The following is a 117049-nucleotide window of genomic DNA, read 5'->3' as shown; positions in this document are numbered from 1 at the left end:
AGAGCACGAAAGTATAATTATATTATGCATGTTATATATTGATTTGTGTGTTGTAGTTTTAAAATGATAAATTATATCTCATTTCAAATGAAAGTTATGTATTATTTTGTAATATGTTGTAAGAACTACAGAACTATCCCTCGCGGCTTTGCTCAAAATAAGTTATCACAAATACAGTCTGAAGTTAACAGCAGCAATTGAAAAATGAAAAGTGGTGTTCACTTCACTATTTGGTTAAGGTTGTTTTTATAATTTTGCATTATGTATTCTTAACTTAAATGTTCACAAATCATTTATTCATGATTGTATAATTTAATTAATCATGTGTTTTGCAATTTTGTGAAAATTATGATTTTTGAATTTTTTGTCCAACAGCTGTATATGGATGAAATATTTGTTTTTACCGGGTATATAATATAGATTTTTTTTGGCTTGTTATGATTTTTGTTACTTTAATAAATGACATTTTTCTAACCCAGGTGTTTTTGCGTTATAATGTAACCATGTTTGATAGTTATATTAGTCTCTTAGTCTATAAAAATAGACCATATTCTTTTTTAATATTCAAAGAAACAGACCATTCAATATAAAACAAGTTTTTTATTATAGAATTGTGTCTTCTTTTACAATGATTTTGATAACATTATATTCATCATTCCGGTTGGCACATCTTTATGCACGGTTGAGGTTTTGTGTTTTGAAGAAGGTATTCGGAAGAATACCATTTGACATCTAAGTTATGGAGTTTATAAAGCTCTGCCGCATACAGGCCTTATACATGCTATCGCTGTACTATTATTCCCCAAAAGCCAGCAGTCTCCCTGAAAATAAGACAGGCTTTTGACGGACAGACCCATTCCCAAACCAGACTGACAGCAAATAACTTAACATTATCACAGACCAACATAACATTCGTCTCTGGAAGGCCAAGACCTTCATGGAAGAGACATTAATGCCAGTGGCAAGTGACTCTCCGGGGAAATATAACATGGGATACCTTACAGACAACAATTAGCTTCCAGCAGACAAACCTGTAAGAAAGTGAAACCGTTCCAGTGTCTGGCTTTTAGCTCGTTATCCTGGTCAAGAGCTATAACTTTTGGATAGCCTCGGGAATTGCCCAAACCACTTATGAAACAAGCTGAAAACGGGGCGATACAATTACAGTGAGAAGCTCATTAACCAATACTGAATATAACGATACTAATCCTGCTTAGAGGAACAGTGGTTCAAGGTCACACTGATATTCAACAAGAAAACACACCAAACAAAAGATGTTTGTCAAACATAATGACCCCCCTGAGCGCCATGTTGTCGGCAATATTTGGACAATCAAAAGAAATATGCATGGACCGATATGACAGCTGAATTGTCATTGACATTGGATGCCTTCGAGGCAGTTTTAAGATTATGATCATTCAAAGTGTGAGGATAGCAGGTACAATTTAATCATGTTCAGATGAAGACCGATATTTGCAGATAAACATGTATCGTCAGAGCAGCAGGGAATAAGTAAATATGACATCATTTTAATGACCTATATGTGTTATCACCTTGACCTTTGACCCTTTGACCTCAAAATCAATAAGGGTCATCTACTGGCCACCCCCTCCTAAATGTCAAGTTTGAGGGCCATGTGTGCAGGCATTTTCGAGTTATCAAACAGACTAGCTTTTAGTGTTACATCACTGGAACCTTGACCTTTGACCCCTATCAAGTTATCATGCGGAAAACTGTTTCGCATTCGAAGTCACTTTGACCTTGACCTTTGGCATTATTATCAATCGACAAGCTTTGACAACCTTTTTGCATTAAAGGTCATTGTGACCTTGACCTGATGACCCCTAAATCAATAGGGGTTATCTACTGGTCAGGCCAAACCTTCATGTCAAGTTTGATGACCATAGGTCCAGGAATTGTCTGGTTATTTCTCGGACAATCTTTGGTCTACCAGCGGATGGATGGACCGACCAACCAACTTGTGCAAAGCAATATACCCCTTCTTCTTCAAAGGGGGGCATAAATATAACAAAGACTTCAGGGAAATTTTGGTAGTATTCAGGGGGATTTGTTTTGGCAGGTCTAAGTTGGCGAAATTTTTTACGAAAAAAAAAATTTGCCATATTTTTGAAAGGCTCCCCAGGGGATTTTGTCCAGAATTGCAGGGGATTTGGGTCACATACCAGGGGATTTTCCCTTCCGCATCCCTTACCAAATTAATTTTCTAGGACAAATTGGACTCAATATGCATGCACTTGTGTCTGTACAAGTGGAACCAGGGATGATCATACAACAGATCGAACATCAAAATCCTGAAAATTAAGTTTTAGAAACAGGGTTTCATTTAAATCAATACCATGATACTCTTGGATTAAATGCAAAAGTAAGGAGAAACACAAACTTTACAAAATTAAGAGCAATCTGATAATAAGCAGCTCTTAAGCCTGACTTCATGACTAACCCTGGATGATATCATCGACATCCGTGAAAGAACAGACACAGCACTGTGCTGTGATGCCTGTTTTAATACAGATAATGGAAAATGCTGCTTGTGGCAACATTTGTAGATCAGAGCCCTCTCGTGTTGGCATCAGCTCATCGTGATGAAATGGTTGTCAGCTGTTTTGATGTTTAATTAAATATACATAGCGAGCCCTAGTCACGGCATTCACATTGCATTGCATTAATATTGATATTTGAAGTCAACAGTGAAAAAATGTATTCTTTTTTGTGAAGCTGCTGTAAACATGAATATAATATCCATTTTACAGAAATGATCTCTGTCCTGGTGTTAAATTAAATTTTCCCAGTGGATGCAAAGTTTAAAATGATTTCATTTCAACACTGCGTTTCATCGATTTTGACATTTATTGCAGAAACATGCAGAGAATGAATAGGTCTGTGCAAATTAAATGTTCAAAATGTACATGAAATCCATTTCACTGAATGATCACCATTTTCGCATTTAATTAAGGCTTTCCACTGGCTGCATCCAATAGTCAGTATTATTCTTCCCAGGTGATTACATTTGCATTTCATCAATAGTGACTGTATGCCATACCTCCATTGTTTTATTCATTAAATCAAAGAGCATGACTCAATACATACTAAAGCCAATGTATGGACCTTGTAACACAAGAGCATATACTGTCACTGTTAATGGGTGTACAGTCATAACCCGTTGCCTCAATATTGCTTGAATTGATTTCCTCGTTGGATCAAACTGGATGTTATTGACCAATTTTGTTACATTCTTTGTAAGCATTCCTGCTTGGCCCAAAATTCGCAATGCTCGAAGTATTTCGGCTGCTGTCTAGGATATAGAGCTAACAGGTGTCGAATGTACTAGATTTCATTATAATATCTTGATTAATGATTCAGTTATACCTGAGGTGATCAAGAGGTATAACCCCACAAACATTAGGTCTAAGAGAATAATGGTTGTAACATGAAATTATCTTAAAGCTGCACTCTCACACATTTTGACAACTTTTCTAAAAAAAAATCTTGGAATGAGCCAATTTTTGCGTAAAATCTGCAAACCAATGATTAAAGATTGCTGGCAAAAGATCAGATCACAGATTTGCATATTTTTATTCAAAAATTAATGTTTTATGGCTTAAAGGGACTATACACCAGATTGGCACCAAAAAGGTTGTTATATAATGTAGAAACAGTTAATCTGTGAGAGTGCAGCGTTAAGGTTATGTTTTTGTTATTTTGATACATGCTTGTGCAAATTTGACCTCAGCCAGTATTATTATTAAACGCTAAGTTAATTAAAGTAAAAAAATCCACTTGTTGACATTTGTGATGTTTCAACAGGAAATCCACTTGTTGGCATTTGTGACGATTTAACAGGAAATCCACTTGTTGGCATTTGTGACGATTCAACAGGAAATCCACTTGTTGGCATTTGTGACGATTCAACAGAAAATCCACTTGTTGGCATTTGTGACGATTCAACAGGAAATCCACTTGTTGGCATTTGTGACGATTCAACAGGAAATCCACTTGTTGGCATTTGTGACGATTCAACAGGAAATCCACTTGTTGGCATTTGTGACGATTCAACAGGAAATCCAATTGTTGGCATTTGTGACATTAAACAAATTTAAAATAATTGACATTATGACCAAGATATTTGAATGAAACAGGCCCCAGATGTACTGGCTTGCTGCACGTGTGCTTTAATATTGCCACCGGTGACATGTGAATATCTTTTTGATATAATGCCACTTTTCTTCCTCTTATAACAAAAAAGCTAAAATGGCTGCAATGCATTCCACTGATTTCCATAGCGAAATTATTTCTAAATTCAGTATCATATTTTATCTAATGAATGTATAAGATAATGCAAGATTGCAGAATTTTCTAGAACAAACCCAATAAATATTCTAAAATGTTGTTGTGTGTAATTTATTCTTAAATTGATATTTGAAATTCCAAAAGATTTCTTGTAACATTCATGACAAAGATGACGATGTCGATGACTTTACACTCGGTTGACCAGGCTTAATTTTAAGTAGTTTTAACACAGATTGCCTGTACTTTTCCAAAGTCTCTGGATTTTCTCCCACATTAAAAATGTCTTCCACAGCATCTTTGTAGGTTTTCACCTCTTCAAGGGAGGTAATATTGTCTGCCGTGAGATCCTCTGGCAGATTAGAGAATTGCTTCCCTTTGCCATCTGGTAAGGCCTGAGAAATAAAGAATTTTGGACATTTCATATTACAATTGAAATGGTCATGCAAGAGCCTTCTTATATATATATGAGACAATAGGGTTATTAGTGCTGTGTTTAGATCTAGGAGTTTGTATTTGACTCCAGTAGATTTTTGCAGATTTGGTTTTCACGAGGTGCAAATCTTTCCGGATTGTATTTATGATGGGTATAAAATAAAAATCTTGTTAATTTGTCGGAATAATAGCTAATGCAGCTAATGTTCTTTGTTATAAACCAAACAATAAACAGTTAGCGAATATTTTTCAGACCGCAGTAGTTCTTGAACAGTTGAATTTCGACCTACTCTTGAAAGTTACAAATTGTTCAGCGTTTAGTTATACTCAACCAGGTCATAAAAACTCTTATTTACAGGTAAGTATGATTTTTAATTAAATATGAAAAGCTGACCACCCTTTACAAAATCAGATTTAATTTGCACTTGGAATCATCAGTGCAGTGCACATGTGCAAACAAATACTGTATAAAGAACTGAATGTTTGATTAAAGGGAGGGAAATCTTACAACACACATTTTTTATCATTACAGCTGTTGCTCTCCCTGTTATAAATGATTATCAGTCGAACATATGTATGCTCATTTTTTTTTTCATCAATCTATATTGTGGGCCTTTAATGTTACAACCCTTCCTACACCCCACACCTACATCGGCTCTTTTGTTGTGTTTATTCAGCAGGTTGACAATGATTCCCTGGTTAACACTGTGGTCCCAGGTGTATGTCTCCTAATCTCCCTCTTCCTGGCTCTCACTTTCAGATTTCCAATAATGTATTGCTACACCTTCCTTCCCCCTCCCCTTAGCCCATCCCCTGTACATATTCAGCAAGTTGACAATGGTTCCCTGGCTAACACTGGTCCCAGTTGTATGTCTACTAATCTCTCCATGTTCAGATTTCCAATAAAGTATTGACACACTATCCTACCCCCTCCCCCTCTAACCTGAGACCTTTCTCTGTATGTATTAAGCAAGTTGACAATGTTTCCCTTGTTAACACTGCGATCGAAGCTGTACGTCTCCTAATCTCCCTCTTCCCTTCCCTCCCCACGTTCAGATTTCCAATAAAGTATTGATACGCTATCCTACCCCCTCCCCCTCTAACCTGAGACCTTTCTCTGTATGTATTAAGTTGACAATGTTTCCCTTGTTAACACTGCGATCCAAGCTGTACGTCTTCTAATCTCCCTCTTCCCTTCCCTCCCCACTTCCCTCCCCACCTTCAGATTTCCAATAAATCATTGACACACTATCCTACCCCCTCCCCCTCTAACCTGAGACCTTTCTCTGTATGTATTAAGCAAGTTGACAATGTTTCCCTTGTTAACACTGCGATCAAAGCTGTACGTCTCCTAATCTCCCTCTTCCCTTCCCTCCCCACCTTCAGATTTCCAATAAAGTATTGATACACTATCCTACCCCCTCCCCCTCTAACCTGAGACCTTTCTCTGTATGTATTAAGTTGACAATGTTTCCCTTGTTAACACTGCGATCCAAGCTGTACGTCTTCTAATCTCCCTCTTCCCTTCCCTCCCCACCTTCAGATTTCCAATAAAGTATTGACACACTATCCTACCCCCTTCCCCGCTAACCTGAGCCCTTTCCTTGTATGTATTCAGCAAGTTGACAATGTTTCCCTTGTTCACACTGCGATCCAAGCTTTATGTCTCCTAATCTCCCTCTTCCCTTCCCTCCCCACCTTCAGATTTCCAATAAAGTATTGCTACAACTTCCTACCCCCTCCTCTCACCTGAGCCCGTTCCCTGTATGTATTCAGCAGGTTGACAATGTTTCCCTTGTTCACACTGCGATCCCAGGTGTATGTCGCATAATCTCCTTCCTCTTTTTCTGACTCCCAGTCTTCCGTTTTCTGAATTATAAAGAAGATGAGTTATCTTCCGTGTTTTATACTTAATACTTGAAAGAATTTCTGGCTATTAAGCTGAGGGTTAAGCTGTTAAAAACATTCTGTCCACAAAGTTGATTATCTTGAAAAGTTCTTGCTGTACATGTCATGATGTGTGTATTATCGCTAGCAGCATGTATTTCATGTTAAATGCAAATATCTTGAAATGGTTTTTGAATTATGGCCAACGACATTAAACTCCTCCTTGAAATAGTTCTGTTTAGCCCTCATGGGGCTGAATGTTGTTTAAGTTGTTAAATGTGATTAGCGAGATTGTTGTTAACTTAACTTGAATATTTCATGATGTGCTTATATATAAAAAAACAAAACAATTTAAGCTGAAACTGTAGTCAAAAGTAGAAACAGAAATACTGCAGATCACAAGTGTATCCATTTGACTTCCAGAAGGGTCGAGGATTTGAAAGTTAACAATGATTACAATATCAATGTTGTAAACTTTAACAAAGTTCTAATAGGCTAAATGTTTCTTTTTTATTATTAAAAAATGGCAACATCAAAATGGCAGCCATGAGCCATTATAGCAGTGCCATATCAAACCTACCCATGATTCTAAATATAGGATGGTCAACACATATCTCAAATAGTCGTAGTTCTGTTGCTTCATTGGGCACCTGAAAATTGAAAGTAAATTAAAACAGAAATACAGACACTGATGGAATTGTTTGAATGTAATTTCTATTTTAACCATATTGAAGTTGATATTTCACAAACTGTTAAAAAGGTACTATTTTGCAAGTGGAAAAGCAACAAACCAAAATTATATTTTACTTTTTACATAGCCATGACGAAACATAATTTATACAATTTCATTTTATGTTTCACCAAATATTTATATGAATGCATGACAATGATGTTAATTTTCTTAATACCGTAGTTTGGTCAACTTCCACATAAGGAATATTTGACTCGGTACGTGGTATCTTTTTTAAGCTTTTCTTCTGTTAGGTCAGAGTTATAAGGTAATCAGTAAATAAAACAGAAGTCTTGAACTCATAAATTCACAGTAGTAGTTGCTATGTAAAAATACCATTTCCGAGTTGTGAAGTATTAATAATACTTTAACAATATTATATCTGTCATGTGTTCCCATTCCGGATAGAAAAATCCAACCCGAGGGCACCTGCGTTGCTAGGAAAGGAGGCTTGCCGAGTTAACAGCTACACAGCGTGCCTGAGTGTAGGATTTTTCTATCTGGAACGGACACACATGACAGATATTTTTTCTAGCATACCATAAATTACATAAAACAAGAGCTGTCACAGTATGTGACGAATGCCCCCGAATGTGACATTGACCTATGAACAAGGTCAGTACGTGAAAAGTTGATCTTGCCTTTACGTGTCAAATACATATGTCAAGTTATTTTTGAATTGCCTCTAAACATAAAAAAAACACCCAAACTTGACAACCTACACTGTTATGTCCTTATAAGCAGCATTCCATTGTGAATAAACACTAAGTGTGACCTTGACCTTAGAGGTAGGGACACGGGTCTTGCATGCGACACGTCGCTATGGTATGTGGAACACATGTGGCAAGTTATTTTAAAATCTGTCTGTACAAGGGAAAATTACAGCCCGGACACGACAACCTATACTCTATGTCCTTATGTGCAGCACTCCATTGTGAATAAACACTAAGTGTGACCATGACCTAAGAGGTAGGGACACGGGTCTTGCACGCGACACTTCGTCTTGGTATGTGGAACACATGTGGCAAGTTATTTTAAAATCTGTCTGTACAAGGGAAAGTTACAGCCCGGACACGACAACCTATACTCTATCCCTTATATGCAGCACTCTATTGTGAATAAGGCCTAAAAAAAAAAATACATTTGGTTCGGGTTACCCGACCCTACCTACGGAATTGGCGCCGACCCTACCGTTTTTATAGTCAGTTTGAAAAAAAAAAATGAAAAACTAAAAAAAAAAAAAAAAATTCATTTTTTTTTTTAATTGCTTTTTAATATCAATTTTAAACCTTAAATGCTTGTACAGAAGATAGCTTTAACACCATTCTCCAATTATGAAAATTATATTCTTATATTAAACCTAACAAAAAAAAAAAATAAAAAAAAATAAAAAGCCTACCTACCCTACCTATTTTTTTTAAGGATGTAACCCTAACCAAACATTTTTTTTTTTAGGCCTAAACACTAAGTGTGACCTTGACCTTAGAGGTAGGGACACGGGTCTTGCACGCGACACATCGTCTTGGTATGTGGAACACATGTAGCAAGTTATTTTAAAATCTGTCCATACAAGGGAAAGTTACAGCCCTGACACGAGTTATTGAGCCGGCCGGATGGACGGACGGTGCGATTTTAATATGCCCACCTTCAGGGGCATAAAAAGAGGAAAATTTATAAAAAAGCGCATTTTTGTACATTTCACCAAAAAGCGTTTGCTATGATGTTTACTGATGTCATGACGCGCAATAATTTGTATTCACTGAATATGTCAATAAGTTCCTTCAACATCATGTCTTTTAAGGGTTTTTTGTTTCATTTTTTAGGGTATATTTTAAAAAAATAATGTTAATGGAACTCATCTGTTGAAATCTCATAATGATGATAATATAAAGTGTAAAATAAAAGAAATTGAAAGTATTACATCACAGCACGTGACTGATTTGGCATGGGGGTGCCAGATGGAGTTTTTCAGCACAGCTGAATGAACCGGAAATGCCTATCCTGTATGCTAGAAAAATTGATCTTTTATACACCATCTTTTTCTTTAATTGAGTTGGGTCGCGCAATTTTCTGCCTTTGGACAAATTCTAACAAACGAAATAATCATTTGTAAAAAAAGCAAAAAATAATGATGTTTTAATATGTTCTTTCTATGAGATGTTCTTTGAAAGATATTGTATAATCAAATCATTTTTCTTGAGGATTTCTAGCAATTACTTCAAACTACATTGCTACTTTACCTATCAGCTGTTAGAGTGATCTCCCCTGTTTTTGGATCATATTTATCCCCAAGAAGTAGTTTCATCTTGTGAAATGCGTGGGAATCCAGCTCCAAATCGTTCAAGTTCAGCTATAAGGAAAAAACAGTCTATGGTAACTAAAATCTTTTTTCAGGGTTGCCAGCACTTTGGTGAAATAAAATTCCCTGACTTTTCCCTGACTTTTCACTGACCAATTCATGTTTTTCACTGACCAAAATCGTCAAACACATAAACGGCCTCCTGACCTCCCCTATAGCCGTCCAATCCTCCCATTATATTTTTGCATGTAAACTTGTATTTATTTTCCAAAATATAAAACATTTACATTGTACATCAAAGTAATGATTCAAACATAGTGTTCTACTATTCTTAACTATTTCTATTCAAACACAGTGTGACTGTTGGTCAGTGAAACATGTGAAACATTAGCATGAAAACAAGAACATAGGGCTCATTTTGGCATATCATGAAATAATCACTATAAAATTAAAGACTTTGAATGAGTATGGTAAGTAAGTGTGAAAAAAAGTTAGTGTGAAAAACATAGCATTGCATAATTTAACCAGTTTCCATCATGTTTGCAAGACAAATCCTCTTGTACAATTTCTTAGTGTCAAAGCAAAAAGCAAAGCAGGTTATATGCCAATATGGTAGTTTGGTATACATGTATACTGACTAGATTTTGTTAGTAATTAAAAGCCCTTCTAGTGATCATGCACAGAAATAGCTAGACCAATACAGAATACAATGAGAGGCATGACTGTAACATTACATTTGTTTCAGTTTCTTCTCTAGATGTTCAGCTGTCTTAATTTCACACTCCATCTCCTTTCTCTTTCCATGGGACTTTTCCCGCAGGGCATTAGATTTGACCAGTAACTGCAGATTGTTTTTGGTTTCAGCTTGTTTGGCCAGTTCATCAGCTTCAACAACCAATTTATCTGCCATCTTCCTCAGACTTGCCGTTTTCTTCTTTGCATCATCCAGTTGCCTTTGAGTTTCTTCCCTTTCTTTGTCTTTCTGCTTCTTTTCATCCTCTACCTTTGTTTCCTGTGCATGAGTCCTGTACCTATGGTAAGCATGCCTACAGCTCTGAAGTAACTCCTTGCTGACACACTCGGAGAGTGGCTTGTCCTGGGATTTGAGGCCATCATAAGCCTGTCTGTACGTAATAAGGGTATGCTTATTCATGTTCCCTTTCAATAGCTCCTTATTGTCAGAGAACCCCCTCTCAACAGATGACTGGCCATGGGACAGAATAAGCATGTCTTTCACCACTGTGAAAAGTTCTTGGTATTCAGCCTTCCCACCAATATCCTTGTAGAATAGTATTATAATCACTAAGTTAACATATAATGCTTCTTAATATCACAGTTTACTGTTATTTGAATTTAATGCTTAACTGTGAGAGTGATAAAGTCAAATATTAAATGCCTAAAGACTGCCATAGCCAAGAAAGACCTTCAATGCGTATATTTTTCGACCTTTGAAATAATTTTTCCCTGACTTTTCCCTGACTTTTCAGGATTTTCATTTTTCACTGACCAAATTTCAAAATTCCCTGACAATTCCCTGACCTTGAAAAAATACCCAATTTCCCTGACTTTTCAAGTCCGCTGGCAACCCTGTTTTTAATATAAAACATACATGCCATATCCCCCGGCGGGGGAAATATCCCCCAGAATTTCGATCCATCCCCCGGTCTCCCGGCGGGAGGTAAAAATCCCCCGGAATTCATTTTTTTTTTTTTTTGAAATTTTACATCAAGCAATAATGACAAAGTGAAACCACAGTATGTGAGTGAAACTGAATGTAAAGAAACAACTCCTCAAGGGTGAAATTACTGCTTAAAAAAGGTTTGATAAATGCCAAAAGGAAACCTTAACAACAAGTGATTAATTAATTTGAAGTAATAGAAAATAGAAGAAATTAATAATATTCATTCCATTCTCTTAGTGTCTGAACATCATCATAACTGATAGTTTTAAGCAGAATTTTTTAAAAGACTTTGGAGGAAGGTAAATTTAATTTTCAGTATTATAGTATGACATGACTGTGTATCATAAGAATATAATAAATCATGACATAAAATAATTCTGTATAATGAAAAAGTTAGAGGTTTTCATTGCAAAATATATGCGAATACATATTTTCGTACTTGCGTCTAAATTTTTTTTTTTTAATTTTGCCAACTTAAACCTGCTAAAAAAATCCCCCTGAATACTACCAAAATCCCCCTAAATTTCAGCCTTTCTGAACAAATTCCCCTGAATGGTCTCCAGAAAATATGGCATGTATGATCAAATGAAATCTAGACTTATTCAAAATGAAACGGTACTATACGGAAAAACAGCCAGTTACAGTTATGGCCAAATTCCTCTTCATCTACCTTTAAGTAATATTGATTATGAAAAATATAAAGCAACAATTTAATGTTCAATATTGACCTTTAAACACAACTGTAATTGTCTGTTTAATTAGTTAGTTGTACTGTAGTATTACCGGGTACACTTTTGTCAAAAGACCAATCGTCACCTTTATCATACATGCCATATTTCCGAGAGGCTTCCCAGGGGATTTTGGTCTGAATTTCAGGGGATTTAGATATTTGACTGAGGATTTATACGCAGCAAAATTTAGCACCATATTGACTTTTATAATATTTTACAAGACTAATTACAGAAATCTGAATGAGTATTAACTTACATTTATTTATTGCTCTAATACTCATACAAGATAAGAACAAATAATATACTAGTATTATAAAATCATTATCTTGTCGATTTATAGCATAAATATGCAATAAATCAGCATTGTATTAAGGGTATTTTTAAATTTACAGCTCTAGAATGTTTATAGACTTTACTTAGCACATTCACTTAAGTAAATTCTTAAAAGCACTGAGCAAGCTAATAAAATATTTTCACTATTATTTTATCATTCATGAAATAATTCCAGCAACAAACTCTAATTACCGTAAATGACTGGTTATAAGACAGACTAGTACAACATTTTTTGGACTTACTGAACATGGTTTTTGATGGTACAAAAAATCTACAGATTGCGTGTTCATTGAATTTTACACTCATAATGTTATGGATGCTTTCCAATGGATGCTTAATAATCCCTCACCTGCGGTCCAAGGGATGGGCCGTTATTCTTGGGGATTTATGCAATATCTGCTTCTGTATGCAATTATTTAGTTATTGCACATGGGCTACACAATATAGTCTGATCTGGAATGTCAATGGTGTACAAATATATTAATGTAAACATTTCACACTCAGATTTACCTTGAATGTGACAACCCTAGCCCTTGGGTCCCTGACAGAAGGTCCAGCAAAGCAGAAGTCACTCGAGATGACCTCGAGATGGAAATGTTCTTTCATGGAAGCCTCGCTTTTCAACTCTTCGGGCCAAGGCGTGCAAAACTCTGGGAACGAAAGCCTCAAAGGTAATAAATTGTCAATCAAAATAGCACTTATCAATTATGGCAAAATCATTTTAAATAGTCGCTGCTGTAATTTTCATTTTTTAAACGATGTAGATACAACACAATATACATAGAGTATATAATTATATGTATAGCCAATATCAGTATCTGCCTCTCATCCAACAGGAAGTTGGATCCCTCCTAGCTGCATTTCAAATTGGATATTTGGGCTGGCTTCAACTTTTTTAATCATCTTAAGTGTCTTTTAATAGTACAGCATACTATTTGTTTGCTTTATTAAATATAAATTATGTAATGTGTAAATAAATGTTCTCATTTTCAAAGAGAAAATATTTCAAAGATAATCAATACATGATCAATAAATTTTGGTTTGTAAACAGGACTAAGCATCACAGAAGTTTGAGAAATGGGGCTAGTACTGGCATTTACCCAGGTAGCCAGAACTGAACATCACAGAATTTGAGAAATAGGGCTAGTACTGGTATTTACCCAGGGAGCCAGGACAGAGCATCACAGAAGTTTGAGAAATGGGGCTAGTACTGGTATTTACCCAGGGAGCAAAGACCGAGCATCACAGAAGTTTGAGAAATGGGGCTAGTACTGGTATTTACCCAAGTAGCCAGAACCAAGCATCACAGAAGTTTGAGAAATGGGGCTAGTACTGGTATTTACCCAGGGAGCCAGAACCAAGCATCACAGAAGTTTGAGAAATGGGGCTAGTACTGGTATTTACCCAGGGAGCCAGAACCAAGCATCACAGAAGTTTGGAAAATGGCGCTAGAACTGGTAAATACCCAGGGAGCATCACAGAAGTTTTAGAAATGGGGCTAGTACTGGTATTTACCCAGGAAGACTGAACCGAGCATCACAGAAGTTTGAGAAATGGGGCTAGTACTGGTATTTACCCAGGGAGCCAGAACCGAGCATCACAGAAGTTTGAGAAATGGGGCTAGTACTGGCATTTACCCAGGGAGCCAGAACCCAGCATCACGGAAGTTTGAGAAATGGGGCTAGTACTGGTATTTACCCAGGGAGCAAAGACCGAGCATCACAGAAGTTTGAGAAATGGGGCTTGTACTGGTATTTACCCAAGTAGCCATGACCGGACATCATAGAAGTTTGAGAAATGGGGCTTGTACTGGTATTTACCCAGGGAGCCAAGACCGGACATTAAAGGAGTTTGAGAAATGGGGCTTGTACTGGTATTAAACCAGGGACCCAGGACCGGACATCAAAGAAGTTTGAGAAATGAATTGTACAGGTAATTACCCAGGGAGCCAGGACCGGACATCAAAGAAGTTTGAGAAATGGGGCTAGTACTGGTATTTACCCAGGGAGCAAAGACCGAGCATCACAGAAGTTTGAGAAATGGGGCTAGTACTGGTATTTACCCAGGGAGCAAAGACCCAAGCATCACAGAAGTTTGAGAAATGGGGCTAGTACTGGTATTTACCCAGGGAGCAAAGACCGAGCATCACAAAAGTTTGAGAAATGGGGCTAGTACTGGTTTTTACCCAGGAAGCCTGAACTGAGCATCACAGAAGTTTGAGAAATGGGGCTTGTACTGGTATTTACCCAGGGAGCCAGAACCCAGCATCACGGAAGTTTGAGAAATGGGGCTAGTACTGGTATTTACCCAGGGAGCAAAGACCGAGCATCACAGAAGTTTGAGAAATGGGGCTAGTACTGGTATTTACCCAGGGAGCAAAGACCGAGCATCACAGAAGTTTGAGAAATGGGGCTTGTACTGGTATTTACCCAAGTAGCCATGACCGGACATCATAGAAGTTTGAGAAATGGGGCTTGTACTGGTATTTACCCAGGGAGCCAAGACCGGACATTAAAGGAGTTTGAGAAATGGGGCTTGTACTGGTATTAAACCAGGGACCCAGGACCGGACATCAAAGAAGTTTGAGAAATGAATTGTACAGGTAATTACCCAGGGAGCCAGGACCGGACATCAAAGAAGTTTGAGAAATGGGGCTAGTACTGGTATTTACCCAGGGAGCAAAGACCGAGCATCACAGAAGTTTGAGAAATGGGGCTAGTACTGGTATTTACCCAGGGAGCAAAGACCCAAGCATCACAGAAGTTTGAGAAATGGGGCTAGTACTGGTATTTACCCAGGGAGCAAAGACCGAGCATCACAAAAGTTTGAGAAATGGGGCTAGTACTGGTTTTTACCCAGGAAGCCTGAACTGAGCATCACAGAAGTTTGAGAAATGGGGCTTGTACTGGTATTTACCCAGGGAGCCAGGACCGGACATCAAAGAAGTTTGAGAAATGGGGCTAGTACTGGTATATACCCAGGGAGCCAGGACCGGACATTAAAGAAGTTTGAGAAATGGGGCTTGTACTGGTATTAACCCAGGGAGCCAGGACCGGACATCAAAGAAGTTTGAGAAATGGGGCTTGTACTGGTATTTACCCAGGGAGCCAGGACAGGACATCAAAGAAGTTTGAGAAATGGGGCTAGTACTGGTATTTACCCAGGGAGCAAAGACCGAGCATCACAGAAGTTTGAGAAATGGGGCTAGTACTGGTATTTACCCAGGGAGCAAAGACCCAAGCATCACAGAAGTTTGAGAAATGGGGCTAGTACTGGTATTTACCCAGGGAGCAAAGACCGAGCATCACAGAAGTTTGAGAAATGGGGCTAGTACTGGTTTTTACCCAGGAAGCCTGAACTGAGCATCACAGAAGTTTGAGAAATGGGGCTTGTACTGGTATTTACCCAGGGAGCCAGGACCGGACATCAAAGAAGTTTGAGAAATGGGGCTAATACTAGTATTTACCATGGGAGAGAAAACCAAGAATAACTTGCATCAACTTATAACTGTCTACAATGTATTCAAATTATTAGTATAAAGCAACCAGACTTACTCCTCATTGCAGCACACTGCTGTTTGATGTGGTTTGGGGTGAGGTGTAAAAAGTTGGGTATCTTCACCAGTTCTGTGTTGGCGTACTTTCCTGGAGGTAGACCCCTCTCCTTCATTGTGCCCTCTGAACCCTGACATGTAGGAGTCCTCACTTAATTTTTACAACTATTGTGAAAGAAGTTATAACAACATCATACAAATCACATTTGTTAGCACGATGTAACACAAGCATGGCCATTCAGAGAGAAAACAGAGTACCCAGATGAAACCCACTTGTAGCCAAACACACATTCTCATTTAAAATTGTTCCTAATTTCTTCCCAGAAGCTGTGTAAAACATATTGGGAAAAGGGTCCAAATTTGGGGGAAATGACACTTTTTCCTGCAATGGGAAGCAGTCTTTTCAAGGCAGTAGATTGCACCAAAAAAATCAAAGGTTATTTTCCATTCCTACCCTGGCCATTCCCTGTCTGATTGGTAGAGGTACAACAGAGTAGTTGAATGTTTTCTGAGTCGGCCACACGCTTGTCCAATCAATATCCTGGGGCATATGTCCGGCACGTGGTGGTGATGTTAGTGCGTCAGCCCACTGTTAAATATAATGATCATCAACAGTTTAAATCTGGAACTCTTTTAAGATAGGATCTCATGGATTTTCCACTCAAGGGGGTTACAAACCATGCAATTACCTTTAATACATTCAAATCCAAATGACTTTTTGAATTTGAACATTGTCTAATTTTGTAACTTACAATCTTCTTCTTCTGTCTTAAGTTTTTATTAAGGGATGCCTTCACTTATAGGCTGCATTATGGTTGACCCCACCGCATCCCCTATGATTATGCAGTATAAAGACTTTGGAATTAAGAAGCCTAAGTGAGAAATTTACTCATATATCTTTGAATGACTTATAGAGCCAAAGATAATGCCATAAAACCACAAAAGTGGAAGTGGATGTGTAACAATAATAAATGACATCTAAATGTATGACAATCAAAAAAAATGAAAAAGAAGGGGTCAGACTAGACAAGGAGCTGTACAATTTTTTTTTTTTTTTTTAAATATCAATAGCTCTAACATTAACCGCTGTTTAAAATATCAATAGCTCTAACATTAACTGGTGTAAGTAAAATCATAATTTAGAACATAACTACCAGTATGAATCATTTAATAATAGCATTGATGACTCAAGTTCCTTCATAAGTTTCTATAGTTGCATAAGAAAATGAAAACTAAAAATATCCCCATATAAATAAAGAGCCTACAAAAATGAAATATATATATATAGGAACTTACCACAACCCATTTCCTATCAAATTTTGAGCCTGGTTTTTTCAGATTAAATTTCCTGAAGTCTGAAATGGAAAAAGCACAATGTGTAGAATATGATGATTCAAATAATGATACAGCAGATCATTACATGTCTACGGACTCTAACATATTTTAATAGTGTGGACATTGATCATTGAAATCTAATTTTCACTTTACCCCGCTATATAAGTATAACATCCACCGTGTTGAGTCAACGCTATATCTGGCAATGTAAAGTGAAAATTAACAGTAATTCATGTAGCTGTCAACTGTTGGGGGCTATTTCTTTGTTCCTGTCCAAACTATAATTCTAGTCAGTTTCATTAAACTCATACAAACTTGACCTGTAATCTAAAAACCAATTGGTTTCACTCAAAACGTAGTTAGATCCCTGAAAATTATGCTTTGCCACTGTGAAAGTTTTCAGCTGCTATTGTCACCTTATTCGCACTTTTCTAAATTTTGAATGCCCGAGTTAATCTTGTGTGAATGTGAATGAATAATACATTGAATAAAAATGAACACGCTTTTCCATCGTTTTACTATGCTCTGTGTTCTATCAATTAACTTATGGTTTAACAAACACTCAATATTTCAGTGACCTAATTATCAAGCTGTGGTGATGAGATTGTTTACCCTCGCAATCAGGTGAATGCCTTTCTGCGAGCACGCAATCAGGTGAATGACTTTCTGCGTGCACAGTACAATTTAGAATCTTCCATTTGTACCAACTGTACCTCTTAAAATACCTGCCTATCAAGATAAGCCGCATCCTTGCATATGCCGCTTGCATGTTTTTTGGAATAGTACGCAGCAGATGATGCGGTGATCACACGCACTATCGGATTAGCTGTAGAGCAATTTATCCCTACAAAACTGTGATGACACAATCCCTACTTCGATGGCAACAGGTTTTTGGAAAAACGCTTGGTTGGTAGTGTAAATAGTCTAAAATAATAGACGTGTTATACGGGATTCTTCCAATCCCTAACGTCTAAACGGGAATGTGCAAAAAACGGGGGTGTTTAAAAAATATTGAAATTGTTTTAAGTGAAGTGGAAATTGATCATAAAGAGTTATATTCATATTTTACCATGTAAGTGAAATGTTATTTTGCACTGAACAAGCATTTAATGCATTAAAACAAGTTGTTTACCTTTCCTATAAAACGAAAGTTGACTGACACAGAAAACAATTATGCGAAGTGGAACAACTCGATACAATCGTAATAACTCGGCCTCCTCCGACAAAGCTTCGAGATAGACCTCGTTATATAATCGTAACAACTCGGCCAATGGTCGAAATGTTCCGAGCGATTTAAAACTTTGCCCTAAAGCCTTGCAGGTGCCCTTCATGTATATATCGTTATGTTTTGACAGAATGAAATGAAGAAAAGCCGTCAAACTCATTATTATAAGTTGGATATTTAATTTTTGTGTACGGAACTAATATAAAATAACATTATCTGGTAATATTTCTTGTTTTTATGTTATTTTATAGACGCTATATGCTTTAACCCGGAATCCTGATCGGAACAACTACCCACTTTTGATACTAAACAATTTGTACGTGAAGGATTTGCCATATCAAAAATCTAAAAAAAAATCCGTCAACGTACAATTATTTGGACTAGTAGTGTAAAACACGTTTCTAAGATTTGAGATTGTATTATTAAATTAATTTAAAGACTTATCATGACAACCACAATCTAACAATCATATAGATAAATTGATCTTACCAGAATTATTATTTGTATACGCACCTTGATGTAAGTTAAGTATACTTGGATCGCTAATATGGTCAGATCGTTTTACCTGATCCACTCGCAAAAGTGGGTGGGGAAGACCTCTTAGAAGTTGAATCCCTGTCCTTTTTCTTATTACTGGACTGGTCTGATAATCTGCTTTGGTTTTTAGAATTTGCATTGGCTAACAGACTATTTCTGATTGAAATATATCGCAACTGGCCTCGATATGTGGCTGTCTTCGTTAAATTCATCATTGTTTGGCAAGAGCACAAGGGCGCAGCCATCTTGTTTTTGAAATCTCGTCCTCTACGTGACTTTCCGTAATTTGCATATTTGTAGTTCAGCTGTCATGGCGGACGATAAGACTTTTACAAGTGCCATTTTAAAGAGGCACGAACAATTAAAAAGATGGGAAGAATCCGATACAAACAAATGTCCAGGTTCAGAAGTAGGTAAAGACAGAAAAGTGAAATTCCAAGATGGGTGCATATTCCTTGCTGCTTGCTCCAGCGGGGATTGTAATGAGGTGAAACGTTTGTTGGATCGGGGTGCCGATATAAACACAGCCAATATCGATGGATTGACAGCCTTACATCAGGTAGATCGCCTTTTTTGGTCATGTCAGTAATTGTATTAACTTTTCCATGTCCAAGCTTCAATAATTTAAATGCTTGTAAACTATTATTATTTAAAACTTTGAGGTAAACAGCAATCTTATAAAACTAGGTCAAAGAAACCTCAACGATGTTTCCTGATTTTCTGTTTTCCTTCCTCACCTGTTGACAATTAGCTAGTGTAGATCTGATAAGTGATTTCTAATACTGCTACAATATATGCAATGTGAACAGTATTATTACTGTGTTTTTATTTCAGAAATAGTCTGGATAATTCACCCTGCAAATGTCCTCTGAATGAAAGATTTTTGATACAAGTATATAGACATATATAGAATTATATCAAAGGCTCAATGCTCAAGTAGTCTAGTTCTCCAAGAAAGAAGTTTTTGGTCGGGCTACCAGATAATTTATATTAAAAGTCCGGTGGACTACTAGAAAAAGTGAATACAATGTTTGAACATCTTGTCAATAATTTCAAAACAGTGTCATAACGACAATAGCACCAAACTTGATAGGTCCAATTGTAAGCTTACCATAAGCTTAAATGTTGATCCAAGGCAGTTGGAGCTTAGGCTCATTGATTGTTGTTCAAATCAACAGGAAGTCGCATCTTATTACACTATAAAAAGTTAATTTTAGAAAGTAGAAGTGCAGCTGCAGTATGAATACTGTGATGTGCATTTATTTTGACATTTGGTCATAAAAGATTAGAAACAGGTGCATTTTGTTTACTTTTTGTCAATTTATATAAAAGTGAAAGTTACAAAGTACAACTATCGAATGTAAACACACTGCACAGTATCTAAATATTATTGCATTTAAACAATGTAAAAAAGTGCTATTTATTTAGGATTTGGTGTGCCGTAGGAAATATTTGTGTGTTAACCATTGCACATAGTTATTGTTTAGTTCTAGCCAAATTCTAACGTTAAAGTGAAAAAAATAAAATAACAATGTCTTTCATTCATGATATTGCATAAAAGCTGGTGAATGTTTGATTTTGATGAAGATGAATTGGTTACAGAAAATAGTGCAGTTTGTTCAGAACTTTACTACAGATAAAATCGTCCTTAACCTCATCATTGTTAACTTGCAAAACCTTACTTCTCTGAAAGTTTGATAGACACATTTGTGATCTATAAATATATCTCACTAAAAAATCGAGAAATAAACTGTTATGACAAAATGGCGGTGACTCGCCGAATCTTCTACTTTTAAACATTGTACAAATGAGGAAAATGCTGTAAGTAAATGGGATATAAAGCAAATAAAAAAGTTTTGAGATTACAAAACAAATTTTCATTATGAACATTCAACACAAAAACTATCAAATATTGGTCATGAAGTCAAGTATTTGATTTTCTTAGCGCCACTGTCTGTTTTTCAATGACCGTCTGTTTCAAACGAAACAATGTTCTAAAAAGTGTGCTTTGTTTTTACACTGCAAGTATCAATTTTTTACTAATGTTTGTCAACATTTTTCATCATTTCTTCACTTTTTCTTTCGCAATTTAACAAACTTTTAATCATTTGACCAGTGTCTTCTCTGATTGGTTAACACATATGGACGTTTCGATAATTGGATGATAGACGACCCATATGTGATTAGGAGATGACCGATTATAAATCAATGGCTAAATTAATGAAATTTGTAACAACATCTGCATCAAAGATCGACATTTAGAGGTACAACTTCGATATCTCAGACAAGGAATAATATGTGTCATAATGAACATCAATAAGCACCCTGATTAGAAGCGTGAATTTACGTTTATCAGACCCGCGGTGATGACGGTCATGTGCCTTAGCACACATTGATCTGTGACAGATTAGGAAACGGCGACATTGACCAATGAAATACTTTTAGGGCTTAACTTTGTGATAAACAACGATCTGAATTGCCAGAAGGGTGCAAGGGGGTGGGAAAAATATGACAGGGCGTGTAAAAAGGGGCAACGGGGTGGGGTCAAAATAGGGCAGGGCGGGCCGCCCTTCCATTCCGCTTTAGCTAAAACACTATTTTAACAATGCTTTTAACTGTGGTAAAGTTATTAACAATTGGCCTTTTGATTGTTGCAGAATTTCTGCTTTACTCAAACTTCTATAATGTTCACTGGAGTCAGAATGGATCACTTAAAAGTATTTTCTTGGTTTTCACTGTGTTTTTTTTTGTAAACACCACACAGTTTTTGGAAGAAGGCTACAAGGTTTTTGTTTACACAACCTAAATTTTAGCAGGACTACCTTGATAAGATTCAGTTGTCCTTAGAAATATAGTTGAAGAATTAGAAGATATTTGTTGAATTTTAATGCAATTCAATTAAGTGTTAACAGAGAGCAATATTTTCAGTGGTGGCGTATTTAAAGTAACCAGTTCCCTGATAGAGAATATAATTTTTTGGTCCCATTTGAAATAAATTTTGATACAATGTTGTTAACATCATCATTGTTAACTTTGAAATCTTAACTACTCTCAGACTTAAAGTCACATACACTCCTAATGATCTGCCGTATTTCTTAAAGGATTTGAGACAACTGTTTCATCATTATTCATTTTGCTATATGAGCATATATCATAAAACATTACACATTTTATTAACAACGATGATGCTATTTAGTGTTAACAATTATGTTTGCTTTATTAAAGTACTGAGCAACTGGCCAAATATATATTTTAGCACTGGGAATGGAGTCAAAATTCTGATCCAAAAGCCGGAAAAAAACAAATGGTCATTGAAATGCTTTTTATTTTGTTAATTTCACTTCGCTCTAAATGTCTTGGTCGTCTGATGATTTTTTAAAAAATGACAGTCATGCGCTCCTAAGTGTGTGAAAAGATGGCTTGCCCCTTTGAAATGACTGCTGAGAGAGACAACTTCACATTCTTGTATGTATTTGTCAATATAAGGATGTTTACCATCTTGTTTACAAATACAACAGGTCAATAGATAGCAATCTTGTACAGTTAATTGTTTAAACCATTTTTGATTGCAGTAATTATAATAATTACACTAATAAATAGCTTGACTTTTTACCTATACAGTGAAATATAATAAAAATAATTATCACAAATGTTTTTTTGCAAATATTCGGAGAATGTCTAAGTATGTTGTTGATAATTTGTGGTCACTTCGTATAAATAGTTACAATGCTCTGCATGTGAAATATTTAAGCTTGACCTTGCTCATAAAATCAAATAAATATTGGGTTAGCAAGCAAGGTTCCTCTCTCAAGGTAAATTAAAAAAACAAACTCCCTAGTGTGCATATAAGTAACCCTTTGACTAGTGTTTGGCTGGAATGTTTTTAATGCACCATAGACAAATGCCAGTTTTGATCACTGCTGACAATATATTCAGGGGTTCTAAAATTAACTATCTTATTTCCCTTGATCTTTCAGCATTTATATACATGAACATATACAAACATTTTGCTGTTTGAAAAATTATTGATTATTTACAAATTATTTACCTTAAGTTTTAAGCCACTCATAACATAATTTGTACTTCTCTATTTCAGGCGTGTATAGATGACAACCTTGACATGGTGGAGTTCCTTGTGGAGCACAAGGCAGATGTGGATGTCTGTGACAATGAGGGATGGACCCCGCTACATGCTACAGCATCATGTGGCTTTACAGAGATTGCCAGGTATGGGAATTGGAGGCCAAGCTGAATTTGGGTGGTGATAGATCTTGTAAGGGTAAATGATAGACCTGCTTCACATTTTCATGATGTGAATTCTGTTACTATTTTTTTGTGAGGATTCGTAAGTGGTGCATGAGGTCCATTTCACTAACAAGAAAACCTTAAATGGCTAAATTAACTAAACCTTAATGACTGATGTTTAAAGATCGATCTCACTTCATGCTCCTACAGCTGCATCATGCAGGTCTGTTGAACTAAATGATCGACTTAACTACATGATGCCACCTCTTTTTACTTTACTGAGGCCTAAAAATATGTTTGTTTAGGGTAACATCCCTTAACATACTAGGAAAGGTAGGTAGGTATATTTTTTTTTAAAGTACAAGGGTCGGCGGCATTAAATAGCAGGGTTGGTTACCCGAAAAAAAACATATTTTTTTTTCAGGCTTGAGGTTACCAGCTACAGGAATCTTCCGTTATGAAGATCTTGGGAACTTTATTTAGACTTTAAAGCTTGACTAATTTTGAAGAAAAAAGTCAGGGTAACATCCAAGTTGTGATAGCCTTGATTATGGTGTGTTAGTTGTCCGAGTCAGCCCGGTTGGTGTGCAAAATGTTTAACCTTGCCCATAACTCAAAATCTATTCTAGATATTCAAATCAAACTTAGTATGCATGTTGTGTAGGTACAAGATGCACTTGTTTAGCAAGAAGAGTTTACAAAACATGCCTGACACAGAAGCGAAGTTTGGTCAGTTTTGAGTGGGTCTGTTGAAAAAGTTTTGCAAAATTACTAATTATATGAAGTTAAAAAACAAATATCTTTTTATGTAAAATGAGTTTTGAGGCATCCTGGTGAAGGTATTCTTTGTGGAGTTTTGTGTATGAATGTGTTAGATTTACCTGGAGTAACTTCTGAGGACTGGGGTTGAACTATAAGCGAGGGTTTTCCCTAGGAATTTTCATCAGGGAGTCCGGGACAAACCAGGGAGTCTCTAGTCATTTATTGAGACCCAATATATCAGTTAACTCAATTAAGGTTTATTTTGGGGGTCCCAGGGATGCACGGTAAGATTGAAACAGGGTCCAGAGTCCAGGCAAATTGCATCAGGGATTCTAGTTTTCATTGTCAGGCATATATGACTACCAGGGAAGTTTTTTCAATTAGATTTAAGGCCATAATTTAAACAGCTGTCAAGTTGTTAATGTGAGAAAGAAAGATACCTGAGTTTCTGAAAAACATATTTTATTTAAATGCCAGTGTTATTTCAGTACCTTTGTTCCAATTAACTTCCCCATCTATGTATGCAATGATAATTAACTAAGATTCAATTGAAGTCATTTTCTTTGTGAGGAACAATACTTTCATTTGGTTATTTTGACACGTTTTATCACGTCATCTCATATAAAATCCTGGTTTATAAAATTACGTTTCATTACAGTTTTCAGGAAACTTGCTTTTGCATAATTTTCTCATGAACTTATAAACCTTATGTTTTGTCGATATCATGCATTAGTCTGAGTTTAAATGTTAGAGAATCACTTAACAGTCAGGAAGTGAATGATAATGATATTAGTGGCTATAAGTTTTGTGTGAAAATATTGTGACCTTTGACCTTCGGTTGATCTAAAGTCAGGTTGTATATCGAAACAATGACGCGTCAAAGTATGTTTTTGATTGGTCATGCTTTCATGGGAAATTATTAATTGTCGTTTTAAGTGCATAACCAAGTTGGAATAAAAATGAAAATCATTATACTTAGTGCACATGTAATTCATACACTATCCATGTACAATGAATTGTTTATGAAAACATCCCATCAAAGGTTTTATTGTTCCGAGATCATTTTGCCATCCAGTGACTAAATATCCAGGGAAATGGACCTGTATCAATTTTGCTAATGGACTGGTACTAACTATGCCAACAGAAACCACATATTTATTTAGTTTTTGTAGGCACACTGCCTTTATTGTTGTGGTCTGTTCCACTGATTATGATTCATTAGATATGATGTACCTTTTCAATATTTAGCATTTTCCATAGGATTTTTTCAGCTGGTGTTCCTCTGATCCTTATGGTTGACACTTTGAGGGTCTTTGATAATAATATGGGGGTTCCTAAAGATAGTTTACAAGTAACAGAAGTTTTGGGGTCCTAGTGATGAAAAGTATATTTAAATTGGGAGTCCCTACCTTGAAAATTGCATCAGGGCCTCCGGTTAATCTCTTGCTATGTAATATTGTCAAAAAAGTGATGTAATCTGTAAAACAAGCTCATAAAATGTCCCATGTATTAAATAAATAAAGAAAAAACACTGTCAAAGTGTTTATAGCAGTTCTAATATATAAACACATTTTAACTTAAAAATAAGGGTGAAAGTGGTTTAGTGTTATAGGTGTATGCCTCTCACCCAAAGACATTGTGGGCTCAAGCCCAACCAGTGGTACTGTCATGGCCTCTCAGAATGGACAGCAAATCTGGTTTCTCCCCTGAGGAAAAAGACATGAGAGTGAGAGCTTTCAGCTGTCTTTATGATCTAGCTAAATAAATTGGTATGAATTCACTTATTCTATTTAATATAAAGCTGTTCAATTAAAATCACAAGTTAAATTGTAAAAATTGTAAGTGTTTTTTTTTTTCGACCAAAATTCACATTGAAACACAAAAAGTATACTTCTTTCACAAAAATTGGACTCAAAATCCACAATCCTAAAAAACAATACAAGGCAAAAAATGGCCGTGGACCCTACCATTTTTATAATCATTTGGTAAAAAACAAAAAACCTAAGTACAGAAGATTACTTTAACACCCTTCTCCAATGATGTCTATTACGTTTTTACATAAAAACGTTGTAAAACAAAGCCTTCCTACCGTACCTGTTTTTAAAAAGGATGAACCTGGTAACCCTAACCAAACCATTTTTTTCTTGCCCTAGTTATGTTCATTATACAAGAGAAAAGAGAAGTGCTTTATATGGTGTCATGTCCCAGTTGCACAGTATAGGTGTTACTCTATCAGAATAGAGAAATATGATAATGTCAAAGTGATCCTGTGGTATATGATCGACCCATGATGGGTCATAAAACACTCCACCGCTCACCTACTTACATTATATAAATACTTTATATAAATACATCCTGATGAGGAAACAATCATATTGCGAAAAGCTATAGGTGTTAATGTAGGCCTAAGATGTTATACCAATTCCTTCTTACACTTGTTTCAAAGTAATGTGTAAGATGTTCAGTGTTTAAGGGTATCCTAAAACTGCCCAGCAGAACCATTAATTGTTTGAATAGTAAAGAATTAAATTATATAAAAACAGATTGAAAAATATTCTGTCCCTTTTTCTTTCCTTCTTGAACAAAGGGTCACACAATGTGTTTTTCAAAAAGCACCAAAAATATGTAACCTAAAGTATTTTTTTCACGACTAAGGCATTTAAATGTATTTTCAAGTTGTTACCAAGGAATGGTGACTGTCGATTTCATGAAATGTTTTGAACTATAGATTGCTAAAGAACTATTGATTGTCTGGGAACTCATCAAATAAGCATCCAGTGCTTCAAGGGTTGCTTCAAGATTTGACATTAGAGGGGGCTCATATTGGTAGCTCAACGTGGATAATATATTTAGCCTGTCACAAAGAATAAGAACAATACATGGTTTAAGGAGTTATTTGGGCCTTCAGGCATTTAAGTCTGGAATATTGTATTTAAACTCATTCTTTTCATATTGTTTCTCAGATATCGACATGAAAAAGTAAACTAAAAGAAAACTAGATGGGGCGTGCGCCGTGGGCCCTTGTCTTGATCCGCATGTGATCCAACTGAATGGCATCATTTAGACAAGTTTACAACTGCGCCAATCTTATTATTCTCTTTGTCTGAAACAGGAATATAAATAATAGATGAACAATATAAAAATGATACCTTTTGAGAGTGTTTTATGGACATTTCAAGTTGAATTATTGCCGTTTATGACAGGTTGATACAAGGTCATCGCAGATTGGCCATAGTGACATGTTTATCTAAGGAAAAATTATCACCTTTCTATTTTATTGTCTTGCTTTCTTGGGTTTTCAACACCCGGTTTTTGTTGTAATGTATACCTGGTATGACTGAAGGAGTGATTGAGAAAGATTGTAAGGAGGGTTTCCATTTAGCTTTAATGGTTTTAAAATCAGATATGATCAATTTACCTTTTCTTAACCTGCATCATGTATCAAAGATAGTTATTTTTACACATAAATTGATACTCTATTTTAATTTAACTGGGGTTATATGCCTATTTTTTGTAATAAAATTTTTAAAGCGTACAAAAAATAATGGTTAGTAATATTTATACATTAGTAACTTGTCTGCTTCATAAATGACATCAATAGATAAGTTTATTCTAATGATAAAAGTTAACAGCTGAGTTACAGCATTATAGGGATAAAAGTATTTGAGTGACGAAGCCCAAATTCTGAAAAGTATCAGTCCTTGTACCTAGAAAAGGAAGAGGAAAATACAAAAAATTGAATTTTCAGTGTTTTTTATAATGGAATCAGCTGCATCGGGTAGACAGTGTGCAGCAGATGGTGTTAAGAAAGCTATCGGCTCACTGACTTAAGCCATTATACACCAATTATCACCAATATTGGTCACTTTGTTTATGGTCAGAATGTCTAGCTCTCTTACTTTGGCAAATATACACCAATTTTGATCCCCAGTGTTTATGGTCAGAATGTCTAGCTCTCTTACTTTGGCAAATATACACCAATTTTGATCCCCAGTGTTTATGGTCAGAATGTCTAGCTCTCTTACTTTGGCAAATATACACCAATTTTGATCCCCAGTGTTTATGGTCAGAATGTCTCAAACAAGTTTGAGATCTAGCTGGATTCGGTCCAAGTTATGTGGCTCTTTAATTGTTTGTTTTTTTCAATCCTCACCAAACTTGGTGTCCTAGAAGTGCGGCCAGCCTATCTTGCAATCATTAGCACTCTTATTATATTATGCCATTCCAAATATATTTCAGGTACCTGATACGGATGCATTGTAATGTAGCTGCCGTCAACAATGATGGTGACCTGCCCTACGATATATGTGAGGCAGATGAGATGGAAAAACTTCTCCTGCAGTCCATGGAGGAACAGGGTAAGACTGGTTGAGGTGCACAATCCTTTCCAAAGTAACACTTGACTTTTCACCTACTTTACTGTTATTAGTGCTTTTTTATTAATTAAAATAATCTGCATTTATCAAATTGGGAAAAAATTATTAAGATTCTGGGAAAAATGGACAGTTTTTCGCAAGGGGAAACAGCCTTTAGAAGGCAGTAAATTGTACCAAAAAAACCACCAGACAATGCGAATGTCCGTCGGACAGTCGGACATGTCCGGTATATATCCATGTTGACCGACGAAACTTTTGTTTTGGTCGGTCACAATGTCCGGTGAAAAATTAAAGTCAGCACCGTTTAATTTTCGGAAAATTTACTTTCAGTTTCTAAATAAATGTTCAGAGTTATTTTTAACTATTATATCATGATTATTCAGCGTGTTAATCCGTGTATCACTATATCGACATGTTTTCGTAAAAGCCGATAATCGCGTAAGGTTCCGATTTCAACTCGTACTCTACTGTTATACTTTTATTTTACGGAAATGTTCGGAAATTACAAAATTCCGTATGTATTTATTTTCGGCGAAGTGGTTCCCGGCAATCGTGTTAATATAAATATGATGATTAATATACCGAGCTGACTTTTTTCAGAGAACTCTACTTTCGTTTTTGCATAAATGTTGTGCCTGAGTTTGACTTGTAGTACAATTCGTTACATTTTATAACCGTACTGTATCTTTAATTTAGAGATGAATTAAAAGAGTAAGATCTAGCTGTTCCATGGGTAGACAAACCAGATGAGTTTTTTTTGGGAGGCAAGGGAAGAAAAAAATTATGACATAGGATCCGAAAATTGATTTTTTTTACATGATGTTTGGGTTTTTTCGTATCATAGTACTGTAGGACAAATCTAACCAAAAAGATCTAAACCTGTTAGAATGGGGAATTACAAAACTTATTTAAAAAAGAGGCTTAAAATCAAGGTTTAGGCTGATGTAACTGAATACTGTTTGTAACATTGCATCAGGTAAAAATTTGGTGCGACAGGTAAACTTTCAGTGTTTACCTGTCACAATGTCCTGTGAAGAAGAAAATTTTTTCGCGTTGTCTGAAACACTGGTACATGACTTAGTACATGAATAAGTGAAAACATATATATTAAACTGTGTTGTCACACTAAGTGATCTGCCTTCCTGAGTTTCAATTATTATCAGTTTGCTATTGTTCATGTATTAATTTATAAATTATACAAATTTATGCCATACTTCACTGTCTCTCCATTGGAGTTAATTTATTTAATTTTTAATACATTAACTATCACCTAAATGTATTAACTATTATATAATCAAACATCTACTGTCAATAATTTGATTGCCATCTACCCTAATGGGCAAAAATGTTCTGTTAATGTGGTTATAATGCATAACTATTTTTTTTTGTTCCGTTATGGGGGTGTGTTAATTAGTAAAAACTGAGCGTTATCAGTAGAAAACATGCATTATTCAGCAATGTTCTTTTAATGACTGGCTTTTGTTTTACATACGCACTTTTAGGGCCTGCATCATAGCAATGGACTGTGAGCGACGGGAGTTTTCAATTTTCATGCGCCACTCCTCCTGACTGATGTTATTTCTGCCGATTTGATTCAGAACAAATGACTCATATTGACATGATTCCATTACATCGTATGCAATGAACAAAGAAATTTCCAACATTTATTTTACTGATGCTGAAGATGGAAGTTGGCAGACAATGATCAAATTCAATGAAGCTTTTTAGCCAAGCCATTTGCACAAGTTTTCTAGTTTAAATTAGTTGCTAAAATATATATTTGTTAAGTTACACACATATTGATGATAAATCGATTACCCGATAGGTATTGTTTGTTAATAATCCATGGAATCCTGTATATTCTAAAAAAAATACTAAATCCAATCGACTGAACACTGAAGAAATGGCGTCGAAGCAAAAATGCAATGGTCGTTTATTGTTTCTGCCCTGATCAAGCCTATTGTGAAACTTTTTCAAAACAGCGATAATGAAGTCACTCATGACTTTTACTTAAGGAATGAATTGCGGGGTTGATGTCATTATCGGGGTATGAACGCAATTGGGTTGGTCAATGTGTGTGGAGTCCAAAGGACTCCACGCGTACTTTGACCAACCCAATTGCGTTCATATCCCCGATAATGACATCAACCCCGCAATTCATTCCTTATATTTACACCAATAGTTCATTATTTCATTCAAAAATTGTTAAAAAAATACTTCATTTTATTTAAGAAAACCTTTCAGTAATCCGTTCTTACCCATTCTGTAAATAGAAAGACCCGACTATAACCGGAAACATATTTTTCAAATGACGTCACAATAACGCGGGAAAAGATCAACCACTTGAAATCACTTAAAAACGTAAAATTTCAACATTTCTGGTACCAATATATTTAAAATATAATCAACTAACCCTTTTAAAAATGTTGATCTATATTTTACGGGACCTGCAGACACAATACAACCAATAACAAGATCAATAGCTTTCATGTATATTGTTATGAAATGAATTGCGATCTGAACATATCCGAAGATGTTGCGTTCATCGATTGATGAACGCAATTGCCGAAATGACGTCCATTTAAGGAATGGAAGTTGAGGTGTAAATATTGCCTTTTTAACCACAAAAGTAGCTGATGGTGTGTTTTTCTGTGCAATAATTGCGATAATACACCTTTTTCGATTGTTATCCTGCATATAGTATCAGCCTCAACGGGTGTATTAACCCTATATCATCATTAAAAAAGCCTGTCTCGAGAAACTGCATAGTTTACATCATATATTTTGACTTATTGCGGAGAACGTTTATGAATCCTTAACTATAAAGACAAACCTAGAAGTTCTATTTAAGCAAAGGGATTAGAGTTTAAACGATGCATATCAATATATTTACCTCTTGTCCAATATTATATGTGACCAATATTATATGTGAACAAAATTATATGTGACCTCAATGGAATATATCAGGAATTCAAATGCTTAACAATGTGTTGAAACCTTTTTTCCTCCTCCCAGGTGTTGATATGGAGGCAGCCCGTCGCGAGGAGGAAGATCGTATGATGACAGATGCTAACCAGTGGATGGCTGCCAAAAACAAGGGCGAAACTTTGGAGGAAGACAAACACCCAAAGACCGGGGCTACGGCCTTACACGTGGCAGCTGCCAAGGGCTATGTCAAGGTCATCGGGTATGAAGGATTGTGTGATTTTGTTTTCTAAGGGTAGCATTATTATTAAAGTAATGGCCAGTCTGTGTGTAATGTTTATAAAGGAAATCAAAGACAAAGTTCTTGAGCATGCTTAGGCCAGAGTTTTTATATCTTTAGATTTACGGGAGCGCCGTACCTAAATATTGCAAAACCCAAATAAAAATAAAATTCATTTTCGTAGTTTTATTTTTATTTTTTCCGACGAACGTTGCTCCAATGTTAAGAAGAAAATAAAATTAGTGTTCTATAACCCATATCCCAGAACCAACTGGTGTACCAATTGTCATTAATTATAGGTCTTTTTACTGCACAAACCACGTAAACCAGTCGGAAATATGCGGGGAAACAGAACAGGTACCCGTTACCATAACAACGTCCTGTCAAAAGTGAAAGTAGTTTTTGTCATACCCCTTATTTCTCGCAATTTCTGCAGCTATATAGAAATGTTTTACTACAAAAACGTTCCGATGTTTATTTTTCATTATTTAAATCAAACCGTGGAGAACTTTAAGCGTGTTTATTGTGAATTTTTTATATAGATTCAGTATGTTGTTCGCGTTTCGTGAAATGATTGCGAAACTTCCGGTCAAAATAAGGAGACAGAAATTCTTGGGTTGTTTTGTCTATTAAAAGTCGTTGGCGCACGTCGTATATTAACAAGGATGAATTGGATTACAGTGCAAAAATGTATAGCTTCTGACAAACACAAACTGCAAAATGATATCGTGTTCATCATAGTCAAAATGGATATTTTTTTCTGAATTTGACTCTGGGGAGCATTGAACACACTACTTCACGATCACATATTTGAAGAGAAAAACACAAGGTATCGTGATATTCGTAGTTGTTAATTAGTTTAATAATGAATTAGAATTTAAATCGCTAAAGAATACTGAAAATGATGTAATAATAACATAGTGTGTGTTTCCGATAAAACAGAAAAAATCTGAACATAAGATATCTGGCAGTCAGTGCAAGAAGTCAAACTTATCCGTTGCTTATTGCCAACGGGCATAGCTGGAATTAGGATATTTATCAGGACTGCTTCTAAAATCAGTTCTTAGACCTGGTTTTTTGAAACATATAACACTTGTCAATTTATCATAATGCTCCCGAATTTTCTTTGGTGAAGTACATAAATGTAGATTTTGACTGTCTGTGTATCCGTAAGCCCTGTCAAACTTTGAAGTGAAGAGGAATTTCCATCAGGGCGTCAACTTTTTTTGGTTATTTTTTCTATATCAAAACCACATCACGGTAAATTGTCATGGTACTATTTCGTTAAAAACACATTTGACCTCCTTATTATACCGTGTCTGAAACTTTGTTCAATGTTTGATTACTTCACAATGGAAAGGTTATGCTTATACTGTGGGCAAAAGGTTAGAAATGGCCATTTAAACTTCTTTATTACACTGACATGTTTCATAAAATCCATGGGTTGATAATATAAGCACCTCATATGCATAGATGCATTCGAACAAATGTATACAATTAATTTTAATGAGCGCTTGAACTCAACAGTGTTGAGGTCAATATTTTCAGTCATTAAAAGGATCTTATAATTATGCTTTTGAAACTTTATGGTGATCTATCACCCTTTTTTCAGCCTATGAAATAGCTGACACAAGTATGGTGTGTTTTGTCTTCATGATATAAGAAGATTTAAAAAATAAAAAAAAATCGGAGAAAAATCCGTTTTATTTTTATTTATTTCTCCTTCGGGACATTTTATGCATTTTATTTTTATTTTTATTTCCTCCTCCTTACCCAACTTTTTGAAAAATCTCCCGTAAATCTAAAGATAAAAAAACTCTGGCCTTAGACATGGGCATGGCTGTAAATGTGGTAACAGATCTGGGGTATTCTTAGGGTCACATAAGTAGATTTAATTAATGACCAGTCTGTATGTTGTGTTTAAACAAAGATGAAATACTGGTGAAGGACAGCACGCTATGATCAGGGTAACCACTCGCATATGGCAGTTAACAAGGGCTATCTTAAGTTTAACAGTATGAGGCTGTCTTCATCTTGTTTTTATGTTTAAACAACTTTAAACATGAATCAAATAAAAACTAATCAAATCAACATTTTTGATATCGGAATCGACTCTAATGAAGCTTTAAGTGAATTGTTGCAACAATACTGCTAATGGTTATTGTCAGGATCATAAGGTGTAGCTGTTTCGTGCTTTCTGTTTTCACAACAGTGTGAAGCAATGGTCATGTCTTAGATATGGTCTTTGAGGATTTTCTTATTAAACCTTCCACACATGTTAAGAATGACAAAACACGTTTGTAGCAAGTTCTTATACTCTCTTTGCTAATTTTTGTTAATGCTAAAAACTGATGATTTGTTTGTTTTATTTCCAGCGTGCTATTACAAGCGGGTGCTGAGATCAATGCCAAGGATGTTGATGGCTGGACGCCACTTCATGCTGCTGCCCACTGGGGAATGGAGGAGTCGTGTAAAATACTCGCCGAAAATATGTGTGATATGGAAGCCAAAAATAATGCTGTATGTTGGAGATTGAATATTGTAAAATTGTGCTTTTGTTAGTCTGAGAATTTGGTTTATTATGTCTCCCCCTCTCTGGGGGAGACATATTGTTTTTGCCCTGTCCGGTAGTCCGTCAGTCCGTCCGTACGTCACACTTCGTTTCCGATCGATAACTGGAAAACCGCATGACCTAGGATCACCAAACTTGGTAGGGAGGTTGGTCGTGAGGTGTAGAGGATCCCTATTGTTTTTGGGGTCACTAGGTCAAAGGTCAAGGTCGCGGCGACCCCCAATATAAAAAACATTTCTGCTCAAAATCTTGAGAACGGTTTGACCTAGGTTCACCAAACTTGGTAGGGAGGTTGGTCGTGAGGTGTAGAGGATCCCTATTGTTTTTGGGGTCACTAGGTCAAAGGTCAAGGTCGCGGCGACCCCCAATATAAAAAACATTTCTGCTCAAAATCTTGAGAACGGTTTGACCTAGGTTCACCAAACTTGGTAGGGAGGTTGGTCATGAGGTGTAGAAGATCCCTATTGTTTTTGGGGTCACTAGGTCAAAGGTCAAGGTCGCGGCGACCCCCAATGTAAAAAACATTTCCGCTCAATATCTTGAGAATGGTTTGACCTAGGTTCACCAAACTTGGTAGGGAGGTTGATCATGAGGTTTAGAAAACTCCTATATTTTGGGGGGTCACAAGGTCAAAGGTCAACGTCGCTGTGACCTCTAATGTAAAAAAATATTTCCGTGCAATATCAGGAGAATGCTTTGATCTAGGTTCACCAAACTTTGAAGTGAGGTTGGTCATGATGTCTAGTTGATTTTGCGATCAGTTGGTCAAAGGTCAAGGTCACTGACCTTGAGGTGAAGAACCGGTTTCTGCTCAATAACTCAAGAACGTTTACACCCAGGAACTTCATACTTGGTATGCCAGTTAGTCATGACTAGTTGATGGCCCCTATTGATTTTGGGATCAGAAGGTCAAAGATGAAGGTCACAATACTGTGAGGTAAAAAATGGTTTCCGCTCAATAACTAAAGAATGCTTCCACCCAGGAACTTAATACCTGGTATGCCAGTTGATCATGACTAGTAGATGACCCGTATTGATTTTCAGGTCAGTAGGTCAAAGGTGAAGGTGACCTTGAGGTAAAATAACAGTTTCCGCTGATTTACTAAACACAACTTCGGCCCAGGAACTTCATACTTGGTTTGCTAGTTGGTCTTGATTATAAGATGACCACTATTGATTTTGAGGTCAGTAGGTCAAGGTCAATTTCTTTGTCACCAGTACGTACGTCACACTTCTTTTGGCTCAATAACTTATGAAAGCTTGGACCCAGGAACTTCATACTTGGACCCAGGAACTTCATACTTTGTATGCAGGTTGGTCATGACCAGTAGATGACCCCTATGTTTGTTCGTCTCCAGTCCAAAAGTACAAATTTCATGTCCATCATTGATTATTTCTCACCTACGACCACACAATGGGGGAGACATGCGCTTTTTCAAAAAAGCAATCTCTAGTTGAAATACTCATTTGAACATTGAGGTCAGGGTTCTCAAAATGTTTGAGTTGAACAGGCCAAATTGAATTTGTAACAGGCTTTCTAGGGGGGCCCTGGGCCCCCCCCCCCACACTTTTTTAGAACAAGAATTCAATTTCCTGCATTCTGAGCCAAGGGTACTGTTTTTCTAAGAGTTCTGAAGTGAAAAATTAAATTAAAAAAAACACCTATAATTCGGACTTACATATTTTGCGAATCCTATAAGTTCATTCATATTTGCAGTGAATTCAAACATTTCGGCCATGATTTGAAGTTTCTCACACGACGATTATTGACTTTAATTTTACCGATAATCTTACAATCTAGACGCAGACGCGGTAAACACAGTAGATAGTTAACTGGCCTAGAGAAAAATGGGATCATACGGTATTCGACTGAGCGATTTAAATACAACACATTGCCACGCGACTTTAATCTCAAGTTTAACTTACCAGTATTAAAACATGTATTGAAATGTGTCGTACATGTCGGCTGCATATCAAACGGAATTACGGAGAATTCTTACCAATACGATTACAAATCTGAAGACTATTACATACGCCGAAGTAAGAATAGATAATCAGTATTAAAATAGGTCAGAAAAGAATGCGACCTTATGATTTCTACAACAATTCTAACCGGCCGATTTCTGGTTTTAAGCGGTCAAATAGGCAGGCGGCCGGTTCATTTTGAGAACCCTGGAGGTTATAACATTGATGTATGTAAAAAATAACTCATTTTTGTGTGAATAATTTTTGTTAGAAAAAGATCTACTAAAGAAAGTGAACTTTCCAAATATGAAAGTTTTTCTTACTATTTTCCTTAATTTTCAGTCCCTGTTATTGTCGTTTCTTTGATATTTTATGTAAATCTGAAACCATAATGATAATCAGTGAAAAAAACATAGAGGTAATGTTGACAATTATCAAACATTTTTCTAGAAAGTGCCTTTTCACTCTGTCGGAATTATTGATTGAAGTACTTCCCTTCATTTACTGAGTAACAAATTGACAGGCATTGGCATCTGCCCTAGTTACTCTTGTTAATTACTATTGTTACTTAACAAATGTACCTTACAGGGTCAGACAGCATTCGATGTAGCGGACACAGAGTTGGTGAAACTGCTGGAAGAACTCAAGTTGAAACAGGCTTCTGTGAGTTACACATGTCGGAAAATACAATCAGACATGGTTTTCACCAGAATAGTCTCGTGGGATTTTGTTTTTCTTGTGTTAATACTATTCAATTAATTGTTGTTCTTTACACTCAAATAATGTGTAAGACATTCAAAGATTTTATCGAATGTACTTTATGTGAATGATCACCTTTTAAGCTTGCCTTTTTATCAAAGTAATAAGTGGAGGTATTTTCATAGCTTTGGTGTTGTTGTCTCATGATCCATGTGTAGCAGACCCATTACTCTGACAAAAATTGTTGAGTTATCCCCTTTTTTCGGACAAAAGAAAGGTGCAAAAACCTTGTTCATAATTCATGTTTTTTTCTCAAGGTATTCAAATGAAACTTGGTACACATGTTGCCCATGACAATATGTACCAGCCCTGTAGATCAAACCCTATAACTCTTGCTTTAATAATTATCAAGTTATGCCCCTTTTGCAAATAAACAAAAAACAGGCAAGCATTGGTGTTCACTTTGTGTCGCTCTTGTTTAAGATTTTAAGTTTTTCACTGATGGCATTTTTTTATTGAAAGCAGCCATACAAATAGGTTAACACATTTCCATCATTTTAAGCGAAAAGCTTATGATATTTTACATGTACCTTCCTTATATGATTTGGCACATTGAATTATATGGACACTTGTTTTTCAGCTTAAGCATCAACAGAAGGACCTTCATATCATGACAAAAGTCCAGTCCAATAGGAGAAGGTTTGTTAATTTGTTCTTAAGCTTTTCTGATATATTCAGGTATTCTTAGAACATCTCAAGTCATTTCCTAACTAAAGTTATTTTCGTAAGTTACATATCTTGCCATAATTATGATATTATAACTAAATTACATCTGAAATACTGTATTTTTATCCCTTTTAATGAAGTATACATACATATTTCACTTGGTGATCACCAAAAGTATTTCACTAAAGGCTTCATTAATCCTGAAATATAAATATTGGTGTTCAATTGGTGAAATATATTTGGTCTTACACTGTAACAAACAATTATCGACTGTTTCTATGTTAAGCACCCACCTTCCTTATAATTTGAGATGAAAATGTGAGGAAATCAACTTAAGTTAAGAATTGACTAAAGATGTTTTTTGAATACCTCCCAGCAGTCTTATCATATATTTTTTGGATATAGCACAAAAGCAAGTAGGAGTTGGCTATTGCAAACAGTATAACAGCGTATTAGGTTGATTTATAGATGATAACTATTATATGACTGCAAAGCAATGTAGTTAGAGGAATTGAAGCGAAAAAGGTTTTAATTGGCTGTTAATAAAGGTGCATATAGCGCTTTCATGCCTCGGAGCGTACAATTTGGAAAGGCACCTTATGTAATCTTGAATTAGTGAGAAGCGGTTAAAGGCTCATGTACATGTATATAAGGTTTTGTAATGGGTGTGATTGTCGTACAAAATTAATGCTCATTTTTGTTCTGTGATAAGGATTAGTTGTAAGGAAAGTGTGTTTAAGTACAATATGTAAGAAAATTTAAAATATTTGTTAAGTTAATGTTTTTAGTCTTTTTTTTGTAAATTACTTTCATAGTAAAAAACTTCTTCGTTGTTTTTTTGTCAAATATCTTTGTTTCAAAAACTAATTTTATTTAGCCTGTCTTTTTTTAGAACATTATTGTTTTGTATGACAGCACAGAATGATATGCATTATATTTGTCCCCCACAATGCAAGTTAACATGTTTTATATGCATGAATTTTTGGTTAAAAGTTTGCTTGTTGTATTGCCATTCCATTACATGATTGTTGTCACAGTTGTAACAAATAAAAATTACTTTGAGGCAATGTTCATGTGTCCTTCGTCTACCTTTGGCAAATAGTTTTGAATTTGGGCCGACTAGCCTCACTGAACAGCTGGAAGGTTCGAGCTCTAGGCCTCTTAGTAAGAACATCAGTACTTGTTTCTTTCTTAGGTACATATAAGAGAAAAGAGAAAAACTCTGCTTTTATTCATAATTTAACTAAAATAAATATTTTAGATAATAATCTGCAGCCTGTTGTATAAAACTGCTTAATTTTTTGATTTGGTCAAAGTTAGCCGAAGTGTTCATTGATTGGTCGATATTCATCCAATTATAACTATTAACCAATCAAATCATCTAATCTTGCAAACTGGCCAATTTATCAAAGTTTTTCACAATAGGCTGCAAAACCTGGAATGTGCCACTTTGTTTATCAACTACGGGCTGATTTTTCAGAATTTTGTTGAAGTTTTATGATGTGCCTTTTTATTTAAATGAAACAGGTACAGCTTTATTAAATAGTCTTCTCAAACCTTGTAAAAACTACTTCCGATCACAAGTGTCTCCATTTAACTTCCAGAGCAGTAACGATTTCAAAGTTAACAATGGTGACTTTAATAATGTTGTTCACTTTAACAAAGTTCTGAACAGTTTGGTCCAATGTTTAATTTCTACAAGATTAAATCTAAGAAATTATGCGGATATTGTTTCTTCTAGGGTTCATGAGTATGTATGATGCTTTATGTAGTATTGATGTGTTGTAGCCTGTCACGATTCCCGTAAATAACCCTGTGATTTAAATGTTGTCCCGTTTTTCCCTTTGCAGCCGAAATGACCCAGCAAGGTTGTTGTTGTCTTGTGTTGTTTTTCTCACAACAGTCAGATATAAGCCTGAAGTCGCTACTTCTGCTCAGTGTATTTTTTCAGTTGGTCATGTTCTGCAATTCTAGTTTATTTTTTTAAAAATCAGGAGTTAATGCCAAAAGGATCCTAAAGTTAATGATTATTTTTCAATACTATTACCATTGCAACCAGTTAGGTGAAGCAAAAATAAATACTGCTTTCTTTCATCATGAATGTCTGCTTTGGAATTGAAGCTTTTGTTGTTTTTGTCAGATTAGATCGGAATCAGGCTGGGTTACCCTATGACATAGACATTTGCATAAACATTTAATATATGGAACATTAATTTGTAAGTTTTGGCATTAACTGCACATCATCGAAATGAAATTGTTTATCTGTAATGAAGATTTTTTTCGCGAAAAATTTGTTTGAAGTTTTGTTATCAGGTATTTCTTGGACAAGTGACAAAGTAACATCGATAGAGTGTGATTTTTTTTGTAAATTGCTGAAAATCTATGGTGCTCAATGTGTAAGAAAAACTTATCAGTACTTAGCTTATTCCGAGGAAAAACAACACAGCTAGAACATGACTAAACTGAAAATGACTGGCTGCTACTGTCTGTTACATTCTGTGCAGTTTATGAAACTTTGAATGTGTATATGACCTCTACATGTATTTCCAGCATGAACGGCTGAAATTCCTATCTTATCACATCATGCAAAGTTTCATAAAATGTGTTTCGGGGTTGAATTGCGGGTGTAGAAAATGCATGAACTCTGGGGTATACTTTTATAAGCATGTATTGGATAGGTATTTTCTCAACATTATATATCTGTTTTGTACATTTTTTCAAGGTTGAAATTAAGTTAAAAACGCACTAAATTCAAAAATATAATAATGGGTTCTGGTATTTGATGATTAGCAAATATTAAAACCTTAATAAGTACAATGTACAAATCTTTATTGGGTTCCTTAAAGCTGCACTCTCACAGATTGAACATTTTAAAACTTTTTAATTTTTTGTCTTTGAAAGAGCAATTGTTTTGCTTTAATATCCAGGGATGTTTTTTTTTTTATGCCCCCACAAAGTGGCGGCATATAGGGTTGCCCTTGTCCGTACGTACGTACGTACGTACGTACGTATGTATATGACTTGTAACGTACGTACGTACGTACGTACGTACGTACGTACGTACGTCCCGAAGATTGTTTCCGATCTAATTCTTGAAAACCGTTTGTCCAATCCTCACCAAACTTTAAACACATGTTTGTGACCATAATATCTTGATCAAGTTCGATAGTCATGGAAATCGCTTTAGTCATTTAGGAGTTACGGCCCTTTTTTGCCAAAAATTCCCGAAGATTGTTTCCGATCTAATTCTTGAAAACCGTTTGTCCAATCCTCACCAAACTTTAAACACATGTTTGTGACCATAATATCTTGATCAAGTTCGATAGTCATGGAAATCGCTTTAGTCATTTAGGAGTTACGGCCCTTTTTTGCCAAAAATACTTCAAAAATATATGTTTCCAATCTAATTCTTGAAAAGTATGTGTCCAATCCTCACCAAACTTTACATACATGATTGTGACCATAATATCTTGATCAAGTTCGATAGCCATGGAAATCGCTTTTGTCATTTAGGAGTTACGGCTCTTTATTTGCAAAAAAAGACTTGAAAAATACGTCCCGAAGATTGTTTCCGATCTAATTCTTGAAAACTGTTTGTCCAATCCTCACCAAACTTTTAACACATGTTTGTGACCATAATATCTTGATCAAGTTCGATAGCCATGGAAATCGCTTTAATCATTTAGGAGTTAGGGCCCTCAGATTATCCTGAATAATCATTATGGCTTATTTTCTGTGACAAAAAATCGAAGTGGGGGCATCCGTGTCCTATGGACACATTTCTAGTTTTTTTTTTTTTTTTACGTGAACAAAACTATTTGGTTGCTTTCAGTTCTTTAAGCTAATATTCCAGTTGGCTTCAAATTTGAAGTCAGGAGAGGCCTCAAAAGGGCTTCTAAAAAGCCATTTTTTCTTCTACGGCAGTGTGCTTTTGACCCCAAGAGCGCCCCATAAACCCATGGCCGAGAATGTTTCAGCCCTAAAGCTGCCAGGTCAATCACATCCCTGATATCTGCAAGCCAATGATATAACAGACAGAAAATCAGATCGTGAATTTTCATATTTCCGTTAAAAAATTAACGTTTTATGGCATGTGTAAACCGTTACTAATGGTTTAAGAAAAATGCATAAAACATCTATTTTTGAACTGAAATGTAAAAATGTGGGATCTAATTTTTTTGTCAGCAGTCTTGTTTCTCTGGTTTTTATGGATTTTCGCAAAATTTGTCTCGTTCCAAGACAAACAAAAAAAAGTTGTCAAAACGTTCAATCTGTGAGAGTGCAGCTTTAAATCAAAGAGTGAGAATTTTTACTGATTTGAGGGTCAAATATTGAGTAAAGAGAGAAGTTGAGAAGTAGTTTTATGGGATGTTTATGAATTCATTTAACATAAGCCGATTAAAAGTTGATTGATTGAACGATGTACATTGCATTTATCAGTTTTATTGCAAATTGAATTGATAAATTTAAAACTAATGCCATCAAGATAAATCTTAATGGGCGTTTGGAAATAAAAGTAAAAAAACAATTTCTGAAATAAACTTGCTCAAAGTTCATGCATTTGTTTACATCAGAAATGCAGCTTTGTGGCTTTATTTCGCAAACAAGGGAGGTAACATTTACTTGGTATTTTCAAAAAAGTTAGTCTTGAATTACTTCTCTTTAATATATGTGAAGTTTGTGTTCAATAAATATGTGAAATTTAGAAATTAATCATATATACTGTGTGTTATATATTCAGGTATACTAAACTTTAGTTGTATTAGAACATATATTGATGCACATTTTTAAAATTGTCCTCACGTGTGCTTCAATATACAAGATTGTTGATCCATAATCGTTTTTTGAAAGACAAAAACAACCTTCAATATTATTCACATTACAACAATATCGTTGCACAGTTTGACCATACCGTAGTTCTGCACGATCAGGCACTATTGAATGGAACCTGTAGATTTCACAATGTAGATATATATTGTTTGTTGCCGCCATAGTTATGAGAGCACAACATCCACACAAGGTTTTTGGGCTGAGAAGATTGTGTATAAAATGATCGATACAGCAGAAAAATCAGGCAGAAGATAGTTATTTTAAAGAAAGATGCCATGTCAAGTAATTTTATTAAGCATTTTTTTAAGGACTCATAATTTTCAATATCGTACAATCTGAAATGAAATCTAATGGAAATTTAAATTCATGAAAAGAAAATTGACAAAAAATAAATAGGAAAGTGTCAGCATGTTTTTGATGTGGTCATAACATTCTTACTGGAAAAAATTGTATTCTTTTAATTAAAAATAAAATGAGTGAAGTAGATCTGCAAAAAAGCATTAAGAAGGATATAAATAGCACGTGGTTGTGATTACTTCACATCATGGCTGAAATGTGAAACATTTCAGATGTTAATCTGCATTTCCATGTTAATTAGTTTTTGTCGAAATGCATATCAATACCTCGCATGCACAAGTTCACTCATTTAATTTATTACGTTGAAATTACAAACTTTTTTTGTGTGCAAACTTAATGGATTATTTCAAACATGGCTGATTTCATTTTCGTCATTAATTGAGTGACTTTCATTTTATTTTCAAAACAATGATATAGTTTTGTTAAAGTAAAAACAGAGCAAAATCAATTCTTAAGTGTAATAATCTGTTTGCTGGCTTTTCACCTGAAGGAATTTCAGTGATATTGTGCGTATTATTTTAAGGTAACTTCATTTTGTATTACGTAGTTTCGGAAAAAATCCTTTATACTTAGTTTCATCATTTCACAGACGATTATGGCTAAGGGAAAGAGTAAGAATGGCTTTAAGGTACTTCAAGGACTAACGTTAATGCTCGTAACTGTCAGGCTTTTGTAGAATATTCACAATGGTTTGATTGATTCCTTTTTTAATTATTTTAGTTAAAATGCATGGAATAAGCTTAATCATCAGGCTATGAGGAAGTGTAAAAAATAACAATAGTTAATATTAATGCAGTTGAATATAATGCATCATATCAATCAGAAAATAGCTTCTAAAACCATGGCTTTTGTACAAAAATGTAGCTAAAGGATTGATCTTGACCTTTACTATAAGCTGAAGCTAGAGGATTGACCTTGACCTTTACTATAAGCTGAAGTTAGAGGTTTCACATTTTCTATAAGCTGAAGCTAGAGGATTGACCTTGACCTTTACTGTCAGCTAAAGCTAGAGGATTGACCTTGACCTTAATTATATGCTGAAGCTAGAGGATTGGCCATGACCTATACTATCAGCTGAAGCTAGAGGATTGACCATGACCTTAACTTTCAGCTGAAGCTAGAGGATTGACCATGACCGGAACTATCAGCTAAAGCTAGAGGATTGACCTTGCCCTTTACTATCAGCTGAAGCTAGAGCATTGACCATGTATAATTAGCTGAAGCTAAATGATTGAATATGACCTTAACTATCAGCTGAAGCTAGAGGATTGACCTTGACCTTTACTATAAGCTGAAACTAGAGGATTGACCTTGGCTTTAACTATCAGCTGAAGCTAGAGGATTGATCATGACCTTAACTATCAGCTGAATCTAGAGGATTGACCTTGACCTTAACTATCAGCTGAAGGTAGAGAATTGACCTTGACCTTAACTATCAGCTGAAGCTAGAGGATTGATCATGCCCTTAACTATCAGCCGAAGCTAGAGGATTGATTATGACCTTAACTATTAGCTGAAGCTAGAGGATTAACCTTGACCTTAACTATAAGCTGAAGCTAGAGGATTGACCTTGACCCTAACTTTCAGCTGAATCTAGAGGATTAACCTTGACCTTAACTATCAGCTGAAGCTAGAGGATTGATCATGACCTTAACTATCAGCTGAAGCTAGAGGATTGACCTTGACCCTAACTATAAGCTTAGTCTAAAGGACTGACCTTCACCTTTACTAGATGAATTATTCGCTATGTACAGGGAAGTTTGCATAAAATAAAATGAGGATATAGTAATGACATTTTACTGGATAGTTCAGGGTTTCTAAATTTCAGTATTAATCACAAGAACAAAATTGAAGATTTTTAACTGGGGACCATTGTACAGGGGTAAAGATATTTTTTGCACAGACATTGCATCAAAGACAGTAGGAAAGATGTTGAAATTAATATAAATTACTTTGGAAACAACTTCAAAGCCTCCTTACACTGCTTCGGGCATTCTTAAATAGATCCTTACCCATTTTGCAGTATTGACAATGATCAGCTGTTAGAACCCTGGATAGTTTAAACTTTAACTTCAGAGTTAATGTATAAGATACATTGAATTTTATTAACCTTATCATATTTATCTGAGATTGAAGCTTTTGTTTTAAGAAGGTCTGTAGGTAAAAGGTACAATATGTTCTTTCATATTAAAAGTTATGTTCAACCCTGATTTACTAAATTTATGTTAACGGAAATAAAACCGTCAAAGTGTTTTTAGGTTTTCTCTGCCCAACTTTGACACTCAGCCCAAACCGGCTTTGCAAAAAAGGTAGTGTTGCACTTTAACCCCCCTCAAAACAAATTGCACCTCTCCCCTCATAACACATTAAGATACCAACAAAATGTTATACACTCAGAATACTACTCGGAGTAACTCGCCTTCATATAAAACAACCACACACACTGATTTTATAGGTGGTTTGATTCTTTCTCTGAAATAACTGTTTTATTTTATAATTATGTTATTAGTCTGATACTGATTAAATTTTTCAGATGAATTGAAGTTATATTCAAATAAATCTTATCTTAAGTCTATGTCTCAAAATTTGATAATCTCTAATAATTAAAACTTTTCAATTTAATATTACTTGTCATTTAAACTCTTTGTTTTCTGAACTTATTCTAGACTGTGTTAATAATATCACTGTACTGTTCTGAACTAACGTGTGTGTTACACTAAACACTCAAATCTTTAGTATTTAAATTATTGAATCTCTTTTAGAACCTTCATCATTTGCTATGAAGTAGCTAGATGGTGCATGTCATCATAATATAACAAAACGGTTTTAATTTGCATATTCGAAAAGAAATGATTATTTTGGATTGAGATTTATTTTGTGATTGCCAGATTTTATTGATTTGAAATGAGAATGCAAATGTTTGAGTTACATTTTGTTTTTTGAATTTTGCAAGTGATTAATTTCAGTGTTGTGAAAGAGTTTGATATAAAACACTTAAGTTAATGAAAGTTTTGTTTATGGATTCACCTCAGAATAATAGTTTAGACATGTCTTTGTAATGCCAAAACATTATTGTAACAAAACTATTATTCTGAGGTGTTTAAAAGCACACGCTAAAAACCCTTGAAAATTTAATAAATTTGCAATTATTTTGTTTCAATGTTGTATTCCATCATGTCTCCAGGAGTTCCGTTACTCGTATGAGCGTCGAACAGAAACACAATGTTATGATGAAGAATGTCGACCAGGAGAAGGCAAATCTTGATGGCGGGCACGAACCATCGCTGACTGAGGAAAAAGCGAAGAGTAGCTCCAGCTCGTGTAGTGAAGATGAGATGACGTCTGACTCGGAAACCGGTATTGGGTTTTGTTTTACAACCATAACTGAAGTTATGTTGTGTTACTATTCTAATGACATTAAGAACATTTGCAGGGGTTCTGAGGTTCATGATTGAGAGCTCTGAACCTCTCAGACTATTGCTAAATTGTAAAGATGAATATAAATGACTGAAAACAATTTTGAAAGGGGTTTAATTCAAACAGATCGCAGGCTTTTTACAGGATTGACCCTTTCCAGCTGTTGTAAACATGCATTTAAAGGGGCTAGACACCGGATTGTCCCAAAATCGGCAAATGCAGTATTTCCTCAAAATAAGCCTAGAATTGTCAATATGAGATAGTATGATACTGATAATGCATCATTCTTAGACTACATGATTAAAGAATATTTTCCGCTGAGTTTACCCGTTTTAAATAGCGCATGTTTTCCCGGATTATAGTGTGTATGTTATCATTTGAAAGTCACCTGATTAGTTCACATACATATACTGATGCTATTTTTAACTTTACTGGGATTTACGTGGTTGACCGAAGTAAATTTTGAAATGAAAATATACGCAAAAAACTGCGAAAGATACACTTTGGCTCAAGCTCCCTGGCTTCAAAGCTCCAGCTCAACCCAGAAAAAGCATATAAACATGCTTATTCCGGTAAACAGGCAGTCATTTTTATTCCTGACAAAATAAAAGCACTCGATAATACCGGTTTTACCTTAAATGTAAGCTTCTTGAGTGAAATTCAGCTGAAAATTAGTGAAAATGTTCCACTTTCGTTTGTAAACGGGCATGTGTTTGATGGGAGAATCAGTCTTATAACTCCATAAACAATATGTTTACAAATTAGTGCGAAGATTAAACATATTTATATGGCACTGCATTCCCCGATTTCTCAAATTAGCCCTCATAATTGTGATATTAGATAAAATAACGAATCATACTTATGTTTTATGATGATGTCCGTTCTTTTGCTCTAGCTCGGAAGTGTCATTGGCTCTTTTTATATACAGCTCCTAAAAGAGCTGGAGCTACTGTTTCGCATCCATGTTATTATTATGACGATATTACAGAAAAGCATTCATTAATAAGGGCATACAACTTTACCATGTACAAACACCTTTTTTTTATTTTTCAGAAAAGAAAAATGAACTGAACAAGAAAACTTCAGAAAAAAATCAGGTAAGAGTTAACATCTTATGGTTTAAATAGAAGAACATTGAATGTTTCATAAATTGTCATTTTATCATTGTAAAGTTTTGTAGCTTTCATCGCATGTTTAAGAATCATTTGAGCTGCATCGCGCGATTTTGGGCCTTCGGGCATACATTTGCTTTTTTTATCAGTGTTTTAGCTAAATGACATTGCAGGAATTACTGTAAAATTAATGATGATATCTCCTAAATTGCATTAAATACGTGATAACTCATAAGACCATGCATTGCATATTTTGGTATTCTGAATTTGGCATTACGTCCATGAGGTCATAAAAAAGTATGTTCTTTAATTTCCACACATAGTAAACTTATCAATATTCAAACAAGCTTATAGTTTAATTTTTCGTTATAACACAAAACTTTTCGAATATGCAAATTAAAACAATAAGTCTGGATGAAAGCCGTGGTTGCTATGGAAACAAGTGCAAAGTAATTGTCATAAATCCTCAAGAAATGATGGGCCAATGACACTTCTTTTAAAGAAGATGAATATGTCCGAAGGCTCAAAATAGCATGATGCATTGTATTTTTGTTGTTTAGTGTAGTTTAGAAAACTGGGCCCTGTTTCAATGAAGTTTGTTAGACATAAGATTGTAAATTTCCAGGCGTAATCACCTTTTGGGCGTAAACTACATTTAAATAAAAAAAAATATAAGGAGATATTACAAAGATTCTGCCCGTAACTTTACAGGTTAACTGTGTACCTGAGCACTCCATAGTAGTGTAAGGTTTACAATTAAGATATTTTATTGAAACGGGGCCAGTTATTTTATAACAAGCATGGGGCCAGTTCACATAAAATGCATGGAGCAATTTCGTATCTAGGAGGGATTTTTAACTATAGAACTGTGCTGTGGATAATCTCCTCCAGATAAGAAATTGCTCCTACTTTTATGATTCTTAATGGCCTCCATGTCCTTTGTAACTTTCTACACAAAAAGAAATTACGCTTTTAGAAAACAAGATGAAGCTTGAATAGAAATATATTATTTACTATATATTACTTTATTTTGTTAACAATTTAATAAATGCAAGCATTTCTGTGTTGTTTATAATTCTACTGATTTAACAATGATGGTGACTTATGCAGGAATATGCTCATTGAATAGATAAATTCCTAATGAAAAATATGGTTCACTTTCAATAGGTTAAATTCTTATTAATATTATGAAAGAGCTAAAGCTGTTCTTTTTTGCTAGATTACTAAAATTTAGTGGGTATATACTTCTAAATTGAATACTAAATTTTAAACTAAAATGAGAATGCAATAATTGTCAGTTAAACAAATAGATTTGAAAAGAGCTTTGATCAATATTTTTGTGACTTTATTTTCACATATATAATTAACTTCAAAGAAAAACAGACATATTTAAAACAGAGAAGAAAACTTCAATAATTTTACTTAGTCTAGAACTTTTCACCATTAGAACAGTTTTTAGGCTTACGAAATATATTCGTTAAATTCTCATCCATTTTTTTGTAAGATTGGGGCCTTTCTATATCTTTATCTGTTTAAATCATGTGGTATATTTAAATTTTTAGCCCGTTTTCAATAATTTGGCATCGTTGCCGAGGCTTAATTTGTATTGATTGAAAACTAAAGTTGTAGGATGAGAATCTAAATATATATTTTCTGGCCTTAACTTAGCTTCATGCATGTTGTTCATTGTACATGTTCATTGCACACAGCCTACGGAAAGAGACAAGCCCCCGATAATGACCACTGTCGAGATCAAAGAAAAACACCCACCCGATATGCCAAAAATCGAGGAATCGACCGAAAACTCAGAAAAGGAAAATCTTAAAAATATTGATGATAAAGATGAGTTGGTTAAGGCAGATAAAAAGAAAGAAGATAATTTGATTGGAGATGGTCTTATTATGAAGGACAAGATATTTAACAATGTAAGTATCAGCTGATGTCAAATTTAGTATAAGGTGTTAAATGCATTAGGGTCAATTTATATTAAGAGCTTTATGCAGCTTAGCGATTGTTGTACAATAAGATTTACTTGATTTGGTTTGTTGGATAGATTTTCAGCGAAAGAATTAATTACTACAGTTAGTATTTACATAGAAATCACCACCATTCAGATTGAAGGTAGGTTTTTCTCATGCAATGAAAATGATTCGACTTTGAACGACGGAAGTTTGTGAAGATTTATAAAGATACATCAACAATTGGTAGGTATAAGATCCAAGCATGTTTGTTCTATTTACATGTATATATATATTTACTAGTTGGTCATTTGTAATTTATTCCATTTGCATTACTGACTTTCATTTAGTAAGCATGGGTATTAATATTTCATTAGTTGATGTATACAATATTGAATACTAAAAATATTTAAAAAAATATTAATTATATTTCATTTAACTGAAATCAGGTACACACATGATAGTTTTAATATTAAAACAGGATATTCCTTAGAATATGAAATAGGAGTTGGATAAATTATTCTCGATGTTTTATTATTGATTGCAAAAATCTTTATACTGAAAAAACAATAAATTACACTTATATCTGTTCATCTTAGTGTTGGCATAATTCAAGTAAGTTCCAAAAATTCATGAGGCCAAAGATTAGTGCTTTTATTGTTAATTTCCTTTCTCAAAATCCGTTGTAATTGTCAGTGACATAAACTTGATGCTTGAAGATTTTAGGACTGAAAACCATTGAATAACCTTGTATTTAGGTGAACATAACTTCAAAATTAATATGAATTTGATATATTTCCATATTTTCTCTTGTTAATGTAAATATTTCATTAATAAGGACACGCCGGAAAGTAAGAAAGAAGAGAAGGCTAATGAAAAGTCTAATGCTAAAGATGTCGGTAAAACTGAGAAAATTGAAGACACCCTTAAACAAAAGGACGTTAATACGGTTAAAGAAAACGAGGTGAATGACGATGTATTTATGGAGAAGAAGGAGGAAAAAGAGAAAAATAAGGACACTGTTAATGAAAAAGACAAGAATAAAGCCGAAACACCACTTATCGAAAACGTCACCCCGAGAAAGGGACGGGAAGCCTTAAAAAGAACGGAAAGTGCCCCACCTGGGGTTACTGAGGTAACTGCACGTGGAATCATGTGACCTGTTTTTGTGCACGTGTTACGTAACACATTAACCGATTTTCAAAACATAGTGGTGTGTAACCTTTTACTTGCTGAAATGTCTTTGCTTTAATCCCTGAAATCTGTGTTTCAGATATTGATACTGCCACTGAAATAAATTAGTTGATCTGTGTTACTGGGCAAGCATTATTGATGGCAAATACATTTGTTTCAGTGAATATTTAATAAACAGGATAAAATTGATGAGAATTTTTATACTCATCTAATGCATCATACCCACAGCAACGATTTTTTTTTTAAATTTTAGAAGTTATTTATTTACCATAACATAAAATTAAAAACTTACTAATTTCTTAAAACAAACTTACCTGCATTTTGTTCTCAACTTCAATACTAAAATGTTTTTTGCTAACTCTAATTATAAATGTTGAGTTTGAGTCTACCATAGTGTTTTGTAACTTAAGGTGTCAGATAGTTCCATTAACATTTTTGTTCAATTTTGATACTTGGTAAACCCATACAATTTTGGTATCACTTGAAAGGTATTTGCTAGCTGATTACTCATATGCAAAATTAATGACATAAAGTATATCATACATAAAGTTATTACAGTTTGTATATTGGCTCATTATTTCAAATGTAATCAGTGGAAAATGACATATTCGTTTTAATATTGTTTGGTATTACTTGTTTACATTTTCTGCTAAAAAAAACCTTTAAAATAATACCAAAATATTATAAGGTCACCAGGCACCAAATTTTCACATTTGTGTGTGTCTGATTGATTTATTCGTTCAAAGTGTAATGCGTAATTTTATAATCATGTAAAGACAACTTATATAATCTATGTTCTTTCTGTTCAAGTAATTAACCAAGATTATATGCAATATATTGACTTTTGTTTTATGTATTTCAATATACAACCTTTTATGACACAATATTTATTTGGAAAATCTTGTACAATAATATATGTGGTACCGGTTTTTTTCTGGGATTTGAAGTCATGACTTTTTGGTAATTCTTGGTGAAATAACAAAAAAAAACCCACACTATTTTACATACCCATATTAAGCACTGTTATTTCCAATCAGAGATGGGACTTTTCTACTAATCAGGTAAGGAATATATAGTAACAGTATGCTTCAACCTTGTGGAAATATTAGTGGGCATGGAACACTATTTCCTTGGAGGTTAGTTACGGAGCCTTATTCATAAAGCATCTTGGGTAAATATTTCAACTCAGCCGGTAATTGCCCTTTTTTCAAAGGTGAAATTTTAAATAAACTAGTTAGAAGAACTTCAACCGAATGAAACTAAACAAAAACATGCATTAACTAATGAATGCATATGAGTAAATTCCATGAAAAATAGAGAAGACGGCACATAATCTTTGTCAAAAATTCAGACTTCACTAAGTTGAAAGTTGCTTTATGAAAATGGCCCATCAAACTTGATGGCTGCCAGCATAAGGTAAGTCTGCAAGTTTCTTTTTCTCTTGAGTATAAAGCTTTCATGCATTATGTTCTGCTTGTGTCTGCATTTTCTTTTCGTAAATTTTATATACTGCTTGTTAGTTAGATTAGAATACTCATCTGACATTGTACTCAATGGAAATTTAACATGCTTGTTAATTCTTTGAAGATGAAGATCACTCAAATTATATATATTACTATATATTTGTAGTAAACGACTCTACAATTTGTGAACTTTGAACATGCTGGATAAAAAGACAGCTGAAAATGCCGAAATGTGTCATTACGCTTAAGATAAAAGAACCATTTAAATATAACAATATAGAAAAAAGCCTATTGCCGACAGTGTTTGTTGAAATTGTTTGTGTTAAAGTTTACATCCATGATAACTGTTATTGTTACTGCAAATTCCGTGATGGTTTAATATTCATGATTTTATGCAAAGCACTCAACTCATGGATTTTAAACTTAAATATTTACTTCTAATTGTTTTTATCGTATTAAATTTCTTAACATTTATTTATTGATGTCAATCCATGAAAGATATCAGAGATTGGCGGCTAAATTATAATATTATGAATCTCACCAAAAGGGACCATGCAAAATTTAGGTTTATCTTCAGTCATAAGTATTTTTGGAATATTTGCAAAAATGTTAAAAAGGGAAATTTGGGATAGCATTTTAGCATTAATAGTGTACTGTAGAATTTTATTGCTTTAAAATGGTTATCATGAATTTTGGAATTTTCAGTTGTTGAACGATTCATTTTATCTAAGGGGGACTGTACATTTTCATTCATTTACATATCAGTGTGCTGTTGATGCAATGTGAATGGCTACTGTTTGTTCTTTGTTTACATGTCGCATATGTTTTGGCTGCCAGGTACCCAAGATCTCAATTAACTCGAAATCGTACGTAAAAGACGAAGGGAAAGGGGAAAATGACATACCGTCATGGCGTCGTCTTGGTCTTCGTAAAACTGGCAGCACGAGCATGGTCCCGCAGGAAACAACGATAAGTCGGATATCGGAGGAAGATAAAAGCCTCATTCGCTCCGCGTCCAGTCCCCGATTAGCTGAGGAAGATGAAGAGAATAAGAAAAATGAAAAGAATGTAAGTTTAAGGGTTAGATGTGAGGTATTAGGACAAATTTAGGTCTCTTCACCTTGGTTATCCTGGCTTTTGTGTTGGAACATATTAGTAAGCTTGAAAAGTTTTTTGTATTTCTGCCAATGATAGAGTTTTTTTAACAGTATAAGTATGGGTTTCCATTCATACTAAATTGGTTTGTGAATGATGTGCTTTGTACTGTGCTCTCTTTGTTGGCTTGTTTTTCTTGCAGCCATTTTTCTGTGTTCCAAATGGTGATATTTCTATTAACAGCTAACAGCAAATGTTATGAGTTTTGGGTCATATGCACTGCAATATCATCTAGTAATAGATTTAAAGTCATTAAAATATTGAAAGAAATCCTTATTTAAAAGTGGATTTATGTTTGAACAATCATAATATCAAACGTAATATTTCAATAATTTCTTCAAGATTAGAAATTTGCATAACCGCATAATTATATGTCTCTGAAAATTGTTTTAATTTATAAGCATGATTAAACCATGCTTTTACAGTTAAAATGAAGAATTACAAAGTTCTGAATATTGAAATAAAACACCAACAACAACGACAATTTAATGATAACAACAGCATGTTTGACAACATCTTTAACTGTTTTCCAGGACAAGCCATTAACACGGCGACCATTCCTTAGCTCCTCCTCATTCTCAGGGACGGATCATAACAACTCCAGTTTGACTGACAGGTGGGTGGAGTCTAGTGCTATTTTTAGAACACTTGGTTTATTTGTAGTAACATTATTAGATATTTATAGATTTCTGGGTTTATTTTTTAGAAACATTGTTTCGGAATGCTTAATAAACTACTAAGACTAAACTTAGAAATCTTTTTTTTTTGTTCACATTTACAAGCAAATTAATACATACCTGCTTAACATTCACCTCCAGCATTGATCTTTTACCATGTGCTTCAAACGATGGAAGACACACACCTTATCACTAGTAAATCTGGCACTGTCTGTGCTGGAGGTGTGCGTTGAGCAGGTCTGTTTATACAAACTTAATTGGAAATCAGTTCTATTGTTGTTTTGGCTGAAGAACATGTCTGATCCAAGATGTAATAGTTCTAACTTCATATGTGTTCTGTTCAACAAATTTTACATGACATTTAGGGAAATATTTAAAATAACTGACGAAACAAGACGGTTTTCTAAAGTATCATTCAAGTGGTTCTATGTTTAATTCAGACTTCAACGCTGGAAAAGGTTTGTTTGTGAAAAGTTAGACCAGCGGTTTACTGTTATACCCAGACTGTTATTGCTTCGTACCGTTACTATGACAGTGGTTTGTGCAGCATCATTGATCGATCCAGTCATATTGACATGAAATGAAAAGGGATAAATCATCAGATTTCAATCTAATTTATATGGTGCTTTCTGAAAATACAAGACAACGGCTAGAGATGTGATTTCTCCCTGGATTCGGATCTGGGGCCGTATTCAATAAGCATCTTAGTGAATATTTTCAACTTAGTGAGAATTTCATAATTTTTGACATCAGTTATTTTAAATACCCGCTTCTTTTCATCAGATTTATTCATATGCATACATTGTTTAGACCATTTTCTTGCTTATTTTTATATTTTTGGTGTCCAAACATTGTTCGTTTTTTTGAAATTCAAATAAGAAAAAAAGCCATTTTTCACTAAGTTGAAAATTGTTACTAAGATGCTTATTGAATACGGCCCCAGATGGCTCATTTTTGAGATATCGTCATTGCTTTTATGCCATTATCTGCTTGCACATCTTCATCCTTGACCATGACTCAGAAACTGTTCAAATGAAACTTGGTACGAATGTTCAGCAATGCCCATCACTCAGACTTTCACTATTGTTGAAATATGCACCTTTTTTTAATAAAAATGCAGACGAATGTTACTGTTCACCTTGCGGCATTCTTGTTTTAAATACTGCAGCTTCAAAGTAGTCTTTTGTCATGACTTCATTTTTCTAAATATTAACAAACAGTTCTATAACTAATCATTTTTGCATTTTTTTACACAGTAAACATGCTTATATATATTAATAAGATGTTCTGCAAATATTAATCATTACTAAATCATTTTTTTCAAAAAAAAAAGGAAAATAAAGAACGAGGGTATTCCTTCTTTTTTGACTGGATCTTTGAATGCTGCTCACAAATCATTTTAGCATTCAATTTTTCCATGTTCACCATTGAGAGTTTCACATTTCGCTCAGCTTACGCAATCTGGCACACTTCATTATCGTGTTCTCTTCAGCTAGACCTTGTTTTCCATTTGTGCTTGAAGGATAGGCTTCTGTTCTTGAAACATACATGTGTGATGAAATGGTTCATTCCACCATGTTCTTGAGGAAACAACCGCTTTATTTAAGTATTGATAACTTCATTATAAAACTTACTTCATAAACTAAACTTACTTCATAAACTTTACTTACTTTATAAACTTAATTATTAAAATTCATTCATTTCGATTATCTAGAAAAATAAAGTTTAACAAGGATTATTACTGATTTTGCCCTTGAAAGTTTGCACCTTTAAGTTTTTGGTAAATAAACTTAAGAAGTTGTTTAAGTTTTATAATACAAGAAAGTGGTTGTTTTTCTAACAGAATAAGGCATTATTTGTTAGTGTTTGATGATCTTTTGATCTCATATCCAGTGTTTGTTAGCTTACCAAGTGTTTCCCATTGTCATTTCCAAGAGCATCCATGCACATTCATGCCATTCAAAGAACGTTCATGCACCATTGTCATTTCAAAGAACATTCATGCACCATTGTCATTTCAAAGAACATTCATGCACCATTGCCATTTCAAAGACCATTTATGCACCATTGTCATTTCAAAGAACATTCATGCACCATTGCCATTTCAAAGAACATTCATGCACCATTGTCATTTCAAAGAACATTTATGCACCATTGTCATTTCATAGAACATTTATGCAACATTGTCATTTCATAGAACATTCATGCAACATTGTCATTTCATAGAACATTCATGCACCATTGTCATTTCAAAGAACATTCATGCACCATTGTCATTTCATAGAACATTTATGCACCATTGTCATTTCATAGAACATTCATGCACCATTGTCATTTCATAGAACATTTATGCACCATTGTCATTTCATAGAACATTTATGCACCATTGTCATTTCATAGAACATTTATGCACCATTGTCATTTCAAAGAACATTTATGCACCATTGTCATTTCATAGAACATTTATGCACCATTGTCATTTCAAAGAACATTTATGCACCATTGTCATTTCAAAGAACATTCATGCACCATTGTCATTTCATAGAACATTTATGCACCATTGTCATTTCATAGAACATTCATGCAACATTGTCATTTCAAAGAGCATTCATGCAACATTGTCATTTCAAAGAGCATTCATGCAACATTGTCATTTTTTAGAACATTCATGCACCATTGTCATTTCAAAGAACATTCATGCACCATTGTCATTTCATAGAACATTCATGCACCATTGTCATGTCAAAGAACATTCATGCACCATTGTCATTTCAAAGAGCATTCATGCAACATTGTCATTTTTTAGAACATTCATGCACCATTGTCATTTCAAAGAACATTCATGCACCATTGTCATTTCATAGAACATTCATGCACCATTGTCATTTCAAAGAACATTCATGCACCATTGTCATTTCATAGAACATTTATGCACCATTGTCATTTCAAAGAGGATTCATGCACCATTGTCATTTCATAGAACATTTATGCACCATTGTCATTTCATAGAGCATTCATGCACCATTGTCATTTCAAAGAGCATTCATGCACCTGTCATTTCAAAGAACATTCATGCACCATTGTCATTTCAAAGAGCATTCATGCACCATTGTCATTTCAAAGAACATTTATGCACCATTGTCATTTCATAGAACATTCATGCACCATTGTCATTTCATAGAACTTTTATGCACCATTGTCATTTCATAGAACATGCATGCACCATTGTCATTTCAAAGAACATTCATGCACCATTGTCATTTCAAAGAATGGCCTTTTAGCATTGTCATTTAAAAGAACATTCAAGCACCATTGTTATTTCAAAGAACATTTATGCACCATTGTCATTTCAAAGAATGACCTTTTAGCATTGTCATTTCAAAGAACATTCAAGCACCATTGTCATTTCAAAGAACATTCAAGCACCATTGTCATTTTAAAGAACATTCATGCACCATTGTCATTTCAAAGAACAGCCTTTCAGCATTGTCATTTTTAAAATCATCAATGCATTAAGTAACTTGTTTGAAGACAATCTTTCCCTATTGTCATTTCATGAACATCTTTACATTTATGAAATGACCGGTTGCTTTGCTATACTTGTCTTGGCTGTCAATGGAAAGCTTGATCAAGGAAAAGGCAATGTCTTGGTATGTCTTAGCTGTACAGTAAGGCTGGGTATACTATACGGGTTGTTATTATAATAAGGAGAACAGAATGTGGTGTTGCATTATAAGATTGGCAACTTAAATGAGGAAATGGGCGCATTGATGGTAACATTGTTATTATAACCTTTATGCTAAATGAAAGTTATCGAAGAGAAAAACATCAGAAACTGTTTATGTAACTTCAGCTGTTTAAATGATTGAAAAAGCAAAAAAGATAAATACAAAAGCTTAACACTTCTTGCATAAAACTTAAAAAAAATAACTAAACCGTTTGTTTATTCCTTTGTTTCTATGGAAACCACAGAATGGTCCGTTGTGTGTCTTGTTCCATCTGTTTCAGGTCCATACCATCCCCCAGTCAACTTTTACTTTTTCTCTTTATAGTTCTAATCTTGTTGTATATTTTCTTGGAGAAGATATTGTGTTTTATTGGCATACACTTCCTGTCTTGAATCATAATATAACATTCACTTTTTTTCTTATTTAAATAATTTTAGCTTATGTGTTTTTCATATTATTGTGGTAGCCTTAGTGTTGTCATTGGCCAAAGCAGGGTTCTCAATAAGTTTCGGTTCAACCATCTCAAATAGTAAAGTAACCGACCAGCTCCTACTTAGAATTCACTGTATTTCAAATTTTAATCTACCCAAATTGCCTTTTAAACTGTCCATTTTGGCTGGCAGCCCGTTCTTTTTGAGTACGCAGCAAAGCTTAAATCCATCAAGTATATTCAAATAAAACTTCGTACACATATTGCAAGAGACAATACGCACATGTATAGTGAAGCCCAAAACTCTAGTTTTGATAATTATGGAGTTGTGCCCCTATTAAACTGAAAAAAACAGGCAAGCGTTTGTTTTCACTCTGTGGTGCTCTTGTTATTGCACTGTTTTAAATATTCTTCATTTATTTGTCTTGCCCCTCTCATGTTAAGACATCTTGCTTCAATTTACTTTCCCTTTGTCGAGATACATTTCAACATTATTGAACTCGTTTGATTTGATTGTTCTAACATGTGTTGCATTAGACTCTCCATCTTTTAAAATTCCATGTACATTATTGATAATATTGGTATTTATATTTTTTATAGATTGCAAGTGGTTTTATTGTAGATGTGATTTCTGACTGTTTTGATTAAGCAATACGCGTTGCTGTTTTCTTAGACATATGCTCGCATGTCTGCTAGTATAAAGTACTTTTTGGCTCGTCTATTTATAAAATAAAAAAGCAACGAGAAATTTTCTTAGCCTTGGTGTCGCTCTTGATGTGGTCTGAGTGCAAAACCTTTTATCTTTGATGTAACCATAAACTTGAAAACTGTCCAAGATATTTGAATAAAACTTGGTACACCTGTAATAAGAGGCAATACACATATGTATGTCAAGGCCCATAACTCTGGTTCTAAAACTTGTCCAGTTATGCCCTTTTTTTACCAAAAAATACAACAGAAGAGAGTTGTGTTCCATGTGCAGGATTCTTGTTTATGAATGTCTCTTTGTTAGAAAGTTCTGTGTCAATATCATTTTTGTCTTCAAGTGTGTAAAGTGTTTTAATGTTGATAAAAAGAAACATTAACTCTTGTTATGCATGATAAAATGTATCAGTTTATTGGCTATTTCATGCAACCATGTAATGTGACCTTTATCCTACTTGATCATCAAAACATGTTACCAAAACATCATTATCGACCTTCATATCATTTGCATGTGCATGACCTTGACTCCCTGCTATTCCAGATATGGGGGATCTGGCGTAAAACAGAACCCGTATATAGCTGGCTTATCTTCATCAATGAACTCAAGTGGAACGGGCCGAAGTGGATACCAGTCCTCGTATGTCCCTTATTATCGAATGAAGGACCGCGAAAGGCAAGAAAAGGAACTTGCAGATAAGGAAAACAAGGCGAACATTCGGAACTCCTCCCCGGCATCCTTAGCGTTGTCATCAGCAAACACGACTATATCTTCGACCTCTTCTGCCACAACTATCACCACCCCGACCTCATCTTTTACCCACCATCGGAAGTAAGTCTCCCCCCGCGTAAAGAATATTGGTGGATTGGTCAAATCACCTTTAGGGCGTATACACAGCGCCACAATGATTGTTGGTTGGTATTTTAAGTTCTTCAAAGATCAACTGAAGGTAGTGTCATAGACCTGGTTTATTTTATCAGTATCTTTTTAAGATAATGACCTGAAACTTGGTACAGTCGTTCACAATGACAATATATAAAGAGATAAAAAAGATGAACGTTGGCATCAACTTTAAGTGCTTACTTGCAGAAAGTGAAATTTACTGAGTGGTCTTAGATTGTCTAAGTTGTTGTTTATACAAGAACAAAATCTAAAATTGGCATTGTCATCTGTGTTGTCATTTTTGAAGTCATAAGCCTGCAAAAGCTTAAACCTTTGGAATTCAAAATATTCCAATGAAACTTGGTACACATGTTGCTGAAGACAAATGACAATACACACATGCATATCAAGGCTCATTACTCTGGGTTGTAGTTGTTGAGTTATGCCCCCTTTTCTATCATAGAACAAAGGATGAGCGTTGGCATTCGCTCTGCGGCGCTTATAATCAAACCACTTTTACCATCGTCATCTTCATTCTAAACCTGAATGATCATCATCTTCATGCTTTAAAACCCAGCATTTTGGCTGTAAAAACATCTTGAACATTTGAGCTTGTTACAAAATACCTTCAGTTAAATGTTTTCGCCCCAAGCATGAAATGTTGACTTCAGTTTTGATTTGAAATACATGTGTTTTTGCTGTCTTTTGTTCGTAGTTTAATGTTTGTTTGTTTATCATCAGAATAAGAGCATTGGTCATTATCATATAATACATGTATAAATTAGCATTATATAACATTTCATATCTTTTTATACAGGGAAACGTTATCATTAAACAAAGCAAAAAATGTTTCAGTTGCAAACCATTTGAATTAAGTGTTCTTGCAACGTGTTTTTTAAAAACCAATATAATTGATTAAAAATAGGAGGCAAATTTTACCTGTTTTTGAATATTCAGTATTTTTTTATCCACCCATTATTTGGTTGAATTTTAAAACTATACAGCCACAGAACAGATCGGTACAACAATTCTAGGCAAATGTAACGCACATGCGACAACGTGTTTTACAGATCGTACGAAGCACCAAAGAGAGATGAGGAGACTGAAATGTTACGGAAGGTCCGCGCAAAACGGGCAAGGGAGACTAGACGTTCTACACAGGTTAGTGGACATAAAGAAACATATACTTTGTGTTTTGTAGAAATGGATGAGGCATTTTCTTGAAAAAAATGTTTGTTTGTAATGACCTGACCGATTCACTTTTAATGATCCACTTTGGACTCCTGTATTCATGGCAAAACGAAATTCTGACATGTTCATCTGTTGTTTGTTTTGTAAATTTAATATCACACAGTCTAGACCAGGTTAGTATTCACTGACATATCACACAGTCTAGACCAGGTTAGTATTCACTGACATATCACACAGTCTAGACCAGGTTAGTATTCACTGACATATCACACAGTCTAGACCAGGTTAGTATTCACTGACATATCACACAGTCTAGACCAGGTTAGTATTCACTGACATATCACACAGTCTAGACCAGGTTAGTATTCATTGACATCTTGGGTCTGAGTTTCAGACTCAGTAATATCACACAGTCTAGACCAGGTTAGTATTCATTGACATCTTGGGTCTGAGTTTCAGACTCAGTAATATCACACAGTCTAGACCAGGTTAGTATTCATTGACATCTTGGGTCTGAGTTTCAGACCAAAAGCTGTTTGGTGTTTGTCAATAAAAGTAGGTCAAATAAATCAAAACTTTAAAGCTGCACTCTCACAGATATTGAACGTTTTGACAACTTTTTTATTTTTTGTCTTGGAACGAGCCAATTTTTGCGAAAATCTATGGAAACGTGTTATATAAGACGGCTGACAAAAATTTAGATCGCAGATTTTTATATTTAAGTTCAAATATTGATGTTTTATGCATTTTTCTTAGTAACAGTTTAAGCCATAAAACATTAATTTTCGAACGAAATATGAAAATCTACGATCTGATTTTTTGTCAGCAACCTTATATCATTGGTTTACAGATATTTACGCAAAAAATTACGCTTTCCAAGATAAAAAATAAAAAAGTTATTATAAAAAAACAGTAAATCTGTGAGAGTGCAGCTTTAACAAAGATTTGTTGCCAATATAAAGGCTGTAAACAAAAACCTTTAAAGATGGTTTACGTGTTTTTCAGGGTGTTACTCTAGAAGATGTGCAGCAGGCTAACCAGGTGTTACAAAAGCCCGACGTCGACCCTGCTTCCACATTGTCAACGGCAATGACCATATCCACAGCCACAAGCCTTGCTGATCGAAACCGCAGCGATGGGGCAACCACAAAATCTCAGGTCACCACAGACTCTAGTTTAGGCACGAAGGATAGTGTCAGCAGTGTTTTGAATGATAAGGATATTAGTAGCAGGCTTACAGGAGACGTGAATCTACGTCGCACGCAGTCAGCCTTAGATTCAGATAGTTCAGCCCTGTCATCGTGGCGAAGATCGAGAGAGGAGGCAGCGGCTAAAAATGATGTATGTATTTGTATATGGCTTTGTGTTTATTTTGCTAAATACTTTTGTTTGTCTAAATTATTGCCTATCATTAAATCAAATGCTAAATGAGTAGCTTGGCAGGTAATATGAGTTATGATATTTTGTAGACAAGCGGATCTCAGGTCATGATACTGTGACTTGTCCACGACTGTCATTTCTTAATTTCTAAAAAGGAAACGTCTATCCTTTTATTAAGATGTCAGTTTTCTAAAACTGAATTGGTTTTCATAGAGCTAAAAGAAAATTACATGTTAACTTAATTGATATCAGTAAAAAATCATCAATATCATTTATGACAGTCTTAGCTTGTGAAAAAGATGCACTGACCACGTTATTGTACAATATACATTCACACATACATATACATATATATCTTGCAGGATGACAGTGCACCTCGAAGTAGCAGTTTCAGGCGAATGAGGGAAGGAAGAGACTTGACAGACTCTTCAGGTAAACATACATTTAAAGCTGCACTTTTACTCCAAAATAAGCAGTTCCACACTTAATACATTTGTTTTATATAACCCAAAGGATGAATAAATATCTAAAACAATGATTCTTATGAAGGATACCGTGTTAAATTGGAAAGAAAGGTGCAGAAAATACAGTATTTCTTCCTTATGAGACTATAGTTGAACACTGTATACCTTTTAGGACCCACAAGTCATTTAATAATTGTGCGTTTTCACCTATTAAATATACAGTTACAATCTTTTTATCAGTAATTGATATTTTTCTTAAATGCATTATTTAGTAAGTAGTTAAAGGTTTATCACTCAAAATTAATGTTTGTGTATGTATTGATTTTAAATATGAGTATCACTTTAACGGTTCATAAAGTTGTCTTTTTTGGTTCAAATATCATATGTATTGCGTTTTCCTGATAATTCCAATTTTTAGTTATAAAAGGACACAGTATTTTCAAGCCTTCAATGTTGTTGTTGTTGTTCTTAAAAAATGATGCCGTAACAGGTCAGCTGTTGAAGATAAACAGTAACTGTCATGTTATGCCCTTCAGAAAAAAGAAACGATGACAATTTGCACCTGTCTAATGGAGATTTTGTTTTACTGACGGCATAAACATCCCCAATTACGTATTAACATACTAATAACAAGCTCAGTCACACTTGACACAAATATTATGAACAATCATTTCTTCATTTTCACATATTTCAGCCTACGTCCCTCGAAATCGCACAGATCGTACTGAACGAAATGCCCTGTCTGCTGCCGATATCGGCAGTAATTCAATTCTGTCTGCTAGTCTAGGTCGAACTGCGTCTCTCCGAGCTGACAGATTGAAAAAGGCGGAGGAAGATAGTCAACTAGAACTGCGCAGGGACAAAGATAAAGAAAAGGGCAAGGAATATAATTTCTTCATTCAGCTGGTTTTTGAAATGTTGTCATATATGGTCATCTGTAATTAGTTCGTCTGTTTGGGGGTTTGGGGAGAAAAAAGTTGAGGTATTATTATAGTTTGCATTGTTGTAATTGACAGCTTGCAAAATATTTAACCTGGCTCTAATTTGAACACCATTTCAGATATTTAAATGTACAGAAAGGCCTGATTCTGGATTAAATAATTATTATGCCCCTTTTTTTAATGGAAAAAACAACAGGCGAGCGTTGGTGTTTTTTTCAGGGATCCTCCTGTACATTTTTTTATCATACATATCAAAATTTTGCTTGTTTAAAGTCATTAAGGATATCAAAACAGCCCTAATTCTTATTAAATTGTTTTCTCTTTTACAGAATCTGATAAGTCAAAAGATGACAAAGAAGAAAAGAGGCCCGAATCAACTGCAATCCGACGCCGTAGAATAAATAAAGAGAGAAGGTCGACTGGCATTGCCAACTATACCCCGGAGGTGAGGTCTAGTTTGAATGTGCTACTTTAACTAAAACATGTGGAATGTAATTGTTACAGAAATACTTAGGTTTCACTGGATGATGTTTATTTTCTGATTTGTGAGAAAATGATGAGAATCTAATTATTAAAATAAACCTGGATGAGTGTTTATCTTTTCAAAGCAAGTACCATTAGGGTTAGGCTTGCTGTATACAAGTTGGTATTCATTTATTAGAAAAAAAACCTGAAGCAATATTACTAACAATCTATATATAGCATATGATTCTATTAAATCAATTTTAGTTTTATACATGGTGTTAAGCATTGTATATCTATTTATAGACCTTTGACTGGAAAACTACATGTATATTCACATTTAATTGATAATTTAGTCACACAAGCACAGTTCAATCAACATTCACTATATTTTGTTCACATTTAGGATTTAAAACAAATGCGAGAAAACGCTGCACAGTGGAAACAAGATGTATGTTAAAGCACTGTGTGTGTATTTTTGGTGAAGGGCGGGCAAGTTAGGGTATCACCGTTAGTCAGTTGCTACATTATTTTCATAAAATAAATAAAATAATCAGATTTCATGCTCATAGATGCTAGAGTATTATAATCCTTTACACGGATACTACCTGTTGCAACATATAAAACTGCGTAGTTTTTCCTAGATAGTTCAGCCCCCCAATAAGAAAAAGTGAAATCATGATACAAACTAGCTGAAAGAGGAAAGTCTTTACAGAGATATAAGACCACAATCAGACTCTGAACATGGGGCCGATTGTTCAGAACATTTTTAAGTAAACAACGTTCCTTACATCATAGTTGTTAAATTTCAAATCTTTATTGTTCTGTAAGGGTAAATGGATCCAGTTTTGATTGACAACTGTTCAGCTATTCTTATGTTATTTGAATATATGAGAATATAACATTTTAACCTAGTCTAACCTTTTAACGTTTAAAAGTTAATAATGATCTTGTTTATCATGTTGTTAACTTAAACAAAGCACTGAACAATCGCCCCATTATCTGCGAAAAGGTCTATTACTATGATAGTATTAATCTCCGATTTAGTGCCCTTTACAAATTAAATACTGATAAGCCTTGTTAAGTGTTCCTGTCATTTACTTACATGTCTCACAACCATAATAAATTTGTGATTTCATAATCAAGGGTTTGAAAGTAATTAACATGAAAATGATTTTAACTTCATGACATTATTAATATTGCATTTATGAGGGTGAAAAAGTATATTACATAGTCGAATAGCTTTTAGATTTGTTATCCAGTGACAGAAACTGTTTTAATCAATGCCAGAAATAGTATATAGCTTAACTTCCTACTTTTCTCATAGTCAAAGCTATGAATAATACTTGCAATATAACCTAGCTACGGCACAGCTTTATTTGTACACACACATTTCCATCGAGGTTTGATTCCTTAATAACAGTGTTAACTTTTAGTACAAAAATGTGATTTATGATAAGTTAGTTCTGTTGTTGTTGTTGTTGTTTCATGTGGGAGTGTGTTAATTGGTGGGCAAAAAGTCTGAATAGATAATATAATGGGCATTGAATTATTTCTAAATTTTTGATGTAGCAACTTCTCTGCACATTTCGAAATAAATCATCATTTTAAAAACATGGCATCCAAGAATAATGGTATTAAGAGGATTTGCACTTTTTGGTCACAAATGTAGTTTTGAAATGTAGTTGTGTTTAAAGCAATGTCGATTAAATCCATTCACAGAATGAAGACGAGGATAAGGACAAGGAAAATAAAGATGACACCAAGGGAGAGCAGCCTGATACTGATGATAAGGTGAGTGACCTCCTTTCAAAAAGTCTCTCTTGATGCAAATATTCAATGGATCTTTTTATGAATCTTTTGTGTGGGTATATCGTCTCCCAATATGATTCTTAAGTTGTCTCCCTTGACACTTATTTGAAATTGTCTCCTTTGATCTATCTCTTAAATTGCCTCCCTTGGTACTGCACTTTGTTTGAAATTGTCTCCCTTAATGCTCCTCTTCAAGTTATTTCCCTGGTCATTTCTCCTTGGCTTTGCTTCCATTTTATTTTAGCCTGAAATTGTCTCCCTTTAATGCTTTACTCTCAACTTGCCTTCCTATATTATTCTCTTGAAATTATCTCCCTTGATGCTTCCCTATGCTTCTTTAAATTCAATTTCTATATTATTCTCTTAAATTATCTCCCTTGATGCTTCTTTTTGATCCTCTAAAATATACTTTCTTGATATGACACCATAAATTGTCTCCCTTGATGCTTTGAAATTGTCTCCTGAGGTTGTCTCCCTTGATGTGTATCATGAAATCACCTAATGTTTCTCCTGAAATTGTCGCCCTTTGCCAACACTATGACTTGATAAAGAGGAATATTGAATAGAATTTTAGAGTAGTACTTGAAAAGTTCTTATATATCAATTGCTAACTTGAAAAAAGTCTTCCTCCAAGAGCCAGTATCTGTAGACTCCCTGCGTGTCTTATATTACAGAGATGTGTGATATTTACATGTGTTATCTACCATCGGCTATCAATAGAAGGGTTCTGCTGATGACCTTTTTACATCAGTTCAGGATGGTAGTCTTCTGGGTGTTAATTAAAATATGATATCAGTAATTCTCCAGTTATCTTCATATACTTCATATTTCAATTTTAGAGTTTCAGAAAGCCATATACTAGGTCGAGTGTAAGTCTTGTTCAGTTGTTCTTGGTCCACATTCACTCACGTCTTGGGACTGACTTTGAGCTTTAAGTACTTGAATGTTATAAATTATCTCATATAAATGTTTTGACAAATAATGTTTACATCTTTGTAAAACACATTTATCTTATCACATACACAAATACACATCTTATCATTATCTTATCATTGTTCCTCATCTAAAAGCAATTCTACAATGAAGTTTGGAAGATTTAAGTGTGGCATGAATCTCGAAGTCAGACTCAAGACAGTACAAAATATGGGCACTGTTTGAAACTGTTCAAACTTCACACATTTGTTTGTTACATTATTTATTGAAGTAACAGAATAAAAGTAGAATAAACCTGAGAAGTAATAGTTAATTACAAAGTTCAAATTATACAAGGTGCGGACCTCATTGTATTATTACAAATAAGAGATTGTGGGTGACGTTACTGCTTTTAGTACTTAAAATATGTTGTCGTGGACAATGTTCAATAAGTAGCAGTCTTATAAGAGATGAGCTTTTTAATTTATTTGCATGCTTTGTATAGCATAGTTAAGCTCTGTTTACTTGTTAATCTTCTAATATGGGAGTAAATGAACTGATAAAAACAAAGAAAACTATTTTCAACATGGTAGTGGTAAATAAATTTATTTCTATGAGGCATTTAATGTTCATAAACTGTCAGCCAATATTCATATTTCATCCATTTGGTATTTAACGAACACGAGGCACTTTGTTTGCTTAATGATAACTTTTGACTTTATAATTTCAGTGAGGTTTTAAGTTAATCGAAGTGTCCAATGTTATGTTGACATATTTATTTATACTCATGATGATATGTTGAAGCTTAGCACAGATTCTTGTTTGAAAATGATAACCTCCGTTTAGGGGTCAATTTCAATCTTTGTTCATGATTGATTTGCTTTCAATTTTGTAATTGGCTCCAGGTATAGTCAAATAGAAGATATGAATATTTAGTTTTTGTTAAGTTTTGTTGATACCAAAATATTTTTGTTCAATAGTGAAGGCAGTCATAAGCTGAGAGTAAGGCTGATTCATGGATAGAAACCATAGCAATTGTGTTTTTTAAGAATCCATAAAAGCATGACCCTAGTGCGACTCCCATCCACAACTTCTTTGGTGAGAGGTAGGCCAATACACAGCTCAAACCTGTTATTAAAAGTTGAGGGGAGGTAACTTTTGACTGGTTCCTACACAAGAGTTACTGCATGTTATTGGAAAAAATTATACATTTCTAAAAGTACATAAGAACTTTCTTAGTTGTCAATGCTTGAAAACAATAATTAGATTGTTAGTTTGTTTGAAATAGATTCTCTCATGATAAAACAGCAAGATTCAATATTGTCTACTATTCATTTGTCACATTTTTATGGACTCAGGTCTTATGAAAAAGATGGGCAATTGGCACCCACTGGAGCTGCTCTTGCAAAGCAGACACACAATGTATAATAATCCACATACATCACAGTGCCCTGCTCTCTATGAAAAGTGTTGTATATTTGGCAAACATCATAGTTATCAGTTGTTGCATTATTACCAGGAATGCCAGGCTAGATTCTTATCTCTCCCAGAACAATTACAGACCACTTACCTTTGCTAGAACTCCCCTGCAGTTTTTAAACAATGCAGATTCTGGAAATAGATATATAAAGTGTTATATGTAATAAACGTTGCTTGTTTATGTCCTATGCGTGAACAATTGCCAAGGCGTTAACTGCTTCCTGGTTTGTTAGATCAAAACATATAAAGTTTTCCATTTCATGGGAACAGAATGACAAACATAAATAGATCTGGTATGATTTGCACTAAACTAGTAGTTTATGGATTAGGGTAAATTCCTACCTTCAGTCTTCTAGGTAGCATCAGGGTCTGTAATACAGAAACTACAGGGACAAACCCAGTAGTCAGACACTCAAACATTATCATTGTTTAGCGGCAAAAGGTAAAGGCCCAAAAAGACAGTTAAAGCGAAACACAGATGTGCAAACACCACATACAGGCCACATAGGCAGCATACCGCCTTGGAACCAAGCCATAATGTGACCAGATGTAGGCAGACCTAAAAAAACTCTTCCACCTCCTAACCATAGCAGATGCTGTTTGCAGTACCTGGTGGCCATTAGGTCCAGGCAACAAACATGGGAGTAATTGTGGGATAAGCAGCCACCTTTTTCAATACACCACCTGGACCAGTCTAATGCGCATGATCTATTTGAGTACACACCTAATGTGCATATTCTGGTAGAATACCTCACCTAATGTTCATTATCTGGTAAAATACCTGGCCTAATGTTCATTATCTAGTAGAATACCTGGCCTTATGTTCATTATCTAGTAGAATACACTGCCTAATGTTCATTATCTAGTAGAATACTCCGCCTCATGCTCATTATCTGGTTGAATACCCTGCCTAATGTTCATTATCTGGTAGAATAACTGGCCTTATGTGCATATTCTGGTAGAATACCTCACCTTATGTTCATTATCTGGTAGAATCCCCCCACCTAATGATCATAACCTGGTAGAATAACTCACCTAATGTTCATTATCTGGTAGAATACCTCACCTAATGTTCATTATTTAGTAGAATACCTCACCTTATGTTCATTATCTGATAGAATACCTCGCATAATGATCTTTATCTAATATAATACCCTGCCTTATGTTCATTATCTGGTAATATATCCCGCCTAATGTTCATTATCTGGTAGAATACACTGCCTTATGTTCTTTATCTGGTAGAATACCCTGCCTTACCTTCATTATCTGGTAGTAAACCCTGTTTAATAATCATTATCCAGTTGATTTCCCCATCTAATGTGCATACTCTGGTAGAATACCCCGACTTAATTATGTGCAATATCTGGTATAATAATAGCCTAGTTAAAATCATGGTTCAAAGTTGCAATTCCTTAAAATCTACAATCTACATTTCGAAGGGTAAAGGTCAGAAGATATCAAAGCATTCTATATTTCAATGTGGGTTCAGACGTTCTGACATTTACCTCACACTTTGTTTATTGGTGTACTGATGTTCACGTTCTCTAGTGATGTTATTCTTTGTAGGATCTAGGTCCTGATTGGCTCTCAGTTAATGTTGCAGTTGTTTTTGATCAATATGATTGATTCTGTCATTAAAGATGTATTTCTGTAATAAAGTCAGACATTAAAGTGAATATTAATGTTAACTGTAGGCACTGATGCTCCTTTCTGTGACTCCAAAATAAGCAATATAGGCTCTAAACATGGCAAGTTGGCTCTAAGGGGCCATTTTTAAGAAAAATAATGGCTGATTTTGGTCTAAAATGGTACATTTTGTTGTAAATTATGCATAATTACTCTACCATAATGACATGAAACGTGTACTTTCACAATTTAAGGGAGCGTGCATGCAGAGTGCACCTCCCTGGAACAGCTAGTGGAGAAGATAAGGTTGTGCAGTGAAATTTACATCTTACAAAGTGGAGCAAAATGAAACATTTAAAAAAAAAGATCCATTTCATAAATTCTGGCACACTATTAAAACATCAATTTTTTACTAAGTTTAAAAACCATACAACCATGATTTAAAAAAGGAGTGATTTTAAGTAGCTGATGAGCATATTGGCTGTACTAGTAATAGCCTGATGATCTATTAATAGGCACCAGACATGACCAAACATTCATTGAATGGTTAATTGCCCCCATGGAATGTGGCTAGGCCATGGTAATTGCAGGTAAGCAGGTAACATGTCTATAGGGAATAGCACATCAGGAATACAGATTAACATTTGAAGGCCAAAAAAGCTTATCTGTACAACAAAAAAGTAGGTAGATAAATTGTTTTGCCATAAAACCAGTAAGATTGGTAATTGTGAAAGTGTGACTCATCATTTTCTCACACACAGCCAGTAGGCTCATCAGCATGATTTTGGTTGAGGTGAATAGGGGTGTATGTTGAAATCTCGGTCAGCACTTCATTATTTAACATTAAAAATATATAATGTTCATCATTGTAAGAAAAAAAAATGTTGGCTGTATCAGAAATTAATCAGAAAGCATAAGTGTCCATTCAATTAAAAAGGAATTGCTTGGAAATATGGCTGTCAGTTGCATGTCTAAATGTAACATATGTAGACAAAACAATCTTGATCGATGGCCTGTAGGAGTCTGAACACCATTCAGATTACAGTTCAGAATACATAAATAATACATATTGTATTCATACTGCAAGGCATTGTGTCTTTGCTAAGACAATGTGCAAGAAACAATAGATAAATAATAAATCAGTACCAGCCAGGATCAATTCAGATACCATCTTCTTCTGGAATTGCAATGTCTCCTGGCTTTTGTTAATTAATGTAACCCCTGTCTTGCTCTTATAGAAGTGGAAACTGTTCAGATGTAGACTGGTTACAGATTTGAATATCTCTAAAGCTAGTGGACCTTGATAGAGCTGTATTAACCATTGCTGTCAATAAATTGTCTCTTTAAAAATTGAAACTGTTATTCTATGCCTAACAGGGGTTGTATTGTAGTTACCCTATGGTTTGTCGGGCAGCTGGTTGGCTGGGGAGTTTGTTAGAACTAGTTTTTGCTACTGTGTCAGATGGATTGTTCTGAAACTTGGTACACGTGATCACTGTAATTATGTGTGATAGTGCCTTACACATTTTTCATCAAGCAGTTCAGATGTATTTTGTGATTTTCCAGAACAAATTGAATATTTAAAAAAATACTCTACTACTAACAGTAGCACCTCTAGCACCTCAGGGCTCCAGTCTATATGAATATATCTTAGTAGTAATGGTTTGTCATGGAGTGAAGGACCTCAATATTGTGTTGATAAAGTTATAGAGTGTGGGAAGGCATGCATTTAGTGCTGCTGTGAATGGATTATGACATTCTCATGTTGTCTTTTTTCGACCATTAAACTTCTGCTGCACTAAGCACGTGTGATTGTTTTCGTTTCTGTTTAGAGAAAATCTGACAGTGTTTTTGTCTGTATGATGTGCATGACAGGTTAAGTTGAAAGCGAAATAGAAGTGATGGTACTTTGCTTGTACTATGCTGTTTAAGTGTTGGACTTTGTTTGAAAATTGGATTAAGACGTTAATTTCATAAGTGACCCTTGAGACCTACTGATCAGTAAACTAAACATTGGAGACTTATAAACAGCCTTGTCTTCTTGCTGTATGCAAATTTCTTCCAGTGAATTTAACTGGATTAATTACATAGTCAATCCAAATTTACAATCTTATGCTAATGCAGACTGCAATTTAGAAGTCGATAGCATTATGGAAGGCTGATAAAATGTTTGTGTTTAAAGTTCTGTATGGTTTAATTGACAGGGAATTGGCTTAAAAGAAGGAAAGGTGTGCTGGGAAATTATAAAAAGAGAAGTGTATTTGTCTAAGAGAAATTGCCTGCCAAGAGATACTTTAGAAATGTTTATAAATGAGGCATATTGTTTGGATTTATAGAACAATCTAAGGGGAAGTTGGCTATTTCAGGGAAAATTAGGCTATATTGTGACTGCATTTAAGAAAGATAACCAAGTTTGGTATTTTTGTAATGCAGCTGTTTTGTTTGCAAGATGAGATAAAGGATTAATTTAATCTATACCGATAGAATTGTTATATTGTAGTGCTTATTAATGTGGAATGTTGATAACACATTTATGATGTAAATAAATGGAACTAAAAAATGTCAGTGAATGAAATATAATGTGAATGCTTTCGTTGGAAAAGAAAATGAAAAATATTGTGATAATTTATTTCGGAAATTGAAAGATATGGAACTTAATTAAGAGATCTTTCAAGCTTATTGCCTTAGGGGAATTTAACAAAACTAAAGATTAAAAATGTCTTACGGCAATGGAGGATATAACCGCTATAGTCCACTTTCAAAGTACACTGGTTCGTCAAGCTCAGGACTTTACGGGAGCCACAACTCCCTAAGTAACTACCCGTCTTCGGGTCTCTATAACTCTAGCCCGAGCTCAAGCCCTAGCCCTTATGTTGGGTCTTCGTACACACCCAGTTCCTACAGTTCTGGGCTCGGGTCTGGGGCAGGTTACAGCTCCGCCCATGGGTCGCCCTATAGTTCGAGGTCAGGTTCAACAAGTAGTCTAAACTCTCTTGGAAGTACCGGCTACGGGGCCAGCTCTGTGAGTTCAGTGCCATATAGGGTAGGTAGTTTGATTTTTTGAAAGCATTAAATATACATATTTAGACCATAATATGTATTATATTATATATTGTGAGGTTGTTTGGGTCTGCTTTAAGAGGTATACATGTCTTGATACGGGGCAATATAGACCAATGCATCAAATCTTTTATAAGCTCATCTGTTCTAAAGAAAAAAAGTCGAGATATTATCATAGCCTTGAATCGTGTTGAAGTCAGCACTGTAACTATCAACAGTGGGCTGTTGGAATTGTGCATGAAGCCCAGTCCCAACGATCTACCAGACTGACCGGATCGTCCCAGATTGAAATCTGACTGATCTGGGATCAGATCCTTGTTGTATCTGTATTGGGTCCAGGCTGATCTGGGACAGTCTGCGATGGTCCTGGATGGTTCTGGCTGCTGTGTAGATTCAGGACCATCGAGGAGAATTTTTAATTCAGGGTAGTCTGGGAAGGTCCGTGTAAGGGACCGTGTTGGCTCTAGGAAGGTCTGTTATGGCACTGTGTTGATCCTGGGTGATCAGGCATGTGGTGTTGGACACTGATCACTCCAGGGCCGTCTGCGTTGTGTCTGAGTCAGTCTGTCAGTCGGGATACTCATTCTTGGCCAAATTTTTTAATTGACGGGATTTGGTAGAACGATGCAAGGCTGTATTTTCAGCAAGGATTGGATCATAAAAATACAAGCAAATCTATAATATTTCACATGTGTAGAAGCAGAAAATAGCATTTTGTTTTATAGGCTTAGAAATATTTAAAAACTTACTTGTTTGTTTACATCTGTTGAAACTATGAGAACCCCTTTAAGTCATGTGATTCCTCGACCTGATAAAGCCATTTGAACCATCCATGTCACCCACTTCCAGTTCTTATTGTGAAAGCTCAGTGGACTATGGCAAGTCCTGTTGCTCCGGCTAAAATTGAGTCAGATGAGAAAAAACGAAGAAGTGTAAGTTAATTGCTTGGAATTCATTTGTGGCATTTAAATGTGTGCTCAGGATTCTCTTTGGGGGTACTACGGTTTTGAAAGCCTATTGAAATGTCAATATAGTGTGTTTAAATCAAGACCTTTATTAATTTTGAGAAAATATACCATGTTTGTTTTGAAAGACATAATCTGAGACTCTAGTGTTTGACTTGGCTGCACTGGATTGGAATAAAATATAGATTTACATAAAGGTTGCAAATCACAAGTGCCACATTTCTGATATACAAATTTATATTGCATTGTATATCAAGCATAAAACTTCCTTTTTGTGGTTTGAATTTACATAAGTTATTCTGTTTTAGTTGCTGTTATTCAGGCTATGAACAATTTATAAGTGGATTTAAGAGGAAAAATGGTGTCAGTTATAAAAGGTTGTTTTTTTTCCAAGTTGAACTTCATTTTTTAAGAGCCTGCTTCCGATGATAATAGTATTGATGTGAACATAAAAACATAGAAATCTATTGACACCATTGTGTACTAGGGCATTGTTTAAAAAAAAAGGTCATTCTTTTTTTTAATCATAAATTTGATCAACTTTTATTATAAACTGTGCTTTCCGGTGGTTTACAGAGATTTATCAGTGAAATAATATTTGATATTTCAAATAATTTACAGTTTTGAAAAGTGCAAATATCAGTTTGATATTTTCACTGTCATTAAACTTAAGCCCATCTTGACGTCTTTAATCAAATGTCAGTGGCCACATTCCTTAGAAATTCCGAAGTCTTGCTACATTCGCATACTTTTAAAACAGTATGTGGTGTGCTTTTCTGAAGAAAAAAAACAAACTACAAAACCCTGCCACTTTATATATTCTATGTAGGCAAATAATAAATGGTTTATTTCAGTGTAAGATTGCAATATATTCCACCTCATCAACGCCGAAAGTCAATATTTTGCTGGTGGCTTTGTCACTTGTGAAATCCATCTGTGAAATCTATTAGATTTCACAGATGGATTTCACAAGTGACTAAGCCACCAGCAAAATATTGACTTTCGGAGCACCAATACCATCATTTCACAATTAAATTGTGAAATGTTGGTATTGGTGCTCCCTTTAATGGTGAAATCTTATACGATGTTAAACTGAAACAAGCAAATATCCCATATATGATAAGTAAGCGCAGCAGAGGATTATATTTGAAGGGTTTTTGTTTTAATCGTTATATTTAATTCAGATTATTTATTTAATTATACTTTTTTTTATAAGAACCATAAGGAAATAAAGAAGAATTATATTCAATAATTTTCTAAAATAATTTGCACTATTTTTAGGATCAGAAATTAACTTTCAAATTGAGGCTTTGTGTTAAGTTGGTAACCTATTTCTGGAATTAGCCATTAACTGAATTTCATTAAAAGATTGAACATTTCTCAAAATTCTGATTAGCTTTATTAATCTTAGATATTTTCTCTTGCAATATTAGTGTATTACTTGGTGATTCTTTGAATGTTGGAGATGATTTTCTGTTTAATCTGCCACACAGCAAGATGTTGAATTGTTCAAACAGGCTTGGGAAAGAACTGGAATGTTACATTACAACTGCTTAAAATCATCTAATTTATTTCTTTGAACAGATGAAGTACTCCACAATTCTTAGAATGCTACATAAAAAGCTATCAATATGTTATGAACATATGCATCCAATTTTATACTTCAAAGGACTATCTGTTGAGAAATTTATTCCACAAATATACCCAAGGTTCCCAGCATTGATCAAGTGATTGAGAATGATTTATGGAGGCTTATCAGTAAAGCACAGGCAGGGTTTTTTGGTTCAGTATATGTTTAGTCATGGGCTATTTAACCAACAAATTTTCTAGCAGTGTTTTGCTATTTTCAAGAGCTGCAAAAAGTTGAATGCACTTAAAATGTGCTTATAAATTCAATACAAGAGTAGCAATAACTTGTATGAAAGGGTTGGGATATAGGCTACATTTCATGAATGCAATTTTTTATATCCATAATGATGTTCAACTCATTTGACCTGAATGATAAAAAAAAAACCTTCAATTTGTTTACAGATAAAAAAGAATTATTAGCGATATTTTGGTGTTGTTTTATTTACTTTTCTGGCCACACGGCTATAAATTGAAAACCGTATTTATGATGGGGTTATATTTTATTCATCTGTACATACACAAATCATATGCTTTTTGTAGTTTTGATCGTTAAAGGCAAATGAGTTAAAAATCATAATGCATTAAAATTAAAAGATATATGTCTTTGCATCAATCTTGTGTAAAACTAAATTGTGTCCCTTGAAGGGCTATATAGGAGTTGCCTCCCCTCTAGGGAAAAATGTTGTGCAGCTAGGAGTTGCCTCCCCTCTAGGGAAAATGTTGGGCAGCTAGGAGTTGCCCCCTCTAGGGAAAAATGTTGTGCAGCTAGGAGTTGCCTACCCTCTAGGGAAAAATCTCTAGGGAAAATGTGGTGCAGCTAGGATTTGCCCCCTCTAGGGAAAAATGTTGTGCAGCTAGGAGTTGCCCCCTCTAGGGAAAAATGTTGTGCAGCTAGGAGTTACCCCCTCTAGGGAAAAATGTTGTGCAGCTAGGATTTGCCCCCTCTAGGGAAAAATGTTGTGCAGCTAGGATTTACCCCCTCTAGGGAAAAATGTTGTGCAGCTAGGATTTGCCCCAGCTAGGAGTTGCCCCCTCTAGGGAAAAATGTTGTGCAGGTAGGAGTTACTCCCTCTAGGGAAAAATGTTGTGCAGCTAGGATTTGCCCCCTCTAGGGAAAAATATTGTGCCACATGCAACTGCAATGAATCTTTATGATGGTCAGCCTGGGAAGTAAATGTTTACCTGGCATTTCACTCTGTCAAACAACAGTTATAGCCCTTGAAAAATAAAATGGTTTAAAAAAAATCATTCCCATCATAAATACCTAGTAAAGTATTGTTGTATTCTGGGAAGCTGTAGTCTATTTTTGTTAAGGGAACTTTGATCTGTTTCATTTTCAACCTGAATAAAATGGCCTTCAAAAGTTTTCATCTGTCTCTGATAGAGTTTGATTTCTTGATTAAAATAATGTTTTCTAAAATGTTTCTAAGAAAAATATCTACATTTCAATGACTGCCTTAGCAGTGGTCATTTAATAAACCCACACACACTGAATAAGTAAAACGCTTTTGTGGCTTTCTTCAATTCAGGATTTTATACAGCGGGGCTTGTTCAATATTTTTTAAGCGACAGGTGACAGTCCTTTTTTTGAAAAAAGCTAGTTAATGTGAAAAGAATTGTTTATATGTGTTTTTAGCTCTACTGGCCAAAGGCCAGAAGAGCTTATGCGATGGTAATGTGTACGTAGTATGTGTGTCTGTGCGTCTGTAAACCATTGCTTGTGAAAACGATACAGTCTTCAGTTTTGATTGTATCTTGATGGAACTTGTACAGTATTTATATATCCATCAGAGCTCAGTTCCTTTCGAAAACCAGCCAGATCCGCCCATGCATGACTAGATTATGGGCGTTGAAAGTACAATTTTATTTTTTTTTACTAAGTCTTTTCTTAGCCAAGTCTACATGAGCGAAGTCTATTTTTAGCCAAATTTACATGTAAAGTCAAGTCTAGGATTAAAGGGAGACAACTTGCTTTTTGGTTGTGCAGTTTGTTTTGTGTATTACTCTCCCTTGTTCATGTTAAAAGGCCAATGGCCATTTTTAGCTCTAATGGCCAAAGTGTCTGTCGTTCGCACATCCATCTAATCACAATTGCTTTTGAATGTTTGTTCAAATTATGCCCCTGGGGTCATTACTGGCCATGCCCCCCGAGTTCACAGGTTTGGTATACTTAAATAGGGAGATGTTTGAAAATCTTTTTTTGTGTTCGAGCATCCATCTAAACACAATTGCTTGTGAATGTTTTTCAAATTATGCCCCTTGGGTCATTGCTGGTCATCCCCCGGTGTTCACAGGTTTGGTATACTTAAATTGGGAATGTTTGAAAATATTTTTGTTTGAAACAGCTATGCTATTTTGAATAAGGCTTAATTAAGTGGTCTGCTACCATGGTTGTTACCATAAGGCCCCTGGGGTCAAAACTGGCACTGCCCCGGGGGTCACAAGTTTCCTAGAGATATATTTTAGAAATATTTTCAAAATCTTCTTGTTTCAAACCACAAGGCTCATACCTATTTGTTGTGGAGCATCATATGATGACCCTCTAGCAAAACAGTTGAAATTATGCCCCTTGGGCAAAAGCTGGCCCCACCCCTGTTGACCTACTTTTTTAGTTTTAAAGCTACAGTAATGAAATTTGGACCATGTGTACAGTTTTGCAAACGAGCATCAATGTTTTGCTTGGATGTCCTTGACTTTGACCTTTTGACTAACTTTTTTATTTTTATTTTTAAAGCTACAGAAATGAAATTTTGACTATGAGTACAGTTTTGAAAGCAATTTTTTTTCCCCTCAGATGACCTTTACTTGACACATATTAAAATAGTTCATGCAACTAATCTGCTTACAACACTTTTTGTGCTCAGATGTTGAACGTGCAACGTTTTAAGCTAACCCAAACACAAAACGTGAACTATATGTTTGTTGCCTATTACCCATACATACATGGTCTGGATTGAAAATGACCACAAGAGCCATGCCAGTAGAGCATAGGCCCTCATGGGCCTCTTGTTTGTAGAATCTATTATTCAAAAGAACAGTCAGATTTTCATTGTTTTCACAGTTTGTATGAATCACTTATATAACTCCTATGAAACTGGATTATGTCTGCAATGTTTTCTGAATTTTGTAGCTATTTGTTAATTTCTCCTGACATGTTGTGATAATAGTCTTGTGCTGACAGCAAAACCATGGTTGAAAATCTTGGGTTTAAAACCTGCGAATTTTCTTATTACATTCTTGGATAGAATCTGGCTATATTTTATGATAAAATGTTGCAGTTTTGATTATTTGGATAGATAGATGCCTATGTTATCATCATGTTTTGAAACATAAGTTCATTATTTTCCAGCAGATTTTGTTGAAAGATCACCAGGATATTTTACCGAATGTTGATGTTTTCATTCATGTTTTAGTTTTTTGGTTGTTCTGTGCTTTGGTTGGATATAATGTCTGGATATCTTAAACACCCATACAAGGTACAGGTACTTTCTTTTTATGATTTTCTTTTCTTTTTTTTTGTCAGAAAAAGATTGAAGATTTGGTAGGAAGTGGGTTTTTTTGCTTCTGTACTTTTTCTCACTTTCTCTGACCTTCATTTTCTCTCCAGTATTGGTGATTTTGGTACATCATAATGAATTGGCAAAAGATATAACTTTGGTTTATATTGAATTATTTAAGCTTGATTGTGATGAAAGCTGATACGATCAATCTCAAGTCCGTTTCTTAGGCAGAAACTCGTACTGAGTCCTTTTTGAGAGGCCATGTGAAAGTTCTCTTGGTGGGGATCAAACCCTTGGGTGTAAGGCATATGCCTTTACCACTAGACCAGTCTGACCCTGATCGGGATCAAACCCACAACCTGAGGCGGGCACCTATTCTACTTGACTGCTCTCATCCTTTATTATGATAAGATATCGATGATGAAGACCTTTTTCAGCTTCCTAATGATAAAGACTGCTTTGAGCACCTGTCGATTTCACAGATTTTAGCTGTTAACATCTAGGCCCATTTTCGTAATAAACAACAACACAAAACAATGTGGCAAGAAATTTCAGATTGAGGCAGGCGAAAAAGATAATCTAAAACAAAACTTTCTTGTTTTTTTTCAGAGTTCCCGCTACCCTCGTTACAGTTCAACATCTGACGTCCCCAGCAATCTCACAACCCGTCCTAGCTCCTACAGCGAGTACTCCCACACAAGGTCAACACCCTCGCTGGAAAAGGACTACAAAAAGGTACAACCTTAAGGTTAAACTTTCTAGGCTAGACTATGAAAATGGATTCATCACAATTGCCAGCAAAGTATGTGGCTGCCCATATGTTGGTCGGCTTAAATATAATTCATTATTGAGGCTGCGAGACACGAAATGTTTGTGTAATTGTACGTGAAGATACTCTTAGATGTAACAGTTGAAATTGGGCTTAATTTGTTTGAGCTATAGTTGTTTGTGAAATGTCACTGAAAACTTGGAGGCTCACTCATAATCATATAAATCACTTACCTTATGTTATCATACATGTTATTTTTAATGTGTAAGGTGTACACATATCTTGATGGCTTAGTGCACAAAAAGTAGTTCACACATACACAAACAAGTAGTTTATTGCAACCTCTTTAACACTTCCTTTATCATTTTGCAACATATTTGTTTAAAAAGGACTGCAGAGTTAACATATTTCATGAGCCTATGAGATGATAAGTCACAGCTCTGATATTTAATGTATTATATTTTGTATTATTAACTTTTATGATTTGTTTGTAAGTGTATGTATACCTTGTATGTTTTGATATATACAGAAGGAGAACAATAAAGTGTAATAAAACTAACATATTTTGTAAGCCTATCATATGATAGGCCACAGCAGAGACTGAAAATATTTCATTAACCTGTCATATGGTAGGTCACAGGGGAAATTGAACATATTTCATAAGTCTATCATAGGATAGGTGTCACAGCTGAAATAGAACATAATAATTTCATAAGCCTGTCATATGATATGTCACAGAATTGGTCAATATTATTACAAGCACTGGTAATATGTTTGAGTTTTTTCTTTCAGTTATATGAGGATGAGAAAACAGAAAAGGAAAGATTAAAACGTGAGCTAGAACAGTGCAAGAAAGAGCTCCGTGAAGCTAAGGTTGAGCTGGAAAAACAGATGAACAAACACGAGGCAAACAGGGTCTCAGACACAAACGACAAAAGGGTAAATATTGCATGTGGAATTTTACTTTCAGAAGACAAAGGAATTTTAAGCCTTGTCTTACTATGGGTTAAATTTAAAACAGGTTTAAGCTTTATTTGTTGTTTTTTTAAAGAAATAAATCGGGGTTTCAAATGTTGAAACTTTGGATCATAATGCAAAAGTGCAGTAAAATGTGAGGGGTGACACTAATAATAACAATCACTTTACATTACAAGCCTGATGTTCAGCCCAATTTATCTCACAGAGTTCAAAGAAGTTCAATATACTTGAATATTTTCTATCTGAGCCAGTAATACAAAATGATTGAATGGATAAAACAGAGATAGAGTAGTTTTTAATTCATTGCTGATAGTTTAGAATTCTTTTATTCCAGGAGCGGAGAGCGTTGGAACGCAAGTTATCTGAATTAGAAGAAGAAATTAAGGTACCATTCTTGTAATTCGTACTAACAACCCCAGTCTTTATGTTGTATAGTAATGTTAATTGAAGAAAAATCAGAGTTGAATGTTCTTTCTTTAGGTAGGCCTTTGTTTAAGTTTAAAATTTTGACTTCTTACCGTAAGAAAATAATTGAACTATGATTGGACAGTCCCAGTTCTTCATTCCCTTTACTCTACATTCGATCTCAAAGAAGCCTAGGGTAATTGTGTATGAGAGGTATTTGACGATGAGATTAGGATTAAATACATGAATTGGTAAATTGGTAAATGCTTACTTGAAATAAAAGTATTTAAATGAACTCATTAGAAAGCCAATTTAATGTCAGTGAACGGTTTACCTAATAGAAATTTCGTTTTTAACTATTGATTACAATGGTGAGGTTATACTTTTACAAGGATATATTTATCTTTGGAGAAAATATGGTGATATTAAATTGTAATAACCTCACAGCAAATGGAAACATCTCTATAGCAATAATCAGACAGCATTTGGAAACATCTCAATTGCAATAATCAGACAGCATTTGGAAACCTCTCAATTGCAATAATCAGACAGCATTTGGAAACCTCTCAATTGCGATAATCTGACAGCATTAGGAAACACCTCAATTGCAATAATCTTGCAGCACATTGAAACATTAAGATTGCAATAATCTTGCAGCATTTGGAAACATTAGGATTGCGATAATCTTGCAGCATTTGTAAACATTAAAATTGCAATAATCTGCTGCACACAGAAACATTAAAATTGCAATATTTTTTTACTACATGGAAACACTATAATTGCAATTGTCTTGAAGCACATGGCAACATTAGAATTGCAATAATCCTGTAACACACGACAACATTAAAATTGCAATAAACAGCTGCACATTTAAACATTAAAATTGCAATAATTTTGCAGCATTTGAAAACATCAAAATTGCAATTATCTTGCAGCACATGGAAACATTAAAATTGCAAAAATCTTGCAGCACATTAAAACATTAAAATTGCAATAATCTTGCAGCATTTGGAAACATTTAAAGTTACAATGATTTTGCAGGAGTAAGAACATTAAAATTGCAATAATCTTGCAGCATTTGGAAACATTAAAGTTGCAATGATTTTGCAGCAGTAAGAACATTAAAATTGCTATAATCTTGCAGCATTTGGTAATATTGAATTTGCAATAATCTTGCAGCATACTGCATCATTGAAATTGCAACAATTTTGCTGCACATTTAGATTGCAATAATTTTGCAGCATATTGAATTTATAAAACCGCAATAATTGTAGCATTTGGTAGTATTAAAGTTGCTATGGTCATGCAGCATTTGGAGACATTAAAATTGCAATAACTTAGCAGCACATTGAAACATTAGAATTATAATAATCTTGCAGCATTTGGTAATATTAAAATTGCAATGATCTTGCAGCACATGGAAAGACTTAGGGCAGATAATGCAAAATTACGGGAGGAAAACCGGGCTTTAACACGAGTGGTTGCCAAGCTTTCGAGATAGGTACTGGATGGAATGATGAAATTGTTTGACCAAGACCTTGTGATGTTTCCCTTCTGATTGAATATTCTGAACTTGAACCGCTACTGATAAAACAACATTATTAACTTGAATGTGCTTCTTCAATGCAACTTATGAATGTCTCATTTTGAGAGTTTCAAGACATTGTTTATGCATCATATTTTACTCATACTATATCATTTTGAATCTAGAAAGAAACAAGTTGTCATCTTTATTTTCTGCTGAAACATTCGGCTATTGTTTTCAATTGCCATCCTGGAGATGTTCTACCCCATTGAAACCTTATTAAGTGCATGATCTTTGTTGTCATTTGCATGCTCACTTGTATTCATAGAAAATTCGTAAGATTGTTCATTGTAATCTTAAAAATGACTGCAAAACATTTGCATGATTTTGTGTTGAAAACTTCCCTGTTGTAAAGAAATGTAGGACGAAATTCCCCATACGAAATCCCACTTCACGACCATTTCTTGCACAGACAGACAAAATTTCCCCATTTATTTGAACTATTTTTGTGAACAGAAATGTTGTAATTTGTAATAAAATCAAATACAACTTGTACAATTGATATCATGGCAAATATCCATCAAAAATGGCAATGGGAGGGGGTTGTCCGCCTTTGCAATAATTGGTAGGGGGAGGGGATTTTGTCAACTTCCTATTGTTACTGTTGTAAAGCTGCTTTCTCTAATGTTATGTAAATATATAAAATACTGAAACATTGCATAGAAATAACACAGTTTCCTAGTAAGCTTGGCAGTCACTCGTGAGTAGCCGGCCGCAATGTCAAGATGTTGTTGTTATGGCAACATGTTTCCATAGTTACAGTCAAAATGTCAGATTTAGTAACTGACTAATTGTTAATATCTAATACCCAGCTAATTAGTAATTGAAACAAAAACTATGAAGGAACATGAAAATTAATTTGATCACTTTATAGACTGTTGCATTTATTATTTTTATGATGAATGGTAAATTTAAACAGTAGGGCTCAAAAGTATAAAATGAACTATTTTTTTTAAAGTTTTTGAAGCAGAAAAACATTGCTAATCACCACATGACGGTAATACTTTTATAAATGAAACATTCACACATTCAAGTCCTTAAAAATTGTTTGTTTGCAGTGTCCTGCCTGACTCACCAAAATTGCATCAAATTTATTTTTTACTTCCCCAGCGGTAGGCCAAAAATCTTATTATAGCATTTTCTTCTATTGTTAGCTGTTCTGTTTTTCGAGGAAAAAAAGTCTGAATGATTGTCATAGCCTTGGTGTTGTTGTTGACATCTACATTCTAGAAAAAACATCGTAACCTCAAAAATGATCCAAGATATTCTAATGAAACTTGGTACACATGTTGACAGAGTCAATACACACATGAAAAATGTCCATGACTCCGGCTCAAATAATTATTGAGTTATGCCCCCTTTTTCACTGAAAAACATCAGAGGAATGTTGACGTTGGTTTTAAGGCACTCTTCTTGAGTTAAGTCATTGCTTGGTATTAAAAGTATAGTACTTTCCAACTGAAAAAAGTCTGGTGCAGGTCGTTGCAAATAGATATTTTTAGGGCTGGCCTTTGTATGTTTTTGTATAATATTTATGCCTAACTTTTTTCAGAAAATGGATCAATTGAAGGAGGACAATAGACGATTGCGAGAAGAGAATGGTGCTCTTATACGAGTTATAAGTAAATTATCAAAATAGTGAACGTTCCTAACCTAGTACAAGACTTTATTCCAAGTTTGAATGAAAACTGCCAAAGATCTTGCATTTGAGGGCTGAACAAATGATCAAATTTGTAAGACCTGTATCAAACTTTCCTAGTGCCTTCTTCTTATCAAACAAGTGCCAAGTTGTAGCAAAAAAGCAAACAGATTGGGAAAAGTGCCTACTAAAGTAATGAAAACAAACTGATTGAAAATAGATAATACATGGATTGCTTTTGTTGCTATTGTAACAGCTCTTCAGAAGAAGTCACTTGTTCATTCAGTGAGATTTTTGGTAATTATGTGAACTGTTGCTATGGCAATTGGTCATGTTTCAAGTGCAATTTGACTAGGTTTACTATGTGATAATTTTTCTCAGTATCAGGATTGGTAGTGGAGTGGTGTATTGGTTGCTAAGAAGAGGATTCCAGTCATCTGTTGTTGTCATAGAAACAAGAGGTCAAGGACACACCTAAGGTCATTTCCATGACAGCAAAGGTCATGGTCTGTTAAATTATTGATTAGTTTGAAATTAGTTTGGTAATTGTATTCTGGCATCAACATAAGATTGTTTAAACAAAATTGCCAATATTTGAAATTAATGCATTTTGTTGGCATTCAATAAATGTTGACTATGACTAATTCAATGTTAATGCCTATTATTGCTATGTAGTTTGCATGGTCATATTTTCTGTACTTAGTTTCACAATTATGGCAAGAAAACATTGACTTCTTATCACAAAATTTGCAATATTGTTTTTCATTTTCAAAGCATTCTCTTATGCATTGTGGTATTTTAGTCACATTATTTTACATTGAAACAACTTACTCTTTGGAGGAAACTTATTGTTCTCAATTTTATAGTAAAAAATACAGCTTTTTTTATAAAAAAAGAAAAAAAGTTCTTGTTGATTTGTGAAATCATAACTTTCTTATTATGAAAAACAAATCATGCTGAAACTCTTTATACTACTCAAGATATAAATTTAATATATGAATATTGTTATCCTTGTTGATTTTTTTTAATATTCTCAAATTCTGATTTTTCAATTCTTCCCCTTATTTTCTTTAAATGCTTATAAAAGATAAAAATTACTTGACTGCATAAATATCTTTGAGTCATTACACAAAAAAGAACCATCAGTAAACTTACAGTATTATTGAAAACAAAAATTTGAAAAGAAGGATGTTTTTAATACATTTTGATTGTTTGTTTTGTGTTGCTAGAAATAATTGTTAATAATAAAGTTATGAAAGTAGTAATGCTGAGCGCTTGAAAGATGTAACGCCTTATAAAAGCAGTAGGAGTTACATCCATGTTGCGATAAGCCCTTAAATTTCATTATAGGGTATGTAGTTTAATTGTTTGGTGGTGTTCTCTTAGAAAAAAATGCATGTCTTAATGAATTCAATGTGTGTACTTTGTTGTAAACATAAATAAGCTATAAACAATTATTATTAACCCTGTCTTTTCTAGTTAGGCCAGACAAAAATGATTTTTAGAATCTCATCCAGATTATTTTTTGAAAAATTGGGCATGTTAATTTAAAAACAAAATAAATAAAAGAGGATTTGGTATGTTCAAATTTTTCCCCCATTTTAAATCACATTTTGGTTAGGCTGAAATTTCGTTGATTGAAAAACATTGGTTTGTATGCAGAGTAATTTTATAGATGAGAATCGAAAAATAATTTCTCTTTGGCCTTAAAAAAAAAGGAAATACTTTATATAAAGGTAACTTAGCAAGTAGCGATATTTGTATTTTGTACATTCACCTGAATTGTGTCCTCTTGTTGTTGAAATTTGATTGGTTAATAGAGATCGAGGTGTGGCTAGAAAATCACATGACCTTCTCATTTGCATACTTGATGCATATTTTTGTATTACTGTATAATTAAGTTATTATTAATGAAATCAATTGTTATATTGATCATAACTTGTTAAATTTCAGCCAATTATATTTTTGCACATTGAGTTATTTGCCATCTGTACTAAATTATTGGTACGTTAAACATGTCTATGTACATTTGTATATGAATTCTGGTGCTATTATCTTAATTTATGTTAAACTATGTCAGATTTGTGTCCTACGTTGACAGTTCCAAATCTTTCCATACCCCGTACTTGTAGAAAAAGATATATGCTTAAATAAATGTCTGGATATGTCTACTTCTTCTTTCGCGATTACAAATTGCAATAGCAAAAAAATACTACACCATAGATAATAAGTGAGCATTATAAGGTAGGGAAACAGTGGAAAGAAAGGTGACTAATTCAATATAAATGTTTTTTTTAATTATGACTTTTTCAATATGGTTGTCTGACATTTTGGTTAGGATTCTACATGTGTAATAAAAACTGATAATTAAATGATTGTAGTTGGTTTAAGTAGTGTCACAGATTTTCTAAGCTTAAATCTGATCTTAGTCATAAAACTAGGATGGACATATATATAGATCTTTAGCTTTAGGGCATTTTTAGTAGCTAGTAGTTACTTGTAGCTGACATGAGATTATTGATTTTTTGATAAAAAAAAAAAGAATGAAATGTTTTTTTTGTAAATATTGTATTTATAAGTATGTATATAATGTAAGATATTGTACATATTTCCTCGGAGCCAAATGACTGCATATTTAAGCCTTGTTATGCAAAACGCATGCCTGCTGTTAAAACTGGCTGTTACTTACTTTGACCTGTTTAAGCAATCCAAGATCATTTTAAAAGATACAAAATAGGTTCCTATTTTACCGATAGTACAAACAACTGAAGTCAAATTTGGCCAAATTCTACTCCTAAAACAATGAAAGAAGTTTTCAATTTCTTGCTATTTTGATTTAAAATAAAGAAAAGAACAAGGCATTCCGTATGGAGTCAATGTTTTGATAATTTGTTTCATTTTTGTCATGTTTTTTTTTCTCTTTCAATTTAAGCACTGAGTATATTATCTGAGGTGTATCAATCATTTGTGCTTTAAAAGGCTTAATTAAAGAAGCAAGACTAGCTTTAATGTGAATCTATATTTACCCTTCTTCCTATTGATGGTAAGAAATAGACCTTGTTTAAAGCAAGAAAAAATAAATGTTGCTTTGGTTCACAATTCTTTGCTTTGAATAGGATCAGTTCAATGATAAAAATAATACCAGAATACAAATATGTGCATAAGGTTGAAGTAACTGGGCGAACAGGAGTCTGCATGATGGTAAGATAACTCAGAAACTGCCTTGATCTCAGTGAACAGTGGGTTAAATTGTTCTGAGTAATTTAATTATTTTTATTTAAATAAAAATCACTTAAAATTTTAATTAATTTTTGCTCACCTGAGCACAGCACATTATGCTCAAGGTGTCCAAATATTATTGATAAAACGGAAGGTGAAATGCTATTCGTCTGTTTCTATATTGCTATTTGAATGCTTTGCCATTGATGGTATTTGTTTTTGCCTTTAAATTCAAAACTAATGATGTGAAATCATTGGCTAAAAACTAGATTGTGAAGAGAATATCTATAAAAATTCAAGCCTTTGGTGTTGTATTGTCCAGTTCCGCATAATGATTTTACTGGCAATTAATTGTTAACTTATTCATGTCAATGTGATAATTGTTAATGTGCATAATATTGTTAATTTTTATGTTGTTTTTCAGACTGTGCACCTGTTGTTAGCCTGACAGAAAAATATATGAATGTTGCATGCATTTCTGAGAAGAAGATTTTTCAAATTTTCTTGGCATTTAAAGCTTTAATTGCTGGGGTTTATTCAAAAAAGGCATTTGGTGTTTTCTGACTAGAAACTTTACCATCTAAAAAAGGAGGTTTTTTCAAAAGCATTACTATCACAGTTTTTCGCAAAGTGACATGTTGGACTTTGTGCTTGAATAAACCTTCAAATATTCTAGCTTTTTCAAGAAAATTGTTAACTCTTTGTTCCCAGTATGCATGTTGATGTAACCATCTTTAAACCTGTTTACCTTATGGTGACTTTTGACCTTTTCTGGAGCCTTGGTTACAGTTGCTATGGTAACTGTGACCTTTGATCATTTCAAGGTCAGAAGGTCAGCCGGTACAGTTGACATGTTGGACCTGTAACTGGTATTCAGGTGTTCTAGATGGTGGCATTTCTCTTGCCAGAGTGTATGGATTATATGGACTAAAATAGAAACAGAGTTAACATCTTGGTACGGGAAAGAATGTGATTGCCGAAATGGCCATTTCCCGTATGAAATAAGAATATGCTGATAAGCCCCCTGACAATTGTTGGGGACATATAAAGAAAACCTTGTGGAGTTGATGCGTTTTTACCCTGTGTGCTTTTGTTTGTTAACCTTATCGTTGTTTTCTCTGTGAATCTTGTCATTTTTGGCTTAAGGCCATGCAGTCAAAATTTGATGAGGATTTTGTTTCAATATTATGTTGTTTTTCTATTTATAAATTTGCTTGTTTTGTTAATATATATATATCACACTAGATTAGGGGTATATTTAGTTGTTTCTTATTATACTACACTATTTCTGATAATTTACCCACATGATAATAACTGGTATGGCCACAGCTTATTATTCTGGTTCAATCTTGATATTTTAGTCTTAAATATTATATAAAGTCCTTGTATAAATTGAGGAGTCTTGTTGACCCTGAAAATAGGGGATGAAAGCGAAAAAGGTTCTAAGTGACATTAAATGAAGATAGAACCGTTTTGCTTCCAGCCCACTAAATGCTTGGCAGCTTAGACACTAAGTCAAGAGTTGGCATTACTGACTTTGCATACAACAGCATGTGTTTTGGAATAGGGCTTATATAAAAAATTGGCTTGATTGGAAATTTGGCTTTTGTTTGACTTTGTTTGGTTGAATACTTACAAAATTGTGCTTCGGGAAAAAAATCTGATTGTACAATTTAATTAAGAAACCACTTTGGCTTAAATATTCATCTTTTAAGACTGACAAAAATCCATTTCACTTTTAAATAATTCAATTCCTCTATAAAGCAAGACTTTATCCAAAAATAATGCGTAGAAGTTGTATTGCTGTAACTTCCATTTATTAACATTTGTGGGAGGGACAACTATTAGACATATGTATTTAAGTTTTTGCTGAAGTTTGTATGGAATGTATGTTCTTCAGCAAAAATTGTGTGTTTCTTGGATGTGCAAAAATAGAGGCATATTTACCCAGGCTATTAATGCTGATAATTCTGAGGACCATACATCAATCACTATACTGTCAAAGTAGAATATCAAAGATGACATGTTGGATCTTTGCCTTGTACCATACTATTAATATATTGTCTCCATTTAAAATAGTATTCATATATTTATTTATTTTTATCTATTATTAGGGTACCATTGAAAACTAGACACATTTCAATCCATTTTGGTACTTCACATTAATTTGTATATGAAAACATCTTTTGAAATCAAATGTCAATCCAACCATTTAACATAATGCCCAAATCAAATTTTAAGTTCAGCTTTTGCTAAATTGTTGAATAAGGTCAATTTTAATTGATTTTAATGGTATGAATGATAATTGAAATTGTGTGGTACTTTATTACTAAATGAAACTACTAATAATATTACATTGTGGTAGATGACATGAAGTAATATTCTAGTGATTAAGAATGGGCTGAGTGAGTGCAGCGAACAAGTCCTTCATAATCATTAAACTATTACTTCTGGTCATGTAGATATCTTAGAAAACTACCTTATGGCTGATTGTCAACCAAAGTCTGTGGTGGAGAATGTGTATCGGATGAGAGGCAGAAGGCACCCACGAAAGTTGAAATTCTAAATGATTTAAGCCTAGTACTTAATGATTGCCTATCTGCAATTTCATTGGCTAAGAATGTAGGTGTATTCTAAAGTTAAAGTGATGGTTTGGTACAGTGTTTACTTGACAGCGCAGTGAGTCTCCCTGGTGACATGTTGGACTAGGGTTCTGTATGGTCTTCTAAATACAAACTTAAATTTTACCTTAAATTCAATATTGGATAGACAATACATATTGTTCACCTCAAAATGTCATTTTGAATTCATTCATTTATATTGAAATCAATATTGTTTAAACCAAAATGTCATTCTAAACCAAGTTTGTTTTAAGAAAACATCATTAATCCAAAGTTCATTGAATAACTATTCTTAATAAAGATAACCATTATTCACTAAGTTAATATGCTAGTATGAATTGTTTTTATAATGATTTCATTTTGCACATCCAAGTAAAAGCTTGGTTAAAGGTACTATGTATCTTTGCCTAAAAATGATGGTACATCATTATAACATTACATCATACAAGAAGATGCTATGCTTTTTACCTTAATCTCCTCTACAATGGCAGTCATGAGCATCGATTGTAGATGGGTTTGGTTGGTAAAATGTGTAGTCAATTGCAAAGGAAGTTTTGGTCCTTTCTGAATGTCTGCAAGGACAACAGAAGCAATAGATTGGACCAATTGCTTTGCAGAAACTGGTCACATGATTCCTTTTGATCATGTGACTTTGAAAATGATAGGCAGTCTTTTACTCGCATTGTGAATAGGATTTATTTACGTAAACATTTTTCGCTTGTTTAAGTTTCGATAAATATAAGACATGATAAAACCAACATGTTTGGGATACACATCTTAGGGGAGAAGGCAGAGGAGTTCTAAGTTTAGATAGTTTTTATGTCAGTTAGTTCTTTGATGCTGTCAACCTGTGATAACAGCAGTTAAGGCCTTTTAGTAATTTTAGTACCTTTGAAAAGGATTTCAAATAATCATCAAACATATTAGGCAATGAAATGCTAGCTTCTGTTATTTTTTTTAAAGATAATGCAATAATTAATTAGGCCAACATTTCTATCCTAATTTACATTATTTCCGATTTAAAATATTATTGCTAGAGATATGTTGTCAAACTCTTTTAGTATTTATGCATGTTCAATGCTTGTGTTATCATGAAGTGTAGAGCTTAATCACCCTCCCTTCACATTAGACCTATTCGGCAAGCTTTGTCTTCTCAAATCATTTTGGTTTCAAGTAAATGTCTTATAAGCAATGCTTGATAAAAAAGATTATGCATTAATCGGTTTTAATTCCACTAAGTGTAAAGATCTAGTCAGACTTTTCTTTACCCATTTTCTTCCTCTAACTTACAGGTTCAAATATTTCAGTTTGCCTGAGGGTTTTGTTACATTTTAATCTGCCTATGCTTTAAGGAGCCAGTATTTGTTACTGTTATTTGTGTACATAAATTTGGCATTAGATAGTTAGGAAATTATAGCTTAGTTTAATTCAAGTGCATTGTTCAAATTGATTGTTCAATTGATTGTACTGTGTCATATATTTGAACAATAATTCTACATTTTACTAAGTGCTAACTGAATATTGTATTGTAAATGTCATTTAAACATAATTGGCTGAAACTTAGCATGTTGGTTAACCATAGGTAGTATTTTCAAAACAGTGTTAACTGTAACTATGTCTTTTAGTTGTTATAGTGTTTTTGACATGGTAGTATGCATAAGTTACCAGGTATTGAAATATACATTAAGTTATGCAAATGAGTAGGTCATATGATTAGACAATTTTGAATATTCATATCATGATGTCAAAATATGTTTTTGTACAGTTAATATTTCTCATGTTTATGTATTATACTATTATTATTATTATAATTATTATCATATTAGCAAATTAGTAATGAGTTATCCACTATACTGATAATAATAAACCTGTTTTGCATTACTGGAGACTTTCTATTTTTATTTTACCCATGTATCATTGCATACATAGGGACTACTATGTCTGTAATTGGGGTCAATTACTTGGTCCTTCATTGTGGGTCACACTTTGGTTTCTGATCGATAACCTTTGAACGATTTGTGAGTCTTCAAAGTTGGTATGAACATATGTCATGGTCAGTTGATGAACACTTCTGCCATTTGTTGGGGTCGTAAGGTCAGATGCCAAGGTCATGGTGACTTTTACTAAAACAAGAAACACTCAAATGCAAGGAAACCAGGATTTCAATGATTGACAAAAGAACTTCAGACTTCATTGTGAGATTCTTTCAACTGTTTTTTTTTCTAATTTAAGTGACACTTGACCTTGACCTTAGGGACCCTAGATGCAATCCCATGCAAATCCTCCATTAACTCTTCCTAAATACCAAGTTTAGTCAAGATATGTCAATCGTAACTTAAGTTATTTAGTTCTAACCATTTTTCTATTTTTAGTAACAGTGTCCTTGACCTTGCTTTCCCAGGAGCTCCAAACGCAATCCCATGAAAGGTCCCCATAAACACTTCCTCAATACCAAGTTTAGTCATGATACATGTATATCAACGCTTACTTAAGTTATTTAGTTTCAGCCGTTTATTTTTTATTTTTTGGAACAGTGACCATGATCTTGACCTTAGGGTCCCCAAAGGCAATCACATTGTGGTGTTTTTTCAGCTTACTTTAATATACCAATTAGCATAGGTTATTTCGGACAATTACCTCTCCTTAAGGTATCTATATAACCCGTATATTCGTCTAAGAAAGTGGCTTTTTACCTTCAACTTCAGCAAGCATGCTCCTGGGCTCATACCTCAGATTCTTCTCCCTTCTTCCCATGTCCTTGTCCCCGGTTATATCCCTTGGACTAATCTACTAGCTGGGTACCAGTACCGAAAGATACCACACTCTCCCCCATCCTATTATTAAGGTTGGGAGTACGTGATGCTAGCAGACTTGTGTGATCCCTAGTTGGACCCAGAAACTTTAAAAACTTTTGACCTACTTTGAAGCCTTAGACAGCTTGACCCCAAAGAGAACCCCTGAGATGCTTGTCAGCATGCCTAGAACTGGTCAGGACTTCTTTGAAACTTCAGACAATAGCTAAAAGAGTACTAGTCTAATTACAGAGAGACCTATGTATTAGTTTCTAATGAGCACCACTACTCATAAGCCAAGCCGGAAAGATAACCGACAAGGCTTCTTTGAGGCCTGGGATGATGCCTTAAAGAGAACCTGTCTACTGAGAGACCTCTGTATCAGTTACTTATGAGCATCAGTGCTCATCAGCAGCAGTGGGAAGCCTCAGACCTCTGGGTCCCAGAGAGAACCCCTGAGATACTTGTCGGCATGAGAAGAACTGGCAAGACTACCTTGAGACTTCAGACGAAATCTCAAAGAGCATTTATCTAAATACAGAGAGACCCCTGTATTAGTTACTAACAAACACCAGTACTCATCCGCCCAGCCAGAAAGAGAACTGGCAAGACTACCAGAACTCTACCTTCCCCACACATCATAATTGCCTTGGAGGATAAGTTGCCTAGCAGTTTAAAAATAGGTAATCACTGAATAAACACCAATTGGTATTTATACTTCAAGAGACAGTACGTTTCTATCCGTGTGATATATAAAATTAAATGGAATTATACTCCTACTCCAGAGTGAGACAGAACATCTCACCGAGTTTGAGAGCTTACTTTTGGTATAATTATTATGCAAAAATCTACTGAGATACATGAGTATTGTGACATACAACACATAATAGAAAATCTCTTCCAAGACACAATTCTGCGACCAACACTCCGGATCCCACTTTACAACTGTTTTTCAAGAAATAGCCAATCAATGTTTCGATTGTAGATCTGGAGGACACCCCTCAAGGCTAGTCACAGGACCTCACCAACGCTTTGCGTAGTGACCCTAATGAAGCCGGGATAGGACCCCCGTGCCCTGTGACAAGCCCACGACTAAAATATAGAGAGTCTGTCTCCAGCAAGAGACAGCCAGCATCCATACTTTTCACTGCCTCAGTCTTGACATATAAAGGGCCCACACACCTACCATATTGGTTAAAACAAAGGATGCCCCGTCCAATGACAGTGACTATCAATGCCTACCGGCAGCGAGGGTAGCACCCTTTCTCTCTCCCCATGTGTGAGACAGAACGTCTCACAAAGTGAGAGACTTTTTGGGGCTCCAGCATAGAAAGAAGATAGTTAGCCATCTTCCATTGCAGCAATGCTGTGACTACATTGCCATACAGCAATACAGTCTGCTGGTAGGACAACTTACATTACTACACAAAGGTGTACATGTAACTTGGAACTACTTTAAGGCTTTAGGCAGTGCTACCTCAAAACTGATATTACCCTACCAGAATACATTACTCCGGTTTGGTTTTTACTAAGCTTCAGAATTCATCTTTTGAGCATAACCCACCTAATGGCTGTGGATAATTGATTTGTCAACCAACCATGCGTTCATGTCTACGATTCCCGGACTCCATTTACCCGTTTTACAGTGACTTGCCTAGAACTAACCAATCACTTAACAAAACCGTGATACCTGGAGAACCCTGGTGTACACTGTTATTTGGGCGACTGACCACATTTCTACATGCATTCCAATGGACGGCTGCACCCAGGTCCCGAAGACCTACGAACAGTCCTGACCATTGTCAGTTAGACTGTTTACAACGGGCTCTTAACCGCACCATGTTGTCCACACTAGCCAGGAAGGTCCCCACCATTCCTGAACCTATGCGCAATACTAACACCCACCAGATAGCATTGCTACCCCACCATGGTGACCTTTGCACTATCTATGAAAGTGTAACGGAGACAATGCAATCAAGCATTTGCCCTCGTAGACGGCTGTTTCCAGGTCCCAAAGACCTCCCAAACAGTCCTGACCAATCGATCAGTTGCAGACTGCTATGTCTGGCACTAACAGCACACCTTGTCTACACTAGGCAAGAGAGCTCCTAGCTCTCCTGAACCATTGCGAAATCCTACCCCACCACACGGCAACTCAGCTAACCTATCATGGCAACCCTTGCACTCTCTATTTAAGAGTAACTGAGAAAGTGCTTCTCCATCCATGATCTCGGCCAACATGGTACTTTTGTACCATATTCACTAAGGGCTGGTCAGGCCCTCTAACACGTTACCCCTGTGGTTTCAGGAAATGTGTCAACCCCTTCAGACTATTTAAAATAATCGGCAGTCATTCACTAAGCATCTAACTTTGCCTGCAGCTACCATTGCCAATGGCATTGGGAGAGGTCCCCCGACTGAGCTCAAACCAATTCAGGTAGTACCCAACTTTGGTTACCACTCAAAATATGTCACTAGGGTCTATGAGGCATTTATAACATTAAATACAACATACCAGAGTCCAACCCCTCCCATCAGGATGGGCATGGTTACCTGGTCGGCACCCGCTGCTCTACCTGCAGCCGGACCCACGGTAAATACATGTACACTCCTCTCTGTACTAGTACAATACAAAGTAGAGTGAACTTGTTGATACCTTTTTACCAGATGTATTGCCGGCATTCATAAACTATTCAGGCAGGTGCCTAAAAGTTTTCCAAGGGTCATAACTCAGTTTCTGTCAGCTCACTGTTACCAAAGTGTCCCTCACAATTGGAGTACGAATTGGCTTTCAAAACGTAATAATCAGGTCCTTTGTTTGAAAGTCACTAGAAATGAGCGCACAAACATTCTTTGCACCCCAATTCCCAAATTAGGGATTATGGAAGAGTACTCAGAATGTTTGTTGCCGATTATTACCGACCCGAGTCACAGTAGCAGTGACACCATGGTCGCTGCAACTATGGACAGATTTCAGTGTAAAATCTGTCGGAGACGTTAAAATCAGGCCAATTTGTTTAACCACAATTTTTAATTGTTATTTTCACTCATTTTGTTAAATAGCGAAAGTACCAGCAACTATCAAAGGTTAGAAATCAGATGAAACAAAATGTTGGTCAATTTGAAAACAAATTTACTTTTTCCAGCTATTAAAACTCAGAAAAATGGCAAAATTTGACAAATTGCAATCATATTGGTAAAGCAATTTAATAAAGCAATACTCGTAGGCTTTACTGAAAAAGAGCTCTATTGAATTGCATCTTCAAAAGCAAACCAAATAAGAAATGTGAACCCAGCCAGAACAGCTGAGTCACACCTCTTTCCGAGCGGACGAAAATCGCAACGGGTTCTTTTCAAACACCGCTGCCACATTGTGGTGTGTTTTTCAGCTTACTTTAATTTACCAATTAGCATAGGTTATTTCGGACAATTACCTCTCCTTAAGGTATCTGCATAACCCGTATATTTGTCTAAGAAAGTGGTTTTTTACCTTCAACTACAGCAAGCATGCTCCTGGCCTCATGCCTCGGATTCGTCTCCCTTCTTCCCAGGTCATGGTTTCCGGTTATCTTTCTTGGACTTATCTACTAGCGGGGTACCAATACCGAAAGATACCACAACATGAAAGGTATCCTTAATCTCTTCCAAATACAAAGTTTGGTCAAGATATGACGCCCGTCCGATTTACAACTTTATAAGCCTTTGTCCAATCATCATCAAATTTGATCAGAATGTGTATGGGCATAATATCTCGGAAAACAGCCATATTTCTTGTGACACTGGAGAGCTATCGCCCTTTATTTGTATAAATTACCTAAAATCGGTCTTGTTTGATAAATAACCTAAAAAGCCTTTGTCCAACCTTAACCAAGTTTGGTCAAAATGTGTATGGGAATAATATATTGCACAAGTCTGTTTACCAGCCATATCGCTCTAGTCACTCAAGAGTTATCGAACGTTTATTTATAAATTAACTAAATTCGGTCTAATCAGTTAAATAACTTAGATGCCTTTGTCCACTCATCGCCAAATTTGGTCAGAATGGGTATGGGCAGAGTATACTGGTCAGGTTTCGATAACCAGCCATGTTGACGCTTTCACACCAGAGTTATGACCATTGAATTGGCAAAAATAGTTTAACAGTGTCTGCTCTATAAATTTGCTTAACATACAACCACTTATGACTAAATTTAGTGGCCTAAAAAGAGGACGTGCGTAATTTGCGATGGTTGGCGCCCATGTTGGTTATCGAAGGCCTCACTTCAAAATGCCGAAGTTGCATTTTTCTGTTTCGGAATTTTTACATTACTAAAATCATAAAGCCTATAAATGCATCAAACTGCAAAATGCCGAGTAAATGGTCCAATGAGAAAATGGTGTTGCATCATGTGATCAAAATATCGAGCAATGATTGGACATCTCACAGAGAAGCTAAAATGCCGAACCTTTAGACATTCTAACTACAAAAATTGTTCGGCATTTTGTAAAAAACATGTGCGATCAAATTACCACCATTAAATACTAAAAACGTTGCAACTGAAAACATGGGATTTTGTAGCTTCGACATTTGGAAGTGTGGCCATCGTTGTGTAATTTCATTTTGAAAATAAACCGATGGTAAGAATAGTTAATATGTGGTCCTAGCAAATACCGCTCTGCCCACGCATTAGTGTTCGGATACAATTGGCTCTTTCCTGTGACTACACAATTTTACACTGACTTTAGCGTTTAGTCCTTCAACAACTTAACTAGTAATGAACTCTGTCTCTTTCTATATCAGGGTTACGAGTCACGTGACTTCAACGGGGTTCGCACATGGGTCACCACGGTTCAAACCGATGTTAACAAACAGGTAAATGACGTTAATTTCTAAATAACTTTTTCGACAGAAAAGATATGAAAAGATTTCCTAGCCTATAAAAGACTATGCTATTTTCTGCCTCTACGCGTGTGAAATATTTTAGATTTGCTTGTATTTTACTAATTTTAACGATGCAATCCTAGGCCAAAATTTCAACTTGACGGACTTTTGTAGTACGGTGCAGCTCTGTGTGCGCCGTGATTCTTTGCTTTGTATACATTTCTTAGTAATGAGTCATATGTAAGAAGTCAGAAATGCGTTAAAAAGTTAGTTTTGTTCAGTACTTTCATGAAACGAATTGTTTGTAAATGTTTTAGTTCGAGCAATGTATATCGAATTTTCAAGATATGTTAACGTGATTTGTATATATGCTTTTGTTAACGATAATTCTTCTCAGCTACATAAAGCCACATGAGGTAGCTATGTTGACAGGATCCGCCCTTTTTTCACGCCACTCAACCCCCCCCCCCCCCAAAAAAAAAGGTAAATGATTTTTTTTATAAAAATAAATAAATAAAAAATAAATGAATAAATAAATTAATGAGCAAATGATTAAATGAATAAATAAATAAATAAATAAATAAAGTAATAAATAAATAAATAAATAAATAAATAAATAAATAAATAAATAAATAAATAAATAAATAAATAATAAATAAATAAATAAATAAATAAATAAATAAATAAATAAATAAATACATAGATAAATAAATACAAATAATAGTATTGAAATAAAATTAAAATACAAAAAAAATAATATTAATAATAATAAATCTCTTCATGGCCAAGAATGATTGGAACATGATCAGCAATCACAAAAACCTAAATATCAAACAAAAAATCCAATATTTTTTTCCCTAAATATATACAACTATTACTTATTAAAGGTTGACATGTTAGAGCCCTCGTATGGATGATGGTGTTTTGTAAACAGTTGTAGAATAAGAACGGAAAACCATCCTGTTATATAATTGTATAGGAAGTATTCAACGTTTGGTAGTACAATATTATAAAAAGTGATCACATATTCAATATGTCGCACAGTTTGCTATTATTTATAAATGCGTGTCATCAGCACGCATTTAGGTGGTTAAACCTAAATATTTGACCATGAAAGCTCTTGTGCGGCAAAGAAAGCGTCAGGAAATTAAAATCTCGCTTCCCACATTTGTTAACAACAGACTGGTCGAAGGTTTTCCTTCAATAACTTTTTTATTCCGTAACCTTATCGCTTGAAATAAAAAGCTGAGAGAAGCATGGAGATTGTAGAGCCGAATGCGCGTCATTATAATATTTTGGAAAAATATAACTTATAATACTTACAAGGCGAAAACAGGTTTCAAAATCCTATTTTTTTAACGTTTCTCCGCCATGATCTTGCAGCTCAGATTCAAAATCCTCACTTAAACCGTTGCAGATTCGGAATACGTAATCTCTCCTGAGATATATCATTGATATACTAGTTTTATTAAGAAGTGGTCTGCTCTCGGTAAGTTCAATATACCGATAAACACCCGTTTTAAATGTCGTCAGGCCCGGCGCAGATGGTTCACAATGTTTATAAGGTGTATAAGTATTTGACACCGTTATATGTTTATGCGGGGAGGAAGCCAATAAAAATTCTGATAATTTTGCCAAGAATTTCTGCCTCTTACATGTAAAGTTTGCGACTGTCGTCCAAATGTATTTTAGAATTCGTGTATTCATATATCGTTTGTTTGTTTAATATAGTACCATACAGGGGCGGATCCAGGATTCGACGTTAGAAGGGGGCGTAACTTAGGGTAGAAGGGGGCGTAACTTAGGGGCGTACCCTTTTTACTTTCGCCCCTCCCTCAGAAACGAAAATTATTTGGTGTAAAGTGTTGGCGGGGGGGGGGGGGGTAAATTTGTAGTCCGAAATGGTGCATATTGGGCGTAGTTTATTTCTGTTCATCTCCTATATTGAAATAAAAGTAAACTTGGACATTTAAGGAGGGGGGCCTCGCCGGGTGAGCCCCCCCCCCCCCCCCCCGAATCCGCTAGTGCTATAGATGTTTGTGGTTAGAGACCAATAATTAAATTTGAGATAATATTATATAGCCAATTGACCAATTTGCATACGACGCAACACTGATTTTTAGTGTTTCACGACCAACAGCACAATATATTGGAAGTGAATTCCACTTGTTTACTAGACAATAAACAACGTTAGAAAAACTATTTCTTATTAAAAAAATAAAATTGGTTGAATGTGACCACACCCGGCGAAGGAGTACAAACGAGGCGGTGAAAATTTAAACAAAAAGTAAATGAAATTTATCCATCATGATTAGCACACTTTTAATTATATAAGTCATAAACCATTCAGCTTCAAAACCTATAATAATGGTAAGTTGACAATGGTCTGAGGTGGTTTAACCATTCTTGCATTTACTGTCATATGCCAAAAGAAAGAACTATTGCGTGATACACCGAGTAGTCACTTCCGGATTGTTGTAAATTGCCATAATATTGGTAAAATAGTCTGCATGGGAAACTTGTCTTAAAGGTAATGTACCAGGTTCACTATAACTATTCGATGTTATCATAACGACGAACAAGGATATCGACATTTCCTAGTAACTATATGGTGGACTTACATGTACAATGGCTGATCTCGTTTTTCTTGTAAGCATTAAACTTTAAAAAGAGGTATTATATTATTAATTTATTTTTTCATGGAATTTAATACAGATTATTAAACATGGCGGATAATTCAGTGCGGATAATAAGACTGACGAGGGCTGACATCGATGAAATGCTAGAGAAATACCTGAAGGAGTTAAACGTGCCCCATTCAAGAACAGAGCCAATAAAAGGATCCGGTGTTGTACCCACGGGCTCCCTGAGAGTTGGTACAGTAGCCGAGTTGATGAATCTTGTTCCTGAGTATGGAAATGCATGTATGCCACTAAGTTTCAGAAGCCCAGAGCCAGGACAAGCGAGTTCAATCAAAAGACCCAACACTCATGGCATACTCAATGGCTCGAATCATTGCTCCTCGCATGACCCCACTCGTGATGTAAAAACAGGGAGTGATAAAGATGTGAGTGAGAGTAAACAGCGAAAGAAAATGACAGATACAAGTAGTCAACGACCATCTTTTTGGAATTTACATTCCGACAGTATTGTAGATGATTCAAACAAGCCCAAGGAAGACCTTTTTAACGATGAAGAATGCCATGACGTTAGGGATAACACACAGCCAAAGATCATGACAGAAAATCAGGGACGATTTTCTGCGGCTTTGCCTTCTTGCAATGCTGGAAATCACACAAACAAGCAGAGTTTAGATTTCTCTCAAACGGAAAAATGCAACTCGCATTTGACATCGGAGCCATTACACAGTGCATGTAAGCCGAATGCCGAGGAGGGAAATATGTCAGCAAATACAGACGATTTCATTGACAAGAATATGCACGAATTACCAGCAAAGCAAGCTTCGACATCACCGGACAGAGGCGAAGGTAACGATACCCACAAACCTCGTAACATAAATAAGTTAGAACTAACAGACAGCCGGTGTGTTGCTGGAACATTTTTAAGATGAATATGAATATAATGGCCTAAAATGGTACACTATAGCTTTACGCTTGATACATGCAAAAAATACATTATTATGTTTTACTCATTTGACTAACGAATAAACCAAAAACAGCATATGATTTGTGCAGATAAAAATATAAACCTTTATAAACATGTTGTTTTTTCTCAATCAATAGCAACGTGGCGACAAACTACCCAGTTTAAAAAGCGCCAATTTCTTTTTACCTGTACACAAATCATATGCTTTTTTGTTTTGATCATGTAAGTAAATTAAGTTAAACACAAGCATGCATTAAAAAACATATATTAAGTGTCACCTATAGTGCCCCTTTCAGCTGCTAGTTGTATTTGTTGACATGTAACTATTACTAGACAAGTGTGTACGTAATGTTTTAGTGTATCAGAAACGCATCGGATCCGTATGGATCCATTAATTTTAAGCGTAGATAATACACTTTGTAAATATAGAGGATACTTGTTTGCTTCGGTGTACGATCGTATTTCTTTTTGTCCACAAGATGAAATATATTACGATCTTTCACTAAAACAAACAAATATTCTCTATATCTAAAGCATTTACGCTGGATATTAAAAGAGAGTCAATTGATTAGATGCGAAAGTAACGTCATTTCGGATATGGCGTCGTTGAAATTGTGTACTAGCCTTAAGCGCGTTGAGGTTTGATTTGGAAGTGAAAGCGGGCTAACATTTCAAAACAGGGAGATGAAATAAATAAATCATTGTTTGAAAGTTTTCACTGATAATGACTATAAATCACAGGAAAGCATATAATATATAGATAGCAATCATTGATAATCTAGACATTTTCAGGTATAGTGTAATCTCCTGATGTCTTTACCAGGTTCAATGGACGTGGACAGTTTAACTGACATTTTGCTTAAAGCTAAAGAAAAGGTTTTCCCATACTCACGGAAAACCACGCTCCGACGACTTAAGGAGAAAAACATGCCACGCGACGTAAGTAACAATATTTTAAAGACTTTAAAAGTGCTTTTCGATTCAGACTTCGCTACTCGTGAAGATTTGTTTTTCTATGTCACTCCTAAAAGTAAGATTTACGATAACATATATTTTTTTCTTCTATTTCAGGAAGCAATAGAAGGTTTTGATGACAAACTTGATTGTCTTGCGTACATGGTTTCCAGCTACATTCAACCGTTCATTGAAAGGAAAGTAAATGAGACTGTTTCATTTGCTAAACTTATTCCCGGCTTTCAGGATTTGCCGATGACTGATCGGGTCACGCTGATTAGAGGTAGAACATGACTAAATGCATGTTGTTGATACCTAAACGTTAGCAGCAACTAAGATTTCAACTTCAAAGATTCTCAATTTGAAATGGAAAACTATTGAATACCACCCGCTCAGATCTGCAAATATTTGTTGGAAGTAAACCGTGAGGTCAGCTTTTAAATGTTTTATAGATGAAAGGAACTGCTCAAATACCATACAATAATTAACCCTTATATCATAGTGCCGGTATGAAGCTGTATACCTTTATGGCAAAGTGCCGGGTAAAAGCGTAAAGAAACATGGATTAGGGTCGTAGATTCTAAATAAATTAGCATTGAAGACGACTGACTCGTATAAAGCGTTGTGGTGTGTACCTGGTCATTAAATAAATTCAAGTCCTCTTAAAGCTGCACTCTCACAGATTGACCGTTTTTCCAACTTTTTTTATTTTTTGTCATGGAATGAATTGATTTTTGCGTACATATTTGCAAACAAATGATAAGAGACTGCTGAAAAAAGATCAGATCGCAGGCTTTCATATTTCCAGTCCAAAAACAACGTTTTATGGCTTAAACCGTTAGTAACGCTTTAAGAAAAACGCATAACACATCGATTTTGGAGCGGAAATATGAAAATTTGCGATCTGATGTTCTGTCAGCAGTCTTTTGTCACTGGTTTGTAGATATGTGCGCAAACAAATGCTCGTTTCAAGACAAAAAAATAAAAAAAGTTGTCAAAACGTTAAATCTGTGAGAATATAGCTTTAACATTGACGCTTTGTATATTAGCTTAATTCATCTTTTCAGAATCGAGACTGCTGTGTTCCATCATGAGTGGTTATGCATGCGACTTCGATACGAATACTTTTTTACATGGATGACGGCACACCTCTAACTAATGCCGATTTAGATCTTATATTTGGCTTCGAAGAGGTGTTGTCAAAATGGATAGAATATGCTCGAAAAGTGGACAGCCTTCAGTTGACATCCTTAGAAGAAGCTATTCTGAGGGCGTGTACCGTGTTTGCTTATCTTGATAATAATGGTACATAATTTTGCAGTAGTTGATATGTTTTACCATCAAATCAACTGGCCATAATTTCTTAATTATTCCTAGGCGTTTCACGTTTAGGTTTCTTATTTCATTAACCAAACTAACCAAACTTCTCAATTAAACCGGATTTTGCAAAAAAAAACTTGTTTATCGTGAGTGTTATAAAGATAATTTCCTTTCAAAGCCTCCGAATTCTACAAAATGAGAATATAACACTAACTATACCGACACAAAAAAATAGTGAACTCGGCATAGTCCTGTTAAAAGGGACTAAAGTGTCAAGAAAATGAGGCCTGTTTTTCCCATAAGGCCTAAAAAAATATGTCTGTTTCGGGTAACCCGACCCTACCTATAAAAATGCGCCGACCCTAATTATTTTTTTCCGTTTCTGAGCAAAAAAATATTCGTTAGCGAATAGAGAGTTACGAAGGGCGGAAAAATGCGAATTGGACGATCAGAATTATTGTTTATATGATAAAACAAAGTCAGGCAATGACAGTAATGTAGGAAAGACTGCCATGTGCAAGAAAACACACTGAACTTACGACAGATTTTGAAAATAAATAAATAAATAAATAAACCCTACCTACCCTACCTAAACAATTATTTTGTTTTGGCCTAATAAGTAAATGGAGACAATCAGCCATTTTACTTCAGAGATTCATGAGTCTCGATTCAAACATATTTATAAAGTAACGTCAACATATAAACTTTTCTTGTAACATGTAGATTATATATATATAAGAAATCCAAATTAATACGTAAAGTTTATAACTAAAAGAGAAAAGAAATAATGAAGTATTGTATTATAAATAATACCCATAAACTAATGCAACTTCCACATACCATATGCATAAACATAACAGTTATAAAGAAAAGACGAGACCAGAGTAGGATAGTGACCATACAATTGGAAGAAGTGAAGTATATCTTTGATATTCTCGTTTCAGATTCATATGAACTTGAAGACCGAGCGAAGGCAATCTCCATTTATGATCAACTTAAATTCTGCTTACGTCATGAAGTGATGTCATCTAGCGAAAATCCAGCGTTAAGAATGAAACAGTTGCACGGACTTGTCAAGTTATGTAAGGACACAACAGATCTGAATTTGGAATTAGTGCGTTCTCATATTGAGCATGCTTGGCCTTCGACATTTAAAAAATCAGTTGCAAACGATATATTTGACTTAAAGTGATCGTTTCTATCAGTTTATATGTTTTCAGGGTTTTAACTGAGGTTAATGTCCACATTCTTATTTCGGTACGAGTAACATAAAGATACCTGAAAAACACAATATTACTTTTTAAAGCTGCACTCTCACAGATTGACAATTTTATCAACTTTTTTTATTTATCTTTTTGTGTTGGAAAGCGCAAATACTTGCAAACCAATGATATAACATTGCTGACAAAAAATCAGATCGTAGATTTTCATATTTCCGTTCGAAATTAATGTTTTATGGTTTAAACCGTTACTGACGGTTTAAGAAAAATGCATTAAACATCAATTTATGAACTTAAATATAAAAATCTACGATCTGATTTTTTGTCAGCAGTCTTATATAACTGGTTTCCATGGATTTTCGCAAAAAAATGGCTCGTTTAAAGACAAAAAATAAAAAAAAGTTGTCAAAACGTTCAATCTATGAGAGTGTAGCTTTAATATACGAAAGGATGTCCGTAGTTTTCTTATATCATGAAGCGAATAGGTTTATTATTAATATAATTAGGGCCTCGCAGAAAAACAGTTGCCCTACTGTTATCACCCTGTCCGTCCGTCCGTCCGACCGTCCGTTCGTCCACATTTATTATTTACAAGATTTATGGTCCTTTGTATATAATTGAATGAAATTATGACAATTTTTACGGTTTTGTTAATAACTTTAAAACCGTCCAAGAAATCAAGTTCAAACTTTCTTTATTTGCTCACAGTAATAGAACGTTTTTTTTTGTGACAAGTAATGTAACTTATGTTTAATTTATCTTAAGTGAGGTTCAACACTTGTGTTGAGTTTATGAATGCAACATACAATATATTTTAAGTTTATTATTCTGCTAATATAAATATAAAATCTTTGCCTTGTTTTTAATAAGACGTTTTAGGAGAAGACTGAAAGTGTAAACTAATGTTGGTAGAACTCGTACCCAATCTACTTTCATTTTCGATTTTTGAATGTCTGTCAAGTATTGTTTAACTGTGCATTGATATTTCTATTGTAATAACTGTTTGAATGCTAGTTTATATACGTAAGATCTTACATGAGTTCCCATTTATTTATAATAAATATGAAACGAGTTCAGTAAAAGTTATAAAGCGAGCATTACATAAAGTTTTGAATTAAACGGCCATGAAGGCAAGATGTAAGAAGTCATATAAAGGCAAACTGCACTGATCATTGTTATTAAGGTAAAATTAAAGTTTCTATAATAGTTCCACCAATGCTAAAACAGTTCTTATTTCGTTGTATTTTTTATATTATATTTTTTTTCTGTGAGGATTATATTTCAACCTTTGTTGGATTTATTCTGAATGTGTTGTTGGACAATAGTTCTCATATGGTGCGTTCAATATTTCATGTGTATTTAAATCTGTGGACATTAAACATTACAGGAGAATTGAATATGTTATGTGAACATTTGGACTTAAGACAAGCTTCTTTATTCTAGATATTTAAGTTTTAACATTACTTATCTGAAAAGTATTTTGTATAACTGATAGAAAATAATTTGTACTGTTGTTATAAAAAATCCTGTTTTTGTTTCGTTTGGTGGTCACTTGCATCATGTGTTCCAAGTTTGATGCGAATATTTGTTGTTGTTCTGTTTAGCCATGACCACAGTTTAAGGTTCTGATTTAAGCCATCGTCAAGGCTATCACATATGGAACAGAGTCAGCTTTTCAATAATGTACCAAAGGCATATACTTTGTCAAACATTCTCTTAATCATGGTTGTATTTCACAACTTTATTATCATAAAACAACAGAAAATATCACTCCAAAATGAGGCAGTGAAGCTATAGGTCAATGAGGCATTTCATGGCCTGAAACTAAATATATATCATCCTTATTATTTATACAGTAACATTCTTGACAAAACATATATTACACATACAGGTTTTATCTACTAAATTTTATCAAATGATACAAGTAGCAGGAGTACCCGGTTTCGAACTTGTACCGAAATCAATATTATTTATGATGCCAAATTCGATCTCGGTTCTTTAGGAAAGGATGAAAACTGATACAATGGATAACCAATTTCAATATTTTCAAAAACGAATATTTTACTCTAAAGCAATAAATAAAATGTATTTTCTACTAAAAATAGTTTATCGCTTTTTTCTATTTTAGTTTTATCATCTCCCCAGTCACGGCATTGACTGGACATTTCCTAACATGGCTGATAAGCTGATACATACCGTTTTACGATTGACAAACTAAGAAATGATATGAATTATAACTCCTGTTTTTTGGACACAATAAATGTACGCCTAATGTTGAAGGTTTTTTTGTTATCATTTTGAAATTTAATTACGTACTATACTAAGAATCATGAAAATCAATGAACAGTGTTCTGAAATCTTGCTTAATTGTACTAACATAAACTAACATAAATACTGTTTGTTACGGATTAACCAAACTTGTTAATTATTTCGGGAATAATTAAAACACATGATATGAAAATATATTTTATTTCGGCCGAAAAAAGGCTGCATATTTATTACACACATATGATACAGAACAATAGCAGCCAAATCACCCGTAAGTACAAATAAATGATGAAATTACAATATAAATACAGTGCATGAAGGGCGGGAAGGAGGGTAAAACAATTCGACGACCGTTCCCGCGACTTGGATTTTAACAATGAATTTGACATTCGGAACTCCTCGGCCATTTTTTTCAAAAACAACCTCGGATGTATTTGGACGGTTTACATACTCAAAAAGAGGTACGTTTAAGTCCGCTGCAAGTAGATCGCGTAGTAATTTTATTTAGCAGTTAAACTTTATGTCTTAACTCTTGGGAATCTTATTTATGTTTGCAATAATACACTTCACTGGTAATCAATTTAAACTTATATCAATAAATACAACTCTAAAACACTAAATTTAATTAACGATATAATTCAAACAAATACGAACTACTTCAACTGATGTACCGGCATACATCCGAGGTTGTTTTTGAAAAAAATGGCCGAGGAGTTCCGAATGTGAATTTGAGCGTCAAATAAAGGAACTCAAGCGAGGAATTACCGAAAAGGAATTAAAGATACTAGAGGTACAAGAGTTATCTCCCTTATATTTAAGATTTTGAAGCAAAAATTGCAAAGGACCACATGGCGGAGGAACTCGTATTGATCAGTAGTGGTTACCCATCTGGATATGGCACCGAGGACAAAGGAGTTTGCAATCTTCTATCAGGAATTAACTTACCTCTTGAAAAGGGCAGAATAGTTCACAGGGGATTTAAGCCGATTTTCGGGTGTTAAACATTATTATTGTTTACTTTGTAATAACTATAAACGCCATATTAAACGTTAACGCTTCATGGAAACCAGCAAGCATCAACTGCATGACAATAAATAAATAATAAATAAAACCAAACCATTTTTTTAATTTATTGCAAGAATCAACTAGTAATCTGATAACCATTTAACTATTTTAAGATGCAGAAATGCAATTGTTTTCATGGTCTAATGTTCCGTCGATTCCATATTGGCTAATGTCGATATATATTGTTTTAAACATTATTGAAGTGAACGAACGGTCATGTTGTAGAACATTCTTACAACCGTTATCATTCCTTTAAATTAACAAGTGCGATAACTGTGCCCCTTATATACGGTAGCCATGGTTACTGTAACGTTCAAAATGCCATTCTTTTATTTATGCACAGCAGAACCAACCTTAACTTTCCTTAAAATTAACAACTGTGGCCATTGCATATATTCGATACAACTAACCAATAAACAAGCTATCCCAATATATATATATATATATATATATATATATATATATATATATATATATATATATATATATATATATATATATATATATATATATATATATATATGCTGACCTACATGTTAATGACTTCCAATGACTAAAAAGTCAATACATGTAAATAGCAATTTTCTCAGAAAGTGGATTGCTATTACATTAAATGTTTTATCAGTTTTATAATGTTATACCAATAAACACTACATCTTTCGGAGAGCCCGGGTTGTAATGCTCGGAAATACTAGCTTTTTGAATATATATCCACCTCTTTTTGAGGATTTTGGTTTAGCACAGTTTCCAACAGAAAATTTGATTAAAGTAAATCATATCATTAAATGTTTGATAAACTGACAAAGTGGATGGCAGAATGTGTGAAAGCTCAATTTTTTTTGTTACTTTAGTGTACATGTTACAGCTGTCATTGATTCTTATGACATATCAAAGATAGTTTTTCCAATTTAATTATTGATATTAATTTTTGAATCAATATTTTAAATTCCTGAGTTCTGTTGTCTTTTTTTTGTTCTAAATATGTAGATTTAATGAGAAATTATTACATGTTTAGCTTAGAAGTTGCCAAAAACTGTACAAGAGAGTTTGAAAAGATTATTTTTTTTCACTTAACAAACAAAACCTCTCAAAAACATTTATTTAGTGCAAATAGACATAAATGAATGGCATGTACAAACATATACAATATGTAAATAATGCCTTGTACAATGCTAATGCTTTTCTATGTGATAACCAAAGTAGCCGTGTATCATCAGTATTAGTCATTTGATATATCAATATCATTGATATGGACAAGTCCGAATCAATGACAGCTTTAGTAAATGTATTAAGCTAGTCAGGAAGACTTCTTCTTTTCCATTTGTGATATTAAGAGTATTACTCTAGTCCGGAAGACATTTTTATGCCTTGGTTAGGGGCTTTTCTCAGGATTAAGTTGTAATCTTGGTTATAATTTTATATTTTATTTGTTGACAAATAGCAATTATATTTGATGTTAATAAACATACTTTTTTTGTCCAGATTTATTTTTGCAAATCAGTATTTCAATTTATCGGAAAATGTCTATACTTGATTTAGTCTATGTAACAGTTACCCATGTGTAACAGTTCAAATGAGTAACATCAGCTAATGACAAACATCTTTTTTCAAGATGGTAAGCACTCATAATTGAGTATAGTAAGCAGAGCATGTACTAGTACTTGAAGCAACATACAGCAACTAATTGGGCAGATTTACTAAACGTAATCTTCTTACTACTCCAATGTGGCCATTTGCATAAACATTAGCCAGATTGTTAGGATCATTGTCTTCTTGGATGTACCCTTCGACATCATCTTCATGCAGCAAACACAAATTATGTAATATGCAAGCTGCGTATATAAGCTTGCATATGTCTTCTGAATTATGAAATGGAACATTCTGTAATCGTCGGAAGCGACAATTTAAATGTCCGAATGCCCGTTCAACAGTTGATCGCACACTAGACAGTGTCCTGTTAAAACGAGTTTGTTGTGGCGTTAGGTTTCCAAAGTTTTTAAAAGGGGTTTTTAGCCAGTTTCTTGCGTGGATACGCACTGTCCGCCAAAATATAATGATCATGAATGATAAGTTGTCCAGCTTCTGCCTCTTCATATAGACTGGAATTTCTTAAAACCCGTGCATCATGCACACATCCTGGCCATCCTGTGTATACATGTGTGATCCTCATTTCATGATCCACAACAGCCTGAAGCACAGATAAAAACATTATTTTGGGTGGAAATTCTAGTGCTTACTAAGTACTGTGAATAGAATTCCGCTTAAGCCACTACTAGGGGTCCTGAGCAGTTTTGCATTTTTCATTGCTTCTCATGAAGACAATCAATACAACCATGTCTGCTATTTTCTATCTTGTTTGTTATCACTGCTTCGAAGGACCTACATTTTATCAGAATTTTTTATCTGAAGATGCATTGATGGATCTCCTTTTAAAGCTGAGGAAAGTCTTATATGGCATCCATCTACAAAACCAACTACACCTGGGAGTGCACATTTATCCTCAATATACCGCGCAATATCAACCTGTTGCTGTGGAGTAGGCCAGCGAATTACCTGTAATAGAAAAAGAAAGCTTAAGAATATGTGCACTCCACAAACCATTCAACAAGCTCTCGCCAAGTATATGTGTACTGCACCAACCATTCAACAAGCTCTCGCCAAGAATATGTGCACTGCACCAACCATTCAACAAGCTCTAGCCAAGTATATGTGCACTGCACCAACCATTCAACAAGCTATCACTATTCAACAAGCTATCGTCAAGTATATGTGCACTGCACCAACCATGTAACAAGCTCTCGCCAAGTATATATGCACTGCACCAACCATTCAAGCTATCGTCAAGTATATGTGCACTGCACCAACCATTCATCAAGCTCTCGTCAAGTATATTTGCAGTGCACCAACCATTCAACAACCTCTCTCCAAGTATATGTGCACTGCACCAACCATTCATCAATCTATCGCCAAGTATATGTGCACTGCACTAGCCATGTAACAAGCTATCGTCAAGTATATGTGCACTGCACCAACCATTCAACAAGCTATCGCCAAGTATATGTGCACTGCACCAACCATTCATCAAGCTCTCGTCAAGAATATGTGCACTGCACCAACCATTCATCAAGCTATCGCCAAGTATATGTGCACTTCACCAACCATTCAACAAGCTCTCGTCAAGTATATGTGCACTGCACCAACCATTCAACAAGCTATCGCCAAGTATATGTGCAATGCACCAACCATTCAACAAGCTATCGCCAAGTATATGTGCACTGCACCAACCATTCAACAAGCTATCGCCAAGTATATGTGCACTGCACCAACCATTCAACAAGCTATCGTCAAGTATATGTGCACTGCACCAACCATTCATCAAGCTATCGCCAAGTATATGTGCACAGCACCAACCATTCAACAAGCTATCGCCAAGTATATGTGCACTGCACCAACCATTCAACAAGCTATCGCCAAGTATATGTGCACTGCTCATCTCCTATACCACTAGATCATTATCATCTCCTATACCACTAGATCATTATCATCTCCTATACCACTAGATCATTATCATCTCCTATACCACTAGATCATTATCATCTCATATACCACTAGATCATTATCATCTCCTATACCACTAGATCATTATCATCTCCTATACCACTAGATCATTATCATCTTCTATACCACTAGATCATTATCATCTCCTATACCACTAGATCATTATCATCTCCTATACCACTAGATTATTATCATCTCCTATACCACTAGATCATTATCATCTCCTATACCACTAGATCATTATCATCTCATATACCACTAGATCATTATCATCTCCTATACCACTAGATCATTATCATCTCATATACCACTAGTTCATTATCATCTCCTATATCACTATATCATTATCATCTCATATACCACTAGATCATTATCATCTCCTATACCACTAGATCATTATCATCTCCTATACCAGTAGACAACTTTCATCTCTTATACCAATAGATCATTATCATCTCATATACCACTAGATCATTATCATCTCCTATAACGCTAGACAACTTTCATCTCTTATACCAATAGATAATTATCATCTCCTATACCACTAGATCTATATCATCTCCTATACGACTAGACAACTTTCATCTCTTATACCAATAGATCATTATCATCTCCTATACCACTAGATCATTATCATCTCCTATACCACTAGATCATTATCATCTTCTATACCACTAGATCATTATCATCTCATATACCACTAGATCATTATCATCTCCTATACCACTAGATTATTATCATCTCCTATACCACTAGATCATTATCATCTCCTATACCACTAGATCATTATCATCTCATATACCACTAGATCATTATCATCTCCTATACCACTAGATCATTATCATCTCATATACCACTAGTTCATTATCATCTCCTATATCACTATATTATTATCATCTCATATACCACTAGATCATTATCATCTCCTATACCACTAGATCATTATCATCTCCTATACCAGTAGACAACTTTCATCTCTTATACCAATAGATCATTATCATCTCATATACCACTAGATCATTATCATCTCCTATACCGCTAGACAACTTTCATCTCTTATATCAATAGATAATTATCATCTCCTATACCACTAGATCTTTATCATCTCCTATACCACTAGACAACTTTCATCTCTTCTACCAATAGATCATTATCATCTCCTATACCACTATCCCACACTCATCTCCTAAACCACTCTCCAATTCTCATCTCCTATACCACTAGACAACTCCCATCTCTTATACCACTAGATCACATTCATATCCTATACCACTATCCCACACTCATCTCCTATACCACTAGATCATTATCATCTCCAATAACACTATATCACACTCATCTCCTATACCACTATCCCACACTAATCTCTTATACCAATAGATCACACTCATCTCCTATACCACTATCCCACACTCATCCCTTATACCACTATATCACACTCATATCCTATACCACTATCCCACACTCATCCCTTATACCACTATATCACACTCATCTCCTATACCGCTATCCCACACTTATCTCTTATACCACTAGATAACACTCATCCCTTATACCACTAGATCACACTCATCTCCTATACCACTAGATCACACTCATCTCCTATACCACTAGATCACACTCATCTCCTATACCACTAGCCCACACTCATCCATTATACCACTAGATCACACCCATCTCATATACCACTATCCCACACTCATCCCTTATACCACTATATCACACTCATCTCATATACCACTATCCCGCACTCAGTTCTTATACCACTATATCACACTCATCTCCTATACCACTATCCCACACTCATCCCTTATACCACAAGATCACACCCATCTCATATACCACTATCCCACACTCATCTCCTATACCACTATCCCACACTCATCTCTTATACCACTAGATCACACCCATCTCATATACCACTAACCCACACTCATCCCATATACCACGAGATCACACTCATCTCCTGTACCACTATATCACACTCATCTCCTATACCATTATCCCACACTCATCTCCTATACCACTATCCCACATTCATCTCTTATACCATTATATCACACTCATTTCCTATACCACTATCCCACACTCATCTCTTATACCACTATATCACAATCATCTCCTATACCACTATATCACACTCATCTCTTATACCACTATTTAACACTCATCTCCTATACCACTATCCCACACCCATCCGTTATACCCCTAGATCACAATCATCTCCTATACCACTATATCACACTCATCTCCTATACCACTATATCACACTCAACTCCTATACCACTATATCACACTCATCTCCTATACCACTATATCACACTCATCTCCTATACCACTATCCCACACTCATCTCCTATACCACTATGTCACACTCATCTCCTATACCACTATCCTTCTCTCATCCCTTATACCACTAGATCCCACTCATCCGTTATACCACTATCCCACTCTCATCCCTTATACCACTAGATCCCACTCATCTCCTATACCACTAGCCCACACTCATCCCTTATACCATCATCACACACTCATCCCTTATACCACTATATCACACTTATCTCCTATACCACTATCCCACACTCATCTCTTATACCACTATATCACACTTATCTCCTATACCACTATCCCACAGTCATCCCTTATACCACTTTATCATACTCATCTCCTATACCACTATCCCAAACTCATGTCTTATACCACTATATCACACTTATCTCCTATACCACTATCCCACAGTCATCCCTTATACCACTTTATCATACTCATCTCCTATACCACTATCCCATACTCATCCATTATACCACTAGATCACACTCATCTCCTATACCACTAGCCCACACTCATCCTTTATACCACTATCTCACACTCATCCCTTATACCACTTACTCAAACTCATTTCATATACCACTATCCCACACTCATCTCTTATACCACTATATCACACTCATCTCCTATACCATAATCCCACACTAATCCCTTATACCACTAGCTCAAACTCATATCATATACCACTATCCCACACTCATCTCTTATACCACTATATCACACTCATCTCCTATACCACTATCCCACACTCATCCCTTATACCACTATATCACACTCATCTCCTATACCACTATCCCACACTCATCCCTTATACCACGATAGCACACCCATGTCCTATACCACTTTCCCACACTCATCCCTTATACCACTATATCACACTCATCTCCTATACCACTATCCCACACTCATCTCCTATACCACTATCCCACACTCATCCCTTATATCACTAGATCAAACTCATCTCATATTCCACTATCCCACACTCATCTCTTATACCACTATATCACACTTATCTCCTATACCACTATCCCACACTCATCCCTTATACCACTTTATCACACTCATCTCATATACCACTATCCAACACTCATCCCTAATACCACTAGATCACACTCATCTCCTATACCACTAGCCCACACTCATCCCTGATACCACTATCCCACACTCATCCCTTATACCACTAACTCAAACTCATTTCATAAACCACTATTCCACTCTCATCTCTTATACCACTATATCATACATATCTCCTATACCACTATCCCACACTCATCCCTGATACCACTAGCTAAAACTCATATCATATACCACTATCCCACACTAATCTCCTATACCACTATCCCACACTCATCTCTTACACCAATATAGCACACTCATCCCTTATACCACTATCCCACACTTATCTCTTATACCACTAGATAACACTCATCCCTTATACCACTAGATCACATTCATCTCCTATACCACTAGATCACACTCATCTCCTATACCACTAGCCCACACTCATCCATTATACCACTAGATCACACCCATCTCATATACCACTATCCCACACTCATCCCTTATACCACTATATCACACTCATCTCATATACCACTATCCCACACTCATCCCTTATACCACTATATCACATTCATCTCCTATGCCACTATCCCACACTCATCTTCTAGACCACTCTCAACTCTTATACCACTAGACCACTCTCATCTCTTATACCACTAGATCACTATCATATCCTATACCACTATTCCACACTCATCTCCTATCACACTCACCTCCTATACCACTTGACCACACTCATCTCCTATACCAATATCCCACACTCATCTCCTATCATCTCCTATACCACTTGACCCCTCTCATCTATTATACCATCATCCCACTCTCTTCTCTTATACCACTATCCCATTCTCCTCTCTTATACCACTAGACCACTCTCATCTCTTATACCGGCTTCAGGGTCATTCATGCAGGTTGCTGGCGACACACATGGTAGACATAAAAGTACTGTTTTTAGAGTGTTTACCAGGAAATACACATTTGGACAGGACACATAGGACAGATGAGTTCGCATTATGTTTTATCATAGATTAACCACTTGGAAAAGACGGATATGTTCACAAAGGGTTTAAACCGATGTTCTGGCGTTCAACCTCATATAATTCAATAACTTCTAAAGCAAATGTCAAGCTTTAACGCTTCATAGAAGCCAGCATTCACAAAATGAATGTCAAAATAAAACATAAGGAACAACATCATACCATATTTTTAAATTGACTGAAAGCTTTGAACCAGTATTCTGATAATTATCAAACTATTGTACACCACAGATATGTAAATGCTTTCATGGTCTAGAGTCCCTGCGTTTCTATATTTACCAACTTAGACATGTATTACTTGCAACATTATTATAAATTAACAAATGGTCATTTTATTGACTGTTCTTCCATCCTTTAGCATTCCTTTAAATTAACAACTGTAATAAATGTTACCCTTATATAAAATATCCATGGTTACTGTGAAGCACAAAAGGCCATCCTTTCTCACATATGCACAAAAGCACCAGTCTTGCCTTTCCTTAAAGATGCACTCTTATACCCAAATAAGATTTACCACAATTTATAGTATCGTTTTAATATTCCAAAAAGGATGAATAAATGTCGTAAACAATGGTTCTTATGAAGGATACCGAGTTTAATTTGAAGGAAATGAGCATATTTCATGGTATTTCTACCTCATGAGACGACAGTAGATCGCACTAAATCTTTTAGCATTCACCAATCATTTTATATGTTTGCTCTTTCTGCTATTAAATACACGAATACAATTTTGTTATCAGTAATTAATATTTTCCATAAATGCATTATTTAGTAAGTAGTTAAAGGTTTATCAGTCGTAATTGATGTTTGTTATTCATGTGTATGTATTGATTT

At 34.8% G+C, this 117049-nt stretch overlaps 2 protein-coding genes and 1 pseudogene across 12 annotated transcripts; 1 reads left to right on the top strand and 2 right to left on the bottom strand.

Annotated features, from left to right (window-relative positions):
* Positions 1 to 4403: 4403 nt before the first annotated feature.
* On the bottom strand, positions 4404 to 19404 carry LOC128238240 (28S ribosomal protein S35, mitochondrial-like). The gene is made up of 9 exons (XM_052953928.1): positions 19080 to 19404; positions 17251 to 17309; positions 16409 to 16543; positions 15956 to 16085; positions 12912 to 13051; positions 9598 to 9707; positions 7208 to 7277; positions 6490 to 6609; positions 4404 to 4700 (listed from the first exon to the last, which is right to left on the bottom strand). Exons 1-9 carry the CDS (start codon positions 19294 to 19296, stop codon positions 4467 to 4469), a joined length of 1215 nt encoding a protein of 404 aa, XP_052809888.1. The 5' UTR covers positions 19297 to 19404; the 3' UTR covers positions 4404 to 4466.
* Positions 19337 to 92025, top strand: LOC128238238 (protein phosphatase 1 regulatory subunit 12A-like). Of its 11 annotated transcripts, XM_052953917.1 has the most exons (28): positions 19337 to 19610; positions 23148 to 23278; positions 28298 to 28416; positions 31450 to 31621; positions 34015 to 34159; positions 36765 to 36839; positions 37516 to 37574; positions 39452 to 39469; positions 45973 to 46145; positions 47259 to 47302; positions 49027 to 49242; positions 50114 to 50410; positions 52770 to 53000; positions 53621 to 53703; positions 54205 to 54222; positions 59169 to 59456; positions 60578 to 60668; positions 61704 to 62039; positions 62441 to 62510; positions 63237 to 63419; positions 63813 to 63928; positions 64352 to 64396; positions 65668 to 65739; positions 79538 to 79663; positions 80490 to 80636; positions 81010 to 81060; positions 82495 to 82581; positions 84218 to 92025. In XM_052953917.1, exons 1-27 carry the CDS (start codon positions 19362 to 19364, stop codon positions 82579 to 82581), a joined length of 3642 nt encoding a protein of 1213 aa, XP_052809877.1. In that variant the 5' UTR covers positions 19337 to 19361; the 3' UTR covers positions 84218 to 92025. The 11 variants fall into 11 exon arrangements, with proteins under 11 accessions (XP_052809877.1, XP_052809881.1, XP_052809876.1 ...); XM_052953921.1 differs by lacking the exon at positions 82495 to 82581 and having other exon boundaries at positions 59235 to 59456; XM_052953916.1 differs by lacking the exon at positions 82495 to 82581.
* Positions 92026 to 109910: 17885 nt separating this feature from the next.
* LOC128237969 (uncharacterized) lies at positions 109911 to 113443 on the bottom strand (annotated as a pseudogene).
* Between the last annotated feature and the right edge of the window lie 3606 nt (positions 113444 to 117049).

Source organism: Mya arenaria, chromosome 6, assembly GCF_026914265.1.
Source record: "Mya arenaria isolate MELC-2E11 chromosome 6, ASM2691426v1".
NCBI lineage: Eukaryota > Metazoa > Mollusca > Bivalvia > Myida > Myidae > Mya > Mya arenaria.
This window is presented reverse-complemented; position numbering and strand designations above follow the sequence as displayed.

What these genes read in the sequence shown, in the direction of transcription:
- LOC128238238 (XM_052953916.1), top strand. Translation starts at nt 19,362, where the DNA reads ATGGCGGACGATAAGACTTTTACAAGTGCCATTTTAAAGAGGCACGAA. An exon ending in TGGAAGCCAAAAATAATGCT is followed by an intron (nt 34,160 to 36,764) that starts GTATGTTGGAGA and finishes TGTACCTTACAG; the next exon opens with GGTCAGACAGCATTCGATGT. An exon ending in AGCCTGATACTGATGATAAG is followed by an intron (nt 65,740 to 79,537) that starts GTGAGTGACCTC and finishes GTTTTTTTTCAG; the next exon opens with AGTTCCCGCTACCCTCGTTA.
- LOC128238240 (XM_052953928.1), bottom strand. Translation starts at nt 19,296, where the DNA reads ATGGCTGCGCCCTTGTGCTCTTGCCAAACAATGATGAATTTAACGAAG. An exon ending in GCAGTGTGCTGCAATGAGGA is followed by an intron (nt 13,052 to 15,955) that starts GTAAGTCTGGTT and finishes TTTCGTTCCCAG; the next exon opens with AGTTTTGCACGCCTTGGCCC. An exon ending in TCCTATATTTAGAATCATGG is followed by an intron (nt 6,610 to 7,207) that starts GTAGGTTTGATA and finishes TTTATAATTCAG; the next exon opens with AAAACGGAAGACTGGGAGTC.